Source organism: Anticarsia gemmatalis, chromosome 1 (genome assembly GCF_050436995.1).
Source record: "Anticarsia gemmatalis isolate Benzon Research Colony breed Stoneville strain chromosome 1, ilAntGemm2 primary, whole genome shotgun sequence".
Classification (NCBI taxonomy): Eukaryota; Metazoa; Arthropoda; class Insecta; order Lepidoptera; family Erebidae; genus Anticarsia; species Anticarsia gemmatalis.
This window is the reverse complement of record NC_134745.1, coordinates 13,442,891-13,587,069: the sequence shown is the minus strand read 5'-3', so window position 1 is coordinate 13,587,069 and position 144,179 is coordinate 13,442,891. Positions and strand designations below refer to the sequence as shown.

The 144,179-nt window shown below is 35.1% G+C and overlaps 5 protein-coding genes and 3 long non-coding RNA genes across 11 annotated transcripts; 2 read left to right on the top strand and 6 right to left on the bottom strand.

Annotated features, from left to right (window-relative positions):
* The first annotated feature begins 46,930 nt into the window (after positions 1 to 46,930).
* LOC142977181 (uncharacterized) lies at positions 46,931 to 85,441 on the top strand. 2 transcript variants are annotated; one of them, XM_076120936.1, is made up of 4 exons: positions 46,931 to 47,390; positions 82,994 to 83,131; positions 83,548 to 83,628; positions 84,283 to 85,441. In XM_076120936.1, exons 1-4 carry the CDS (start codon positions 47,373 to 47,375, stop codon positions 84,679 to 84,681), a joined length of 636 nt encoding a protein of 211 aa, XP_075977051.1. In that variant the 5' UTR covers positions 46,931 to 47,372; the 3' UTR covers positions 84,682 to 85,441. The 2 variants fall into 2 exon arrangements, with proteins under 2 accessions (XP_075977051.1, XP_075977042.1); XM_076120927.1 differs by lacking the exon at positions 46,931 to 47,390 and adding an exon at positions 82,417 to 82,566.
* Positions 85,442 to 85,569: 128 nt separating this feature from the next.
* LOC142977208 (uncharacterized) lies at positions 85,570 to 87,280 on the bottom strand. Of its 2 annotated transcripts, XR_012959693.1 has the most exons (5): positions 87,182 to 87,280; positions 86,934 to 87,076; positions 86,532 to 86,585; positions 86,180 to 86,254; positions 85,570 to 85,676 (listed from the first exon to the last, which is right to left on the bottom strand). It is a non-coding gene; the product is annotated as an uncharacterized LOC142977208 (long non-coding RNA). The 2 variants fall into 2 exon arrangements; XR_012959692.1 differs by having other exon boundaries at positions 86,934 to 87,199.
* Positions 86,284 to 93,184, top strand: LOC142977191 (uncharacterized). Of its 2 annotated transcripts, none has more exons than XM_076120956.1 (4): positions 86,284 to 86,507; positions 91,475 to 91,618; positions 91,923 to 92,003; positions 92,532 to 93,184. In XM_076120956.1, exons 2-4 carry the CDS (start codon positions 91,583 to 91,585, stop codon positions 92,892 to 92,894), a joined length of 480 nt encoding a protein of 159 aa, XP_075977071.1. In that variant the 5' UTR covers positions 86,284 to 86,507; positions 91,475 to 91,582; the 3' UTR covers positions 92,895 to 93,184. The 2 variants fall into 2 exon arrangements, with proteins under 2 accessions (XP_075977071.1, XP_075977063.1); XM_076120948.1 differs by lacking the exon at positions 86,284 to 86,507 and adding an exon at positions 90,861 to 91,010 and having other exon boundaries at positions 92,532 to 93,016.
* A 369-nt stretch (positions 93,185 to 93,553) lies between these two features.
* Positions 93,554 to 95,181, bottom strand: LOC142980423 (uncharacterized). The gene is made up of 4 exons (XR_012959886.1): positions 94,942 to 95,181; positions 94,682 to 94,747; positions 94,521 to 94,604; positions 93,554 to 93,899 (listed from the first exon to the last, which is right to left on the bottom strand). It is a non-coding gene; the product is annotated as an uncharacterized LOC142980423 (long non-coding RNA).
* Positions 95,182 to 97,413: 2,232 nt separating this feature from the next.
* Positions 97,414 to 99,743, bottom strand: LOC142983129 (uncharacterized). Its single transcript, XR_012960038.1, has 3 exons — positions 99,627 to 99,743; positions 98,548 to 98,571; positions 97,414 to 97,649 (listed from the first exon to the last, which is right to left on the bottom strand). It is a non-coding gene; the product is annotated as an uncharacterized LOC142983129 (long non-coding RNA).
* Positions 99,744 to 101,695: 1,952 nt separating this feature from the next.
* LOC142980343 (uncharacterized) lies at positions 101,696 to 103,473 on the bottom strand. Its single transcript, XM_076125706.1, has 3 exons — positions 103,346 to 103,473; positions 102,535 to 102,645; positions 101,696 to 102,056 (listed from the first exon to the last, which is right to left on the bottom strand). The coding sequence occupies exons 1-3, from the start codon at positions 103,385 to 103,387 to the stop codon at positions 101,853 to 101,855; spliced, it is 357 nt and encodes a 118-aa protein (XP_075981821.1). The 5' UTR covers positions 103,388 to 103,473; the 3' UTR covers positions 101,696 to 101,852.
* A 1,767-nt stretch (positions 103,474 to 105,240) lies between these two features.
* On the bottom strand, positions 105,241 to 112,208 carry LOC142977171 (uncharacterized). The gene is made up of 4 exons (XM_076120914.1): positions 112,050 to 112,208; positions 111,213 to 111,323; positions 106,302 to 106,385; positions 105,241 to 105,580 (listed from the first exon to the last, which is right to left on the bottom strand). Exons 1-4 carry the CDS (start codon positions 112,104 to 112,106, stop codon positions 105,356 to 105,358), a joined length of 477 nt encoding a protein of 158 aa, XP_075977029.1. The 5' UTR covers positions 112,107 to 112,208; the 3' UTR covers positions 105,241 to 105,355.
* A 2,098-nt stretch (positions 112,209 to 114,306) lies between these two features.
* Positions 114,307 to 116,735, bottom strand: LOC142980252 (uncharacterized). The gene is made up of 5 exons (XM_076125637.1): positions 116,710 to 116,735; positions 116,074 to 116,176; positions 115,846 to 115,956; positions 115,072 to 115,155; positions 114,307 to 114,758 (listed from the first exon to the last, which is right to left on the bottom strand). Exons 2-5 carry the CDS (start codon positions 116,113 to 116,115, stop codon positions 114,531 to 114,533), a joined length of 465 nt encoding a protein of 154 aa, XP_075981752.1. The 5' UTR covers positions 116,116 to 116,176; positions 116,710 to 116,735; the 3' UTR covers positions 114,307 to 114,530.
* Between the last annotated feature and the right edge of the window lie 27,444 nt (positions 116,736 to 144,179).

Sequence of the window (144,179 nt, the reverse complement as noted above, 5' to 3'; positions counted from 1 at the left end):
GGAACAAAGTTACGTACTTGTCGTTACATAATTACTGGCATATCATGTTAACAAAATTCTAGGTAAATAACCAATATGCATTAGGAATAAAAAATAAAACACTTTTACCAGGATTCGACTCCAACGCTCGTGATCATTAGTCACTTACACAACCACTAAGACCAAAGATGCAATTAACATCCAAAACTTATAATCGAAGTTCCATTGAGAACGTTCCTGAGATAAATTCCTTTAATTATTATTGCTAGTGAAATCGCTATGGACATGAACACGTCCACACCCTAAGCAATACATAACGAATAGCGGGTAGAAGGACGCGTCTCAGCGGACAGCGGGCACGTACCAAACTTTGATACTGTTCAAATTTCGAATAATAGATCAACTGGAGTAAGTTGATACAGACGAGCGACTTTTTGTCGCTGACTCACTAAAAACTTAATAGTTTAGTAGCGCACTTAATAACAAAGTGTCTGATTATGCAAATTAAAATTCATAGTTTAATTAATATTTTATTCATGTTAAAAGTACATATGTAAAAAGTTTTTCTGTAAATAGAAGTTTAATTATTTTTTGTATAATCCAGAATATATTTTTAATAAAAAAACAAAAAAAAGGAATTAAAATTACAGCAATGTATGAACACAGCTGTTAAATTTCTATCTGACAAGCTTATCCAGCAGTGCTGAAACTGAGCCTAATTATTTGATGTAATGACCTGATTCTGATTGATGACTGATTTCTGTTTTACCCATGATTTGACTTTTTGCAAATACTGCCGACGTGAATATTTGTCGGCAATAGTTGCAAAATGTCAGAGTTAATTCATTTTAATATCGAAGGAAAATGATACATTCTAAATGAGATATTGTATACCTTTTCATTGAAGAGGATTTCTCTTAAAAGTAGCACCTGTACTTTACATTTTTCTTGCCTAAAAATTATTGTGTAAGAAGAAACATGATTATAGCAATCATTTCAATACATATCTCAACCGATTTATTGTCGGTCGTCTGTATGGGTACAAAGTTTTGAGCACATTGCGACACGGGGCACGGGATTAAAACTGAATTTGATTGATTATAAGGAATCTATCGTGCTATTTCATATTGATTATCGATCTACTAACCATACGGTGTAATCGCAACATTGAAATATGATGCACTAGTTGGTACGTAAGGCTTCGGTCGCGTGTAATCTTTCTAAGAAAAAAATGCCAAAACAGAAAGCCGTTTTTTTTTCAAAGCTTAAAAAGGTATTTATTAAACTCTTCATGTACTTTGACTTTGATTCTTAAACTACCTTGGTTTTTTAAAAATCTAGTATTAGTAACAGACCCATATAAGGGTACTAAGACTCTAGTTGCTTTAAGTTTTTACATTTGTATGTTTTGCAGGCAACTACAAACTCTCGACATATGATGGACTTAACAAACTGTATTATAACTTACATTTCAAAATTACAATGTATTTTCAAATCAGAATAACATTACAGCAAATACAATGTTTATCAAACTAAATCAAAACATTGTTGAAACTAGTACTAGAATGTTGTTTTGTTTGTACATAAACAACACAGTATATTGTATCACAGATGTATATAACAGTACGACAAATAATAAAAATAGTAAAAGTTAGTACTACGTTTGTTACACCGTCAAACGTAGGTTATAAAAGCGATTTTTATGAAAATACTATTTGACCCGCGTGGCATTGCTTTGGATGTTGGAAAATGTAGTAGCTTATGTTTTATTCTCGAGCTTTAGCTGTCTCTTTATTATATTGTGTCATAATCAGTTGAACAGTAACCCAATTATCTACAGTCGATACTATCGAGTATCGAGAGTTTGACATTTAAAATTTACTGCGATAATAGTTCTGATGGCGCCCGCTAGAGGCGCAAATATTTTTTTTATACAACATTTCTCGATAGATGTTTGCTGACCGTCGATAGAGAATGGCCAACTTCCCCATTTATACCAGACGGATTGTAATAAAACCTTTCCTTTCAAATTCTTTCCTTTAAAAAACTTTCTCATTATTACGATAGAATAGTTTAATTACCGAAATAACACTCGTAAAATAAAATTGTATTCTATTGTCACCGAGTGCGTCACGCTTCATGTAGCGGAACTTCAAAATTTTTCACTGTAAAATTGTTTTTGCCTGTTTCACAGAAACAGTCACAAAATACTAGTTTCGCTTTACAACTTTTAGATAAGTTTTTGTTTAAAAATAAAAATATTTCGAAGTGCATACGTCGGTTGTTGGAATAAAAATGAAATAAAAGCTTATAGTTTTGTGTTACATTTTTATGTGTTTCGAGTTTATTGTAACGAATTCTGTTATAGTTGGAACTGATTTTGTTTGACTGTGTTGTTGGTTTGTTAGAAATAAAAGTAACATAATAAAGTAATATAGTTTTGTAACGCAATTTTTTACAATCAGAACCATCGAGTATCGAGTGTTTGACATTTAAAATGTACTGCAAATTTAGTTATTACGACGCCCGCTAGAGGCGCTGATCATTTAGAATTTCTCGACCGCTAGCCGGTTGTTGATACTACTCGAATCGAATCGGGGTACTGACTACTGGGGATTACTTTTTGGGACTCTTGACGTGTTTAAGTGATAATAAACGTGTTGTGTTTGGGAACTAAAAAGCCTGAAGCTTAAAAGTAATCGGCGAAGCTATTCAGTAGTCAAAGCTATTTACTAGTCATTTGCAAGCCGATAAACCGATTTGAATAGGAAAGCTAGTGGCTTTTGTCCTGCACAGGGCTATTAAATAATGGTAATCGAATCCTTTATATTCACATTTTCTTCTTAACTTTCATTTTGATAAAGAATCAGACAGTAATTTGTAGAAAAACTAATTGCAGTTGCGTGATTTCTAATAATCTAATATTACACGGATATAAATGTAAGTAACAAAAATTATCTCTTATCACTAGACATTTTAGTGCAGAAGCGCGGTTTACTCTCACTCTCGGCTATCGGCTATCGGAAAAAAATGTACGAAAATCGAATCAGCGCCTCTAGCGGGCTCCGTAGGAACTATTTTGGCAGTTCATTTTAATTATCAAACCTATGACACTTGGCACTATCGTCTCCATAGAAACGTGCCTCTGGCGGGTGCCGTAAAAACTATTTTTGCGATACATTTTAAACGTCAAACTTTCGATACTATTGACAGAACAGAATCGCGCTTCAGGTGGCAATAGCTGTGCTGTAAAATTCCAAGCCGACCAAGTCCTCAGATAGTTCCTCTATTTCACAATTTCCATTGCAAAATATCCCGCTGTACTATGATTGCAGGTCAGTCCGATACGCCACAGATCTGATACAGTCGCCGCGTACATTCTATCGTATTTGATCTGTTAATTGGAACTTCCTTTGTGTCAACTTCATAGTATTGGATGTATTTACTTTATAATAATATATTGATATTGTAGATGGGATTTTTGCATGCATTTGGCGAGCATGTGGTAGTAAATGCATTTATTATAAAGTGTATTTAAATTTTAAGCTAGTTTACATGATTTTTTGTCAATTAGTGAAACTAACTTTTTCATTAATCAGTACACCAGTGTTTTAACAAGTACATATTTTTTTTTATGTCTGCCTCAATTTACTAATTTTTAAACTACGTCTAAATCAACTTCCAATATTTATCATCACAATCGCTATCATTGTTGCTAAACTATTTAAAGTACTTAATAAATGATGAATACGGTACTTATATTTTTGTTAAAGATGCAACTCGTCACGTCTTAATTCGTATTTAACTTCCTAAAGTACCAAGTTAATAAAAGTCTATCTTCATTGCAACCAAAATAAAATCGCAACAAACCCAAGATGTTAACAAGTCTAGTTAAAAGCTAAAAGATTGGCGCACTACAAAGACTTACTTAGATTAGAGATCCATTGGACTCAATCGAATTATTGGGAGACAAACCTCTTGTGCCTTTGTGAACTCTTTCTTTTATTTTGAGTAGTCGTTTTTTTGTATGTGGGTTTCTTTGAGTGGTTTGGGGTTAGAAACGATGGGTTAAAAGAGTGTTGTACGATTTTTTGGAAGCTTCTAGCTCTTTTTTGAGAATCGAGAAAGTGGTTTATGCGATAACAATATGAGTGATCTATTTTTATACAATGTTTGTTTTTGCTCAATTTTATTTAAATGTGAGCTTTCATTTTTATCGCTATATATTATAACTGTGATGCTATGTAACCCTATCCATGTGTTATCTCAAAACATTAAAATAATACGTTAAGTAAAACGATCTGGCTTAGGAAAAAACTAAACCTTTACTCACACAGTCAAAAAATTTGGACAAAATCTTTTTTGGACAGCACTTTACGTTATCACAGCAGCAATATAAATACAAAAGTTTTTATCAAACATTATTATAAGAAGCGTAAAACCTTATATTTTAAACCGTCAGTAACGGTTGGAAGTTCTCATCAGAAGCCATCGCACGTAGCTTGACTTTATGGCGTATTGCAGCCATATACCGTCGAGCCACAGAATATATCGGTACGGTTTCCGCTTTTTACTCAATTGCATTATGATATTGAAGTGTTTTTCTTTTCGTTCTAGCTTTTTTCTGTGTGAAATTGATTCTAAACCGATAAGGGAATTCAAAAATAAGGTATTGAGCACTGTAATAGTCACACATGACAAGATAAGTAAGCAGTTTTATTTTGATATAGAAAGCATCTTGAATCTAAAACATCGCGGAACTTGTGGAAAGCGTACAATTTTATTATACTTGGTTTTTAAACAAGTTCATTTAATTTCGAAGGATAACATTAAAGTGAGTACATTTGAACCCACAAACAACTTCCATCTTTATGTCTAACTCAATTGTTTATCTTTAAAAAAATTAACAGAATCATTACCACACAAATTCTAATAACTACGAGAGAAATAGGCAAAAGTATTCTCCCGGAGTAAACTGGTCTCAAACCCACCATGAGCCCAGGGAGAGGTTTGGCATCCCATCCCTGCTTAAATAACTATCAGGCATGCGTCATAAACACACATTAAACTACATGGTGGTTAGTATTAGATATAAATAACACTTATTTACCACACAAAAGATCATTGACCTCAATATGACCTATTTATAAAGAAGTTTAAACTGTACTCTTAACTAGTAGTGATCGGTAACCATTCTTACAAACTACTTACCCATGACTCATTCACATCCATACATATGGGCAGCATTAGATGAATATAACTCTAATAACCTTTTTTAAAAGACAACTCCCGCACTAAGGATTGCTCTTCTGTCGCGGGGATTTTTACAAACATACCTACAAACAACGGACACTAGACCCGAAACAATAATTTGTGGATTGCAAAAATAAACCCACGTCTTCCCGACGCAATGGTAGCGGCATGGTGACCTAAACCACTGCGCCACGACAATAGTCACTATCTGAAAAGATCATTGACCCCAATATCAGCTTTTCATAGTACCTCTACCTACTCTTAACCAGTAGTAGGCATTACTCGTGACAATAGCTTCACATATAAAGGTACATGCCAGCTATCGATCGAGCCATGGGTGTAAGGGTGGGCTTGTTCTAAATTTGTGTAAATCAATGAATTGGGACCTCCGTGCAGGGCTGGATTGGGCCCGTTTGTTTTCAATTTTATGTTGTTGAATTTTGTGTTGTTTTTTGAGGATATTGGTGTGATAATGTAGAGTTTAACTATAGTATGATTATGATAGAGATATATAGGTAATTGAACTACAGTATGAATTTGAACTATCTTTGCCACTTAAGTAGTGACAACATATTTAATACGTAATATAGTGTATTAAATATAGTGTATTGTGTGCCTTTCTTTGCTTGTAATATACAAGCTACGGAAATTTAGTACGGAAATTTAGCCCCACTTTTCTAGTCCAATTATTCTTTTGTAAACTGGTTACACTTTTTAGTTGCTATTAAAAGCCTTTACTACCTTTACAAAGAGTGTATTAAATTCTCATTACGTATCATTTATTCTATGCTGTTATCTTTGGTCTCAATTTTATGTTATATCAATTTTCTATCATAACCCATTTCTGAACGTTTGGACAAAGTACTATATTTTCTGCTAATAAAAACAATTTTAATTCGAATTTGGACATCCTTATGTTATAAAGTTAAAGTTTATTAAATTAGTGAACAAACTACTCAATAAACATTCACAGATTTGATTCAGTGGTACGTGACAATAAGAAATAGGAACGTTTTTACATATTATTTTATTTCTATCTAACCCTTTTCATACGCTGTTGAGAAACGCTGACATCTGTCACCAAAACCCTAAAGTTGGAAGAAAAGTTTAACAATTATGACAATATGGTCAAACTCATTATTTAATTGCTGAAAGAATGCTTTATGTGACTAGACTTTAAAATTAGCAGAGAAAAATTGGGTCTTTTCACTTGCTATTCGGTAAAAATGGGCCATTGATACATAAACTGTACATAAACTGCCTTATAAATAAATGAATTGGAGTAGATAATCCATATTTCTGTCTGTCTTACTTACTTCAATATTAATAGAAAGAGACGAAACTGTTCAAAACATTCCCGAAGAAATTGAAAATACCTAGCATTATTATCGACTCGGGCATCGAGCCTAAGATTTCGTGATCTTTACGATTAGACACTACCGCCCAGAGAGAATTGATAATCAATGCAGGTATCAAACAAAAGATTTCGTGATCCTTGCATTTATAAACTGAAACCCAGAAGCTCGATTCTCTACTACTACTATAGACTAATATGAAAATCTGATCAGCGCCTCTGACGGGCGTCGTAGGAATTATTTTGGCAGTACATTCTAAATGTCAAACTTTCGATACTCGACAATACTGACTGTACAGAATCGCGCTACAGCACAACATTATTATTTTTCTTCAAAAAATGGAATCCATGGAAAGTCCCCAAACAATGACGTCACAAACCAATACATATTGTACCTATATTTACAAAAATAAGTCACGGCTCGACTACACTCTTAATCATTACGTCACGCGCATCCCTCCCCTTCTCATGGTGACAGCTGCCCCCGGGTGAGCTACCTCAATACATTGTGAGGTCAGTTTGTATGCTCTTTGTTTACTAGATGTTTGGGAAAATACGGCGATTGAGAAATGATGGTTGTAACATTTCGAAGATATCTTTTAGAATACTGAAAAAGTAATGCTTTCGAAAATATTTTTACAATGTTTATAGACATCTGCGTTCAAAGTTACGATAATCGTAACTTTTTGGTGTAACGAAGTCTTACAACTTGTTATTTTGCTTCATTATTATTATTATCTTTTTATCAACCACACAAATTATGTTACAACAAACCTGAATTCCACCATTTTGATTGGTAAATGTATTTTGCCCTGAAAGAGTCATTAAAGTACTTTCTTTGGGCAGTTCCATTTACCCAATTGTCACAGTAAATTATTCGGATAATACATCTATCCAAATAATATAATATTTTCTGTACATGAACTAACATTAAACTTTGCCTACTTTTCTCAATGTATGCTAGTACGTTTTTTTCAGACTAAAACGCTACCTTGACAAGCATTTTCCAAACTTTACTTTAAAATACGCATATTTCGAAAAGCAAAACAACTTTTACGTTAAAATATTTGCATTATATTTGTAACGATAAAAACAAGAATTCCCTTTTAGTTTTAAAGTACGTATAAAACGTCGATCTTTTGTTACCGTCGGATGAACGGAATAAAAACAATATTTGCATCAGGAAGGAAGTTTGAAACGGTGTATTGTGTCTGACAGATGGTTGAAAAAATACTATCGTATTGGAAAAGATACAGTCTCCTTTGTAATGTCAGTAGAACGTTATAGAAAAGCTCTCATTATTTCATGATAGCCTGGTAGCTTGCTCGAAGATTAGATTCGATTGTTCGAGAAGTTGGAACTGTACGACAATAGTTAGCAATTAGAAGCACGATTCTGCACAGTCTGTTAAGAATTTGACATTTAAAATGTACTGCTAAAATAGTTCTTATAGCGTCCGCTAGAGGCGCTGATCAGATATTCATACAAAATTCTCGAAAGTTAGCCGGTTGTCGTTACTCGATAGTGGTAGAGTACTGCGCAGTAGTTCAATGTATTATATTTGTTGATAGTGAAAAGATATTTGCTTCGATTAAAGATACGTTTCTACTTTAACCAGTTTTATCTTTTTAAAATAACACTTAAGAATACGTCAGTAATGCATTAGGCATTCATTAATCATTGTAAATTATACTAACACATGTGTAATTTGCAATATGTATTTAATAAATGAATTGCAATTTCTATTGGGTTTTAAATTCATTTTTACAATCTTCGGTAATAGTGCTACATCATTTGGCACTTAATGCAAATGCGATATTCATATCGTGTATTATAATAAATCATTTCATTATTTTCGATAAAACAGCGCTCCTAGTGGGTGCGACAGAAACTAATTTTTACTTTTTTTTAACCTATACTATCTCATTGTTGGGCAAAGGTCTCCCCTAAACTCCTCCTCCTCTATCCTCAACCCTTTCCTGCCACACTTCCAGATAAGTGTCCAAATCGTCACGCCAACGTTTCCTCAGCCTGCCTAAAGGTCGTCGATTTTTATCGAATTTTTACTACATTTCAAATTCTCGATACTGTTAAATACTCAAGAGATTCGCGCTACTGGTTTAAAATTTAACAACTATTCTGCATAAACCTGAACATTGTACTTCAAAATATAGAATTATTAGTTTCCAAAACTACAAACTCCATCCCTGTACTACAGCCCGGAGCTTGTATATCGACCACAGCGATTGCATTCCATCGGCGATATTAATTCGGTCTGTTAATGTAATCCTGACAATTTCGCCTTTGTGCCGTCCCCCGGCGGCTGTCGCGAGCCGACCCGATCCGATTGTGTCGCGATACAATTTTAATTCTGTTTATTTGTTCCAAAAGCCTTTTGAATTAATGAATAATTGAATATGTAATTTTGAAAGACATAAAAGAAACAAGGAAATAACACATGCATATCAAAATTGCAGATTCGTTCAATTGAAGTACCGTATTGGTGCATTTTTCAATTTTTTCTTGCAAAGGAAATTTAAAATAATAGAAAGATAAAAAAAAGTTTCATGGGTACCAATTTGTTTTATTAAGTTTATGTATGTTTCTCAGAGTTCGTATTTTTTACACCATTGTATATCTATAAACCAACTACGTGATTACGTCCACACAGTTCAGAGGATAGTTAAATAATGAAACATCTTTCTTAAAATTACTTAGACCATAATATCCCAAATAAAAATACATAAACAGCAATAAAACCAAAACTAGTAAGCTTTTTTATTGAACATGTTACGATACATAATACATATGCATGTATGAGAATATTATACAAATGTAAACATCAGACATCAATAACGCGTCAACAATACAACAGTAAAATAAAAAATACATATTCAAATAAAAAATGGCCGCGCCATAACACATCAGTGACAAATACTTTCCCGCTCAAATAAAACGTACGACCAAAGACAATGCGCATGTATTTTTTATTCACTGCTTGGCAAAGGAACCATTCAATTCAGCCGGGGTTTGGGTTTTGTAAAATATTCAAGGGTTCAACCCCACTGAATCAATCCGAACCTCGAAAGGTCGTGGATTACGTGTGACCGCTATATTTTCTTTAATTGGCAACACTGACGGATAGCCGGACGCACTAAACTTCGCGCCTTTTACAAATTACTTTATTGGTCTTGGTTGTTCATATATTTTTTTACCGACCTTTTTATGTTGCCATATTTTTCTTCCGACCCCAATTTTTGCAAAATTTAAATGAGTATTAGTTGTTTTTTTAAACGTGATGAAACGGAGAAAGATATACTCAAGTACCGACATCCCTATAAGCATAAACAGTATTATTTTTAAAATGAAAAGCGAGAACGTGTTTTCTCCTGAAATTTTAATTTTGCAGAAAATATTACTCCAAAACGTCAGTTGTTTTTAACGTAGCACATGCTATTATCCCATCTTCTTCTTTCTTACCGTATGGTTAGTGGTCAATCTATGTAGTGTCAATGTTGTTGTAATCGCCTTTGACGTGGCTTAACGACTGTTATCTTAATTGACAACAACCGGGACCGACATTTTACGTGCTCTCCGAATCACGGAGACGCCCAGTTCAAATACTAACCGTCTATCGAATGACTGCGCCAAGGCTTGCTTAACCCACAGATCGTTGACGATCGGTGAGCGCTATAAGCGCCATTATCCGATGACTGGTATAAAACAAATCATTTTAGTAAAAAATAATGTATCATCACTGAAAACGGCGCAACGCGGCTCCATTTCATAAACTTCTGCCTACAAGTTCGGGTATAGCAGGTATTATGTATTATTATTGATTAAAACCAACACATGAGTAAATTATCTAAATAAAACTTTACAAAGATTTCGTTGATACTTAAACATTACGTTCATTACTTTAGATACAGCGGCAAGGAGTTTCTCTTGATTTTTAATGGGAAAACTTTTCTCGTTTGTACTCAAGGCACGTCGGGACTTCTTAAATAACGTTGCAAAAAATATGTTTACATTATAACACTCGCTTTAATAGTTTCTTTATGAGTTTGATAGTCCGTTTATGAACTGTCGTGGGGAATATGCATGTTGCATAGTTATTCATCGCGCTTTTGTTGCGGTAAAATGTTTTATTTAAAGAATTGAGTACCTTGAAAACAATTTTCGAATGTTACGTTTGCTCTTATTTGCAAATTTTAATTTAACGATAATGAAAACGTGAAAGAAAAATCAATGTATGTATCTTACGAAACTCTAGTTTTAAAGATAATAAATTGCACTCAATCAAACTAGACTAACAATAAAGGTATGTCAAGTAAAAGTGTATGTGAATAAAATGTCGGTTCCGATTGTTGTCAATTGTGAAACTATGTCAGTGCCATTTGGATGGCTTGCACAACTTTGTCCAGTAAGTTGACCACAAACCATACCATGCTATAAATAATTGAAATGACCATAGATATATCTACGTATTGTATAGAAAGAAGTATATCCAGGTAAACAAAAAAGACGTAAAACAGAAATCAGTACCTAATTATTACCACTTATAATAAGCAGTCATGTTTCATCTCTGAGCAAGTATTTTCTTAATAAACACAGTTACACGTCCCCAAATTAGCTGTACACAATACGAGCCGAAACTTCGTGAAAAATAATAAATCTTTTTTTCTCTTTTTCCCCTTAATTAAGAGATCTTTTCTTGTTTCTACTTTGTTATTTTGCTTTTCCTCATAATGTTTGCTTCGCGTGGTTTAAACGTGAAAGAACAAAATATTATCTATCTTTCTTTGCTATTATAAAATTGAATAGATACTGTTTGTGTTCCAATGTTTTTGAGTAATTTAAAGATGTTTTGAAAGTTGTGGTTTAGTAGACTTTTCCTACTTTGTCTGTTAATGTATTTTGTTTCGTATGTTAACTGTGCATTACAGATTGCTAGAGATAAAAGAGTATTTTTAGGAGATCTCGGAGTTAAGAATACTTTTATTGGGCACCACCAAATGTTAGATTTTGTTTATAGATTGAGTAAATAAATATATTATTATATTCAAAATCTATAAGGAAACAGTGTATGTCAAAGTTAACTTTAGTTACAGTTCACCGCAATCAATTTCACAAGTTATGCGTTTGGGTCTAACTAATCGAAAATCTTTTCGAAAATTTTAGTACTTAACTTTGATGAGTGAAAACCGAATGTACAAACTAGTGGTAGCAATAATCGTTACCTATATATTTTCCATCTCTTTTAATGATATAATTAGCGTTCGTTAATGTTAGTTTTGAAGCAAATATTTTCATTATTTCACTGAAAACTGATCTAGATAACAATTTAATTGTTTTTGTTTTGTTCATTCTGACAGTAAATGTTTATGAATATGATGATTTTGATCTAGAATTATTAAAATATTGTTACTATTTTATCCACGGCTCAATAAATGTAAATTTGATTCTAAAATGCCTTTAGGAGATAGGCATTCCAATAGGAGCGCCTTTCTCCAGCAGTGCCACAGAACAATTACGATTATTTTCATCAAAATCGAAACAACAGTTGATTCAGGGCAGTGTTATGTACAAACATACAGAAGCACAGGCACATTGAAAACTAAATATCAAAAGCCTATTAAATATAGTAATAGCAATTTTCTTCAAATTAATAATATTAATATACTAAAGTAAATTATACGTCAGTGAATATTAAATGCAGTTTATTTCGTGTTGTAGTTATAGCAAATATGTACGTGTAATTGCGTAAATACCAAACTAATGCGGTGATTTAACTACATTTATTATAGTTAACTATTGAAATACATAGTGTAGTCGAGTGATTAAAATATAGAGCGAAGTATTTGGTTTTTGATTATGTATTAAAGGCAATGATTATTTTGTATGCTTTAAAATTCTTGTTGCAGAAAATGAAATTACTTTGAGTAACTTAGTGTACTTTTGACCAAAATGAGTGTTGGAAAAATACTTTGAATATTCTAAGTAAGTCTAGATCTTTAGAATTCTCTCTTAAAAAGTAAAATGTGTGCTATAAAAATCACATACAAAGACATAGAGGTACGTTATGCAATTAACTATGTTAGACCTATATAATAGTAAATCACAGGAATTACTTCGTACTGACTACTTGATCATAATCGTAATCAGCTCTTTTGGAATTCAAACTATCAATAGCTTTGCAAATAGTGATAGTCAGGTGCATACACTCATAGTCGTGTACATACATATTCAGCTAAAATACGAGAGCTGCAAGGAGACTCAGCAGTAAGTAATATACGGCAACGTTTCGCCGAAACACGTTGTGTACTCCACGTCATGTTAACTGAATTGTGCGAGTGAAATTCGTACGGCGAATATGATTTATTAGGCATAATGACCTACCTGGTTGAAGGATTCTACCGTTCTATACACTTTTGTACTTTTATGACTTATTTTGGGAAGAAAAATTGATTTATTAGTTCAGTAATTTAGGCCTTCAAGTTTAAAATGTTTCCTACAAATATTTTTAATGCAAGTGTTTGTGAGGACGAGTGAATGTTTATTTATTCGTCTTTCACACATAAACTACAGGGTAGTTTCTGGTACACAACTAATTCGTAACTGCGCTTAACACAAAGTTATTATTCTTAGTTTATTAAAGAGTATAATAAAGGCTTTATTGGTGGGTTAAGTAAATACATTAGTATAAATATTTTGGGACAACTCATACATGGTCATTTGATTCAAAACTAAGCAGAGCTTGTACTATGGTAACCTAACTGATAAACATTTTTATATATTCTAAATACATACTATGTATAGATACATTTACAACTAGGCTCAGAACAAACACTAGTGCTCATTTCGAGCCTTGGCATGCACGATATATTTAGATTATAATCAGTATCAATCCGTAATTCCAAAACAATTTAGCTGTACCAAACAACTGTATAAAATATAGTCCATATCTTAAACCGCTTAAATACTAAAGTCTCAAAGATCTTTACATCAGAAACATATAAAACTTAACCAAAAAGGTCTCCAATACGCATGTAACATGCAGTTATATTTAGGATGGACAGCGGGCGGGACACGAAGTCACGTCCCTCAAATGAAGCGGAATGGCCTCGGGCGACTGTGCCTACCCCGATATAATTGGGGTACCACGTACTGACCTGCCGACGACAGGGTTCATGCGTGGATGTGATCTTTTTGTTAGCAAGTCGGTTAAGTATTTAATATCTCTTGTACTTTGTGTCCGTTGTTTGTATGTTTGTAAATGTCCGTAAGACTAGAGAAATGATTAGTGCGGGAGGTGTCTTTAAAAAAATTGAACTTAGATGTTGTTGTAAGTATTCAACAAAATTGAGCTTAAACTATGTTATTAAGAAGAATGTGAAATTTTACGCTATAGTGGTAGAAGACCGAATATATGAAAAAATATTTTATAAGTAATAATAATAATAATTAAGAAGAAGATAAATAATAATAATTTCGGTTCATTTCTAGCTTATGTTATATGGCTTTTTCGGTAATTATTAATGATTTTATTACGGAAATTTTAGTTACCATTTCGGTTCAATGATAGTCTTCTCAGATTTTCCCTCAGGAAGTAATTGTCGGATGGAGTAAAAAATATTAATTGTAGGCATATTTCAGTTAAGTACACTTGCCTCTAATTTCTCTTTTAAGGTTGGTGTATAACTGTATAGGGTAAAGAAATTATACACTATTCCAGTGACTCGATTCTCTACTACTATCTAGTACCAACGACCAACTAGCTATAAATTTTACATGAAAATCTGTTTAGCGCCTCTACCGGGCTCCGTAAGAACTATTTTAGTAGTACATTTTAAATATCAAACACTCTATACTCGTCAGTATCGACTGTAGAAAATTGTGCTACTGATTACGCTGTATTACTTTTTATCTAAGCTGCTTTCTACACAGATATGAACTAAGCGGTCAAATCCCATTAACAATTAATAACTCATCCACATAATGAAGCTCTAACAGGTGACAATACTGTGCTCATTAATACTTAACGAAGCATCGTTTATTTACACGTCAAATAATTTGCATAATTCAGCTAATTCCGATAGTAGCTGTGAATAATGGAGAGATCAAAACAGTATGTTTGTATGTTTGTTAATACTTATGATAATATTATGAATAACTGTTTACGTTTATACGTACACTAGCTGACCCGCGCAACTTCGCTTGCGTCACAAAATAGAATAGGTCAAAATTTTCTCCGTTTTTGTAACATTTTTTACTGGTATTCTGCTCCTATTGGTCGTAGCGTGATGATATATAGCCTATAGCCTTCCTCGATAAATGGGCTATCTAACTGTGAAAGATTTTTCAAATCGGACCAGTAGTGCCTGAGATTAGCGCGTTCAAACAAACAAACAAACTCATCAGCTTTATAATATTAAGTATAGAAGTATAGATTATAACACCCGTTTTTCCGTCTTTTATGATGATAGTCGAAGATTCGTACCCAAGGCAATACACCAATGACATTTAGAAGTTATATTATTATGTATAAGGAATAATTATCACTTGTTTCAACAGTGAAGGAAAACATCATGATGCAACCTTGCATAGCTGAGAGTTATTTAAAGTAGTTTTTGAAGGTATGCAAATTCCCAACCCGCACTTGGCTAGCGCGGTGGACTCATGGCCTTTCCCCTCTCTTATTCTGGGAAGAGACCCTTGCCCAGCTGTGGGACATTCATGGGTTAAATATATTTTGTCTTTGAGCACGTAAAGCCGTCGGTCCTGCGCCTGACCTCTCACTGGTCGTGTCGGTTATCCGTCCCACCAAACTATGAGAGTGATGGAATAGAGACTGTACCTGTGTATTGTGGACACACTTAGACACTATAAACAAAGTCCTGCACAGATGGCCAGTTTCAATGAAACTGACCGCCGTAGTCGTATATCGGCTAGGAGGACATCATCATATTTTGTCTATCTTATATAGCTGCGAACCTTGCTAACAAGGCTCTGCTAAGCTTTTAGACTATAGGCAAGCCTATTGCCTTAAAAAAACATACAACTACTATTACAAAACGATATTAAAAAAACAAAAGCATCATTCAGTACCACACCATTCGTACAAGAAAGCCCGAAGCAATCGTATCTAACCGTCACGCAAATTCTAAACAAAATCAAGTCGAGTACAATACACTCTTGTACACAATCACACAGAACGTGATCACATTGTGGCCGAACAATGAAACACCCTAATTCTATTTGGTACAGCCACCTGCCCTTACAAAAGGTACAATTCGTAAAGTTAAAGATTTTTTACTTTCGGTCAAAGAGGTCAGGTGTTGAAGTACCATGGCCGGTTTACTTTGTAACGTACGATGAATAGTTTCCATAGCCATTTTTATGTTCAGCTTTTTATTAGTAGGGCAATTTGCTATTACTATCAACTATTGACAAAGGTCTGTTAAATATTTTTGTATGATAAACTGATCAGCGCCCCTAGTGGACTTTACTAGAAATATTTTCTTTATATAACTTTAAATGTCAAACGTTCGCTAGTCGATACTTTGATAGTACCGACTATAAAGAACCGCGCTTCTGCTAACGACTTCTGTTTTTAGAAAAAAATATAACAATCAAATTGAGATGTCTTTTATAAAGTTAGTTAATGCTTTGTGCGATTCTTGACTAGCGTCTTTCCATCGTACACACTTTTTTGTTCCTTTAGGGCCCCAATCCATTATTCATGCAGTCACTATATCTTGTGTTTATAATTCTTTATGATTATGCATTACTTCTAAATTTGATAGAATTTACAGATCACGTAATAGTATAAAGATATTTTTGTTGATTGACAATAAAAGTGACAACTTTTTAATGAATATCAGGAGGGTCAGAATCAGAAATGTCCAATCCTTATATAATTTTATGGTTTTACTTAAACACTACATAATAATATATCAATCTGTTTAACCTTCCGATTGAATATAATGTCAGTAGGTAATCCACACATTAGCATTTATAACATTAACGGGATTAGTTGCAGAATCCATTCTCTGATCAACTATTGAATTAACATGTTAACATTATGTAAAATTATTTCCAACTCCCTCCTACGGAATATGTAATATAATGGAATTTACGTCATAGTGCCAATTGGTAAGAGCATTTTCCGACTTTTTAAGTGATTTAAAATTGAAACTCAGCCCAGCTATTGACTACCTCCGTGGCGCAGTCGTTTAGGTCACCACACCGCTACCGTCGCGTCGGGAGGTCGTGGGTTCGATTCCAACACGATTTCGGGTCTAGCTGTACTTTGTGTCCGTTGTTTGTATGTTTGTAAAAGACCTTAGTGCGGGAGTTGTCTTTAAAAAAATAACCTTACCAAACTAGTGTAACATATCAAAGAAGTAATTGTCATTTACTGCTGTAGTAAAAAAAAACATGTCTGAAAATAAACAGTTAAAGAACTTATATAAGGCGCGATCGTTGTTCGCTAGCTTGATTTATCGAGCCCAACCCTTCCTTCTATCATTTCGGTATGATAGTCCAGAATTTTAACAAATTGCTTAAATTTTTAACTTCTTTGTGGTTTTTGTATATTGTTGACCCTGTGCACTAACTAAAGGTAGCTGGTAAAGAATGCCTCGGGCATATGTAATTATAACGCCTATATGGTACATCGTACGAATATAAAGCCTATGAGTACTATCGCTGATCGCATTGATATTGCAGTATTGTTAGCCGTCTTTCATATTACCTGACAAATACTATCCCAAGTCCCCTTTGCGCCAAAGACTTTAACAAGTTTTCTCTAGTAATACTTCAGTGTTGTCTATTGTACTGCCATTGTCGGATGATTTGCAATTTATTGCGAACATTGATACCTAGACAGTTTATATTTCAATTTTCTCTTTACAACACTTTGTTATCCAATTTGACAGTAAAATATGCTTGTTTTGTTTCAATTTATGTTTTATTACTTGTTGGAATAAATGTATTGAAGGCACTTAAAGCTTGTATAGGATCAGAAATGTCTGTGGAACAGAATTACAATGCAAACAAGAATTTTCTTTTGGAGTGAGTAATACTTTTTTACATGCATTTTAGTGGTAAATACTTACGCTTTTTTTTCCTTACAAGTGGTTGAGATTCAAATACTAAGGTAATTTCAAAAAGTTTTCAAATTTGTTGTAAAATATGTAAGTTACAATTATATTATGAAACAAATTGCGTTACTCGTAAAATGAATGGTGAAGGCTGTTGAATCGATATGTCATGAGTTTGAAATCAATTAAATTAAACCAACCTAAAAAATATTTTTATCAAATATTCACCAATAGTGGTATTACAGGCCATTTGCTAATCATGTCCAATATAACCCCAATAATTACTACCCAAGACATTTTTATACTAAAATCATCTAAATTTCACTCCAAATTAGGTGCCTATTCACCTACAAAACTGAAACCCTTCTATACAATAGCGGCAAATAATGTGAGCTGTCAAACAAGAAGTACAGCGTGTCCCGTATTCGTGGAGTTACGTGATCGTCGTACAAAGCGCCGTGACGGACGCGCCGTGAATTGAATACCATGACACCTAGGACGGACGTGATGCTTTTATTATATACTTGCTGGCCGATATTACCTTTAAAAACGTTCTGTAACGGATAATCTAGGTTAAATTTGAAACAGAATCATATTTTTTTTAAGGTGTATGGTTTAATAGATTGACTTGAAAAAAATATTTATAGAAGGATTTTTTCTTTATCTATGCAAAGTGTCATGACAATAGATTTGATGGGTTAGTCTTGACAGTGTCTCAGACAGACGTTATGTAATTTATTAATGATACTAGAATTTTAGCTCATACTAGCTGACCCGCGCGACTTCGCTTGCAACATAAGAGAGAATGCGTCAAAATTTTCCCCGTTTTTGTAACATTTTTTACTCGTACTCTGCTCCTATTGGTCGTAGCGTGATGATATATTATTATAGCCTAGAGCCTTCCTCGATAAACGGGCTATCTAACACTGAAAGATTTTTTTAAATCGGACCAGTAATTCCTGAGATTAGCGCGTTCAAACAAACAAACAAACAAACTCTTCAGCTTTATAATATTAGTATAGATTAGTATAGATTAGATCCTATTGCCTAATTAATTTGACTTTTTGATCATATTATTGCGTAATTAATTTGAACTAAGTGCGCAGGACTATTTTTAAAGGCAAAATGTAAAGATTTATCTTTATTTCATCAGTCACTCACTAGCATGATCTAATGAGGATAGTTTCCTACTCAACCTGTAAGAGGTCAAGTAAAGGACTAATCTTTCTTGTACTTATAAAACCCTCTTAAATTATATTGTGCATACTTCTCCAGCATGTCCGAGATGTTCAAAACATAAAACAGTAGTGAAAACGTAAAGAATGTTATTGAATGTTATAAGGTAACAAGTTGTGTTAGTAATTGTCGCGTAAAACTTAGTTGTAGTGAAACAAGATGCGACGCCAACTCCGCCGCAACTCCGGCTAGTCTTGTTGTGTTCTTATTTGTACCGAACATTAGAACCGGAATTTTTATTATTTTGTGATTTTATGACCATTGATTAAGACCAACATTTTTTAAATTTTGATATAAAACATACATTTAACTTACACATACACTTTCCTAAATTTCGTGAAATATAAGCCGAAACTTGTGATAAAAAAATTGGATACAAAACAAAACTCTAGAATTTAACTAAACAGTTGTCAACATGATTTCTTCTACTAGGTAATTTTTGCCATTGTCGTACATTAATCAACAAGGAAAGTAATACAAGTTTTCGTTATCGGCTTTAGGTAAATAAGTGATAAATACCACTTCTTCTTCTTAGCGTGTCGATGGCAAACAAATTATAATATTAATTTAGAATAGTGTATAACACTTTCTGTCTTGCTATACACTGCCAGCCCAGTATTCAGCTACGTGTATAGCGTTTTCTGTACAGCTCATAAGGTCCTGGTATGAGCAAGAGTCAGGGCACTCCGGGCATGACAACATGTGGGCCATGTCCTCTGTGGCTCCACATCTACAAAAAATATTTGACCTGTCGAGGAAACCCCACCTGGCCATGTTCTCCTTGCTGCGGCCTACCCGGGTTCGCAGCCTATTGAGGGATTTCCGGGTTGACCACGGCATATTGTGTCCTGGTGGGAGTTCCTCGGCCGGGGGGACAAAGTCTGGAGGTGGAGGGTAGTTTTCACGCCAAATTGTGAGCCTTTTTTGAGACGCAGCGCTGCCACTTAATGGTTGGACACACCTAACAAAACTGTTACGGCTTTTAAGTCGTTGAGGGACACCTTTGTGCCCATTCAAGGGGTGCCGTTGGTCTGTTTCCATTTTGTGTCGTTATTATAAATATTATTATTATTATAAATACCACTAAAAGATATCATTAAGATCATTTTTACCGTTTGACATAATACAACATGAACCACAAAAATTACAAAATGGACACACCCTTTTTCCTTACCTGTTAAAACCTACCATAAAAAAGTAAAATAATGTAGATTGAAGCCAACTTTGCCCCTAATAGGCATGTCTGCCCGATAAATTCGCGGCTGGATCAGTCACAGGGCAAAGTTTGAATCGACGAGGTCCCGATCGTAAATCCTCTCTCCCTACGTGCTAAGGACTCAATCTTTTGTGAATTGTATTTTATGATACTATTTCATACTAGCTGGTTTCACTTGCGTGCAGTTTCATCCCTTATATCGACTAAAGGGGTGAATTTTGAAAAAAAGGCAGAATATGTAAAAATCTTGGTATTAAAGTATCTCTACGCTAAATTTCCTCAAACTTGATTAGCTATTTAGCTATGAAATCCTACCTGACAGATAGACATACCTTTTAGTCGTCTTGCAGCCATGGCCAGTGCACAATCCTAAATAGTTGTTTATAATTTTATTTCCGCTAACATTATGTAGAAGACAGATTTTTCAGATGTTCATTGTAGAATGGGTAAGAAAAAATGAAAATGTGGCGTTTGAGGAAAGTGCAAACAAGTGATTTTATTTTACCTTGCCAAGGAGTCTTTTTATTTTTGCTGTCCACTATCGAACGCTTTGTGATATAGTTGTCGAGATAGAATGTTTGGTTTCGTTTTGTTTCTGTGGAAAGTAGCTTTTTGCATTAAAAGAAAGTGATTTTCGAATCTATACTAATATTATAAAGCTGAAGAGTTTGTTTGTTTGATTGTTTGTTTGTTTGTTTGGACGCGCTAATCTCAGGAACTACAGGTCCGATTCGAAAAATTCTTTTAGTGTTAGGTAGCCCATTTATCGAGGAAGGCTATAGGCTACATATCATCACGCTACGACCAATAGGAGCAGAGTACGAGTAAAAAATGTTACAAAAACGGGAAAATTTTGACGCATTCTCTCTTATGTGACGCAAGCGAAGTTGCGCGGGTCAGCTAGTACTTTATAAAATTACAAAAACATTATAAATATAAGTACTTTTTAAATGTTAAAAGGAGCCAAAATAGTTAATTATAATCGATTATGCTATTCTGGGTTGGCGAAATAGTCAAGAAATAGTAGTAGTAATCTAACCTAAACTTTCCATTTATAAACATCATCAAAATTAAAATGATTACAGTACTCAATTTGTACGAACCTTTGAGGAATTAACAAATAGCAATAAATTTTCGATAAAACATTGTTAGAGCAAGAAAAATATTTAAAAAAAGTAATCGAGGCACTGATCAAGGCGTTTTCAACGTCCCCTCTATCTCCAAACATCTTTTAATTCCATCCAGTATCAAACCGCGAACCCCAAGCGGATGAAAGCAACACATGTTTACGAGCAATAAAGCGACCCTTTTACTTTTTACTGCACTTGGCACTGCGTGATTACGTTGTACAACTGATCTTACGCTTTTTACTGCCGAACAACTACGAGGGTAAGAAAGGAGAAGATTTTTGGATGGAGACATCTGCAGGGTCCATTATGATGAGGAATGAGCTATATTGAATGAAACTGGTGGATTTGAATGAAATTTTACAGGGAAGTGACCCTGATCAAATAAAGTACTTAGCTTTTTTTTATTAACGCTTAAATATTTTTGTAAATTACTAAAATTAAACACGAGTAGAGTTACATGCTTCAAGTACAAGGATACAATTGCACATTTGCTAACCATCTTATGCCCGGTTTCTGAGGCACATTTAGCAATAGTTTATCTATTCAAACTGTCATGTTTATGTCAGACTAAAGGCTATCAAAAAGATAAATTGTCGCTAAATGTACATATCTTAGAAACCGGAAATTAGTCCTATTACCATCAGTTGCATGTTGGACATAATCAACATCATTGGGTTACCCGATAGATATCTCTCATGTCACTCATTCTTGTTTACTAAGACTGTGAAGTACAAAAATAATCTGAAAAAAGAACCACAAATAAGCATCACAAATCCATTCATCGCAATTGACATCGTTTCCACCCTTCCGCATCAGAGTTGTTTCTTGCACTTGAGCCGGATGATTACCCCTCAGTGCTTCTCGTGGCTTTCCCTACAAGACTTCTGCTCTCAACGATGCTTCGGTATGCTTCGGAGTGCTTCGGAGTCCTTCGACACACTTCAAGTGTTAGATGACATTCAGTTTGTTACTGTATTGTGGATTGAAGCGGTTATCAAAACGAGTTCTTCGTTTACATGTGTTTAAGCTCATGTGGGGAATTGCGGTTTTATGAGGTTTTAATAGCAGCATTATTTAGTTCCGTTTGTAAATCATACCGGGTATAGTGTGTGTATCTTCTTTTATTTTGCGTTCAGTACAAGGAGGATTCTACTCTATCGCATCGTATACGGATACGAGACAAAAAAAATGACAATAAAAGTCTGATATTAAAAATATTTAGCAAACACGACTTTACTCTACATAGTATAACAAATTCTTTCATTATTTCAAATTTCCTTAAACATTAGTAGTAAGTTTGTACGGATCGTACCAAGTGGCATCTGCATACTTCTTTGCGAAAAAGGCGTGATTTTATTTAAAAACGTTAAAAACTGTAAGTTTGAGCTTAGACTCTATCATCTATACTAATATTATAAAGCTGAAGAGTTTGTTTGTTTGTTTGTTTGAACGCGCTAATCTCAGGAACTACTGGACCGATTTGAAAAATTCCTTCAGTGTTAGATAGCCCATTTATCGAGGAAGGCTATAGGCTATATATCATCACGCTACGACCAATAGGAGCAGAGTACCAATAAAAATTTTACCAAAACGGGGAGAATTTTGATCCATTCTCTCTTATGTGACGCAAGCGAAGTTGCGCGGGTCAGCTAGTCATCAATAAATTGCCCGTTTAAACATAAATGCCAAACTAGAACTAATAAAACCACTTTCTACAGTTCATATTGAAACTCATCAAATCGCTTCAACAAAGCTTACTATTACATACTGTTCCTCTCGAACACCTAGAGAACATTTCACTCAAAGTTGAAACAATTGCGCGACTCATAGCGCGGTATTAGCGAGCGTGTCGTGTAATATCCAGTAGTTGCTAGCTCTCGGCTAACATCTAACGTGCGCTAACTAAGTTTGTACCACAGTCGCGGAGCTACAGAAATCGGTTTACGGGAGGTAGGTGGTATAAGTTAGAGGCGGAAGAGAGTTATTTGTAAAGACAACAATGTGTAATGTAATATTTTTATTGTGAGCTAATCGAATGTTGATACAGTTATGTTTCGTGGGACTTACTTCAGGTTAAAGGATATAAACAATTACTAATTGTAAATGTTAAACACTGTAGTAATGACGTGTAGAGTTTTGTTGCTGGGGCTGCACTTTTATATATTATAGGTTAGCAATTCGTAATCTATAATATATACAAACATTTAAAGGGTTTCTCTTTATGATATACATAAGTACCCCAACACGCATATCATGCCACGGGATCCAGAATACATAGAACTTTTTGAAATAGCCATCCATCTTAAGCAACGTAATTGAAAATAACCGTACCATCTTCAGAGTTCATACCGTGACTAGATTTTTTAGGTAGGTAGACTAGTAAATCAGTTACAGTAAAACAGTTGTACTAAAAATTAAAGCAAATTGTCGAATTAATCGCTACCGCTTATGACTTGCGAACATCACCGTATGTGTCAGGCGTACGACTTTGCACTCAACTTTGCTTATTAGATTGTTTTGTTTGAGGCTGTTAATTAAACGAGTCACACACCTTAGTTTCGGTAATGCCGGCTTAATTCTATGAGTTTATTACTCGATTTCACTTCGATATTCATACAATTGAGTTTGGTGTTGAGTATTTTGATTGAAAAGAGTTTCGGTGAAGGTGTGGTGAGAAAATAATTGTCTGCTTGCTATGAGTAGTCAATCGTTTTGATTTTGAAAATTTGATTTTGAGGGTATTAATGTTTACAGGATTGCTTCATAGTTATGTAGACATTTGCATTGAAGTAAGTCGATGACTATATAGTAGAAGATTTAGCTCTTCATACCTGGCATCTGTGAGTGGTTTCTTAAGAGTATTTTGCTTTGAAAACGGACACAAATAAATCCAATAAAAACTATTCTGTGGATCCTATCAAAAACAACTATTTGTTTAAACCAAAAAATAAAAGCGTGGGTAGTAAACCATTGATATTCGCACGACCATCTTAACACGTGGTGATCACTTTAACTACTGTGTTATAAATTCCCTAACTATACAAACAAACACATTACATTGTTTACTAATGATGTTTTAATAAAAGTAGTTTAAGATGCTTGAAAAGAACAATGCTTGGTAACTTCAACAAAATAAAAATTAAAAACTGCGTGTAAAGTAATTTCTCCAACAATTTTTCTACCAGTGAGAAATAAATAAAGTTCCGTGCACAGTTCACTTTTATCTTAAGTCTTGTTAAGCTAGGAAATTGAGTGATAAAGCAATTTTCTCTCTTATCTTTGAGACTTAACCATGGATTGTGAAGTCAAGGATGGGTTATTTATAGAGCTTCTACAGTTTTAGTGAATCTAGGTTAAGATAAGTTAGTTTTACGGTAGAATATTCAATTTGAAATAAAGTTTATTCATGTCTTTTTGCTATAAAATAGTTTCACTTTTTCTGAGGATTGCCAGTATTGTTCTCTAGACATAGAAATAATATATCACTTTTGCATTATTTCTTCAAGTTTAATTTCAACCCAAAATAACAATTTTATAACGCTTTCTTATATTAATGTATAATAGAATAGGCGCAGGTTGCACTCGCCGTGGTCGCAGTGAGTGCAACCTGCGCCGAAACGTTAGGCATTTTAAGGTAAAATGCGTGTTCGCGTTAATTCCCGTATTCTATTATACATTAAACATGCAACGCGAGAGTTTAAAATTTTTCTTATATTAATTGCGAACTTACTCAATCTTCCTAATCTCTGGCAGGTCTCTAACAAAAAAAGATGTAGATATGATATGACATTCACATCATAACTTATGCTAATACAACTCCCAAAGAACGACGCTACGAATTCAACCGCGACGTAGCCATGTGCTACGCCTCGTAGCATGTACTACGAGTGCTACGGTTCGTAGACGTGACGTTAAAAAGGCTTAAATAATGCGTTACGCTTGCCACATTTACGTATGTCGAGAACGTGATACGCATATACGGAGGGAATTAGACTCGTATCATTCTGGGAAGGGAAGTCAAATGTTTTTATTATATCATTGTATTATGGTGCTGCTCTACAGCAAAGGTTAATGTAGTATGTATGTATGTTTTAATACAAACATTACTATGTTTAATAAGTTAAATGAAACAAACAGAGCCATTGTAATGCTGTTATCAGCTATTAACTGCGTTTACTAACCGATGGGGAAACAAGATTGTACTATATTTAAAGTTTTGATATTATAAATACCTTGGATCAGTCAAAAAAATATTTTTACACCTTTAACTTTAAAATTAAATCATATTATAATTATGAATAATAATATTTTATTCATTAACGTAATCTAAATATCACCATACATAATTGTTCACATATTCTCAAACATAAGCGGACTGAAAGTTAAAACTCCACACCAATAAGCAGAATTATCAATACAATACAATAAATTTTAAGCCGATACAGATCTTTTCAATAAACTCATTCGAATACAAAAGCTGTATAAATGTACGAGCGATTTCAGCGCCACCTACACAAACAAAAAGGAAATTTAAAACAACAAAACCGGCACAAAAACCTTCAGTAAACACCAACCGACAAACAATCAGGTTAAGGAACCTTTATCGCGAACATTTTGTAGATGTGTGACCACATGTAATTAGTAGTATTTGAGTTGACTGTCTCATTTCTTTAGAAACACGACCCATTTGACAGCAATCAAAATATTAGTTGATTGGTAGACGTTTCAACACACCTATCACTGGTCGTATCAGTTATCCGTCCCACCGACTATGAGATCAAGGGAATAGAGAGTATAACTATGTATTATGCAGACATTTAGACTGCACAGTGGACACCACGCGATGGACATCGTTGTCAAGGCCGACCACGACGCAGGTGGCATGATGATTTATCGGCATTTGCGGGTCCATCGTGGCAGAGCATGGCACAGGACTGACAGATTTGGAAGGAAAATGGAGAGGCCTTTGCCCAGTAGTGGGACACATAAGGAGCTAATAAAAAAAAAATAGACTACAGTAGGCTAGTTTCAATGAAAGCGGCAAATATTGGCTAAAAGGACATTATTACCTACCTTATTCTATCGTAATACAAAACTGCAATACATTTTCCGTTAAACAGGGCTCTACTGTTAAATTTACCGCGAAGTATCTAACAATTTCGTTCATTTTTCACCCAATAACCATTCGGCTGGATTTATAAGCAATTGAGTCGCGGCCTATCCATGGCTGCCGTCAATTTATGGAGTTTTAAAAAGATTTTATTCTATTATCCGGTTAGATATTTGGAAGAGACATTAAAGGTAAATGCAGGTGAGAGAAGCATATTCTCGTTGTGCAACGTTAAAGGGAATGCTCGATGAATGTGTGTGGTAAATTTTTTTTGCTTTTGATTTGCAAGGAATCGTCGCTAAGATTGACCCCTTGAATAGCATTTACTTTGCTAACATGGCATGGTTATTTTAGAACACATTGCAGTTAGCACATTTCTTCTTAGGTTATTTATTATCTTATAAATAGTATTCAAAGTATATATTCAAATAAAATTATGTACGATTTTATAAGACCCCTCCACACACTGGTTTTTTAACGTTGCCGGCTGTAACAGCTCCTATTGTGTTTGCACATCTCACAAACCCTGAACAATCTTTTCGTTACATGTCAACGTTCCAATAAATATTTACCTTTAGACATCGCGGGTGACGTTAATCCTATTTTTTGTGAGATAATAGCCGAGTTTCGAAGTTATTTGAGAATTAATTGAAAGGTAGGTAATAATAAAGCTTAACTTCATAGGTTTTTAGGATTACGGATGCCATTATGTACTGAATATATGCGTATGAATAGATTAAATAAATATTGTCGATCGGTTTTGAATTAAATAGTCTTATAATTTAGAAAATGGCTCAGATTTAGTTTAGTTTTATGAGAGACCGTGAGTTGATATACAGCTCCGGTCAATGTAATAACATGCGCTAAATCGTTAATCAAACCATGGCAGGATACATTATTGTGTTAAATCTTTTGCTGTGTTAAAATCACATTATAGTCGACATTTACGATTTTGTACTTGTACACATAATATGAATTATAATGCAACGGATCTTAAATAAGTGAAGACAAAATGAGGGTAGGCGAAAAACTTACGTCGCAAGGAGACGACGCACAGCAGAGAGTTCTATCAGTCAGCTCGTGACCACAATCGGTGTAACTCGGTCGAAACGTCTAGAAAACATACAATTTTCAATTGCGCTAAAAGATATACTCCTTGTTAGTCTAAAATATTATACAATTTTTAAAAGAAAACTATCAAAAGGCCTTCAAACCGTCAAACATAGTAGCTCGTTATAACTAAAACTAAAAAAACAGGCGCACATTTTGATGCAAAACGCCGTCAGGTTGAATAACGAAGTGTGACGTCACTATACACGATGTGACGTCATAGTACACGGTGTGTCAGTGTGCGACTCAATTAACAATCCTTCCGCGTTATGTAATTGAAGTCTACATGTACTCAGGGCTGGCGAGTGAGTGTAAAAAATGTGATTAAAAAAAATATGGTAATTTTTACTTTGTGATGTTTAGTGTTACGTTCTAAATGATTAATTTACTTTGTGGTTTTCTCTTTGAAACATGGCTTTACTATAAAAAATGTAGAAATTACGTCTGTGAGCCGAAAATTGATTTAAGTGCCTGTGTTTATCTTATAGTGAATGTAAATACACCTTTCAATGGCCATTGGTTAAGATGTTCATGACTTTGATTTAATACTCAAATTGCTCTTCAATCGGTTTGGTTTTTCAAACTAAACGTTGATATGTCATATTTATATGGTGATGAAAATATGTGATTCAGCGGGATTCAAACTCACATCACGTAGTTCAAGAGTCATGATAATACATAGTTTATTTCGTACATTTGCTAACACAAATAAATATTTTAAGCCAAAACAAATAATGTTCCTGCAGTTCTATATTTCAAACCGCTTCATTTCATTCACAAGTTGAAAGTTATATTTCTGTTTACATTCTCACACTACCCACTTATTGCACAAGAGGATGGTGCCAACTTTTATATAAACACTAGCTGAAAGTTATTTGGATCTGTTTTTCAGTGCTAGGTATCTCTGTTTCAATTTGGCAATGGTTTTATAAACAATAATTTTCACTTATCTATTTTATTCAAGTTGCCACATATTGTTTTTAAATAGCTTGCTTGCAATACTAATAAAAATGACACAACTGCGCAACGTTCGGCGACAAACCGATCAACACGCTCGCTGTGTCATTTAAATCACAATCAATCACATCACATAGCACGTCTACCAAAATTGCGTTGCGGTTATTGTAGCCGACCTCCCGGTACCAAACTGTTGGCGCCGTAGTTTTGGTAGGTGTGTCGGTACACTAATTATATATGCCATTATTTGTAAAAATACTAGTTGACCCCTTTAACTTCGTATCGCCAACCAGCCGATTTTTAACAAATAAATAAGTAATTCATAATTTATCTTTCTTCTTTTAATTTTCTTTCTCCGAATGAACCATCCCCGTACTTAAAAAAATATGATAAAAAAATAATTAGTAAAATTGGCCCAGCCATTCACGCATGATAGCCTGACCAAGGGACATAGTGATTACTTTTTATAGTCATAGGTAATCAAAAATTGATAAAAAACCACGAAATACTTCAAAATAATCTAAATTACAAACAGCCAGCCCTACACTCATACACTCAGCTTGAAATTGTAGTTGAAACTTGTTGACAGTTTATGAAATTTGATCATGTTTTGTGCCGTACTGATGAAAATTTACTTTCTACTCCAACTAGTTTACGCGTTGTACGGATTTTAGATATTTACATTGTACCTGTACAATGCATGTCATTTCACAGCGGAATATTTCGTTTACATTTTGCGGGTGATAGTTACTGATAGGTATTTGTGGTATTGCATTGTGTTTTTGGATGCGTACTTTAATTAAAATTTGATGTTTATCTCGATTTATGCAGTCTTTTGGGTGATTTGGACTCTGAGACATAAGTTTAAAGTATAAATAATTGACAACAAAGTAAGGACTTTAAAAAAAAGTGGGTTTAAAAAAAATCAAGTTACATGGTTTATAAACTGGTTGCCAGACCTTGAAGCTTTTGACTACTGGTAACAACAGTAAATAATCTTTAAAAATGAGAGCCGGTACCCACAATTTAACGTTCTTTTCAAAACATGGAGGAAGTCTGTGTATGGTCACCCACCCACAGATCAATCACTGCAATCGTAGCTTAACCTATTGATCGATCTACCCGGCTGTTGTTACTTAGCCACTCGCAAATACAAAATAATTACCTTCACACGACTCTACAGAGTACAATTCTGTATATTTTCCGTTTCAAATCCCATAAAAACTCGCCAAGGTCCATTAGAATTCAATAAACTTGTCGCAGATGATTAAATTTTGGCGTTTGGATTGTGAATAATGAGTTTTCAATGGTATTATGTCCCCCTGCAGGCTTTTAATGAGATTCTATTGTTCCGAACGAAACAAGCCTACTTATGATGCTCGTAATTTTGTATTAACTGTCGGTTTTTTTTCGGTAAATGGATATAATTCTGTATAGTAATTAGTGTTTGGTGATTATGGAACTGAATGCCTCTGTGAAAGCTAGTACATATGTATATACTGATTACTTGTCTTTGTGAATTCTGCTTAGCCAAATAATCAAATACATATTTTAGCTGAACTCGGAATGTGACCTGTGATACTCAACACCATTCGAACACTCAAATAAGTAGTTATTGCTGATCCACTACAATATTAGCACCTAAAAAATTATTTATTCATTTATGGTCCACTAGCATCTACCCGCGACTTCGTCCACCACCTGAATTTTCTCATGGGAATGCGTCATTTTCCCGGGGTAAAAGGAGCCTATGTTCTTTCTCGGATATCAAAATATCTCCGTACCAAATTTCATGCAAATGGGTTAAGTAGTTTAGGCGTGATTGAGTAACAGACAGACAGAGTTACTTTTACATTATACACATAAATTAATATGTATAAACCTGTATATAAACCTGTTACTTCCTATTCACACAACAAATAGTAAGGAACATCTTTAGTTCTCTCCACGAAATTTCAAAACTTTGAACAGTACAAAAAGAGAAGCATTAACATAAAGCTCTATATTCACAAACAGTTTGTAATTCAGCGAGTTGTGAGAGTTTGTAAGTTCACTCCGAGAGTATTGCGTACGTAAACATCTGCGAGTTATGTCTCTGAAGTAATACTTTTTACTTTGTGTTATGTTTTCAAATGCTTTAGTAAGTTATGTAAGTGGAGGACCAAGTGTAGTACCTTGAGGCACACCTAAACTCTCATTTTGTCGGACTTAGTGATACTGACTATTTACTTGTTAATGAAGATACGTAAAAATATAAACATTTTCCTTCAGATTTATGTGATTGTAAGATTTTTTCGCTTTAAAAATTTCTTATAGACTAGCTAACCCGCGCGGTTTTGCTCGCATGTAATTTGTTTTTGCTTTTTTCTTCAATTATTTTAATAAATAAATATTTATTTATTTATTTAAATATCTACTTCTCTTTTCTTCTAATAAACAGAATCTTGCTATTTTCTTCATTTTGTTAACCAACATTTTGTACCAACATTATAAGCAAAAATTAAAGCCTTTACCAAAAGCACCTAAGTTTATTCGCAGCCTACATTTCGAGTAAGCACTAAGAACGTAAACACTTGGCATTTACGCGTATCGTTCTAAACTTCGATACCAAATTGTAAATTGTTCGCTTTACGGTCCTTTAAATGTTTTCGTAGCACTTTCGTAGACGCTTACGTAGCCTCGTAGGCCGTAGCAGCTTTTGTAGACAGGTCATTGAACTATATACCTAATTATAGCCTACCTGTTTAACTTTATTATAATATTGCTTTCGTTTCAGTAATTTTAGCTTGCGTAACATAATATAAACAATTACTTTGATGTATTTTCAACTACTATTACATAATATTAATAGATAAATTGTTAGGACTTTTTGATATAACCTTTTTGATATATTTGGACATAACAAATAAATACTGAATCTAATGTAAATAAGTGCTTTTACTATTATGAACTTAGGCAAGGTTATAGATAAATCCGCAAAGAAAATTCTATCTCATTCATTGGGCATTATGGATCTAGAACTGTGAATACGAGTTATACATACAAAAATACATGCCTTTATTCCATAGAGGTAGGCAGAGACCAAATAATGTAGAAAAATATTACATAGGAACTAGCTTACTACCGGCCACCATAACACTATCAATAGAACAGTCAAGTGCATTATACAAGGTTTTAAGTTCAGAATAAAAGTTGAGCAGCTTTCCTTCAGTTTGTGATGTTTCTGTAAGAACCTGCCAACTTCATAATAAAGCAGTTGTTACGAGACAAGTAGGTACAGTCAGCAGCAAAAAACAGTCCGTTTTCTTTTGCTTTTAAGAAATTAACGCCTATACTGCCTTAAAACCTTAATAATGGCGAATTAAAGGCAAATACTTTGTGTCGTTTGTTGTTTTGGTCCGCAACCTTAGGAGTTTGTGGCAAGCACTAAGCTAGTGAACTAGAAATATTAAAAAAAAGCCTAAACGATTTCCGTTAACAGAGGATATTTAAACTCCAGACCTTGGGATTCCCTCGTTCACTAAAAAAGCAAATAAATTTTTCTATGTTGGAATTTGCTTCAAAAGCTCCCAATTTCTTTTGATAATTATGAGTTAGTATAGGTAATGCAAATGTTAAATTTTAAAATAAAATTAGGGCTTTGTAACTCGTTGCTAACTGTAGATAGAATCTTGAACAATAAAACTTCTGCTTGTAAGAACTTGTTTGATTTCAAGAGTATTGATTCACTTTGAAAGTTAGGTGAGCACTGAGTACCTTCTTACTGAGTTCACTTGAAGTTTAACTCAATGGCGAAGATCTATTTAAAAGAAGGAACTAACGATATCATATAACACTGCAATAAACTATGCAGGTAGAAGTTATTGTTTATATTATGTTTCATATTATTTTGTGATCTTAAACCAATTTAATGATGGGAAATAAAAATTCCTGAAAACTGTATAATACAAACCAAGTTTTGTTTATTTTTGTAAATCAACATATCTGTAATACCCAACGGGGAGGGATATATGTTATAGGCGATAAATATATTGCCACTACCACACTTTTGAGAACAATCTGACCAAAATTAAAAAAAATACATAAGTGTTTACCTTACTCGGAAATAGAACCGTAGACCTCCAAAGTCAATACCTACAGGCACTATTAATAACACCATAGAAAAAGTCACAACGGGAAAAAAATTGCTTTAAAAAACAAAAGTTCCCTCTCAACTCAGTCATCAAGACATCAAAGAGATCATGAATGTTTCATTTAAACCATCATCAATACGGCGAGGTGAGGGACCTTTGATATCGAGGGCTCTTCGCGCTCTCTTATTTACCACCTCGATTTGTTTCAAGCACTCTTCAGTGTCAAATTATGGGGTATTTTTAACTTCTTTTTGACTTGAATTTAATTTGATTTTAGGAGGAATTTTAATAGAAAATAACTTAAACCCATACCAGTAGCTCGATTCTCTTCTACTATCGACTACCGACAACCGACCTGTCATCGAGAAATTTTGTATGAAAATCTGATCAGCGCCTCTGACGGCAGCACGGCGCAACTTTTTTGGCAGTACATGCTCTAAGTCAAAAATTTCGATAGCTAGCCGGTTGTCGGTAGTCGATAATAGTAGAGAATCGAGCTACTGTAGATGCCATACTTTATAGCCAAAGGTTTGTACCACACGTGCGTTAGTTGTATACCACCAGGCTAGGGAGAAGGGTTTACTATCAATATGTCATGCTTTTGTTACTAAATAAATAAGACTTCCAAAGTTTGTTGTCGTCCGTTGGGTAGTGATCATAAGGTGGTCACTACGCTCTGCTATGACTACGCATGGGTACAGTAAGTTCAAATCCTATATGAAACATATATATTGCAGTGATCCATGAATAGAAGCTTTAAGTCTAGATTATTTTGCGTTTGAGACCTCACGAGACATTATTATTTTCACTTAATTACCATCTTTGGGTATGATGTTTGTAAAAAACGCCAAACAAGACCAGTTCTGTTTGCGGTACATTTAAGTTCCTACGTATCTGTTACAGGCTTAATATACACACATGTGTGTAGTATACCCACACATGTTCAGAAACTCGCTCGAAGCGATCAACATCTGTGCATACAAAGTTTGTAGCAAACTTGGAGATCTGATAGAAAACTGAAAATTCAACGCTTCATCTTAATGGGTTCTCGTCTATAACCGATCTAAAGTTTTACGCTTTGCTTCAGTGTAAGGCTTTTAAGTTTTTTCCTTAGATTAATTCTGTAGAATCAGTTTTAGCGAGTTTTCTGGCTGGAGCAACGTTTTTTTAATAGTTACTTAGTTTAGCGGTGAAGATAACTTTTAGTGAGTAGTTACTTTTCACTTTAAAATTAATTTGTATGTAGTTTGTAGAAGTAGATATTTGTAAGAACATAAATGTTAGTTCCTATTTGAGTAGACAATTTCTAAGACATTAATATTGCTAGGCGGCTTACAGTAGTAAAGATAGGTACAGTGCCTAAACTCTTCCAAAGGTGACACAGGAGTTTAACTATAAAATCAGAGCAGACAAACATACTTTCTCACATAACAAATATCAGTATAGATAGACTTTAAGACGTTCAATAGTCTTGTCGGGTAGTAAACCATGTAAGGATCTGAACCTAGTTAGATGCGGTGAGAGCTCTCTGAACTACTTGTACTACGATAACTAAATCTTATACGTAAAAAACAATGGCCAAATATTTTGCTAAGCGCTAAACTCATGAACGGCTAAACTGATTATACTAATTCTTTTTCTATTATATTACTTAAAAACAAAGAAAAAAAATTGGATAATTAAAAAAAATACTAAATTAAAAAATCAACTGGTAGACGGCATGCAGTTCACTGGGTCAGCTAGTAACTGATAAAAATCTTTATATACTTCTAAACACATACTTATATGTATATGCTTCAAGACGTTCAATATAGTCTTGTCAGGTGGTAAACCATGTAAGGGCCTGAACCTAGTTAGATGCGGTGAGAGCTCTGAGCCACACGAGCACGACTAGCACCTCAATTGTCTTGTCAGTGATGATCGACACTCTATTAACGCAGGGTAATAAGTAAAGGCTTGCGAAGTAGCTGGTGTAGGTTCGTAATTGTAGTTTAACTTTACATATTGTAGTAGATAGATTGCAACGTTATTTACAGTTTTCTCGATAAATTCGTTTGTATTTTCTCCCGCTAGTTTACAATATTGATCATTAATTTTAGTTTACCAATTTATATATTTACACAGATAAAATGAATATAATTTTAATTATAATTAATTCCTGCGATTAGCGCGTTCAAACAAACAAATTCTTCAGCTTTATAATATTAGTATAGATAAACATAGTGGCCATATGCTACAAAAAAAATGATAAAACAATGCAACCAAAACAATGTTTATATCCACATCAAAACAACAAAAATAACGCCACGCCCAACCATTTATAACACGAACCGCTCAAGAAAAACTATACATACATACGTTTGAGATACGAAACGTTATCTCAACCGTATGATAAATCTGTATCATAACTCATCCGCAGGTGCACTGGACTCCACTACGAAGGTTATGTCTTACTACGTATGGATGCTGGTCTTCAGGTAGATTGCGTCTATTTCGATTTTCGGAAAGCTTTTGATGTAGTGGATAATGACGTTTTGTTGAGTAAATTAGCCGGGATAGGATGCACACCGCATACTTTAACGTTCTTTGCAAGTTATTTGAAAAATAGGTGTCAATATGTCGACTGTAATGGTCATTATTCTGAAATTTATTTTACGAGGTCTGGTGTCAGCCAGGGCAGCAATTTAGGGCCACTTCTTTTTAATTTAACCATAAATGACTTGCCAAACGTCGTGTCTAATTCTACACCTTTGCTTTTCGCTGACGACCTGAAATTGTTAATTGAAATACGACAAAATGAGGATCACATTAGACTACAGCAAGATATAGATAATTTAATTAATTGGAGTATAGATAATAAATTGTATTTTAATATAGATAAATGTTCGGTGTTATCATTTGGTCGTGCTCGTACTCCAAGCCATTACCAATATCTTATGGATGGAACGCCTATCAAACGAGTCACAGAGGTTCGAGACTTAGGGGTGCGCTTCTCAGCCGATCTAATTTTTCGTCAACATATTATAAATGTATGCAAAAAAGCGTACCGAAATATAGGGCTGATATTACGACAAGCCAACCAGTTTACAAATATAGGAGCATTGAGATCGCTGTACGAGGCTTTAGTCAAAACTCATTTAGAACAGAATGCGGCAATTTGGTCACCAAGTGAAACTAAATATAAACTAATGATAGAACGCATACAGAACAAATTTATTAGATTTTTGTATTTAAAACAGTATGGGGTATATCCTGGGTTTCCATTACTATATCCTACACTGTTTGTCTTGGGTATGACAGGATATTACAAATTAGAAGTGAGGAGGGAGGCCGCTTTGGCTACTTATCTTTTAAAAGTGTTGCGTGGTAAAATACATAATCCGAGGTTACTTGAATGTATAACGCTATGTGTCCCGGACGGGCGCGCCGAGCGTCGCCGTCGACCGCCGCTGCTGTGCGTGCCGAGCGCGCGCACCAACTTACAACAGCGAGCGCCGCTCACGCGAGCGCTGCGGGCGCTCAACACTGTAGCCGATAGAATTGATATTTTCCATTGTTCGCTGAGTGAATTCACAGAGGCCATTTACTGTACCTTAAGTGAATAACTGTATTCAAAATGCATGTATTATAAATGTGACTACACTATTACATTAGGTTCCTACCTGTTAAAATAGTTGTAAGTTATGAATAAATAAATAAATAAATAAAAACGTTTATTGCTATAGAAAAATACGGTGTAACGTGTCCAGTACGTAAAAGTAAAAACTACCGACGGGCAGTTTACTACTACTAACGACTAAAGATATAGGAAAATTTTAAATGAATATCTTATCATTGCCTCTAGTAGGTGCCGCATGCCGTTCAAACTGTTTTTAAAGTACATTTTTAATGTCAAACGCACGATTCAACATAGTAACACCTGAAAAAAATCACGCTCTTGTCAGCTTAGTAGGTAGTATAACAGTCAGATGCCTAATGGGTAAGATTTTAATAATATATATTTTCACACAGAAAGGTCCATGACACAAAAACTTGGTAATGTAAATAATAAAATTGAAAGACTTGATTGATCAATTGAAAAACTTATTTTATTTATTCATTTATTATCTTAACTAAGGTTAAAGACAAAAATAAACCACAAAATAAAATGCAAAGGGAAGATTTTTTTACTCCCCTTTCTTACCTAACCTAGTAAGTTCGTTCTTAGCCTAGTTCCATATTTAACAGCAAAGTGACTCACATTTTCCTCAATGTCTACCGAAAATTAAGCTCTTAAGTCAATCACGTGCCTCAAATTTTAAGACTGAAAGCGGTAACGTCGGGGCGCTTTTAACGCGTGAGTCGTGCGGTTTATTGTCGTCACACACAACACGGGCGTGAGACAAATGCGTGAGTACTAATGTTAGTTGCAGCGGTTGATACAAATAAAGTAACCGTGTGGCGTCAAAAAGGACAAATCGCGTCTCTTTATGTGTATGTCCTCTATACAATTACTTGGAATTACACCCGCCATATAGGGCGACCCACAAAAAAAAGCGTATTATATAGCAATCCACTACAGCTTGTATACACTAGTTTTGACAACGAAAGGTTTTTGTAATGACAGCATCGTGCAACACTTAGAATTATAGCTGTCGTACTCCTGCGCCCGTCCCGCAAACGCATATTGTGTGTAACAGTTTTATATCCAAGTTTTTGCTAAATTCTACTTTGCAGAATGTTCAAAAGTAATCACCTTACGTGTCGCTACGTTACGGAAGTACTCACTAAGTACTGAAGTCGTGAATTTCACATGTTAAAGCCCGATTGGAAAGTTACTTCGAGACTGAACTTTACAATGCGATGTCTAATAAATAATATTAAAATGTCAAGTTATTTTCGTGCTAAGAGGTCGGTAATATTTGTTGTTCAACAAATTATTAAGATTCCATAAATTTTGATAAACAAACTTATTGTTGCTGTTTTACGTCGCATTATTTTCAACTGTGTAGCATATAAGCTCTCAGAATAAGTGTAGATTACTAGCGGGTAAAAGTATGAATTAAAATGGGTCAATAAAACTTTATAAAACGTTATAATACATAAAAAAAATCACGAAACAATCATAATCAACTCAAAACCTGCAGTTTTGGGAAACCAGGCGCTGATCAGATTCTCATACAAATTTTTTCGACAGTTAGCCGGTTACGATACTCGATACTAGTAGAAAATCGGGCTACAGGTGTAACAGTGATCCAAATCAATCCATCTCCTCTTAATCACCCCAACACATACCACCCATAAAACACCATCAGAAACAAAACAAAAACAATCGCCACCAATATTTCACATCGATTCCATAAATCGAATACAACATCTACAACAAATTGATCGATCCGGTAATCCGGAATATCGTAACAAATGTCATTCGATCCCTGGATTTGGGCAAAAAAACTCGAGGGAGACCACCAATAGACGTTTTGGGAACATTTTCAATTTCCGGCCATACTTCGCTCACTCAGGACAGCAATGGCGTAAGTGCAAAAACGCAAGTTTTAATAATAAATGCAAGTTACGATACTTACGGTCAATTTGTTATCTTAGATTCTACTGGTCCGAAGTGTTAGATAGCCTATTTATCGAGGAAGGCTATAGGCTATATATATATCATCACGCTACAACCAATAGGAGCAGAGTACCAGTAAAAAATGTTACGAAAACGGGGAAAATTATGACCCATTCCCTTATGTGACGCAAGCGAAGTTGCGCGGGTAACCTAGTTAATGTATAAATAAAAGATGTTTACCTGATTGTCTACTATTTTCAAGATCAGGGAATCAAAATCAGAAAAGATACCTGATTATGCAGTTTTATGGATGTCTTGTAAAGTTTAATTTATTACAAAATGAATATTTACAATAAAAAAAACTGCGCTAAAGTATACATCGACAAATAATGTATATAAAAACAGTTGCGCTATGTTTCGTTGCGATTTTCCGCATCGCTGTCAACCGCGAATGTTCCCTGAAATCTGCCAGCATTGCCACATTGTTTGGCACCTTGTAAAGTGAGTGTTTTTCGACTTACACCGTTATGTCCCTCTTTGACTTGTGTAACTGTGACGTCATGTCCTTGTTGACGAATATTTGATATACGTAAATATCGGACGGTTCTCTTTACTAAATGTCTTCCTGATCCTGAATGTGGATTGTTCTTTGTTTTATTATTTACTGTATTGGTGATGCGTAGTACTTGTAGCCGGCAGTCCTCTCTAACAAGATGTATGGATATGAATAAGGCAAGGGATGTATGTAACGATCGTACTAAGTGGCATTCTTTGGCCTCTGGTAAAAGCCGTGGTATTGTGTATGTATGCATGTGTTGGTTAAAGTGTTTAGATAAAAGGGTAGTTATTACTTTGACTGGTTAAATATGAAATGTATACTTAAGTACGGTAGTCAGTTACCTTCAATTGTGCAAGACTTTGTTTATACTGTCTAAGTGTGTGCACAGTACGCTCTGTTTTTCTTCAGTCGGATACAAAACGACCTTAAGTACTCTCTAAGACAGAGGTCTACGACCTCGACTTGCCACCTCCAAGAACTACTACAAAGAATATATTGACAGAAAATTCAGAGCTTTTTTGGCCTAGCCTTAAAAGATTGCATTTTTACTGCTCAGCAAAAGCTCCCTCTTGGATTCTTAATGCCCACGGTTGCTTACTGCGTCCGGCTACACATCCAAGACGGCGTTCAAGTTAAAAAAAAGCATAAAACTACATAAAATAAAAAACTGTTTAGTTAATTTCATCCTAAGTAACACCACATTACTAACAATCACTAAAATAATCCTTTACACTACTCCAAAGCATCTTAAGCCTTCAAGAGCCTCAAATGTATCCAAGATCAGGTAGTAACAACAAAACATATTTGCTTTGAACGCAGTAGTTTCGGCACGCATTAGCATTTCACCCGGCGCTACTTCATTTGCCTCACTAATTGTGTACAATTTTGTTTGCCCTCATTTGAATGCGTTACCCGACGGTAAAGTGCCGGTTTAGTTTTTAATTAAACTGCGTAAATAATGTATTTTATGGTGTTCCATTTTGTATTTGGTTGTGGGTGATTTTTGAAGTTATTGAAATGGTCGCCGAATGATTCTAGCTTGGTTTTTGTGTTTAATAACTAAAAGATAGATGTTTTTATTAATTGATTTTGTGCTTCAAACATAATTATTCGTTTTGATTTAGTTTTTTAATACGAAAACAGTACTTTTAAGTTCAAATACCTGCCTGATATTTTCTAGTTCAGATCCTAGTCGTTAGTACTTACAAAGTTCTTGTACTTTACTTATCTTTGAAACTACATGGTCTCTGTATTTAAACACTATGTGGTTTCATAGATTCTATATATTCCCAAGAACTTATCCAGCATAAACATTTGTAATCTGCATCTGCAGTAGTGGGTTAAATTCACTTCTAGTTTATTAAAGTTCATCTTCCATATATTTTTACTCCAAAGACCTATTTGTAATACTTGTTTCATTATTAATTTTCAGTGTTAACTAATTAAATTTCCTACAAAACTATTGAACTATTCTAACAGCGAACTATGAATTTTTATTTGATCGAGCGTCTACGAATTATGTATAGCTCGTTTCTCATTTATAATGGCCGGCAGATTGAATGCGTCCGGACGGAAAAATGGATGCTTCAGTAAATATATTTCCGATTTATTAGACTACCAATAAAGGTTTGCTTTCCAGCTGTTGTGAAATGGATGTAGGAAGTACGTATTTAATTTGTTTAGGTTATATTGCGTGTGTTTAAGAAAGGATGTTCAAGGAATGGAAGTTACTGATTCATTGAAATACACTTTTTCATTTTATTTAACTAACTAAATAAGTGATTCATTAGTGTGTGTTGTTAGGGCATAACCTATCTTTCATCACAATATAAGAACCGTTATTTATATCGCTTAGTATAATATACTACATTTGATAAAATAAATCAGATTTTTCACAATATTAAATAGGCAGAATGAATTGTACTAGTGCCTAATGTAACCAAATTCTTGAATTCTGAAAGTCATTGGTTTTTCATGGCAACGCTATGCAAACAATAAGAAAATCCATATTATTATATCGAAATAAATATAATAATACAACTTACACAACAATTTTCAGGAACATTTCCCTTCGATTCCCGGTAGAAATATTTCAATATCGTTCGCGTACATATCAAAGATTTTCCTTTTTATCCAACTACTGAAATGTAAAGCTTATGAAATTCTTGAAAAACGTAATATTCATGTAACCTGCAAATATTATAAATTACCTATACGACTTGCAATATAAATTTTCACTTGAAATTTAAAGCTTGTTCCACGAATCCGAACTAGGTTACTTCAGTTCGTCGAAGCCGTTTCCGAAATGAATCGTTTGTTGATTTTATTATAATTTATTTTAATACAGGCTTTTGTACACCTAGACTCATATAGGATCGAATGAACATAATGCACTACATATTTTTGTATGTCTTTAAAAGTCATACAAAAATATATAGTTAGCGTTAAAGTATAGCAATAATTGCCTCTGAGGTGCGGGCGCTAGTGTGTCCGACTACTGACTCTAATGGTTTAAGGTTCGTTTCCCGAGTCGGGCAGAGCCCGGTAACGTGCCGGTAAATAACAATAGGCTCATCGTCTATTAAATGGAACTTACATCGTTAATGATATAACGTTCTGTCTTTCAGTTATAACAGATGATTGATATATGCCTGTATAGCAGTATTTGGAAAAGAAGTGCTCAAACTAAAAACCCTGTCGTTGTAACGAAACAAATGCATTCATGCTAAGAAACACTCAAGATTTCGTTTAATATTCGTTTTCGTTGATACAAAGTAGACCCCCAGATTCTTAGAACACTTTATATATCAAAGTTTAAATGAAATTGTCACAACCATATTTCCGAACGATATTATTTTACACGTATTCGGTTTAGTTTGCTCCCAATATGATTATGAGGATTGCTTGGAATGTTTTTGATTCATATTACGGGAAGAATGATTGAGTGAGTCCGGAATTTTATCGAAGATTGAACTAAAAAGAATGAGATTTATTATTACCGTTGTGAGATAAATGTTATTTCTAATATCATCTTCTCTTTTTACTTGTGCAATTTTCACTAATGATTGTTTTTCACGTAATAAAACAATAACCGAGATACGTTTAGATAAAAAACCTTGCCTGAGAATGAGCCTAATAATACTATATATTTTTGCATGTGATTTTTCATTGTTACAAGATAAAAGTCGTTTACAACTTATGGATAATTGCCGTATAACCTACCCGACAGGTAAAGTGAAAGTAAATGTATAAAAACAACTGTCTAAATGCCATCTATCTGGTAAGCAAACCGATACTTATTCAGCAGTGGTGAAAGCTAGGCTATCTCTTTGACAGCTATTAAATAAGTCTTCGTACCTATCATTGATCAAGAGTTTATTCAATCCAATCATAAAATTCAAATCCAAATAAATAACGAAACAAAAATTTCAAACCGTAACCGACATTGACGGTTATGTCGCGTACGTGCCGTGACGTCACAAGTATGACGTCACGAGCAACAAGTGACGTTATTTATTATTTTTTACGATATTCTCCGATGTGACAAGTTTATGTCGAGGGTCCAGCAAGTCTGTGTTTATGTTCGTGTTATTTATTTATTTAGATGATATTTTATGTAATGTTGCCAAGTGATTTTTATAGGGTTCATTTAATAAAGTGGTATCTGAAATTGAAATGTTATTAACGATTACTTTATCTAGACTTTTTTAATACAAGCATGAACACTTTTGTTACATATTCAAAAATACCAATGGCTATGTAGCGACTTCTGAAATCATTACAAATTTGTTATTTAAATAAAATATACGCTATATTTTTTTTTACCCATGACTGCTCCACTCCTAGGCAAGGACTCCTTACGAACGAGAAAGGGGCTAAGAGGGGGATTAGAGAAAAAAATAAAACCCGACGGTAAATAAATGCAATAGCACGTACATTATGCGTCGCATTTTTAATAACTCGGAGTTCCTGCTTGTTCAACTGTGGAATCCACAACCCCAAAAATCTTACAAACAAAACATCAAACTTAAAAATTCAACACACCAGCAAAATGGCGTGCTCAAAACTTATGAATCTTCTCAAAATTGAGCAGAAGGGCTCAATCTAGTCCCGGACATAATCTGTAATGAGGAAATCCGGACACACAGCGCCGGCCAGTCACGTTGCTAAGTAACGACATGACTTGAATGACGGTAGAACTTGAATTAATTTAAGGGCCCACTCAAGGAGATGCAATTATTCATCGTTGACGGCTTTACTCTTTGTTTTATTTATTTATTTATTTATTTATTTATTTATTTATTAAACAGTACAAGCTTACAGTGTTCACCAAAGCGCTTATATGTTATTCTAAGTTACATACAACATTTTATAATATACAATACTAAGTAGCACAAACAATAACAAATCAAAAATAACAATACCTTATAAACAATACACACACCATAAATCAGACTTAAAATATATTATCACAACTTATATAATATTATTATTTAAATATATAGATATACTTGAGATCATTCTCGTATTGCTGTCAGCAAATATGTCTGCATTTGGATTGGTTTGTAGGAATGCATTTAATAGAGTTATAGCCATCCCTGTAGGACTGTTGGTGGCATGTGCCGAGCGCCATGATGGCGGACAGGCGAATAGACGATGCTGGCGTCTTCCTACACCTCGCATGTACTGATCGGGCACATTAAAGTGAATTGACTCACGTACCGATGGATTGTCTATCTTGTTATTTAACAACAAGAAATAATGCATCATATGAGCAAATTTACGCCTAAGCTCTAGAGTTTCCATGCCAACCATTCCTGAAACGAACATCGAGGGATACAAATATGGGTAATATCCATGCACACGTTTATAAACATAGCGGGCAAATTTACGCTGGATTTTTTCTATCATGACACTATACAATTTTTCATGTGGATTCCATACTATTGCGTTATACTCTAGTTTACTGCGTACGTATGCATTGTAGAGTAGTTTTATTGCGTGAACATTTTGAAATTGAGATGAAGTTCTCATTATAAAACCTAACGACTTATTCGCCTCTTTACAGATTTTCTTTACGTGTTCATGGAAGTTAAGTTTAGAATCGAGAGTCAGTCCTAAGTCTCGTATTGTAGTGACGCGTTCGAGCGGTTCACCGGCCAGTTCGTAGGTGACTTTTATGGGAGTACGGGAACGAGTAAAAGTTATTGTCTTACATTTAGAAATGTTGAATGATAATTTGTTCGCCAAACCCCACTCGGCGATAGCGTCAATATCATCCTGTAAGTTTCGACAATCACTGGTGTCGCAGACGGCTGTGTACAACTTTAGATCGTCAGCGAACATCAGGCATTCTGATCTTGTAACACATTTGGGCAGATCATTTATCATTATCAAGAATTGCGTTGGTCCCAGGGTACTGCCCTGACTAACCCCCGATCGAGTGTAGTACTCCTGCGATACAAAATTGCCCAACTTTACATACTGCTTCCTATCTCTGAGATAGTCAGCCATAAACGTAAGCAATTGGAAACTAAATCCAATCGAGCTAAATTTTGTGAGAAGGACATCATTATCAACTAAATCAAATGCTTTTTTAAAATCAAAATATGCAGCGTCGATCTGACATCCGGCGGTCATTCTGGTATTTATAAAATCAACAAAATTAGTAAGGTTAGTTAAGGTAGAACGTGCGGGTCTAAATCCATGCTGTGAGTTATCTAGGCGAGTACTGACCTGTTTAAATATATTATCATTAACAACAGATTCGAAAAGTTTACCAAACACGGAAAGGACTGCAATGGGTCTAAAATTCGAAATCTCAGCCGATGTTCCGGTCTTGGGTATTGGTATTACTCTTGAAACTTTCCATCGACTAGGATAGCAACTATTGTGGAGAGAGAGATTAAATATGTAAAGAAGTGGTTCCTCTAGTGCAGAAAGGCAGTCTTTAACTATAAAAGCGGGTATATTATCGGGTCCATAGGCAGCAGATGTTCTTAAGCGACGTACAGCTTTTCTTATTTCATCTATACCTATCTGGTCGATATTTATTTGTGTTGAAAAACCAATGTCTCTACTGTTACGCTCAGCTATCTTTGGATCTAATAATGGGGTTTCCTTATGGAAAACGGAAGCAAAATGATGTGCGAATGTATCAACGGCGTCTTGGCCTTCTACTATCTTATCATTGTATACAAATTCCTTAAGCTGATTCCTATCGGACCGTTTATCTTTAACAAATTGCCAAAAAGTAGATGAGTTATTAATTATATTATTCTCAACATTATGCATATAACTTTGATAGGAGGTATGTATAAGATGCTTCACTTTAGTTCTGTAGTATTTAAATAATTCTTTGTTGAATTGTAAACCCAAACATTTATATTTTTTCAAATTAAAATATTTTAACTTTATATAATGAATTATCTCTTTAGTGTACCAATGTGGATATATATATTTATTTAAATGGTTTATTGATTTTAGGGGCACCCGCATGCTGATAGCATCGTTGAGCTTATTATAAAATATATCTACAGCTACATTCAATTCCAAATTCTGCTGATCCGTTAGCTCTGTCCAGTCTATGCCTGCAAGATCAGTGTAAAGTCCAATAAGATCTGCTTTACGAAAGTTCCATTCCGTAGCTAATTGGTGACCTGGAGATATAGAGCTATTGTTCATTACGTTTATAGGTAATTTGAGAAATATCTCTAAAGCAGGATGATAGGCGTCAATAGGTACTAAAGGCTCAGTTTCAGAATTAACATCAATATTGCTTGAATTAAGAGTAGTTAGTACAAAATCCAGGATGCCTCCATACTTATTGCACACATGATTACACTGTCGCAACTTACAAAATTCTAAAAAACTATTAAATTGAGTTGTAACATTCTTACTGCACGACTTCAAGTTGAAATCACCAACTATTAAGCATGAGTATTCACTGTAGTCAGAAATAGCATTTTCCATGCATGATAACACATCTAGATATTGTTGATCACTGTAACTTGGCGGCAAATAAACCACACAAACAAACAATTTAATTTTTTTACACGTAACGGTAGCAAATATTATTTCTTTATCATTAGATAGATTATCAACATTAGTAATTCTTTTCACAGTATAAGAATTTTTTACGGCCAATAGAACACCGCCCCATCCGACATCGCCTTCGCGGTCCTTTCGTAGAACCACATATTCAGGTGGAAATAGTTCCGCGTCGTTGACCGAACTATTCAGAAAAGTTTCTGTGAGAATTATAAAATCACTAGATATTGTTCTCATATTGTTGTAAAACATAGCAGTTTTCGATCGAAGACCACGTACATTCTGATAATACAGCATTATTCGTTTGATTCGTTTTTTTTTGTTACTATTGGCTTTATTTTTAGTAACTCCTGTCGTTTTTTTATTGTTTTTTGAAGGGTTACTATTTAAGAAAAAACGTAGACTGCATATCATTAGCGTTTGTCGGGAAGGGGGTAACTACCGGGTATCCATAAAAATGCATATAATCATTGTTGATGTTGTACAAAATGTTGTTATATATATGTCTTATTCCAAAAGCAGTCAACTTTCCAGTGTTTACTGAGAACATGTCCAAGGAAACATTTAGATTTGTATCATAGAAGAAAGCATATGTATTTTGCTGGAGTTCTAAATACAATAGGTTATTAAACAATTCAATTTTGTAATTGTATATTGGAGCACCACATACATAGGTGGGAGTAAGTATAATTATATTTGTTTTTACAACATGGAGTAGGGATTCCCTTATAATTGTAATCAAATCTGAGTAGTTACATGTACTAGTTTTAAAATCTTTTTCACCTAACATAATAAAACAATAGTCGCTCATATCATAATTATGCAACTTGTTATTTATGTTTTGAAGCAAATGTTTTGTGTTACAATTTGGCAAGATATAACGAATACAATCACATTGACTGAACATGTTATCCACAAATTTTAATGAACTATGTGAGGGGCTATTACTTAATATACATACTTTTGGTCTCTTGCGTTGATCTTTAGTAAAATTTTGAGATTGTATATTTTCGTCAGATTTAGTCTCCATCTCATTACAGGTTACGCCATCTGGTTTTGGGGAACCGAGAGTTTGTCCTATGAAGCTGTTTGGCTTTGAGTATCGAACGAAGTCCTGTGGTTTTTCACATTTATTACTAGATGGCGTTATTGTTGTATCATGTTGGTTATGTCGGTAAATCAGTTCATAGTCGGTATCGGAGAAGTCCAGTCTAGTTTTATGTAGTAGCCTGCGCTGTTGTGTGTTTGGTTTTTTAGTTGAAGTTTGCTTGCATATGTGTGTTAATTGATCAATTTTTAACTTGTATTCACTTATTTGCTTTGCTTGTTTCGTATTTTCTAGAAGTAAGTTCTCTATCTCGTTTTCCGCGCTTAATAATTTTTCTTGGAGCACAGATAATTTATTTCTCATTTCGCTTATGTCTTCTATAATGTTGGCTGAAATTGCGGGAGTGCTTCTATTTAGTTCGCGAGTTGGTGATGAATTTAAGGAAGAGTATAGTAAATCTTCACTTTCATCGCATTCTTCCGGGAGACCATCAAACGAATTGTTAGTTGGGATATTCATTTTATGTCTACGGATAGTTATATTCTTCTGAGCAGTATCTGGCGAATTTGGACTTGTTGTGATGGGAGATGAGTTGGAGGTGTCGCGTAAGTGATCCATATTGTTTGTTTACTTTATACTTTTTTCCTTGACAGAGACCTCTATGGATGAATAGCAGTATTAACATAAATATTCCAGTTGATCTGTTATTAGCGGCGTGTCTATTTTCCACTAGGTGGCTATTGTAGTATCTTCTATATTTGAATAAAAAACGGACATTTATGGTTCACAATTTTATAGATAATGTTTTTTTAGTTATTTAGTTTGTATTTGGTTTTTGTTCACTGTCACTTCAAGATTATTGTATTTGTCTGGTTATTACCGTACTTCACTTTGCGAATACTATGTAAATTAGTTCACACAACACTACGTAGGTGAATGTCTTTAGGTCACTTTATTAATGGTTTAACAGCAGTTATAACGTGTTCCACACTGTCACTTGTATAACTCGAGCTAGTAACCAGATTCCAGCACAAATTACAACACTTAACGTCTATTTACTAATTTATTAATCAAAAAAAATAACAGAACGAATAAAGGGCAATGTTTACAGTTTGAGCGCCATCTAGCGTTTTTTTGTCATTTTAGTCATTTATTGATGTAAGTTATAAAAGCTCTATATTTTGTCTATTGTTATTATTTGAATACCACAGATGTAAATAGTAATAATTAAATGTTGATAATTAATTTCCATTTGTTTTACAAATACGTTTAATGTAGTTTTTATAATATTCTACATTTTTAAAGCCAGGACTATATTTATTAGTTTTCACTCTTGTCATAAAATAGCTAAAAAAAAACTATGTAGAAAGATAACTTATATATAATATTTAACCTGCTCAACATATTAGGTTACTGTGCTGTGTGTAACTTTAAAATATTGTTACTGGATTCCAAACCACTGTAGAAGATGTCATCTAACTACGACATATAATTATTTTTATTACACTGACAATAAACTCAATAAACTTATAACGAGATTACAACATAATTCTTACTAAATACCTACTTCGCTCAAAATCATTTAAAAATACTTATCCGAAATAAAATTTCAATTCGTTGAATCGGTCGGCCATATTTAATGGTGACCACAGAATATACAGATAAAGTACGAAACATGTATTCCGAATTTCAATGAACAGAAATGTGGGACAAAATTCTGTAATGCTAAAATTCGGAATGCCATCATCGCTGAATTTCGAAACTATGTGTGCAATGAAAAATGTTTCCTAGTTAGTTTTTTCGTTGCAATTTTGGCTGAGATTTTCGACTGGATATGAATTGTTAATGAGAATCATATTGCCTTTTTTGGTAGACCAGCTTTTGCCCTGTGTCAGTTTTGAAAAATACCTGGATATAAAAATCCTTTGCAATAATCCTGGCTATCAACTTCACACGTCAGGTTAAATAATATTTAACGGACTTCCCTTCAGAACTATTTGAAGAATTTTCAGGCTTGCAAGCCTTCATCACGATGTTTTATTGTCGTCAAAGCAAGTAAAAATAGATTATCATAGGTGTGTTGCCTGGGTTTGAAGGCCAATAATTTAGCTATCAATATTAATATACCTAATAAATATTTTAACATGGAATGTATTTTTGCAGTACATTTTAATGTATGACAAGAAATGGATATGAATAAAGCAAGTGAAGTTTTTAAGGATCTTACCAAGTAACGTTCTTTGGCCTAGCGCTATGGGAGCAAGGCGTGATTATATGTATGAATTTCAAATGTTAAACTTTCGAGACTCGACAGTACCAACTGGAGAGAATCGCGCTACAGAATCTAGCTCCATTCATGATAGAAACACGATGTTTCTCTTCACAAAATAACTAAATGCACCTGTTTGACAACTCTATGTCCATTGGTAATTGTGATATACGGGTGAAACACATTAGTTCTGCATTAGATACTAATACTCTTCCGTGATACCGTAGTACAGAGACCTGTACTCTGTAATACAAGAACAATAGTTCGCTCGGTGAATAAGGACTTAGGAATATGGAAATTATTACAGCACCAAAATGAATTCCTGTATAAACTAAATTTTAGGTGCATTTCAATAGCAGTATTATAATATATGCTTTTATGATAGTAGTTTTCTGTAGAATTGAATACCTTTTAATAGAGCACAAGAAATAGGATTCAAGGCCTAACTCCCTCCCTCGTTTGGGGGAAGCAATTGGGACAAAAACGGTTTTCAAAAAAAGTAAAAGCATTTTCATTGCTATAGCGATACAATATGAATTGTTAGTCCGGTGTATAGCCGTTCTTCTAGTGCAAAAAAGAATCCAAAAATAATGCCGTTAGAAGTAAATAAAAGGTTTTAGAAAACTCTTGATAACACGATACTAGTGAAAAGCACGGACCTTTGTGTTCCGCAATCAGATTGAAATGTTGCTTATCTGTTTCAAATACGAAACTGAATTAGATGGGGCCCTCTTTTACTTTAACGAGATTCTAAGTTTTATAGATTGTGGGACAAAAAAATGTACTAATGGCTGTTGTAATATGCTATCTGCAGTAATAGATAGATAGCAATAATAATAAGTAACAAATATTTCTATCACATGTGTGTGGGACTTAGCACTACACTTCTTATATTTCCAAGGTTATAGATGTTAGGTTGGTGCAAGCCATTGTATATGAAATCTATACTAATATTATAAAGCTGAAGAGTTTGTTTGTTTGTTTGTTTGAACGCGCTAATCTCAGGAACTACTGGTCCGATTTGAAAAATTATTTCAGTGTTTGATAGTCCATTTATCGAGAAAGGCTATAGGCTATATTTCATCACGCTACGACTAATAGGAGCGGAGTAGCAACGAAAAATGTTACAAAAACGGGGAAAATGTTGACCCATTCTCTCTTATGTGACGCAAGCGAAGTTGCGCGGGTCAGCTAGTTACTCATATTTTTCTTCATTAATGTTGTTGCTTGCATGTGAAGGGGTAGACGTACTGCCATAATCTACTCGAGCTTATACTGATGTTACGACTGACCTTAAAAAAAACCAAGAACGTCCAAAAATGTGCTTGTAAGTATCATATCTATACTAATATAATAAAGCTGAAGAGTTTGTTTGTTTGTTTGTTTGTTTGAACGCGATAATCTCAGGAACTACTGGTCCGATTTGAAAAATTCTTTCAGTGTTAGATAGCCCATTTATCGAGGAAGGCTATAGGCTATATAACATCACGCTACGGTCATTAGGAGCGGAGTAGCAACGAAAAATGTTACAAAAACGGGGAATATTTTGACCAATTCTCTTAGGTGACGCAAGCGAAGTTGCGCGGGTCAGCTATCATACATAAAAACGATACTCCAAACACAACCTCATCGAAAGTTCCAAGAAAAATCTTGAAAATAAAAAACAGAATTTAGTAAAGTGTCCATACGTTCTCCATATTTACGGGCGGGAAATGTGTACGTAAAACTTTTACGGCGTAACGTAATCTCTTTTTAACCCATACTTTGTTTACAGAGTCTGAAAAATCCTCGAGTTTGTTGAAAGAACATTAACCCACCACTTTAGAGCGGCTTGGGCACCCTTAACACGTTCAATGTTCCATGAATTTTGTATTACTCGAAGGCAAAAAGATTCGTATGGACTTAATAGGCCTGGTACGAAATGTCCATACGTCCATACTTTAACTGCACGTTTGGCGAAGTAGTTAAAGTGGTCACCTCGCCGCAATAACCGCGTGTGGTAGGTTCGAATCCCACCCGCGACAAATCTTTGTGTGATGAGCACGAGTATTTGTTCTGCTATATAAATATGTATTTAGACGTATATAAGTATGTTTATCAGTTATTTTTTTCTCATAGTTCAAGCTCTGCTTAGTTTAGAATCAAATGATCGTGTGTGAATTGTCCAATGATATGATACATATGATTCTTACCTACTAATATTTCGAGAGTAAATTCCCAAGTTAATATTTATGTCTGTTTGTTTTAAACACTCTTAACGCCAAACCAATTTTTATGAACTTAATTAGAAATGTTTATTTTACAAAAAATATACGCAAGCAAAGGTGAGCTAGCGATGACATAAAAAAACAAAAAGTTTTAAAATTATCTGTATTTATTTTTCTTTAATTTCCGGTATAAATTTTTTATGCGTTGAAATGCTTGTGTAGCGCTTTATTATTTCGGGCGTGTGGTTTATTGATCTAAACGAAAGTTTAAATGTATAATGTAGAATTACTATGGTATTCTTTACCGCCTGTTAAAAGAGAAAATTGAATAAAAAAAAAGCTTTTACAAATAGCCAGTTTCTAAAAACATTTCACCAAAAAAATGTCTTGCAGCACTTGAAATGCCAGTTAAGACGTGTTTGTCTTACAAGTGCTAACAAACCAGGTCCTAGCATTTAGAATACTGATTAAAACCTATTTACCTTACGAGTAATCAGTCACAATCAAAAATCAATACGCCCGTAGCCCAATTCTCTACTCGAGTGCAAACATGACTTGCCATTAGACTTTGTCATTTAAAATGTATAGCCAAAATAGTTCCTATGGAGCCCGCTAGAGGCGCTGATTAGGTTTCCGTGCAAAATTTCTCGATAGTTAGCCGGTTGACGGTAGTCGATAATGGAAGAGAATGGAACAACCGATTGCGTCACTTCTAAATATCTGTAACATGGAAGTTTGACAGTTGTTTTCACACATTTACTGACTTTTTAAAACTATTTTATTTATACTTACCATACAAATTTTGTACAGGTTAAGCTTGAACCACGAAAACAAGCAAGGCCTTTCTGACCCACAGTAGTGTTGTCATGTTAATGCATTCACACGACATCGGACCTACCCGGGGCTCCGTCATAACTAATTCACCACAGCTTGATGAACCCTGCCCGCGTTTTGAGTATTTATAAATTATGACGTCACTGTACTCTTGTAATTTCTGCTGCTTTAAAACTCGGTGCGTCTAAAGCGCGGTCGATAGTGTATGCGACTGATGATCGCTGCCTTTAATTTGATTCCAGGGTTGGAAATTGTACTACTGGTCTCTTCTTATCTATACTAGAATATGAATCGACAGTAGTCCGGAGTTTGGTAACGTGCCCGGTTCATGGCAGAAAGCTTAGGCGCAGATTAGGAATTGGTTTTGTAAAAAAAGTTCTCGAAAAGATCCTAGTTCTTGATTATGTAGTTGCATTTTAATAATATTGGTTAAATATGATAGCCGTCAAAACGTAACAGATAACCTTCGCATTTATAATATTAGCAGGGATATTACGTGTATGTCGTGTATCCACGGTAAACTATATAAAGCTAGATTGACTGCTTTAGTTATGAAACCGTAGTATTAAGACAGATTTCCGCATTTATATTAGTGTTCATGTTAGACGTAAAATAGATTTATTATCAAATCGACTCAATGTCTTTGATCACCCTTTTGCATTCTTTAACACATTTTCCACACCTTTAAAGGCAACGTTGTATAATTTTTTATTGATAAGGTGACGTCGTATAGATTTTTTTTGGCTCTTATCTCTGAGTGCAAGGATATACCGTGACACCGCCTACTGTTAGATTTACGGTTTGTTTGCTCCCATATACCACCTTTTGTAACGGGAAACTCTATGTGGAGGGTTAATTTTAAGCCATGGGTAATGGTAATGCGTAATAGGGTACCATGAAAACATTTAAGAAATGTTTAATATAGAGCACACAGTTTAAGTCCTCTGGGAAAAAATCTTGGCCAGCCACAGCCACAGAAATGTGTTTTATCCATTTAGCATAAAACAGCGAACTTATTATTTTCATTTGTAGCCTCAAACAGAAGATTAAAAAGAAAACTATATATAAATTTTAAACTATATAGGACTTTTTAATCTGAAATCTGATAAACCTGGCCTGATTTCAATAATAACATTAAGTTTAAAGTGACACCATCGAGTTGTGGGAGGACACTTTAAGATGCAAGAGTAAAGGTCACTGGTTCGATCCGAAGCAGCAAATATTTGTACGTATATGCTCCACAAATATTGGTCCCGAAGACGATGTACTGAGATTTATAAACTAAACTATATCGCGGGCAAACTAATATATAGGTTTTTGTAGTACTCTCTGTATTTATTGTAAAATACTTCATAAAATCAGAAATAGAACAGAAACAGAATAGATAACTACCTATAATATTTCTGATTTTATGAAGTAATTGCTTTTTGTCCGCGACTTTGACCGCGTAAAAAGATTCCATGGGTGAAGATATCAGTGCTATCAGTGTACCAAATTTCTGTAGAATTTGGCCAGTACCATTTTCGTGAAAGAGTTACAAACAAACAAACAAACAAATATACATACATACATCCAGATACAAACAAACAATCTATACTAATATTATAAAGCAGAAGAGTTTGTTTGCTTGTTTGATTGTTTGTTTGATTGTTTGTTTGTTTGTTTGAATGCGCTAATCTCAGAAACTACTGGTCCGATTAGAAAAATTCTTCTTCAGTGTTAGATAGTCCATTTATCGAGGAAGGCTATAGGCTATATTTCATCACGCTACGACCAATAGGAGCGGAGTAGCAATGAAAAGTGTTACAAATACGGGGAAAATTTTGCCCCATTCTCTCTTATGTGACGCAAGCGAAGTTGCGCGGGTCAGCTAGTCATCCATACATACATTCATTTATACTTACAAACGTTCGTATTTATAATATAATATTTTTAGTAGGATTTCTGACATCTTATCCTCACTAAGCTTTAACAGATTGCTAAGATATAAGATAAGTAACAGCAATCAACGCCAATCGCTACTCAATAGTACCAACTATTGAAAATCATGCTTCTCACGATCAAATTAGACCTGTGAAATAACAATTAGCCTACAATTAACCACGGAAGGTGATTCTCAATCCAGAAATGCACTAAATAACCTTCCAAACCAAACTTACTTATATTCACCTCAATTATTCACCCGTAACATCCTCCATTTAGCGCCACCTTCCCTTGACTAAGAGAATGGTCTTAGTAATTGCATTTCATAATACTTCGCTTCCCCCGACTGTCGTTAGTTAGAACCTCACTCCCATGGGGCCATCCGTTATGAAGGTTGCCGTAAAGTCTTTTAGAATAATTGCTATGTAGATCTTGAAGGTAGATTGTCTTCAATGGTTTATGGAGAAAGGTTGAAGAAATAATCGGAAATCTTTTTTTAAAGGGAGAAGGATTATTTCAATTTTATACGAACACAATTAATACGAACTAAATGAATGATATTGGTCGTGCGTTGGTCGTGCGTCATTATAATTATGTTGTAAGAGAAACCGGGCATAACTCTGTCTAATTAGACAGAGTTGTGTCTTGTTGATAGCGGTGATAAGCTCAATAGCTACTCAACATAATATTTTTTTTTAGATTTTTGCGAATATAATCATTTGATAGGAAAGGTTTAACTGAATAATTAATTACACAAAAACAAAAACTACTCAACGGATTTTAGTTGAATTATCAACAATAAACTGTGTAATTAATGAGGAATGACAGGAATGTAGAAATTACAGCTCATTTTGAGCTCGGGAAAAAGGCAAACATATGCAAATTTCGTTCATTTAATCAAATGGAGTATTTGAGACATTCTTGTTAAAAATCTTGAAAATGTAGTCTATTGCATAGTTAGAAGTACATGACAATGGAATCACCGAACAGCTAAAGACACAAATTATCGACCTTGAAGTATAGAGGTTATGCCTCAACAAATGTTCTTTTTGACATTATTAAAACCTCTAGAACAGTATTTCATAGTCCCTAGGTGGCGATCTGTCCTAAACGCAGTACTAAACGAGTAAAACAATAATTCTACGTCACACCAAAACTCCAATTTTACGCGGTTTTGTCATCGCAATATCTATTCATGAGTTTTCGTGTCATGTGTGCCGGCAAAATTACATTTACAATCACTAACAACTTTAATACAGGGGCTTAAGGTAGATTTTCCCCTGGCCGTGTTTGTTTGGTGATTGGTAGTGCATTTGAGTAGGGTCTCCATATTCAATTGTAGTGTTATTGGTTGCAAATGTTTTGGCTTTGATAAGAGTATGTTCGTATTTTCGACTTCACAAAGGTCATATCAGATTGTAATGTTTTTTGTTCAAGTTCTAACTGCTTCGTTATTTATTGATGATTTGGAAGTATTTTTAAGTCATAATACCGAAAAGAAAGCGTAGACTAAGACTATGCAGTAAATACATAGTTGTACTGAAATATATAATTATAATTTTACACTATCAAAAATGTTGTGGTAGTTTTTCAACTAAGGTGTTGCGAATTTAAAAAGAAAAACCATTAAACCTATTTCTAAAACGTTTCTTTAGAATCATTCCTATAGATCTAACAATCTGCAATGCATTTCATGTCATCGACATAATCCATACTAATATTATAAATGCGAAAGTAACTCTGCCTGTCTGTCTGTCTGCTACTCAATCACGCCTAAACTACTGAACCAATTTGCATGAAATTTGGTATGGAGATATTTTGATACCCGAGAAAGGACATAGGCTATATATCATCACGCTACGACCAAAAGGAGCAGAGTACCAGTAATTAATATTACAAAAACGGGGAAAAAATTCACCCATTCTCTCGAAGTTGCGCGAGTCAGCTAGTAATCTTATAAAGCCAATATAAGGATTTTATTACTTTAACTTATCAGCGATAAAAGGCTCATCCATTAGATTTAATAAATTACCATAATAGAATATTTTGTACCAAATGTAAAATATTCAAATAAGTCGTACATTTACATTAATTAATGTTTTTACTTATTCCTTCAGATTACAGGCTATTTGATGTCATTATTCATCAGATTTCTGAAATTTTTCATTCCAGAAATCTGATGAAATTCAGAAATTTTGGCTGCCATTTTCTTTTTGTTTTATATTTCGATGTATTTTAAAAACATATTTATGGCCGTATCTCGCTTTGATTGAAAGAAACAGTAACAGAAGAACACTTTCAGGAAATTGATGAATTGTACACACATTGTACACAGTTCTTTCTACTTTTAAGTTTTTGTTTTTTTAAAGTCTTGTAAAGTCACTGTTTTTTTTCAGGAGACAAAGAAACTGCTTTTTTCAGAAAAAGCAAAGTTGTCAAATAATTTATTTCTACCAAATGAAATAACAACGCTTCTAGTAATAAATAAACTGTTTTAGAGTATGATGCGTATTAAAATAACAATAAAAACAGCATCAAATCAAAGAAGCGAAAAATATCAACCGTTTTTATTCTATCCCTACACCGCTGCCATTTTTTGTTTTGACAAATCCCGTTAGAGTACGTATATAACTCATTCACATGCAGCATCGGGTTAACATTCATTCGTTTCTCTATGACTAACAAATATTTAGTTGTGATGCTGACAGCTCATTGGCTGTGGTTTGATTTCGTTTGCGTAGTTTATGCTATGTTAGATTGAAATATGATAAAGATCGGGTGTTTTTTGTCTAAACAAAATGTTTTTTAGTTTTAAGAATAGTAAATGTAGGTTTTATACTTATTAACTGGCCATAGAAAATTATGATAGCCAAACACATTTGCTAAGCGGCATCATGTGTCCAAATTGTAGCTAGATCGATTTGTAATTGGGTATACATTTTTCTTGCAAAATATAGGCTGCTACAGTTATGTAGCTAGTATATATGCATATAGTATTAAAAAAGTTTTCAGGTAACAAAACAAACAAACAAAAAAAAAGTCCAGTCAAATTGAGAACCTCCTCCTTTTTTAGAAGTCGGTTAAAAAGCAATTTTCAAATCAGTCACTTGAATCAGCAAATTATTTATTAAGGTTTTTTAAAGTGCACATTTTTCCATAAATACAACACCAAATGAAAATATCTTCAACCACAAACCAACACAAACACAATTCAATACTAATTTCTTCTCCAACTAAAATTATAAGCGAAAAGTCTTCCGGATTAAATTCTCAAAATAAAAATAAGCGTTTTCTCAACTAAACTCAGAAGTTGTACCAATAAGCAAAGCGCAAAGAACGTGGAAACCTTATAGCTGCCTCGACGGAACCTCGGCACAACGTCTGTAAACTTTCAACCAGAATATTATACCAATATTTAGTATTTACTTTACGTTTTATTGGATTTTCAAGAAATGGTTTAAGCGTTTCTAGTTTTGTTTTTGTGGGAAGTATATTTTAAACTGTAGTACGGTAGCTGATGACTTCAATTCTAGTATCAGTGCCTATCAACTGATATTCTGGGTGTATTTTCTGATTTCGAAACTAGTTACAGATATTAGTATTTTGTAAGTCTCTGTTTTTGGCACTTGGCCAGCGTGGTGGACTCAAGGCCTAAACCCTCCATCATTACGGGAGGAGACCCTTGCCCAGCAGTGGGACAGTAATGGGTTAAAAAAAAATACTGTTCTGTACTGTGTTACAAGGGTCGTCTCCCAAACAAGGGGGAGGGATTAGGCCTTAAGTCCACCACGCTGGCCAAGAGTGGGTTGGAGACTTTGCATGCCCTCAATAAATGTATTAAACAAATTTTAGGCATGCAAGGTTTCCTCACGATGTTTTCCTTAACCGTTAGAGCAAGTGATAATTATTTCTAATACACACAACGAACCTGCGACCACTTGCGTGGGAGGTGCCAACTTAAGCCACTCGGCTATCACTGCTTCAAAAAGTCGTTATTCGTGTTTTTTTTAAATACGCTATTGTGAATTGCATTACAATTACTTAAAAAATCGTCCTTAGCACACTTCACAGACAACTAAAACTACTTTCAAGTTATTGGAGATATTGTTATCATTTTAACTAACCATCGTGATTGAATTATCCTCTCATTTTCATATCAAGACTTTTGCTTCGTAGTGGGTCAACAATAAATGAAATAATATTATTTTTTAATTCCTCTTTCACGTCCACAACCAAATGATTCAGAAGCCACTGATACCCCAAGCTTATAGGATTACTTTTTAATTACACAAGCCCGATGTGAATAAACTTCGTTCATGAATGCACTGTTCGTTCGTTCGTTCATTCGTTCACTCGTTCTCACAGATAATGTAAACGAGTTATTGTCTGTGGTTGAATCGTACTGATAAATTGGACCTGCTCCAATATTTTTTGATAAGTGATATTAATGTCCACTCATTATAATAAGGTGATTCCTTTTGCAAAGTTTTTTTCTAATAAAAACATCGTGATGAAATCTTGTATGCCTAAAAGTTCTTTCACACATTTCTTGAAGGCTTCTAAGTCCTCACTCGCACTTAACCAGCGTGGTGGACTTAAGGCCTTATCCTTCCTTCGTTCGGGAGGAGATCCTTGCCCAGCAGAGGGACAGTCATGGATTAAAAAAAATACGTTATATCACGCCTTAAACTTCAAGGCAAATTTTTACCAGATTGTAAGATACATACATATAATCACACTCACTTTCCATAGAGGTAGGCTGAGCCAAGAGAACGCCACTTGGTACGATCCTTACAAACCCACTTTGCTTTGTTCACATACATACATTTTAACATACAGGTGTAAGATATACACATTAAACACACTATATATGTATATCGCAGTATATACTATCTTTTTGTAAATCAACTATTACTGACAGGTCTACTCTCAAATTGAGATAGACTTTAAGACTCTACGACTCTTTATTCACTACTAGCTGACCGGCGCAACTTCGCTTGCGTCACATAAGAGAATCATAATTTTCCCCGTTTTTGTAACATTTTTCACTGGTACTCTGCTCCTATTGGTCGTAGCGTGATGATATATAGCCTATAGCCTTCCTCGATAAATGGGCTATCTAACACTGAAAGAATTTTTCAAATCGTACCAGTAGTTCCCGAGATTAGCGCGTTCAAACAAACAAACTCTTAAACTTTATAATATTAGTATAGATTAGTATAGATTATGCAAAAAATTATGCAGGAAAATATTCGCATGTCGGATTTTTTTCTAAAATGTAAGAAGATCTGCACAAACTGTCAACATTTTACTGTTAAAGAGACAGCTACAGGGAGTATAACTAAAAACATGTACATCAACATAATCTGACTAAGGAATTTAATTTGCAAGGTCTATTATGGGTCGATAGGGGTTGTCTACCCTTGTGCTCGCGTCAATTTTAACATTCCTACGTTTAAAATGAATGGCACATGTTCTATGCCCTGGGTTTACTCGTGTTTTATTAAAGTTATTAAGAAATTTTAGGCATTAAAAATCTTTTTCCCGATATAAAAAATTAAGAAACAATGATATTTTGACGATATAATTATAATTTACAAACAGTAAATTAAAAATACATTATTGGTATTATACATTGAATAGAAATAATGCAAGATCTTGGGTAAAATCCAAAATGATTAAGTAATTAAATTATAAGACAATGTTTATTTATCACTTGATTCTCATTTTTATGAAGCTATTCTTGCCAAGGTAATGGTTAATTTTTTTTTTTTAATAACCTTGTTAGGCCTTGAGTCCACCACGCTGGCCAAGTGCGGGTTGGGGACTTGAGTTGGGGGGTTAATTTACATAAAATAAAATTATTTAGGATTATTAGCTTAGTACTTAAGCTTGGTTTTACTGCTTGAAATAATTTTTCACTTAGAAGTTCGACAAGCTCAAACCATATAAAGAACAACCGAATATTTATCCATATTATATGAACAAACTCAACGTTCCCTTTCTCAATATCCTATATGAAATGCAGCACTCAAAAAGTCAAGTGAAAAATCTCATTTTTATTACATTTTGTCAAAACACTTAACACGTTTTTTGAGAAAAATCTCTACAATATTTTCGTCATAAATCTTAATTACTGCTTCGTGGAATCACTGCACTGGTTACAAACTGTCACTTTCCTATATTAAACATTTAAGTAAAATTGCATTTTAAATATATTCATTTTGTTGCGGTTTCATTAACTTTTCGGGATTAAAATATAAAGTGGTGAGAGCACAGTGAACATGAGATGAGTTTTAATTATAGCTTAACTAGCTGATTTGTGCTGCTTTACTCTTATCCGTATTTTAGGGTCAATCATTTTTTTAAGAAATAAACGACTCATGTTAGATTTTATATCTAATATCATCGTCGTATTTTTTTCTCATCTTCATCTATATACTAATATACTAATATTATAAAGCTGAAGAGTTTGTTTGTTTGTTTGAACGCGCTAATTTCAGGAACTACTGGTCCGATTTGAAAAATTATTTCAGTGTTAGATAGCCCATCTATCGAGGAAGGTTATAGGCTATATATCATCACGCTACGGATATTAGGAGCGGAGTAGCAACGAAAAATGTTATAAAAACAGGGAAAATTATGACCTATTCTCTCTTATGTGACGCAAGCGAAGTTGCGCGGGTCAGCTAGTGCTAAATAAAATCACAATATGTTTAGTACTTTAAGAATAAAAACGTAACAGAAAGAAATTCACGTTAATTTTTAAATATGGATTTTTATATTTAAATTATTTTAGTAAAAATATCGGCCCTAGAAGCAGTAGGATTATATTATGTCTATTTGAAACAAATAAAATTACATTCGTGAAAATTAATAGATCATAGGTAATCATACAAAAGCAATTCTCCGAACTGAAAACATTGATAAAATTAAGGATAAACAATAATGGATAAAAATATGTCTACCCTTCATTTAATTTTAGTTATTATTTAAATAAATTAACTAGTAGTTACATAGTAATTTATGTCTAGACCTGAATTTCTATTTAGAATTATAGGTTTAAACATAGGCTAACTTTATTAAGTAACAAGCGAGGAAAACCGCACATTCACCTAGTATACAATAATAAACAATAACTATAATTTATATTACACAAATAAATTCATATCTTAAGCAATAAAACATGAGAATAACAATAAAATCCCTGCCTTTATATCCGAGCATCGAGCTAAAATAAAAGGCAAAAAGTCATTAGCATAAACTAAGAATATTTCACGATTTATTCTTTGAACACAAAACTGATTACATTTAGCGAAATGGAAACGGTAACTGGCTGAAGTTTGAGGAAACTATTGCGATCTTTTTTGGCACAAACAGCGGGTAACACGGGGTTGTGTTGGACAAAAGATGTGTTAGCACGCGAGGACGGGAGAGTACGAACAGTAGCGCGATTCTGTACAATTGGTACTGTCGAGTATCGAAAGTTTGACATTTAGAATGTACTGCCAAAATAATTCCTACGGCTATGTCACAGGCGCGGATCAGATTTTCATACAAAATTTCTCTATGACAAGCTGGTTGTCGGTAGTCGATAGTAATAGAGAATCGAGCTACTGTATAGCGTATGTTAAGTATACAAGAAAACGTTTAAGTTGCTAGCTATTGTATTTTGTTTTATAATAACATATTAATGGGGAATAATGGGAAGAATAGGACATATTTTTAGCAAATCATATAAATAAAATCATACCAACTTAGTCGACCAAGAAAAGTTAATTCTAGCAGTGAATTAAAAATCCTCTTCTTTATCAAAAAGTACCCTGCGAGATTTCACCCCATCGTCCTCTACAAGGCTTATTACTAAGACACTAACAAACTTACAAAAACATTCTAACATTGAAACGTTTACATTAGCAGACGGCTGTATATTTATTTCTTAATTGATTAAAGCTCAGAGTCCTTTTATTTTTCCCTGTTCCTGCCAATCGAATTGTCTGAGATTTTCTCAATTTCTATCAGGGCCACGACAATAGCGGTTATAACGCACCTTTTGCTAAAGAAATATGTACAAGTGGGTTATTAAAAATACTCGAGAATTGAACACAACTAAAACTTTTGTCAACTAAGAACAGAATTTTGTAGAATCTTGGTTTTATGCTTCAAATAAACTGCTGCTTCATGAACAGTAACACGTCCACGAAACGTCGAAAGCATCAATTTACTACATTAAATGCATGGTTGATCGCAGATCATCGTAATTCTTAGAAACTGTGTAAAATTGATGTCATATGAGGAAAAGAAGAAGAAAAACAATTAATGTGTTAATTTATTTTTCGCTTTAACATGTACGTTGCGACATCTTTTCAGCTTATTTCATGGCTCCAAGATTTTCTCACCATGACCTCACTCCAATTAGGATGGGTCCGATTTGTGAAATTGAGTGAATAATGTTTTTAAACTCTCGCGACTAGTACACATAATATTATAATGCAACGGGTCTTATGACAACTAGAGCATACGACCTTTGTGACCCTGAACACCTAGACGGTGAACTCTCACACGTTCAGGAGGTACTTAAGCGAAACGGATACAGGAGAACCGAACGACGTCTGAAGAGGCAAGAATGTCAGACTGGTGTTAGCAGAGTACCAGCTTTTATGCCCTACATAAAAGGAGTAACGGATAAAGTTGGAACAGTACTGAAGAAATACTCCATAAAGACTGTATATAGTCCGTTCTCCAAAGTAGCTAACCATTTGCGCACGCCAAAGGATGTAATTCCTCTTCAGACACCTGGCGTTTACAAGGTGGATTGTAGCTGCGGTAGTTCATACATCGGACAGACCAAAAGAACAATAGCTGAAAGGGTCAAGGAACATATCGCAGCTGTCAAGAACCGGCAAGTCAACAAATCCGCGATAGCTGAGCACTTGTTGGAAGCAGGAACCAATCACTGGATCGAGCTACATCAACCCCGGGTCCTCTCCACAGATCGTCACTATTACTCCAGGATAGTACGAGAAGCGGTTGAAATCAAAAAACATACTAATTTCAACCGTGAAGAGGGATACCGTTTATCATCTACGTGGAATCCTGTCATCAGCAAGTGCAGCCGTCGCCGGCATGACGTAACGCGCCAGTGTAAAGACGTCGTTAGTGTTGTGTGTCGAACTACCGACAATTCCGAACAATGTACACTAAGTGAAAACCAAGTGAGGGTAGGCGTCGAAACTCGCGCCGCAAGAAGACGACGCTTAGCAGCCACATCAGTCAGCTCGTGACCACGGTCGTTGTAATGCGATCGAAACGTCGGGCAGCAAATAAGGTATCCTAACCTTTAAATTTTCAATCGCGTATAAGACCCGTTGCATTATAATATTATTGAGTGAATACTTGAGCGCGCAGTCATTACGCTTAAATCAGTTTCACGCTGATTCCGCTCGATTCTGAAAAAAGCGTTCCCTAGAATAAGCGAAAATGACGAAATGAGAAAACGTGGAGTTCTCTTCGAGTGTCTTACCTGAAAAAATATAAGAGCAATATATAGAACGAGTGTTCATTGAAAAAGGTGTGAGAAAAATGACCGGGATTAGGAAGTATACCTATGGTATGTGTCGTGATCATTGCATAGATCGGCAGTCTTTACTTTGTGACTAGTCGAGTTAAAAAACATAAGTGTGTTCGTACGAAGAATATACGACAAATAATGCACACACTGCTCATTATGAATAAAACTGTATTGTCTATCACACAGTTATTTAACATCGTTCTAGTAAAACCTACACAGCAAGGAAAAAAAACGAATTCATCATTTTAAAATAATCAAAATTGATTTATTTTCATTTATTATTATGTAGTAACAAAATAAGACTTTCGACAGGGCTTAAAAAATTGCCAAGTGCCTTCGGAAGCACAAAGATGTTCAGCTTAAATACCACTAAGTGGCCGGTCTATGAAATAACCGTGCCAAGGGACGCTTTACCCACAAATCAACTACGACAGATGGCTACGAGCGCCTCATTGATTATGGTATTTAATTTGAAAATCAAGTCAAAACGCGGAGTTAAGGATGCAGTTTATGGATTTCTTCCGACCGAATTAGAGCCAGAGTCCACCACGCGGGCCAAATGCGGTTTGGGACTTATTTATTTACGGAATTAGTTCAAGTATTTATCTTTTCCTTTTTAGTTGTATTAACCAACTATAAGATACAATCAGTCCACCTTACCGCAATTACGCGCGCAATCTGAGCCCGTTGAGGCAGACGTGTCGCCACCTCACGGCGCATTAACCGTATTAACATCGTGAACTAAACAACCGCGGCGCTACTTATGACCACACTGACTATGAAGATTGGGCGCGGTACATGAAACTTTCTTAGGTGGTATTGGTGGTCTATATGGTTAAAGCGACCATATAATATGCAATTTTCTTTAGACCTCTTTTAAATTTCTGATTGCTGGTGGCCCATATGGTTATAATTACTCTATTATATGCAAAAAGAGGCCACTCGTGACTTCGATCGCGTGGAAGCCATTCACGGTTAAATCCCGAGCTCAGGAACTCCGGGGTAAGTTTATGAGTGAGTTATTCTGAATTTACAACTACCTACATACCAAATTTCATCGTAATCGGTTCAGTAGTATTTGAGTGGAAGAGTTACAAACATCCATACATTCTCACAAACTTTCGCATTTATAATATTAGTAGGTTTATCTTAAAGCTTCTTTTTAAATTTGACTGCCTCTGTGTGGGAATCGAGCCCACGACCTCCCGACGTAATGGCAGCGGTCTGGTAACTTTAACGACTGAGCCACGGAGGCATTCAGGCCGGGACTCCACCAAAGCAGAGATGTGTGCGGTGTGCTGTGTGCTGTGCGAGAAGAGATGTTTTTCAGCTCGCGGGACTCCACCAAAGCGGAGATGTGTGATCTCTCGTCTCCACTGCGCGTCGTCCGCGCACAGCTCACATCTCCGCTTCCATCGCGACATACAAATATTACACATCTCCGCACAGCGATCTCCACTGAAGCTGAGCGGAGAGGAGACGTGTCAATAACTCAATTCTATTGGTTGTTTAAAAAACATCTCCTCTCCGCTCGTCTCGTCTCCGCTTTGGTGGAGTCCCGGCCTAAATTATCAGTATTCGGTTCACCTCACCACAAATGATGTGCACAATCTGTAACAGTTGTCTTAGCACTAAACAGAATCATTAGCAGGCAATCTTCGTGGTTAATACACATGCACCGCTTGTGAAACAGTTTTAAGGTTATGTATGGGAAGATAATGCGGGTTTGTGGTGTTTAAGCCGTTTAGTTAATGTTCAACTGGAAACCAGTTGCTAATAATTAGTAGTTGGGTTAGGGTAATTTGGTTTCAATTGAGTTGTGTGTACGTTTTTAGTTAATTACAGCATGACTAAAAGGAAATGATAGAAAAAGTCGTTAGCCATTTATTGAAATTATTTTAAGTATACAATATTAGTGCACAAGCTTGATGAAAAGACTCAATATAACGGGCCGTATTAGAATAAGTCATAGATCCAACGATGAAGGAAAAATTTTGGTATGAATACATGCTGTGTTAAATAATGCAAAACTGTGTAGAATTCTCAGTTCTATAACACAGTTTTTAGGGTTCGTCACTCGCACTAATTCAACGTGGTAGACTCAAGGTCTAAGCCCCTTCTTATATGAGGCGACGACATATGCCTAGCATCGAAATAGTATAGATATATTGAACGTAGAGCATTTCTGAAAAAAATAACTATCCCCACTAATATTATAAATGCTAAAGTAACTCTGTCTGTCTGTCTGTCTGTCTGCTACTCAATCACGCCTAGACCACTGAACCAATTTGCATGAAATTTGGTATGGAGATATTTTGATACCCGAGAAAGGACATAGGCTACTTTTTACCCCGGGAAAATGACGCATTTCCCGGGAAAATTCAGGTGGCGAACGAAGTCGCGAATATTCAATATTATAATGACACTGAATTAACAAAATTCCGTTGTCATGGCAACTGTTTTAATGGCGGATATGCCTTAGCGCGATTTCGTTATACTAAGAGATATAAATAATTTTGAGAATATTTTTCGTGAAAAAAAAAGGATATTTTATATCATCACGCTACGACCAATAGGAGCAGAGTAACAGTAAAAAGGAAAACGTGGAAAATTCTGACCCATTCTCTCTTATGTGACGCAAGCGAAGTTGCGCGGGTCAGCTAGTTAAACATATTTTTGAAAATGTATTGTAGACAAATCAAGGTCCGAACAACATATAATTTACCTAAAAACTGTTTATGTAATCACTCCTTATAGTGAATTAACTACAGGATCTTGTAAAGTGCGCAGCCCTCAATATAATAACCACGTAATTACGGAGTCGTGGCATATTTTTTTCTTATCCTCACGGCAAAGGGAAACAATTTTGCATACTTAAGAGGTTCTTTAAACATATCATCAACGGATATCAATCTAAATGGTGAAATCTCTAAGCCTTTAGCCTAACCTCTCTTTCATTCCAGAAGACCCTTGCCCGAGACATTAGAAGATAAATTCGTAACATTAAATATAAAAACTAACAAAACATATATTTTTTGCATCCCAATTCAGATTGATTGTAAAAAACTAACCTAAAAAAACACTCAAGTTAACACAATCACCCTTAAAGTCAAGTAAACTACAGGGTGTTGTAAAGTGCGCAGCCCTCAATATCTTGACCCGCGTAATTACGGAGTCGTAACATATTTCTCACGGCACTCGACCTGATTCCCTCCGACTCGTCCGACGCTTGCGTGATACGGACACTACCTGCTGATTATGACTGGCTGCTTAACTACTATGTGTATTTAATTTTGTACTCATATTATACGTGATGTTGTTATAATTGCTTTTCTTTCACTGTTTCGTGGCGCCAATAGCCAGTTGCGCTCACCGGTCTGACAACGATCTGTAGGTAAAGCAACCGTTGGCGCGGTCATTTTATAGATGGGTGACCGCATAGTGGTGTTTGAGCTGGGCGTGTCCGTGCTTCGAAGGGCACGTAAAAAGTCGGTTGTTGTCTACTAAGATAACAGTCGTTAAGCCATGTCAAAGGCCTTTCGGGTGGCTTGAACAACTTTGACACTAGGTTGACCACTAACCATAGGATAAGAAGAAGACTGTTTTGTGGTGTAGTATTAACTTTTGTATTATGCTGTATTATCTATGTATTAAGTCCCGAACCCGCACTTTGCCAGCGTGGTGGACACAAGGCCCAACCCCTCTCTCATTACGGGAGGAGACCCTTGCCCAGCAGTGGGACATTAATGGGTTAAATTTATTTTGATTATTCTATTGCTCAAACAACAGGCAAATTTATACACAGATAGTTTTAAACTAACAATTTTTTTAAAGACTACTCTATCGACTATCACGTTCGAAATTTCACATTGTCACAATATTACTATGATTTACACATTTAATTTTATATAGCTCCTTCCTAGTCATAGTCATAGATGGTTTAGCATAATGTAAGATTATGTACGCACACATTTACTGGATCGTTCATCGTTCTTCCACGCCAATTTCAGCCTACACAAGTCCTTAACCCGTTAAAATTGCCTTTAAACTTCTAAATCAATACTAAGCTTGAGATTTCGACCCTTTACAGAAAATATTCAAACTAAGCTAAACTTTTAACACTAATTAACCTATTTCCGTAACCTGTTGCCGTCGACCTTTGGGCGCTGTTATTTAAAAAGTTAGTTTCTCTGTTATTTCAAACTGAAATTAATTTTATCACTTTTTGTTATTTCTTTATTGAAATATAAATGCTTTGGTCGTTATAAGTTTAAGGATAATGGCTGCTAATTTTAGGTCATCAAAGATTAAAAGTTTTTCGAGAATACGTAGAACCCGGGAATATCCTGTACGCTCCTAAGAACGTGCGATAGAGTGTGTGCGTAAAGGCGGCTATTAACATTTTTCATTTTATTTTGGCAACAAAAACGCACTATATATTTTTATAAAGCAGTCTTATACTAACCTAAGCATACAGGATTGTTTTCCACTTCAAACCTTAAAAAACCTTAATGGCACCAGACTAGGAAACACAATGACCGCTTTTATCCACTTCATTGCTTATTGAATACGACTGCAATTGAACAATACAGTTCTAAATGCCTAAATATTTTCGACTACCATATCAGTTGACTGTTCAAACAGCTCGTTGATCAGTTTCCAAATCCCCGTGTATTGCTATTAAGCCGGAATATCGCCTCGGGCGACTCGTACCCGCAAACAGAGTCGGTTCCACTGAAATTATACTCGCATGATCGCCAAAGTAGGTGTTGCGGCAGTTTTGAAATCAATTTCGAAGAGAATTTAGCTTAAACTTAGCTAGCTAAATTCTTGTTGCAAAATACGGGAATGTAAGTGACATATTTTATCTGTGTGCTAATGCACTGGTATATTGCTAAAAAGGGGGCGTTTTAGGAGATTCGATTAATTTTGCAATAAAATGTACAAGTTTGTTTTTGGTACGTACTTGTCAGAGCTAATTAGTTAAAGGATTCAAACGAACAAAAAACTATTTAATATAAGTATGATAAAAAAGATGAACGTTTCTTTACTTAGTTGCACTAAAGTTTCGGTATTATATAAATACGTGATTTAACTGTTGCAGTATTTATATTAATAGCGTTTTCCCTTTCTAAAATATGATTCTTATAAGTTTTATAATAAAATTTATAAATATAAAACAAAGAAACTCCGAAACGCTGACATATTTTTCATTACATTATTATCTTGAGACTTGATAGCAATAATTTAATAAGTTTATAAAATATAAACAAAGACATATATAGAAACAACTTCAAAATATTTTTTTTTTTTTATCATCTCACCAACTAAGTTAACGCACACAAAATTATTTTGAACAAAGATTCAAACCTGAGACCTGGCGTAGTGCCAAAGCAAACAAATAATTTAAAACAGACCTGGTATTTCAGTTTGATACAAATATACGCTATTTGTTCTTTGAACACGCTTATTGTGAACTTGGCACGAACTATAGCTTTTAATACTTAACAACATTTGAAGAATATGAGCTTGGTTTTAGATGCAGTATTTCTAAAATATAACTCCTGGAAAAGAAATTTCTGGTATAGAAATTAAAATATGTTTGTTGTAGCAAGTGTTTTGTAAATATCTAAATTATTACACTTAATATAATTCTGAATCACGAGGTATATAAAAAAATATAAACACTAAATTATTCCTTGTTCTAGAATCACGTTGTTTAATAATTTTATAATATTAAATGTAACATGAAAAACGAGATGAATATGAGTACTGCTTTGGGTGGGAACGGAACCTACGACTACTTGACACAGTGGTGAGAGCATAGGAAAAACTTTCACATAATGCAATCGTCCAATAACGTTTACTGAACATAATAAGAAAAATGAATAAATCTGTATAATCCATGCTAGACATTGCTCGTAATTTTGTGATAAGAGACACTTTAGAGTTTTAGTTTAATCACTTGACAAAGACATGCCTGCCTTAGCCATTAGGCTGCATTTGACCAAGTAAAGAGTAAACATCTTTCTCTGCCATACTCTTGGGCATATAAAGTCTCTATATTACGTTGTGTAATCGTAAACATTCCCGAACACAATCCCATATATTTCGTTGTACAAGGAAACAATTAATTAATGGCGCCAACCTACTTTTTGTGGGTACTTGGTAGAACATCGTAATTAATCTAAAACACTGTCGAAGCACAAACATTTACTTGTATACATTATCATAGTACATTATGTACATTTACTTTAGAAAATTGGTAATAAGCTTTTAAGAAAATAAGTTGATAGTATAATTGCCTTAAATTGATCTAAAATGTGACCCCTCCCTAAATATCTTAATGGATGAAAAACATCGTTAAGGGCATTTTATTAAAAGATTACTAGCAATCTATACCTATGTATATTATAATGTTTATTATGTTAGTATTAGTAAAACAATGTAAAAAAGTCGAATAATAGTGTAAAATGTCCAGGATAGAGTGAAATGGAGGAGAAAGATTAGAAAAGCTTACTCCATTACTATATGGGAATCATGAAAGAGAGAATGAGAGAGAGTTAGTAAACAAACTTTTACTTGATTAGTTGAAGGGTTTTTATAAACTTTGTAACTAAGCGGTTTTGAAAATTTAAAGCAGTTAAGTACTATGATTGCCATTTATAGTCGTCAAGACTATTTTACTATGTTAAACATTTTTTTTGCAACCCATATTTGTTTCACTGCAGGGCAAGGGTCTCCTCCCAAACGAGGGGTAGGGGTTAAGCCTTGAGTCCACCACGCTGGCCAAGTGCAGGTTGGGGACTTTGCATTGTCCTCAATAAATGTATTAAACAAATTTAAGATTGATAAAATATACTTAAGACGTGCAATCAAATCTTTCACCTAAACTATAATGATCTTGGTCTATTTTCAAACATTCTGGTATACTAAGCGTTTAAAAAAAACGTCTAGGCCAAACCACTCATCTTCTAAGGTCATTCACCCTTACCATTTTGTATATAAACGATATGAAGATCGCTGAAACCTTCAGGGAAATAACTTCTAAGATATTGCTTCTTTTTTTTTTGTCCTTTTTATATTTCTCGACTAATGGCCTTTAGTCATACGAATCTGTCATTTTTAGTGGTTCATAACGAAGTGAAAGGAATTGTGAGAATTAGTGATAATGGAAACTGGAATACATATAATGGAATATGCCTTTTATACCTGAAGATGCAGGCAGAGATGTTTGAAGTACACCCAGTGTTGTGGTAGTAAAGCTGGCGTGCTTGTCACCTATCGGACACGTTAGCAAACTCGAAACAATACATACATACAAATAGTAAAAAAGCACGATATTTTGTAATTAGAAAAGACTAATAGCACTTTGTCCGAAAATTTAAGAATTTTAACGTCTTGCCTAATATAACAACATCTAGTAATATCCCAACCATTGACAAAATTACAATTGAGGTTCGAAAAAATACATGTTTTTTTATAAAAAGCCTTTTTTCGAACTTTTTTTTGGGAATCAAAATCTACACTTCTAATAACCCTTCTTCAAGAGAACAACCCTGTTCTTTTTGTAATTTTATATAGCCTATAGCCTTCCTTAATAAATAGACTATCCAACATTAAAAGCCTTTTCAATTTGCACCAGTAGTTCCTGAGAACGCGTTCAAACAAACAAACAATTTTATAATATTAGTTTAGAAAGAAACACAATTCTTGAGTAAGCTGAGTTTTTCAAATTCACTTTAGTTTTATTCCGCACAACTTGCAAGTTCATGTTACACACAACTTGAGCTGCCACGTCGAGTTTGTAAGTTTGTACAACAGGGGTCATAGGTTCAGTCCCAGTGGGTGCAATATTTATGAGCCACGACCGCTCATCTAATTCAAAACATTTAAGTTATTAGAAGTTTTAATTATTTGAAATTAAATGTATTATTAATAGCTTATAACTTGCATGCAAAGTCCCCAACCCGCATTTGGCCAGCGTTGTGAGCTCAAGGCCTTACCCCTCCCCCTCGTTTGTGAGGAGACCCTTGCCCTGCAGTGGGACAGTAATGGCTTAAAAAAACTTATTATTTTGTGCTAGAAAGATCTGGTACATTCTGGAATAAAAACTTCACTCAAAGCTAATAAACTGGCATCCTGAACTAATCTCTGAGAGAAACTTGCAAACAAATCTCATTTACTGTTCAAAAGAAATGTATTAAAGTCCGTTTTGAGCGAGCTATAGTTGCAATAGTTTATTTCGTTTTAAAATTACATTTGTTAAAAGTTTTTTCCTGATGTCGTACAAGACGAATATTATTACGTAATGTGTAATTTTACAGGTTTAATTTTAGTTTACTAATTAAATGATTAATTACGTCACTTAACAATTGCACGGTTTTAGAAACATTGTCAAACGAAGGAATCCTTAGGATCTCAGATTTAGCTATTGAGTACCAAGTCCCAGATTTTGTATCGAGTTGTAAATCCTTTTTTAAAATTTGTACATAATTGTTCATAGCGTTAAGCTTTAGTGCTAACGGCCAGTTTCTTCATCAAAAGTAACAGCCAAATAAAAAATCACATTCAAATTTGTCGAACTATTTTTATTGTCATTTTTGCTTTACAGCCAGCTTTGCCTATACTTTTCAGGTGTTACTTTTGATGAAAAAACTGGCCGTATTATGAAATGACATACATAGTCCCACAGAATCTGCAAATAATGGAGTAAGTATTTTTTACTGCGTAAGTGGGTTAAGCAAATCTTGGCGCAGTCATTCTATAGATGAATGACTGCATAGTGGTATATGAACTGGGCGTCTCCGTACTTCGGAGGCCACGTTAAAAGTCGGTCCCGGCTGTTGCCAATTATAACAGTCGTAAAGCCACGTCAAAGGCCTTTGGGCGGCTAGAACAACTTTGACACTAGGTTGACCACGGTAAATACTATTTAAAGATTCAAGTAAATATAATTCAAAGTCTATTTAGAGATACAGTAAAAAATGACCGTATACAAAAATATTGTGTTCTATTTGTGCAAAAATCAAAATGCTATCACGATCCAAGGCTGGGAGTCTCCCGGGCATTGTCATGACAACGGTCGGGAGTGTTCGGCCGTTGTCGGCTAACTTCGACCTTGGGAGATTGAATGCTTTCTGATTGTTTACTGTGTTATGTATTATGTTTGGTGTACCGTTTCATAATGTTTTGAAGATCTTTCTAGAGACCAGGAGCGCGATTCTGTACTCGCGACCAGATTTGTATACAAAATTTCTCGATAGCTAGCCGATTGTCGTTAGTCGAAAGTGGTAGAAAATTGCAGTACTAAAAAAACTATTTTTAGTGATCATAGTTTGTTTGTTATGCCCTGTTTTGCAATATAAAATCATTATTATTGATATAAACTTAACATAAGAGCATTAAAAGCTTGATTTCTTATTCAACATACTTTGCACAAATAGGGACTTTAAGTTTTTCGCATATTACTCTATTTATCATTATTTACTTATTTGTTGAATGCCATTAAACCATAGATCAATAAATCAATATAGATATTCTCTTATTATGTTGTGTGATAATATTTTGCTAAACTTTTGTGAGAGATAAACGTAACGACAGTTAAAAACTGCAATAAACATAAATAACTTAACAGCTTAAAAAATATAAAGAAAAATATACAGACTTCTTGTTTTTTTGTATTTTCTACTCATAAAAATGTTGTTTTGTTAGTGAAAAATTAAAGGTTTTGACACATCGATAAATGAACAATATCATAATATGCCTTAATATACATATATATGTTACTAACTGACCCGCGAAACTCCGCTCACGTATTCTTGTTTTCATTTCGCGTATTTTCAAATTTATTCGCCTTTTACACCTTCTCTGGACTTCCACAAATAATTCAAGAGCAAAATTAGCCAAATCGGTCCAGCTGTTCTCGTGTGTTAGCGGGACTAACGAACAGCAGCTTATTTATATAAATATAGATGGACGTTTATAGTAAAATTTTGACTGATACACAATTCAATACAAAATTCACGGCAAGTAGTGTAATAAAAGCATTTGTCTATAAAGTAACTAGCTGACCCGGCAAACGTTGTTTTGCCATAAAAGAATTAAAAAAAAGCGTCACTTAGGGCCATAAAAAATAGTTGTTGGCCGATTCTCAGACCTACTCAATATGCTCACAAAGTTTCATGAAAATCGGTAAAGCCGTTTCGGAGGAGTACGGTAACGAAAACTGTGACGCGAGAATTTTATACATTAGATATAGTTAGATATAGCATATAACCAAATCTCAAACGACACTCACTTTCAACTTGTGAACAAAACCGCTGTAGACTGAACATAATATACACATAAGTACATTCGAACACACAAACAATAACTACTTATCTAAATGACAAGGATGCGACACAAAACGCTTCGCGACTGTAAAGGGCAACACACATTGCACGGTTGCGGGACGGTTGCGTGTTGGCGAGAGTAAGACAAATATAATTGATATGTTTCCGAGGTAATAGAACAAAAATTATAATTAGTCCGCCAGTCAGATAATTTAAAAATATTAGACACCTTTTCTTTCATTAAAAGCCAATTAAGTGACTTACTCAAAAAGCATTGAAGTTATGGAGTGGGGGCTAATGACGTCACGGTATCGTACATTTTGTACTCTAACGTGACGTCATGCGACTTTTCAACTCAATGTATTGCGGTAATAATTTGATTATGCACAAAAATTACAAATACGTGTGTAATTATCTTTCATCTACTAGATGGACTAAAAAACAAAATCAGTCTACATACAAAATCGAACCTGTACATTATAATAAAGGTCATTTTACAATTATTTTTTTTTAAGTTTTCTGCATGCAACACTATGCAACATTTAAAATTAAATGTGGGTCTCAATATAGTAACAAGCTGTTGTGAAAAAAATAGAAATGATGAGAAAATAGCCGCCTTTACACACACATCGCACTTTCTTAGGAGCGTACAGGATTACGCTCGGAAAAGCAGCGCGGTCTTCGCTCGCGATTTTCTTCGCGGGCTTGACAGATGATGACGCGTGGTCTTTCTTTTCCCCTTACACGCGCGCTCTTTCACGCGATTTTTGTTTCATGCGCGATAGAGTGTGTGTGTAGAGGGGGCTAATGACTTATGTGTAAGAAATATATGACGAGACGTAGCAACTACGGCGACTATTCTGAGCTACGAATTATAATCTCGAAACTTGGTTTAACGTGTGTGATGACAATGAACAGCTCACGCGTGGAAAACGCCCACGAACCGCAATCGGGCTGTATGTATGTTACGCTTTACAGTGTAAAATATTCATATACGCACTTCCACGACTGAACTCGAATCGGTTCGTTTATGACCACAGCGTCGAGAAATGAGAATTTAACTGCTATATAAATATGGTGCTGAGTGTACTTTTGAGATATGGAACGAAAGTTTTTCTTCCAGATAAATTATCTGGCTTTAATTTATGAGTTTTCGTGATTCCAAAATGGAATTTGTTGGTTATTATCTTTGCGTTTTTAAAAGGATATGCTTTGGAGATAAATGATAACGACTTATACTTGATATTTTAACGTTTTTATCAAGTTTCATTGAGCATGTTTTATTACATAAGTCACCTACTTACATATGTGTGTACAATTGTACATTTTAATAAAATTATGACTGAGCATTGTTCAAATTATTAATTTGTTTACATTTCATTAAATTAAATAATTTATTTATCAGTTTTACTTCAACAGAACATACAAAAAAAACTTATGAATTGACTGAAAACTTATCTACAAAAATCTCATACTCTTGCCCACACAATGACATATTAAATCTCTCAAATCGCACTAAAATCTGCCCAAAAGTTTTTGAGTTTGTAGCAAAGAAGCATACACGGTGGGGGGAGTTTATAGTTAAGAAGTAACAGACTAACAAGACTGAATTCTCAGTGTGTTGTTAATATAGAAACTGATGGACCACTTAAATTAAGCTTTTTAATTCACAAAATGTCTAGGGAAATTTATGTACAGTGCAAAGTCAAATAAAGTCAACGGAGTTCGGGGCCTATAAGATGCTGCTTTTACAACAGCAAAGTGAAAAATAATCATTTTCATCCAGATACGTTTGACTGCCTCCGTGGCGCAGTGGTTTAGGTCGCCACGCCGATACCACTGCGTCGGGATGTCGTGGGTTCGATTCCCACACGGAGCAATTATTTGTGCGACCCACAAATAATTGTTTCGGGTCTGGTTGTGCTTTGTGTCCGTTGTTTGTATGTTTGTAAAAGTCCCCGCGACACAAGAGGAATTCTTAGTGCGGGAGTTGTCTTTAAAAAAATAAAAAAATAAATAAAAATAAACGTAATATCACGCCTGTTATACCCGAAGGCGTAGGCAAAAGTGTTGAAAAAAAGCCCCACATTTGTCAATTTCAACTTCAGTCTCGGGATTTTTTTTAAATTTTGAAGCAACTCCCGTACTAATAATTACTCTTGTGTCGCGGGGACTTTTACAAACATACAAACAACGGACACAAAGCACAACCAGACCCGAAACAATTATATTTATTTGTGGACGGCATTAATCATTGCTCCGTGTGGAAAACCCACGACCTCCCGACGCAATGGTAGCGGCGTGGTGACCTTAACCACTGCGCCACGGATGCAGTCAAATTAAGTAAGTCCCACGCTCATGTACATTACAGAAATCCTGGTTAAGCCAAATCCAGGTATATTTAGCCCATCGTTACAAGCATTATCGAAATACCTGCGCCTTGGGCACAAACCTCGTATACAGGCTTCAGAACGTTATTTAATGAGTAATAATCTAAGCCTGGACTAAGGTAGAGACTAGGCTTACCACAATTTGTAGCTCACTTCAATTAGTAGCAGTGGCTTATTTATTCTAAGCAAGATAAATATTGTTTAACATGCTAATAGGGATGATGACTAATTTTGTTTTTTTAGTCCATCTAGCAGCAGGAGCAGTGATAGCCGAGTGGTATAAGTTGACACCTCCCACGCCAGTGGTCACAGGTTCGAACCAATGACTTTTCGAAGTTATGTGTGTATTAGAAATAATTATCACATGCTCCAACGGTGAAAGAAAACATCGTGGTACGTGTCTAATATTTATTATTATCTGACTGGCGGTTAAATATAATTACTAATCATTATTAACCATATATAATATAAAAATGAATCACTAAAGTTGCTAAGCGCAAATCTCGGGAGCAGTTAAACCGATCTAATTAATTATTTTTTATAAAAAAAAGCAAGAAAAATATTAAATTATAAAGAATCGCATGAACAGTGGTACTTAATTCGCTGGATCAGCTAGTCACCAATTTTATTGACAACAGTGAGACTTCGACTTAAAGAAAGATTTAACTTAGACTAGACTTTTGTAGCGCAGTTGTTAGTGAATCCGTCTGCTTATGATGAGGTCTCGAGTTCTAATCTCGGGTTGCTCAAAAATTTACTAATTTATATCTTAAAAAATCTCAATAGTTACCCTGAGTTTGACAACGTGCAAGAAAATGGCAATAGGATCGCCTCATTACATGGGACTTTTTCTTATCGTATGGTTAGTTGTCAACCTAGTTTCAAAGTGGTTGACAACAACCGCAATCGACGTTTTACTTGCCCTCTGAAACACGGAACCCAGTTCAAATACCACTATGCGGTCATAACCTATGGAATGACCGCGCCAAAGGTTGCTTGATCCACAGATCATCTCAATATAATAATCGCGCGGATAAGAAGAAGAATTACATGGGACTAACATTGTAAATGGCATGTATTTAGTAATCTGCTGAAACTGTACATTTTAGCGGCGCCAACTTGCAGAGTCGTTATGTAGGATGGCCTCGTGATTTATGAGAAACGGGACACATCTCAGTGTTTCGCTACACGCGATGCGAAGTAGGGTGGCCATGCGTGCGGAAAATTCATGCCGACGTCATGCTCGTACCTGTACTTGTACGTCATGTTAGTCGCACCCTCGTCATGCTAGTTAGTAGCCAAATATTTTTTAGAAGGCCGTTTTTTGTTTTTTGGAGAGTAACTTAGTGTTAGGTTAATTTTAGTCTATGTGTTCTGTTGTAGTGACCCTATATTGTAACTGTTTAAAGTGTATCGTTTGTACCTCTTTGTATATTTCGCTACTTAATGATTGTAAAATCTCGTGACTTGTACACATATAAATGTTTTGGGGCTAGTTGTGCTTTGTTTCCGTTGTTTTGTATGTTTGTAAAAGTCCCCACGACATAAGAGCAATTCTTAGAGCGGGAGATGTCTTTTAAAAGAAAGAAAAAAGAAGGAATGCTATGTTAAACGCGATTAAACAATTACGGCAACTTATTTGTTTGCCCTACGTTTCGATTGAATTGCATTGACCATGGTCACGAGCCGTCTATTCGTTATAAGGAAATAAATACAAAGACTTTTATTCAGTATATTCTGAAGGGTTATCGCCACCGAAAAGTATTACAAAATTATATAATTCTCAGAATTTTTGTGTCTGGATTTTTATTGCAATAAGCATTCCATATTTCACACATTTGTTGATATACAGTATTTAATTGAGTAAAACATTCCTAAAGGTATATCCAGGTATAAATATTCCCGTTTTTACAAATCAGAAATATTTTCATTAATCTTATCATGATTAAAAATCTAGCGGACCGGTAACAGTACATATCCTAAACTATTGTAACTCATAGTCTCCCTACAAATAGTCTCTCGTTTGGTAAATCGAATCCTTAGATATTTAGTTACATTCGCGTCCAAAACATTACACGTCGTTGTATTTTATATTGCAAATGGAAACGAATATTTTAGTTCGCGTTCTGCAATCTTGCATTTGATTTGCGGAAAATTCGATGAAGAATATTTGAATTGAAACATGATTCCTTAAATCTTTGCATTGTTACATGTTAAGCTATGTCCTATTGGGTACAATGTCCTGTTGAGGCGTATGAAGCTCAAACCTGCAGAGTTCAGTGCCTCGAATCTCTACCACTATCGACTACCAACAACCGGCTAGCTATCGAAATTTTGACATTTAGAATGTACTGCCATTTCGTACGACACCCATCAGAGGCGCTTATCAGATTTTCATACAAAATTTCTCGATGACGGATCGGTTGTCGGCAGTCGATAGTAATAGGAAATCGAGCTTCTGATCACCTATTTAATTGTTATTATTAAATAATGATCACACGAAATTAGTAGCCCAGAATTATCAGTAGCAGTCAGTAGCGTAATAAGCTGCAAAACTTCCTACAATAAGAAATCAAAAATCAACTTGCTCGAATGCATTTTTATCCATTTTCAAATTGTTGAACATAGGCACATAAATATCTAAAAATAGGCTCGTAAATACGCGAAATAACGTTTCGGCGCAGGTTGCACTCGCCGTGGTCGCAGGCTGACTGGAGCAGCGATGATAGGTCTTCTTGTATATGAGGCGGACGAATGTTCATCCATCCTCATAAGTAATACTTTGCCCGACCAGGGAATCGAGCCCGAGGTCTCCTGTTAAGCATTCGAATACAAAACGGCGCTACAGTAGCAATCAAGTTTAAAACACAATCTATCTATATATATAAAACTCAAAGGTGAATGACTGAGTGACTGACATAGTGATCTATCAACGCATAGTCCAAACTACTGGACGGATCTGGCTGAAAATTGGCATGCAGGTAGATGTTATGACGTAGGCATCCGTTTAGAAAGGATTTTGATAAATTCAATGCATATGGGGATAAAATAGGGGATGAAAGTTTGTATGAAACTTTGTAAATTTGAAACCGATTGAGCTGGGACTTTGTATGCATAAAGCTGCTATATAGGCATTCCCTAAAAAAGGATTTTAATAAATTCTACCCCTATGGGGATTAAATAAAAGGATAAAAGGTTGTATGAATCTTCTTAGATTTTCGAGTGATTGAACTGAAATTGACCTAAATGTACACTTTTTACTACGGGAAACCTTTTCACGCGGACGAATTTGCGGGCGGAAGCTAGTCACGATACAAAATACAAATCAATACGTCATTCATACCCTTTTCCACGTTGAAGCTTCATTCGCAGGCAACTGCACGATATTGTTTATTCCGCCGCCTCTGATGCAAATCTGTTAGGTCTACACGATTGTTTTGAGAGGCAACCGCTGAGGGTTCCTCCGAAAGGGCTCCGGGATGGTGGCTTGAAATTGTATAAATATTATATTATTGGATTCATATGTCATCTTTTTTGGTAGTTTGAGGGAATTAAGGTGTATGAGTATGGAAATGGGTATATTTTCTTGAAAAACAACTCACTCGCTAAGAATTGGTCTTAAAAATAATAGCATTTTGCTCGACTTTGACTGCCTCCGCGGCGCAGTGGTTGAGGTCGCCACGCCAATACCATTGCGTCGGGAGGTCCTGGGTTCGATTTCCAGACGGAGCAATTATTTGTGCGCTCCACAAATAATTGTTTCGGGTCTGGTATTACTTTGTGTCCGTTGTTTGTATGCTTGTAAAATCCCCGCGACACATGAGCAATTCTTAATGCGGGAGTTGTCTTTTTATAAAAAAAAAAAACAAATAAAAAAGCAAACATGTGCACAACGACCTCAATCCCATACAAAAATATCCAACACGAGGAAAGTTAAGCATTTTATTGCCCCGGGCATACCGGGATCACTCCGTTTATCCGAAACATGGACCTTCGCAAAACTTTGTATTAACTGACTTTGTTCCTACACTTACGAGTGGATTCTTTTCATATTGCGAGGATCAAATCGATACTGTAGAATGCTTATACAATCCTCAAGGGTTATTCGGATTTGTGTTATGTTTGTATGTACTTATGTCGTTTGGGAATTTGGTATTTGTTAAGCTGATTTTGTATTACACTTGTCATGTGATGGGCAACGACGTGACGTAAAGCAATTGAACGTCAGCTAATAATGAAAACTATACTCTGTCGATTATATTATCAGTCTTTTGTTATTTAGTAGTCTTTGTTTGTTACTCTTTCAAGCAAATACTACTGATCTGATCATCATGAAATTTGGTATGTAGGTAGCTGAAGACCCAAAATAACACATAGGAGTGGTACTTTTTATTTATTATATTTACGGAGTTCTCGAGGGATTGGAATTTACACGTGAAGGCGGCCTATCTTTATATATGTATAAAAATGAATTGTAGTTCGTTAGCTCGCTAAAACTCGTGAATGTCTGGACCGATTTGGTTAATATTGGTCTTGAATTAATATATTTATGGAAGTCCAGAGAATGAGAACAAGAAAGCGTGAGCGCGGGTCAGCTAGTAGTTTAATATAAATTAGAGAAAGATCTTAATTAATATTGCTCAATATTACGCAAAGTAAAACGTAAGTCTAGTAATACTGTTTATTTGTAACACACAGCCGGACGTCAGGTGTACCGTGATACCTAGTGCTTTTCAGTATGGAAAACACGTACAAAGGACTTATTCTGACTGCAAACACCACGCCAAAGTAAAAAATATTGTATGTAGCTTTTCGAAATTTCGAGAACATTTCAAATGTCAAATTGTATTTGACATTTAACAGGTTGTGCAACTGCTGATCTCAAGGTTACGGGTTTGATTCCCAGGTTGAGCAAAATGCATTTGTCTAACGATTTGTATAAGATTATTATTAACAGGGACAGACCCGAAAATCAAGCAATCAAAAAATTTCGAATGGTTCAGCGCCTCTAGCGGGCGTCATAGAAACTATTTTGGCAGTATATTTAAACGTCAAAACTCTGTTACTCGATGATTCCAACTGTAGAGAATCGTGCTACTGATTGATATCTAAACGTGATGAAATTGGGCCTTAATATATTCAACGCGAACTTTTAGAATAAGGCTGTACAGTATAGTAATATCGGTAGCAGTGGGATGTGATCCAAGATCACAGGTATACGTGATATCTCACAATTGTCAGTTCCGTTACATTGCCCTCCTCTGAGCTTGCCTTCCAATATGACTGCGAATATTTTATATTGATATTACTTTATATCAGAATTCCTTTGCTACCTATTCTAATAAAGTTTAAACATTGAAATGGTTTAAGGGCAGACATTCGAGCCATACCTAGTTGAGCTCACCGGTCAGTCATATGTTAGTTAAGCAGAACCTCGGCGCGCTCATTACATAGATGGGTGACTGCATAGTGATAATTGAACCAGCCGGCTACATGCTTCGGAGGGCAAGTAAAAAAGCCGATCCCGATTGTTGGAAATTAAGATAACAGTCGTTAAGCCACGTCAATGGCCTTCGGGCGGCTTGAACCACTTTGACACTTGATTGACCACTTACCATACCATTAGAAGATAAGAAAAGGGCAAAAATATTGTGTGATGAATACCTCTGACCCACTGCTGGGAAATAGGGTTTACTTACGAACGAGGGAAGGATTACGCCGTGAGTCCACTACGCTGGCCGAGTGCGTTGTTTGAGCGTATTAGAAATATTTATTAGTTGGAGATGAACGAAATTATCGTGATAATGATAGTTTTAATTTCCTTTTAATAAAAATTTATTAAGAAAGTCTAATTTTGAATAAGAGTACTAAAAACTACTACGCTAAAGAGAAAGAACACTAATAAGAATTAAACACAAAAAATAATCGAGGCAATAATAAGTCAGCTATCGTGTTAAAAAAATCGCCTTTTGCATGCTTCTCCAAAGTGTGGAAATGCTGTAAATAGGTACTTTTTAAAAAATCGAATAAAAAATATTAGTATTATCTATAATTAGTCAATTAGTTACATTGATAAACTCAACAATCAATTTGAAATTGGATACACTATGCAGAAATTAGTATCCATTTTTATTTATTTAAAAACCACTTATTATAGTCATTAATTGTAAATACCGTGGCCTAGGAATTAATTACTTTATATTTTACAAAAAAAATGAAACTTTATATCGTCATCCTGTTAATATTTTGCATTGTAAGTACTTTCTAAGTCTCAAAAATAGGCTTTATTCTCAAGTCGTCTGTATCTTTTGTTCGTTACACATCACGCCAAACCTGCTGAACGTATATAGATAAAACTTGGCAGTATTGTAGCTTATGTACCAAATAATGTATAGGTTATTTCAAAGTCCACGCAGAGAGATCAAGAGCTATCAGACAACTAAATAAAGAGCATTGGCATGCCTGATTTATCTAGATTATTATTAATAATTCTGTGTATTTCCAAATAGCAGTAATTTTATAATAGTATTTTATGAGACTGTCACTGTCAGCTGCATAAGCTTTCGATCCGCTCATGACCAAAATTTTTTATTGTCTTATATTATACTGTCTTAAACTTTCAAACTAGTCTCTCTACAAAGCTGTTGAACTATCGCCGATAACATTTTTTACTGTTTCAGATCAGTGTTGAATGCAAAAAGCATAAGAAAAAAAAATTATCGTCGAAACCTTCAAAATATTCAAAATCTAGTATTGCTTCTGTAATAGCCCAGCTTTCACCCTGTACCGGTGAAGTCCCAGGAGGTCATAAATCCAGGGTAAGACATCCTTACAGAGTTAAATTCTTTTAGCTCGTTGCACAGTTAGGCGAGCCCTCATAGCCAGTTGCGCTCACCGATAGGTAAACGATATGTGGGTTAAGATAACCTTGACGCGGCCATTCCATAGGTGGGTGACCGCGTAGTGGTTTTTCTGGTGGGATTCAAACCCACCTCACTCGGCTCGACGAGTGAATAGAGTGTATTGAGCATAGACTAGGTATAAACAAGGTCCTGCACAGTTAACAGATTTCAATGGAAGTTGCTGCCATAGTCAAATATCGACTAACGGCCGGTTTCTTCATTTTCACTTTGCTTCTTTACTTTTGCTGTTACTTTTAAGGAAGAAATTGGCTGTTAGAGGATATTGCTATTTAATGATTATCTATTTAACTCTATTACTGTTTATTTTTCAGCGCGGATTTCATGGTCTTATACAGGCGGGACAACAATTTGTATGTAACATGATATTGAAGAATTTAGCTAGACTTGTAAAAGTAAGATATTGTTTCTTAATAATTTTACGAGTTATTTATATTTATATATACAATTTCACGCCTGCTATACCCGAAGGTGAAGGCAGAGATGTAATCCAACCGCGTTTCACTACTAATAATCCTAGTACCATGTAATAGGGGTAAGCCTTTTGCCATTAACCGGGTATTTCACTAAACTCTGGGCTTCTACTATTGAGAAATATTCTAATATAAATTAGAGAAGGCAAATAGTACTTTATCCAACTCGTAATTTAGCAGCCGAACACGCTACCGACTGTGAAACAGAAGCATTAATTATTTTTTAAATGTTGATACTTATTCTAAGGTATTCATTATTACCGAGAAGTAAGTTAAAGGCACTGATCAGATTTTCGTCCAAAATTTTTCGATGTCAAGCCGATTGTTGGTAGACGATAGTAGTAGAGAATGGAGAAGAAGCTCCATTCTACACTACTATAGAAAGAACAAATAAAATCACGCTTTTTCCAAAGAAAGAGGCAAAAAAGCCACTTGCTACGATACTTACAAACTTCCATTTCTTCATTCACAAGATTAAGTTATCGAGTATCTTTTTTGAAAAAAATAATCACTTGAGGTCCTGTCGTTTATGAATTGAATATAACCATCTGCATTGCTATGTTTGAAATATTGCAGATGCAAGAAGAATTCTGGATGGAATTATGTGGATCACCAGATGCCGAACCGGCTTCAGAAAAACCGACCCCCGAAGAACCCAATCCTGAAGAACCGATTCCTGAGGAACCGACTCCAGAAGAACCGACTCCAGAGGAACCGATTCCTGAAGAACCAGTTACAGAAAACCCGAGCACAGAAAGTCAGCCGGAGCCGTCTCCTGGAGAACCGATTGAAGAATCAACGACCGAAGCACACCCTCCAGAGCCAGGTCCCGGCGACACTTGCCCTCCGTGTGAATGCAGTACAGAGAAATGTTTTACAAAATATAGAAAGTGTCGCTCAGCGTGCCAATTCGACGGCCCCTGCATGATAGAATGTAAAAAGAGATACCACAAATGCGTTGATGTAGAACTATGAAAATTTTAAAAAGTGCTATTATATTCAAACTCATGCTTTTTCTGACATAACATTGAATTATAAATAAATAAATTTAACCCATTGAATGTCCTATTGCTGGGCAAGAGTTTACACCCAGAATGAGGGAGTTGGGGTTGGGGACTTTGCATACCTGCAAGAACTGTTCTTAAGTTGTTATTCTCAGACATACAAGGTTGCATCACGATGTTCGCCTTCACCGTTGGGACTAGTGATAATGATCTACTCTTAATAATGATTATTACAGCATAATGCGGGTATATTACCTCTGCATAAAGAAATATAGTGTATTTACTTACTAGAGAGCGTTGACAAAAAACAAAACTTATAATTTAGAGCATCAGTAATCTATAGGTCTATGCAGGTAACAGCGGCCTGATACACCTACTTCATTGGTGTACTGACAGCAATCAACGAGGAAAAGTTCTCAGTCTGTGGGAAGGTATACCGAAAGACAGTCGCAGAGTTGTATCAAATACACATTTCGCCTTTATTGTCAGCCCCATGTAGTCGAGGGGAAAGCCTTTTGCTATAATTTAGTATACCGGACACCAGAGTACTAACAGAGATTTTTATGTAATTTCAAATATATTCTAGAACTAGCTGACCCGCGCAACTTCGCTTGCGTCACATAAGAGAATGTGTCAAATTTTTCCCCGTTTTTGTAACATTTTTTATTGCTGCTCTGCTCCTCTTGGTCGTACCGTGATGATATATAGCCTATAACCTTCCTCGATAAATGGTCTATCTAACACTGAAAGATTTTTTCAAATCGGACCAGTAATTCCTGAGATTAGCGCGTTCAAACAAACAAACAAACTCTTCAGCTTTATAATATTAGTATAGATAGATAGGAAAATAAAACAAAGATTTACCAATAATTATAATGTATTACTTCAAGCTTGGTTTTCAGTTTATCTGCCTGTTTACGAGTAGCATAATTTTTGTTTTGTTTCATTAAAGGGGGAATAGATTGTCTGAAAATGATCAATAAAATATGAATCTTTGCTTTGTCTTTATTCTACGTTAAGTAGTGTCAACATGTTTTCCTTCCCAAAAACATGCTGTAAGGAAAATTGGCTAATAGTTTAGAACCTGCCTGCTTGACCTCTACCCTTTTTGGGAATCCTCAATTTCAATTTTAAAACCAGCTAACTTCATACTTCTTTATTACCAACCCTGTTATACCCAAAGCTGTGGATGGAAATGTATGAAATACACCCACGTTTTGACATTAACAATATTTATCTATTTAATAGGGGCTATTGCGATTTACCAGGCATGTTAGTTTACCAAACACCAGTTACTATTGAGAGATATTTTCAAATATAAATAAGAAAAAACAAATAACGCTTTGACCAAACTGGGAATCGAACCCAATACCTTTATGATCAGTAGTCAGATTTACTACCGGCCGCACTGCAGAAGCAGTCAAAATCAAGATTTAACTTCAAAATTGTAAATTATAGGAACAGCTTACGTTAACAGCCGCTAATATTTTTTCCATCATTTTATAACAAGGTCTATTTCCGCAATGAGATCTCGTCGTGCATTCCTACAAAAGAAAGCTAAACACAATCAATTACATCGGTTAGTTTTACAGTCCAACAACTTAGTAGATAAGATTATTATGTAATCTTTGCACCTTGTGTAGGTATACAAAATTAAGAATTTAGCACGTAAGTGATGGTGCCCTGACGGTCGCCTGTTTGATAAAGCTACTTTTATTTTTGATAAATGCAAAATAATGACATATACTTAATCTAGATGAATCGTGCGTGCAAAGCCCTTTACTTTGATGTCGGACTGTAAGTATTAAAAAATACACATACCTCAAAGCATTTCTTACTGACATACGCGCCATACCATGTCGATTCGGTATAGCTCTGAAAAGATAAATAAATTGAACCCATTGCTATCTCATTGCCGGACAGCCCGGAGTCAGTCTCCGCCCGGAGTCAGGGAGATGTTAGGCCTTGAGAACTTGGCTTTCCTTCAATAACTGTTCGACATGAATAGTTTCTTCACAATGTTTTTCCTCACCTTTAGACCAAGTGATTTAATACACATAACGAATTTTAATACACACATAACCTTTAAAAGTTATTAGGGTTCGAACCATCGAGCATTTGAGTGAGCTTGCCTGCGTAGATCACTTGTCGTGAAATAATTATGATTAAAGACAATATAAAAAAGATGATGAAATAAATAACAAAGAATTTACAGATACTCACAAGATAACCTAAAAAGGCAATGATTATTATAATTCGCATAATTTAAGATAAAAGTCTATTGAATTTCCAATCAACTTAGGGTGTTAGGTTTAAAACGCTGTGAGAAATTCTTCAATTGCGAGTATTATTGAACATTTTAAGCACTGAAAATTACATTAATTTTTAATTAAACAACTTTAATATTGCCTTGTTTTTATAGATTGCGTTTTCGTGTATTTGAATAATTGATTAAAAGCGTTAATGCCCACGTTTTAAACGTTCTGAGGCTTGAAACGGCTTCTAAGGCTTCAAGTAATGAATACGCAATTAATTGTGTTATTTAAAATTGATTAGTTACACCATCTTAGTGAGTTCATGCGTTTAAATTATACTTACCATATGAATAAAAAAAAAGAATTGAATTCTATATACATTATTTTCTAATTTGACTAATTAACTAATTATTTTCGGATTTAAATGCGATAAGTGATAGATAGTTTATTCATTTAGGTAAAATATTGACATTTATGATAGTGGTTACAATAACTGAATCTACTGCTAGCTTGGAAAAGGTTTAGAGCTTTGTTAGAGCTAGCAAGAAACTCTTGGCCACTCTTCGATTTGATTAAACAATCAAATAATATCATAAGTTTTAGAATCATAAACTGTATTAGTGAGAGAATTAATAATCCCTACATTCTTTTTGTATCTTACAGTCTGTCTCTTCGCGCCTAAACCACTAAACCGATTTGGACGTTAATTTGAAGAAACATAATTTAAGACTGTAAACTACATACACTAGTTATTTTCTAAATAGAAGTTTGTAGTTGAACTAACTTCTGTTTACTAAATAAAAGTTTGTAGGGGTCCTAGCAACTGGCGTTTCGCCTCTGTCTACCCTTACGATGGACGTGATTTTATGTACTTATGTAAATAGCTCGTACACCTAAATCTGTCAGTCTCACAAACTCTGTACCTGTATCCACAATTGTTTAGTAAACCAGTGCAGGGACAAATGGAAGGCTACGCCACTTAGTGCAGTCGGATTTGTGTGTGTCTACGCTGATTCTTCCGACCGTAGCACGATTCTCTACAATTGGAACAATTGAGTATAGAGAGTTTGACATTTAAAATGTACTACAAAAAAGTTTCTCGGACGTCCGCTAGAAGCGCTGATGAGATTTTCCTACAATACATTACAGTTTTTTGGCTTGATATCACTCACATAAAGTTTCAAAATTCATTGAAAGTGACAAGGTACCATATAAGTAATCAGAGCTTACACAGCGTTTATTAATTAGTAAGACAGTTGACGTGTAATGGTTTGTCAGACGTGAGTCTTCTTGATTTCTATAGACGTTTGTTATATTCATCGGTGTTGGAAGAGGTGTAAATCCATTTTCGCTATTAACAGTCTGAGTCCCATGTTGTAGGTATAAAAGCAAGTTTGCCGCCATGTTTCGGTCATTTTACAAAACTAGAAGAACAAGACTTAAGTTGAGAGTACTATGAGAATTATTTAATGTAGTATCATATATAAAAGGAGCATTTTATGCGTCCCTGGAATCGGACTCGAGCCCTGACGCGGGAATTACGTTAGCTGCAGACAGAGGATGCAAAGGAAACGCTAGAATCACTTAAAGCTACATTTATTATATTAAAATTAACATTATAAGACCTAAAATCTAACTAACCTAGGTGCGAATGAGTTCGATGTTAGAACTACACTGCCTTAATAATCGAGATTATTCTAAAATTAAGATTAATCGAGGTCACGACACGAAGTGATCGGCTACTCAGCAACTCCTAGTTAGGCACGAGGTGGCGGCACGAGGAGACGACATCAGCAGTTTGGATGTTGCAATGTCGATCTAGGTTACACGAGGCCACCGCATGAGTGATGATTCAGCAAAATAGTATTGAAAGTTAATATTGAAATAGCCCATGTAGGTACCTAATTGGCTATCATGTCGCTATTCATCCGGTTTGGTGTAAGCAGAATACATAACACGGGCGAAGTAGCCGACAGAAGCTAGTTATTACATAAAACGGTTTAAGCGGTCACCTCGCCGCAATAACCGTAGCGCCGCGTGTGGTGGGTTCGAATCCCACCCGGGAAAAATCTTTGTGTGATGAGCACGAGTATTTGTTCTGGGCCTGGCTGTTAATGTTTCTATGTAAGTATGTGTTTAGAAGTATATAAGTATGTTTATCAGCGATTTGGTTACCATAGTACAAGCTCTGCTTAGTTTGGAATCAAATGACCGTGTGGGAGTTGTCCAATAATATTTATTAAAAAACAAAGACAATCACACAATTTCAACAGTCCAATAGAGAAATGACAAACAATTGCGACGTCCAAAACAAAATACAGACACCCATTGTCACAGCACGTTTACCCAACTCAATAAATAGGTCTGATTCATTTGAATAGTTTCCGTAGTAGCGAATAATTTTGCCTATTTTCACAATAACATTGCCCCACGAATATAAGGGGCAGCTCACAGCCGGTAAACCGCGGAGATGCGCGGCACTGCGGGTTGCTTTTCATCAAACAATTATCATACTATATTAACTTGACTTCAAATCGTTTAAGGCTTCGGCGCAGGTTTCACTAGCTGTGATCGTCAGTTCATATTTTTTTAATATATTTACATTTGATTGGAGAGCGTTTCTTTGTGTGTGATAGCTAATTTAATTTAAATTTTAGAGCATACTACTGCTTTACATACATAACATGATGCCGATTGATGCCTGTTACCCAAGGTAAAAAATTGTTATACCCCAAGTATGAAATATCCGCGTTCTGCCGTTTACGTACGTTTTAATCGGCTGTAAACGTGTGTTTCTGCACGAGTGGGCCTTTAGTTAGTCCTCGGGATCCTTAGAATTATTACTCAATAAATTGTGTGCTTTGTAATTTCGTTGTTGGCAATTATGAATGCTTGGATCTTTGTATTGGCTATAAAATGAACAAATGACTGGCAATTAAAGTTGAGAATGTAGGAGACAAATAGACTGTCCTTTCTGTTCATATTTATTGCATCATAGTAACTAACTTGTGGAATAATTTTCGTAAGATTTTTTTACTAGCTGACCCGCGCAACTTCGCTTGCGTTACATAAGCGTTAAAAATTTTCCCCGTTTTTGTTACATTTTTTACTGGTACTCTGCTCCTATCGGTAGTAGCGTGATGATATATAGCCTTTAACCTTTCTCGATAAATGGACTATCTAACACTGAAAGAATTTTTCAAATCGGACCAGTAGTTCCTGAGATTAGCGCGTTCAAACAAACAAACAAACTCTTCAGCTTTATAATATTAGTATAGATTTGTTTCGATACTAGTCTCGAAGTAAAGATTCAGTATTGTAATATTTTATCAGTACGACAGATGTACAAAAGATTTTCAAATAAAAACAGGTCTAATATTTTCTCTCTGAAAGTTGTCGCATTGAAGGGGCTCAAAGCAAAAATAGAAAATTATAAAGGTATATGTAATAATAAAGGAATGACAATAAAATAATGTATTCACTTATATGTTTGAGATATTTTACTAATATTTTAAAATAATTAAAGTTATAAAAAAACAGCAGCAGAGTCGCGCAGTGGAAGCGTGCTGGGCCCATAACCTACCTGGGCCCTTAACGACTAATTCATTTGAAACCAAACTTATACATTGTTGTACATAGATGGCAGCACTCATATTTTAGATACAACAAAATGATATCATATTTTATATACATTACAACAAAAGTCATAACAAGCTGGTCGATTGTTTGCAGTTGATAAAAATATTAAGCTTGAATACCGATACTTAAGATAAATTGGGCATACCAAGAATCTGTAGCAATTAGAGAAAATACCGGCTGACTATTTAAAAAAATAGCTTACACAAAATCTATTAACTTTATCTATAATAGAAAAAAGCAATTAGTTACGTCGATAAACGAAGTATGAAATTATATTTTTTTTAATTTCTACAAAGAAATTACCATCATTAAAAAAAATAGTTTAAAACATTAATACGGCGTATAAGAATTAAGATTTTATACAAAAATGAAATTTTATAGTATAATCTTTTTTTTGTATTGCATAGTAAGTATTTAAATTCAATTATTTTCAATGCCCCTGAGCGAAGCTACTTAGTTAGTATTTTAATTTATGCTATCTAATTTCATCTGTGGTCGGTAGTGTATGCGAGTACCACGCAAGAAGGTCTCGGGTTCAAATCCTGGGTCAGCCCAAAAAGTATTTTTTGTGATTTTCTGCTAAAAAATTCTCAGTGATTGGCCGGAATTAGGAAGTTGAGGTTGTAGACCCTCGAGCCCCGGAGAGCACGTAAAGCCATCTGTGCTGCGCCTAACCTATCTCTGGTCGTGTTGATTATCCGTCCCACCGGGCTATGAGAGTGAAGGTATAGAGAGTGTACCTGTGTATTGTGCACACACTATAAACAAAGTCCGGAACCCTCGGCCAGTTTTAATGAAACTGACCGCCATAGGCGGTATCGGCTACGAGGACATTCCTTACTTATTGTTTTAACGTTGTCATTGTTTCAGATCAGTATTGAATGCAAAAAACGTCGGGAAAAAAATAGCTTTACACCTTTCACGAGTGCAATAACTCAAAGGAGCGCTATTATTAGTCTTCTGCGACCTTGCCTGAACATGAGATCTTCATATGCACATTCCAAGCCGTGGCTGGTGAGATAGTAATTAAAAAGAAATAGCTATTAACTATTTTTAAATAAATAAATATTTTTTTCCACTGTGCAACCGTACCCATGTGTACCGTTTGGAAAAAATATTGCGTTTCGATTGCCAGATGGGTAGAACAGTCAACAGAATATTAGTACACACATAATTATATATTCTAAAAGTCATTAAGTCGCCTCGGGTTCGAACCTGCATCCACTTGCGTGGGAAGTACCATTTTATCTCATTTGGGTATGAAATTAATAATAAAAAAGTTAAAGCAAAATATTATCATTGAACTGATTTTTTTCAGCGCAATTTTCACGGTGCAGTACAGGAAGATGAAAGATATTTTTGTGAAGTTATTGTGAGGAAGATTGTGGCACTTCTTAAGGTGAAACATTGTTTCTTTATATCAAACTAGAGAGATTTGCTCGCTTATAACTTAGGAAAAATAATAGTTGACTTTCAACCAAATATTCTAACCCGATGGAGGATGATTAATTTGGATCTATCTAACGAGATAGATACCTAGCGAGGTATTCATTTAGCGCTCGCACACCCGCGCCAAGGGGTCTATCCCACTAGTCCCGTTGAGTTGTCCCGTGACGGGACAAGTGGCACTATTTTGTCCCAGTTGTCCCGTGGCGGGACAAGTGCCACTGTTCTGGTCGCAGTTGTCCCGTGGCGGAGCAAGTGCCACTGTTTTGGTCGCAGTAGTCCCGTTGTAGAGAATCATGGGACTAATGGGACAGACGAAAGGTTCAATATCACTAGTTCCATTGAGTTGTTGTGTTACAACATGTACTTGGCACTTTAGTATGATAGCAGACGAGCAGATTTTTAGTGCGGGAATTGTCTATTATAGAAAAAAATAGTCATTACGTCACAATTAATACGTCATTTATTTGAAATGTTTTAGAAAGATAAAACATTTATGGATATATTATGTGGCTCTGATGAGCCGACCAGTAAGCCACCAAATACTAAACCCACGAATCAACCAACTAGACCAACTACTACTGAAGAACCTTCTACAGAAGAAACGACTAGTGTAAAACCGATTACGACTAGTACTAGTAGACCCACTACTGAACCTCCAGTGACAGGAGCTCCCGATATCGACTGCCCTCCCACGCCACAATCGAAGAAATGTTTCAAGAAATTTAAGCAGTGCCGAAGAACAGGCTCCTGTGATGATGACATACCCTGCATAAACGCGTGTAGGCTGGCATACTTCCATTGCGCAGATCCTGAATGGAATGCTAAAGATTGGGACATTTAATAATTATATGTGACGAAAAAGTGTGTTTTATTTACCTGATATTATACCTGAAGAAGAAAGTACGAACGTTCTGGGAACGTTCCCGATTGACAGCGATGTGGAAGAGTACTACGACGCGTAGTGCGCTTCCCATGTTTTTTTTTTCTTTTTTCTATTTTAATACTTGTTTCTTTTATTTATTTTTTATCTTTTTGTATATATAGTAAGTTTATTGTTGTTAATTTAAAATGTAAGAAGAAAGAGGTTATGAAATAAATCCACGTTTCGCCATTGTCAATGGTAGTGTCATATTATAGGGGACTTGCCTGTTACCGTTACAAAATGGGAGCTACTGATGATAAATATTCAAAATAAATTAGTAGAGCTCAATAGTACTTTGCCCGACTAAGAAATTTAACCCACCTCATGACGCCACTGACCGGACCACATGAGGCAGCCTCATTTTTTTTTACTTAACTTTTTTTATGTAAAAACGGCAATAAAAAACAAATAAGAAACAAATCACCCAATAACTTGTTCCGTTGCCACAGTAGTTCTCAGAAGATCGCAGTAGATACTTTATTTTGGATATATATAGAATTCTAATTATAATCCAAATTAATCATGCATATTGAAGCTTTTAACTAAGTTGTCGGACTCTAGGTTGAGAAAAAACAATGTCTGGTTAAATCAATATTTAATATCATCCAAAAAATCCAAACTTCTATCAAGACACGAGTAATATCTATGATGACATTCGTCTGTGCATGGACTGTTACCAATACATCTAGATTTGCATTGTTTAAAATCCGGAAAACAATAGACTGATGATTTTTTATCATGACATTTGTAATATCTGTCTGCGCATTTGTTCATACAAAGATTGTCTTGACAATAAACTCTACAACTTTGGTACCGTCCAAAGCATTCTGAACTCCGATTCTCCTCATCTTGCGATTTTTCGTTAGTAATTGATGGTCGTTTTGTACCTTTATGATGACATATAACATTTTTGTAGAACGATTTCTGAAATTTATTTATTTTTCAATAAATTCTTAAAATACAATTTCCCATAGAACAGCGCAAGCGATTTGGCTCTGGTATCATCAGTTTTTTCTTAATTATTTATATATTATAAAAGTACCTAATTTCAAAACAAAGTAAAAATTATCATTTAAAGCTACATAAAATTACGCCTGCTATACGCAAAGGTTTAGGCAGAGAACTGCTGCCTCCGTGGCGCATTGTTTTAGTTCGCCACGCCGCTACCATTACGTCGGGAGGTCGTGGTTTCGATTCCCACATGGAACAATTATTTGTGCGATCAACAAATAATTGTTTCGGGTTTGGTTGTACTTTGTGTCCTTTTTTTGTTTTGTTTAATGTCTTTAAAAAAAAAAGTAATAGAGATGTACAAAATACACCTATGTTTTGCCGTTAATAATGTTAGTCTCATGTAATAAGGGGCGAGCCTATTAGCTATTACATAAATTATAAAAGACCAATTCGCCCAAACCGGGAATCCAACACGAGACCTCATAATCAGGGGTTAGATAAACTACCGGCCGCGCTGCGGAGACAGTCAAACTTTTGAATGATAAAAAATACACGGATTATTATTTATGTTTGTATGTAAAAATAGCTTACTGCTAATGCTGCAAACAATTGACTATCTACTTTCCGGCAACCATAACTGCAAAAAAGATCATCCATGATAATCGATTCACAAAGCTACAAAAGAAAAATATTTATGAAAAAAAAAGAAAAATACTACATTAATATGTCGTATACATAGTAAATATACGAACCAAATCATCACCTTGACAATATGGATCTCTCCAAGGTCCAGACCTTTTCTGCATTTCGACAATGGCCTGACAATAATAAAATATCATTTTTTTTTAGCTCTTTATGGATCCCACTGCTGGGCTAAGACCTCCTCTTTTTTCTTCCAAATCTGTCTGTCATGTGCCATACCCCGCAATGATAGACCCGCAATGTCGTTATATTACCATGCGTGTTATTAAAACGTAATAAAGCAGAAAACTAAAAGTATTAAGATACTCACAGTAAAACACAAAAATATAATAATTGCAACAATTCTCATATTTTTTTATTACGAATTAATCATCCAAATACAACAAGAGGTGTGTTTGTCGCTGTAAAATGCTGTAAAATATCTTTAATCAGTTATATTCATAAGACTCCTATTTCTCAAACATATATTACCTAGTCCTATTAAAAAACAAATGATTAATATTATAATGTGACAGGTCTTAAACTGAGACTGACTTTGAAAATAAAAGGTTACGATACCTTATTTTTACCCGACGTTTTGAAGCTTAAACGGTGACAAATCAATTAATTACACCGGCTTTATAACTATAATTGGCTATTGCAAGGCGCTAGTTAAAAAAATAATTAATTATTTTCCTATTCAACGAATTACACACACTATAATTTATTTAGTCATGGAACTTATTAAGTGTTTCAAACACACGAATGAATGCGCACCTAAAAATTAGATAACTTTACATAAAACAGGAGATCATGCATTTTGGGCCGTTTTTTTAAAGTGCCAACAAAAAAAAAGTAGCATATATCGATAGAACTAGCCATTTTCGATCCTACAGGTTTTGTGCCGAACTAACTATTGCTCCGAATGGCTAGCTCTATCGATAAAGGTATGCCATATTTTTTTGTTGGCCGGCACTAAGAAAGGCCCAAAAATGTATGGAGCCTGAATGATCTCCTTTAATTCATTAATGACCCATTGCTGGGAGTCTCCTCCCGTAAAGAGGAAGGGGCCTTGAGTCCATCACGCTGGCCAATTGCCGGTTGAAGACTTTGCATACCTTCAAGAACTATTTTAAAGAACTCTCAGGCATGCAAGGTTGCATCACGGTGTTTTCCTTCACCGTTGGAATATACACATAACTTCGAAAAGTCATTAGTGTGTTGCGTCGGGTTCCAACCTGTAACCACTTGGCTATCACTCGATAATTTTAGATTAAACTAGCTGACCCGCGCAACTTCGCTTGCGTCACATAAGAGAGAATGGATCAGAATTTTCCCCGTTTTTGTAACATTTTTCACTGGTACTCTGCTCCTATTGGTCGTGGCGTGATGATATATAGCTTATAGCCTTCCTCGATAAATGGGCTATCTAACACTGAACGATCGGACTAGTAGTTCCCGAGATTAGCGTGTTCAAACAAACAAACACACAAACAAACAAACTCTTCAGGTTTATAATATTAGTATAGATTAATATAGAGGTACATACACGTACATACAGAGGTACATTACAAACTTCACTAACCTCATTCACATCCATACATCTTGTCATACAGGATAATCATTAATATGTTAATAAATACATGTTATCCATTAGGTACTGTCTCACTGCTAGGTAAGGGTCTCCTCCCGTAATGAGGGATGGATTATGGCTTAGCTTGTTTTGATTTCTACGAGAACTGCAATAAAGAACTGTCAGACATGCAAGGTTGCGTCACGATGCGAAGTTTTACTTCGCAGTTAGGACAGGTGATATTATCTATACTAATATTATAAAGCAGAAGAGTTTGTTTGTTTGTTTGTTTGTTTCAACGCGCTAATCTCAGGAACTACTGTTCTGATTTGAAAAACTCTTTCATTGTTAGATAAACCATTTATCGAGGAAGGCTTTAGTATATAACATCTCGCTACGGCCAGTAGGAGCGGAGTAGCAATGAAAAATGTTACAAAAATGGGGAAAGTTATGACCCATTCTCTCTTATGTGACGCAAGCGAAGTTGCGCTGGTCAGCTAGTTTCTCATATACTTTAAACTTTGAAAAGACGTTGCTGTGTTGCGTCGGCTTCGAACCTTCGATCACTTGCATTGGACGCGCGTGTTTAGACCACTCGGCTATCTGCTCTGATTAAATATGTTTTAAAGAAATAATATCGTTAATTAAAGCTATACTCATTGCTAACATTTTGAAAAAATACGACTCTTACATATTTACTTATTTATTTGATTAAATACTGTGTTGTTGTGCAGAATTCGGCATGAAGCCAGGTTTTTTCCGAGCAACTCGGTAATTGTCTTTAGGTGCATTCTATAGTGTGTACAGGAATATCCACTGCACTGTGACACGACACATTTTTTAAATTTCGAAGCAGTCGTAAAGGGCCAATTCTCGGGACTCTATAGTCCCGAAATTTAAAAGAAACATTGGCGCGGTTACCTTAGATGAACGTCTCCATGCCTCGGAGGGCACGTAAAAAGTCAATCATTTTTTTTCCATTAACGAATACAACTTTTATTTATAGTCAATAACTTATACTCGTACCTTTTTTCATTTATTGATCGATCAAGTCTGAGAATAGACATTATAAATCAAATCTTTTGAACATTGTGGCCAGTTGTGGACTAACGAAACAAAAGATGGTGAAATAAAACAAAAATTGCTTGAATAGTTCCAGATATATTAAATCATCGAAAGGTTGGTCCCATACGATCATCTGTGCATTTATAAAATCGATGTTTACATTCTTCTAAACATGGATCAACCCACCTGCAGCTTTCGCGACAGTCTTTATAGGATGTAAAACAACTATTTGATACGTCTGAAGTCCTTGGAGACGCAACAGTTTTTATTTTTTTAGGTTTTCGAGTAGCTTCTCGATCTATGGGCTTTTTTGACAATTTAGTAGTAGTAGTGGTAGTAGTATATGGTGTAGTAGAAGTCTTATAGTCATAGTAATCGTCATAAACATAAGGCACATCACCCTGTAATAGTAAAATAACATTAATCAACGAAAGGTACGAACTTGAGGCAGCACACTAAATGACTCTTGAAAGTTATTTGTGTATTAGGCAACGGTGGATGAAGTACACGGACGTCTTGGCATTAAATATTTTAGTTATTTAATAGGGAGCCTATTGTCAATCACCGGGCACGTTACAAAACTGCGACGTAACCCTACTTTCACACGGGGGTAAGTTTTGGCGACTCTTATTTCTGTTTGAACTGAAGCTGTACGTGTGTTCATATCGCGCTGTAGTGTCCGACTGCCCCGGATCCGAGCGTCTTCGGATCTTAAAACCGAATGCCCGTGTGAACTCTTCTATAGAAATACATTTACCACTGACCCGTATTCTGCAAAAATACAGCGGGCTTACTCCCGACAGTATCGAGTCGAAAATCAAATTCGATTGGTTCAAACAAATGTCAAATCAAATGTAGTTTCAAACTAGAGCGCATGATTGGACGCTGTTTTTTTATTAAAGGTGACTTATGTGCGAATGTTCTTAAAAATGTTTGATGAAAATCGGTTGAGCCGTTTGAAAATTGTGGCGGGTGAAAGTGGGGATTAACCGAATGTCTGCAAATATACTCGGATGGGTTCTCAAATAGTTTCGTATGATGAGAAAGTTCGTGGTGGGACAATTTGAATGGCTTAACCTATATATGAAATAAAAAATTAATGTATAAAACCTGTGTTTGATCACGCGCTGGTTTGAAATTTAAAACTAGGATTTGACATTTGTTCGAACCGATCGAATTTGATTCCCGACTCGATACTGTCGGGAGCAAGCCAACAGATCCGGCAAAGTAACACACGACTCTGTGTGAACGTAGGGATATGCGCCACAGATAGAAGTTAGTATATTTCTCTCTACTTACGTTTCCCTGAGAATTGCAGAGATCCTGTAAAAATGAAAGCGTTTGATTTTTTAAAGCTACAGTGTAATGTACTATGTACAATCATTATATTATAATAATATATGCAACTGCTTCTGTGGCAAGGTCGCTAGTATATGCGGCTGCCGTGCGAGAGGTCTCGGGTTCAAATTCTGGGTCGGGCCAAAAAGCCTTTTCTGAGATTTTCTGATTAGAATTTCTTAAAGATTGCCCGGAGTTGGGAAGTTGAAGTCGAAGACCTCCGTGCCTCGGAGAGCACGTAAAGCCGTCGGTCCTGCGCCTGACCTCTCACTGGTCGTGTCGGTTATCCGTCCCACCAGACTATGAGAGTGATGGAATAGAGTGCGTACCTGTGTATTGTGCACACACTTGGACACTATAAACAAAGTCCTGCACAGATGGCCAGTTTCAATGAAACTGACCGCCCGCCGTAGCCGTATATCGGCTAGGAGGACATTATTATTTATTGCAATTTAAAACATATAAAATGTTACTTCTAAGACATAACACAAAACAAAGACTAATCCCCGGTTTCTGAGTACATTTAGCGATAGTTTATGTATTCAATAGCGTTTAAACTCATATAAAAACGCGATTGAATAGAAACAATCGCTGAATGTACGCAGAAACAGGGCATTAGTTATTAACTAACTACGATTTGGAATAAGTTTTTTCGTGACTATATCGCTACCAGCAATTAATGTGATCATTAATTTTCTAAAGATGCTCAAACTGCATGCCACCTTCAGTAAACTGTTCGATCCCGTAGTCTGTATCTTATTAGATAGTAGCTTTTGGCCGTGACTTCATCCGTGTGATTTGTGACTTAAGACAACATTTTCATATAAACTTTAATCCCCTATTTTATCCCTACGGTGTAGAATTGATCAAAATACTTTGTTAGCGATTGCCTACGTCATAACATCTACCTGCATGCGAAATTTCAACCCTATCTGTCCCGTGGTTTGGGCTGTGTTTCGATAGATCACTATGTCAGTCAGTCAGGCACCTTTGAGTTATGTTTAGATTAGATATCAAGGTTACCCAATAATAAAACTCACGAAAGAAAGTAGAAAAAGCGAGCCAGTTAAAAGTAAAATATTTTTCATATTTTCAATGTTATATCAATGGATTTTTCAAAAATGCTTGCGTGCATATCTGCTTAGTTAATTGCAAAATAATAATGATAAAAAATAATATTTTTTGTTCATATACTGCCTAATCAATTATGTTCTGACGATGTATGTAATTAATTAGCTTTTCAATAAAGAGAAAATGATCAAAACGTATAGAATACCTAAATCCTAACGCAAACAAAATATTACTCAAACTATGTGTTGCAAAAGGTAAAAATGTGTAAAGAAATACCGTTAAAAGGCTATGGTCGGAATCAGTCCCTAAATATTGTTATTTTAATTTTAAAGATAATCACAATACCAATCTTTGAGCTATTATTGTGAGTATTCTAACAAATACTAGAAAATGACAATCCTTGCCCTTTGTAGTATCAACCCTCTCGCATTCAACGATGTCACGCAAGGAACGATATTCGGACCCTAGTCGCATATGGTCTACAGTTTCAAGGTAAAATATATTATTAACTAGCTTCCGCCGCGTGAAAAGGTTTCCCGTAGTAAAAAGGATCTTGTGTATGAATCTAGGTTAATTTCAGTTCAATCAATCGAAAATCTTAGAAGATTTATCCAAACTTTCATCCCCTATTTTATCCCGTTAGGGGTGGAATTTATTAAAACCCTTGCTCAAGGGATGTTTACGCAATAGCAGCTTTATGTATGCAAAGCCTCAGCACGATCGGTTCAAAATTGACAAACATTCCTACAAAATTTCATCCCCTATTTTATCCCCTTAGGGAATGAATTTATCAAAACCCTTTCTTAGCGGATGCCTACGTTATAACATCTTCCTGCATGCCAAGTTTCAGCCCGATCCGCCTAGTGGTTTGAGCCGTGCGTTGATAGATCACTATGTCAATCAATCAGTCACTCAGTCATCTTTGAGTTTTATATACATATATAGATAGACTATGAAAACAGCTGTCAATTTCGAAGATCTTTGACAGTCGTTAACAGTAGTCAGAAGCTTGAAAGTCTGACAACCAGTCTTACCGAAGGGTATCATGTTAGAACCCAGGTAACTGGGTTGTGGAGGTCAGATAGGCAGTCGCTCCATGTAAAACACGGGTATTCAGCTGCATCCGGTAAGACTGGGAGCCGACTCCAACATAGTTTGGAAGAAAGGCTAAGCCATGAGATAGACTATGAAAACTTGTAGACCAAGCTCTAACATCTTAATTCAGGAATAGGCCTCCTTTTGGGGTTATGCAAGAAAGCCTACTCGACGACTTATACGGTCAAGTAATATCTAATGTAAGTAAGTGAAGTAATCTAATCTGAACAATGAAGTGCGATAAAATGTACGTGCCACTACTTTGACCACCACACTTCTGCCTCTGGTTCAAGACAGTAGGACAAAACTACTTCACCACTACTACAGAGGCAGTCAATCAAATGATAATTAATTTGTTGTTAGCATAATGTGGTGCTGGAGATGTTACTGTGGAATATACACTGCCTAGTGTGGGGACCACGGAATGTCACCGATTGTGTTACTTTTGCAATACGCAAAATGATCTCAATTTCACGTTTTTCATTTTAATTTTCATCACAATTGGTTTTCGAAGGTGTAGGCAAAGATAAATTAAATAATATATGTCTATACCGCCGACAACAATTCGTCGACGTGACGTCAAAAGTTTCGTGACTTTTGCTGTGAATACTCCGTCAACTGTACCACTTTTTCAATCTTATTTTGCATAAAAAATAATTTAGTTTAAGAAACACAACTCCCGCACTAAGAATTGCTCTTCTGTCGCGGGACTTTTACAAACATACAAATAATGGACACAAAATAAAACCAGACCCGAAAGGATCGGATTATTTGAGGATCGCACAAATAATTGTTCCATGTGGGAATCGAATCCACGACATTCCCAAGCAATAGCAGCGGCGTGGCGATCTAAACCACTGCGTCAGAGAGGCACTAAAGTAAAAAAATACTTTTAGACTGTTGCTAGAAGCCAAAAATAAATACACAGTATTGTAGAATTATTTTGAAGTTAATAATTGGTAGTACTTTAATTATTATTTAAAATTTGATTAAAATTCTGTTATGAATGTGTCAATTTATTTCACATTGTTTTTCTTTTTTACTTAATTTGTATACTTTTTAAATTGTCTCTATACATAGTAATTCCAAGCAAAAGTATGTTATTTGTCAAGAAAATCGGTATCCCAGTTACTATCAATACATTGGTAATATCGATGTCTGCATTCTTCCATACACGCATCAACCCATCGGCATTTCTCACGACAACCTCTATATGTGATAAAACAACTTGGTTTTTCCTTTTCTTTACTGGGCTGCTTCTTTTTAGTTCTCTTAGACACACTATTTCTGTGTTCTTTTTTCGACTGAAATGATAATAAATTCATATTATTATAATTAATAACCGAATTTCTATGCCAATCAAAAATTGGTTGAGTAAATTTAGTGGCAATGATTATGGTGTCATGCTGGGAGCGATGTTGGGACCACAGCTGATTAAGCTTTTGATAGTCTCATGCTTTGAAATAGGGACACCGAGTATTGGACAGAAATATTTAAAATGCAGAATATTTCGAGATACATTTCGGCTTGGGTAAATTAATACTGTGTTTCGTACACTATTTTGATATTATCAATGGTAGCTTGTCTTTTACTTTCTGATGATCGGCAACAGATTTTTCACTGGGTGCCACTACACAGTATCAACAACACAAATATAGATAACGAAATCACTTATCAAAAATGAGTCGTTTAATTTGGATCAGAGCAGCCATTTAAGAAGAGTTTGGTGAATCGTGAAGAAGAGTGCAAAATTTGAAGATTTGTACATGGATGTGATCATACAGTGAGGCCGCCATTCAGATTTGTCTGAGCACATGGAGTTTCCAAAGCAATGACTGTCTTAGTAATGGTGATGATCGAAACAGCCTGAACTTTGTTCGATTCATCTTCAATCTGGAAAAGAAACCATGAATCACCATTATATGTATATTATCAAGTATTTGAACAGTCTAACGAAATGTACAAAGAAAACGGTATTGAAATCGGGTAACTCTTTTAACGCCATGTTGCAACAGATACGCTCTTTTTGTTTTGGGAGTTTAAATAAATATAAAAAAGAACTGTACCATGATTCTGTACAGTCGGTAGTATCGAGAGTTTGATTTAAATTTTACTGCAAAAACAGTTCCTTCGGCGTCTGTTAGCGGCGCTGATCAGATTAACAAGTACAATATTTCCATAGTAATCGATAATCAAATCAATTCATCGATAAATCGATAATGGTAGAGTAATAGCGCTGCTGAATGTCAACAAATTCCTGAAACTAGTACCGTAAGTCCGAGATTCAGTGAGCATTTTGTATAATTTCTGTCAATATATTTTGGTACGGCTAAGTGAAATGTAGGTTGAGATCGAGTGCCCAAATGTTTCTATTCTATAAATATTATTGGACAACTCACACACGGTCATTTGATTCCAAACTAAGGAGAGCTTGTACTATGGTAACCAAATAACTGATAAACATACTTAGATACTTCTAAATACATACTTATATAGATAAATCTATGAGCGGCCGATAGGAAGTTTCGACCGTGATAGGAGAGATAGATATTCTAACTAATTATAGATTATAATTAAAAAATTGAATACTTACAAGAATATATAAAATCAGAAAAATAGCAGTAATTATCTTCATATTACCAAATATTATTACTTAAATCTCGAGCACTTTTAGCCGAGACCTAACAGCGCTAAATTTGCCGTAAAACTCATGTGTATATTTACAAGTAATTTATTAATTATATACTAATTATGTATTTAATTATACTATCAATGTAACCAATCGATTTACTTTCCAATTATTTAAATAATTGATTATTTCTGGGCCACATAATATGCCAATAGTTTCATTTAAAACTTCATCGTATGGTTAGTGGTTAACCTGGTGTCAAAGATTTTCAACCCGTCTGAGGGCTTTTAAAATGGCCTAAAGACTGTTATTAAAAACAATACTGAGGCCGAATCTTTAGGTGCCCTCCGAAGTACGAAGACGGCCAGCTCAAATACTACTATACGGCCAACCATCAATAGAAAGTCTGCGCTGAGGTTGCTTAACCGATCGTTTACCGACCGGTCGCCGCAACTAGCCGCAGCGCCTTTATAGATAGAGGCTGGTGACCATTACTAAAAACAATTTGCTATAATTTTGTAGACGCAGTTACATATATAATAGGATACGGGCATCAACACGAACACGCACTTTACCTTGAAATGACTAAAATTTCGGCGTGGGTTGCTAAAACTGCAGGTTTAATCGCTGTGGTCGCAGACTGCAGTCAGCCCGCTACTATGGCGATTAAACATGAAACGCGAAAGTTTCAAGTTATAAACACAGTTATATATATTTTTATTTTTTCATATAACTTAGCTTTAGCTCTATCATCTTAGTTCAAGGAAAAGGCCTCCTTGTACATTACTAAAAAGTTCACTTTGTGAACTATAGCAGCAAAGAATGCACCGATAGGTAAGGACTATTTGCACTGAACTGCTAAACCTACAATGGCATGTGATTATGTGAGGCACACTGCTGACTCTGCTTCATAATTGCTGAATGTACATTTTGATTTTTTTTTCTAAGTTGAAGTATAAGTTGATATGTTATAAATATTTAAATAAATATTTTTTTATGACATTGGTCCAGGGAATCGAACACGTGACCTTATGACCAGCAGGATAATGGAAGAGAACACTAGCGAAAGCGCGATAGAGGCAGTTAACCAAATGATAATGATAATTATATTATTGGTCTCTACAATCACACATGATTTTCCTGGTGTAGGCAACACATGTATAAATTCACCAACATGTGTTCGAAGCGCGGTGACTTTTAATGTGTACACTCAATCAATTTTTTTTTTAAAGACATCTCCCGCACTAAGAATTGCTCTTGTGTCGCGGGGACTTTTGATGTTTGTACACACCAACAACGGACACAAAGCATAACCAGACCCGAAACAATTATTTGTGGATCGCACAAATAATTGCTCCGTGTGAGAATCGAACCCAAGACCTCCCGACTCAGTGGTATTGGCGTGGTGACCTAAACCATTGCGCCACGGAGGCAGTCATTTAATACAATTGTAGCGACAAATGCAAGATTGTGTTTACACTGCCACTTGCAATTCTTAATATTTTGCATACAAATTAAACTGAGTCAAAAACAAATATACAGTACCTCGATTCTCTACCACTATAGACTACCGACAACCGGCTAGCTATCGACATTTGACATTTAGAATGTACTGCCAAAATGTTTCCTACGACACCCGTCAGAGGCGCTGATCAGATTTTCATACAACATTTCTCGATGACAGTTCGGTTGTCGGTAGTCGATAGTAGAAGAGAATCAAGCTACGGTAGTTGTGGAATTACTTTGAAGTTAATAATTGGTAGTAATTTGAAAAATGTTGTTGAGAATATGTATTTTTTTTGTCTTAATTTATTAATTTTCAAATTATGTATATTTATGGTTAATATGAAACAAGAGTATGTTATTCTAGCTGTTTTTATTATATTTCTAAATCTTGTCTTCATCAAGGAAATCAGTATCCCATAGTATCGTTGTAGTTGTAGGTTCGTCAAACAAAAGCATGTTATTCTGTTTTTACCATTCCATTTCTTGCTTTATGTCTTCTTCAAGAAAACCAGTATCCCAGTTACTATCGATACATTTATAATATTTCTGTCTGCATTCTTCCATACACGCGTCAACCCATCGACATTTCTCACGACAAGTTCTATATGTACCAAAACAATCTGATTTTAGTTTTTGTTTACCGGGCTTCTTTTTACTTTTCTTACACACACGTTTTTTGTATCCCTTTTTAGACTGAAATGATAATAACATATTATTACGAGTATTTAAACAATAATTGAATTACTGTACAAATAAAAAATGGTCCATATTAACGAAATTAGTGTAAATGTTTATGGTGTCACGCTGGGAGTAATGTTGGGACCACAGTCGATGAAGCCTTTGATAACTTGTCTAATGCTTTGAAACAGTGACTCCCAGTCATGGCCTATCTTAAATGGTGTACGGAATCGTTTTAACTGTAAAATATTTCGATATACAGTTCGACTTGGGTAAATTACTACTAGGTGTCGCTCACTCTTGTGATATTTTCAATGGTAGCTTTTAGTGTTTGATGACTGCCAACAGACTTGCTACCGGATGCCATTGCACAAAATGGATTGATTAATTTGGATCAGGCCAACGAGGAATAGTACTTTTTTACCCAATGTCTTGTATATTTGTATGTAATTTTACTAAATCCATTGCAAATGTCATCAAAGTCGGTTCTGTGGTTTAACCGTAAAACTATACTGTAGTGCGATTCTGTACAGTCGGTACTGTCGAGTATCGAAAGTTTGACATTTAGTATGTACAGCCAAAATAGTCTCTACGACTCCCGTTAGAGGCGCTGATCAGATTTTCATACAAAATTTCTCGATAACAAGCCGGTTGTCGGTAGTCGATAGTAACCGAGAATCGAGCTACAGATTATTGTACTTATAATATAAATATGAAAGTATAAATAATATATTACATGCACAAGAAAAGAAACGCTCTTGACGATTGTACTGCAGGATTCCATCAAAGCTTTGCTAATACTCATTTCGTTCATATTGTACTGAAAAATAAAAATGAAATAAATCGACGATAGCGAGTTTGTAGTAAACAAAGACAAACAAACACCACTTTTTCAACAGCCATTGCATTCAGTCAGCCTTGCCTTTCTTCCAACTATGTTGGAGGCAGGTTCCATTCGCACAGGATGCAGCTGAATACTACTAATTTTACATGGAGTGCTACTGCCTATCGGACCTCCACAACCTATTTACCTAGGATATAACACGACACCTCTCGGTAAGACTGATGTCAGACTTTCAAGCTTCTTACTACCGGTAAAGACTTAAAATAAATCACAATGTTTAGAATACTTAAACAAACTGTAGAATGAGAAACTTATCACTTGATTGTCAAAGTTCTTTGTAAATGACAGCCAGGACCCACAATTTAACATGCCTTCCGAAACATGCAGGATCTCGTAAAGTACAATATGTTCACCCATCCACACAACAACCTCAGCAAGCGTAGCTCAACCTGATAGATCGATCCGCGTGGCTATTGCTGCTAAGCAAGACCGATTGCAATCGGTCAAAAACAGAAAAATATTTAATTATCTATTTATTACTTACAAGCACTGCTTAGTTTAGAATTACAGAATTGCCTTGAGGTTTTCCAAAGATATTTATTTATTTAGAATGGACCAACTCACACTCGATCATCTGATTTGAAAACCAGCGTCAAGCATTTATGGCGCTTGACATCAAGCTGATCTGGGTACCTATTTCTATGTACAGCTATGACACGCATCCTTAACCATTTTATACCGTGTTGTACTATATATTTTTCTTGTGTGTCTGTTCTGGTTTTACTAAATTAAACTTTCTTCTTTCTTTGATTTAATAGTAATCAAAGTTTGACAGACAACCAGACCAGACAACTAATAAATTTCCTCTAGTTATAAATACATTTACAGCTAGGTTTAGAACGAATACTTGTGCTCATCACACAAATACCTGTCCTGGGTGGTATTCGAACCCTCTCCACGGAACCCTAATGTTTTTTTTTTAACCCAAGGCAGGGGTTTCCTCCTATACTAGGGGAAGGGTTAGGTCTTGAGTCCACCACGCTGACAAATTGCGGGTTGGGGACTTTGCAATAAATTTATAAACAAATTTTTTGGCACACAAGGTTTCATCACGAAGTTTTCCTTCACCGTTAGAGCAAGTGATAATTATCTATACTTATAATAAATCTGTAGAGAGGTCAATTCTGTACATTGAATATATTTAAAAAAAAACCAATGGGGGATGTTTAGTAACGGATACTGATACCGAATCTGCAATTTATAATTTTCTTTTCTGTCTGTCTGTCTGTCTGTCCTCCGTCTGTATGTGTCGCTATCACGTAAAAACTACCGGATAGAACGCACTGAAATTTGCTATATGCATAGAATAAGTAGTGGAGCAGTTCCTAGGATACTTTTTATCGCATAATTTTTCATAGATTTTTAGAAAATTGAAAAAAATACGTAGAAATCTTTCGAACCTGCGTTTCCCTAAAGATACCATAGATGGCGTTGCGAATCCATTTCACAACATTCGCAATATAGTTCGCGGCGCCTGCCGTATCGATACCTGTTGTTCGCACCAACCAATAGATGGCGTATAGTCCGCAACAAAGCATGTTTTTCCTAATTAATTTATTTTGATTGCTTTATTGTAAAAAAAATACCTTTGAAACAGGCTATACATTTATAAGATTTTCAAACATAAATGTTGTATGATTTATTACACAAAAATGTTGGTTTACGAGGGTCCGGTGCGGTCGGGATATCCTAGGTGGCAAACCGAATAATTTCGTTTGTGGTCGTTGTTCGCCGCTACTAACAGATGGCGTTGTAGTTCGTAACACATAACCAAATTAATTGGTTGCATTAAGGAAATAAATTGGATAGCTATGCAACAGACTATAGGTAAGTTTTAAAAAATAAACAACGGATGATATATAAAAAATAATTACGGGTTACGCGGTTCCGGACGTATCATCGCAAGTACCTATACATTATTAAGCATAAAATGTGTTTAGGCATCATTAGTTCAGAAAAATACCTCACATAAAATTCAAGGGCGTACAAAACTCATACCGGAAGGTCGACCAACAATGTTTCAATTTAAATACGAATCATTTAAAACTGAGTACGAACTCAGTGACCAATTATACATGGTTTGAACACAAAAGATATACCTACTCTTTGAGTATGGTAATACAGTGATGTTTGGAAATATGCGTCAAATTTACACTTTCACGGATAATTTTCCTGTATCAGCGCCTTCTACACTCCAGCAGAGTCCGGCAGTCTTGCCCCCACCCCAATTCCAAATTTCCATATTGCATAGTACTCATCATCGCTCTAATTTCCCCTCTAAATTTCCTATTGAATTTTTAAGAAGAGCCAAGGTCAGGCAAGCGGTCCTAAAAATGCCTAGCCAAATCTATGGCAACCCTAATCAATGTAGGATAATATGTATTTTGGAATTAAAATCTAAGTAGTTCTATGTTTTGCTTTTTATTTTCAGGAGAACGACCCAGTAACCCAAGTGAATTCTAAACCTAGGTCAATGGCCTTACATTAAAAAAAATTGTAACGTTATTCACAATATCCTTTTTGTACTAAGTATGTTTTTTTTATCTGATTAACATTTAGGATATTTATAATATTAAAAAAAAAAATCGAATCGCCTTTTTGGAATAAACGTATAATTTTGTCATGCATAATAATTGCGTTCGTGGCCGAAGTAGTAACATAACAAGTTAGAACTTTTGTTTTGTCATGAGAGAGTAAGTTCAAATCCTAACGAGTGACATTTCATTTTTGTACAATTTATTTATTTTTTAAAATTTTGTGTTAATTTTTTTAGGTGATTTAATTCAATGTTATCATTTTTTGACATATTTTTTTATTTAAATAACATTTTTATCACAATATTGAGTGAGCGAATATTTTTGTTGTCATAAATTCCGCAGTCTTTTGAAAGTATAAGTAGGTACCTACTTGGTTATTCAATATTTTAAATCTTAATCTAAATTATTAATCTATTTTTAATAGGATAGTTAGCTGCCTGCTGCAAAAAAAAATCTCTAAGATTCATTTAGTACGATCATAATATGAAATTTTATTACTCATTAATAGTCATTTATTTCAAACCCACAGCGATTCTAATGTACCGCCTGGGTATAAATATAGGTATTCTTATCTATATCTATATCTATATCTATACTCTATACTTATATAATAAATCTGTAGAGAGGTCAATTCTGTACATTGAATATATTTAAAAAAAAACCAATGGGGGATGTTTAGTAACGGATACTGATACCGAATCTGCAATTTATAATTTTCTTTTCTGTCTGTCTGTCTGTCTGTCCTCCGTCTGTATGTGTCGCTATCACGTAAAAACTACCGGATAGAACGCACTGAAATTTGCTATATGCATAGAATAAGTAGTGGAGCAGTTCCTAGGATACTTTTTATCGCATAATTTTTCATAGATTTTTAGAAAATTGAAAAAAATACGTAGAAATCTTTCGAACCTGCGTTTCCCTAAAGATACCATAGATGGCGTTGCGAATCCATTTCACAACATTCGCAATATAGTTCGCGGCGCCTGCCGTATCGATACCTGTTGTTCGCACCAACCAATAGATGGCGTATAGTCCGCAACAAAGCATGTTTTTCCTAATTAATTTATTTTGATTGCTTTATTGTAAAAAAAATACCTTTGAAACAGGCTATACATTTATAAGATTTTCAAACATAAATGTTGTATGATTTATTACACAAAAATGTTGGTTTACGAGGGTCCGGTGCGGTCGGGATATCCTAGGTGGCAAACCGAATAATTTCGTTTGTGGTCGTTGTTCGCCGCTACTAACAGATGGCGTTGTAGTTCGTAACACATAACCAAATTAATTGGTTGCATTAAGGAAATAAATTGGATAGCTATGAAACAGACTATGTGGTAAGTTTTAAAAAATAAACAACGGATGATATAAGTATAAAAAATAATTACGGGTTACGCGGTTTCGGACGTATCATCGTAAGTATACATTATTACGCGTCTGAAGAGCTCCGGCGCAGATAGGACCTATAATAATATTCTGAATCTAGACGGGTAAGCAATGGTCAGTCTATAATAAGGTATTATATTTTACACTGTAAACTGGTACGGATACAGACGAGAGCGGAAAAGAAGGTAACCACAGGAAATCAGCCCTGCCTGAGCCTGTGTCACATTGTGTGCCCTTCGGGTCCCTTTCGTAAATAACCATTAGATCTATGACAAAAGAGTTGTTAACATTTTTATGTGTAGGTGTATCGAGTGCTTCGCAATTCGCGTGCTCAAACGAATAAGCAACAGTACGAAATTCACGCGAGCGGAGCCGCACGGGTCAGCTAGTTTCTAATAAATACATAACTTAGAAAAGTCGCGTTCGAACCTGCAACCACTTGCGTTATATTTTATTTGGTGATATCGTCAATAGTGTTCAATTGTATTTAAAATTATCCAAAAAATTAATTGAAATATTTACACAAAAAATCCGAATTGGTGCAGCCTTTTTATTATGATTTTTATAGATGGACTAGAGGCCGCCCGCGACTTCGTCGCGTGGAAACATCTCCCGTGTGAATCCCGATCCCTCGAAAATTCCGAGATAAAAAGTAGCCTATGTGTTATTCTGTGTCTTCAACTACCTATATACCAAATTTCATTGTAATCAGTTCAGTAGTATTTGCGTGTAAGATTAACAAACATCCACACATACATACATACACGCTTACGTACATTCTCACAAACTTTCGCATTTATAATATAGGATGTTGTCATACCGTGTAGCCGCCATTCAGTTTTGTCTGAGCACATGGAGTTAACAATGCACTAGCTGTATTCGAAACAGTGATGGGCGTTTCAGCCTGAACTTTGTTTGATTCATTGTCAATCTGAAAAAAAACATGTCGATTCAAATTAAGACGATTATTATCAAATACTTTTATTGTACTTAAAATATAGAGTAAGAATTGAATTGATCCCTTTAGCTTTTATATAAAGAACAGTATTGAAGTTTAGTAACGTTGTTTCTTTTTTGTATCAAAAATATCTGCACCGCTGTAACTGGCACTGATCAGATTCTATTTACAAATTCTTAATAGTCGAGCCTGGTACAGATTTGCGCTACTGAATGTCATCAAAATCCTGAACCTAGTACAGTAAGTCTGAGATTCCATTCAGATCAGATTTTTTTTTATTATTGTCGTTATATTTCATTGCTAGCTTTTACCCGCGACTTCGTCAACCACCTTAATTTTCCCATTATGCGTAATTTTCCCGGGGTAAAAAGTATCCTATGTCCTTTCTCGGGTAAAAAAATATCTCCATACCAAATTTCATGCAAATTGGTTCAGTAGTTTAGGTGTGATTGAGTAACAGACCCACAGACAGACAGACAGAGTTACTTTCGCATTTATAATATTAGTATGGATTTTTATTGCAGTTAGTAATAAGGTAGGAGTTAGTAAATTAAGTGGGCTGCAATGGCTCAGATAGGACGGGAATCACATGCCCAAATGTCTCTATTCTATAATCGGACAGAAAGAAGTTTAGGTCGTCACAGGGTAGTAAAATATTTTAACTAATTATTATTTACCATAAAGATAATAAATACTTACAAGAATATATAAAACCAGAAAAATTGCAGTAATTATCTTCATATTACCAAATATCATCACTTAGGTCGCGAACACTTTAGTCGAAACCTAACAGTGCTTATATCTGAATTGACCGCAAGACTTATATTTTAACATTTTTTTTAAATTACGTACATACTAATTGTGTACTTAAATTATATTATCGATGTAACTAATCGATTTTCTTTCTAATTATTTAAATAATCGATTATTTCTGGGCCATTCATCAAAATAATTTTCTTCTACTTTTTATAATTGCGCTGAAAGTAATTAATTAATTTGTAATTTATTTTAGTAATTAATTTGCAACATTACGCTTGTTAATAGAAAAAAATCAATATTGATGTATAGATTTTGTGGAAAAGAACTAAACAATTAGACGTGATAAATGCACTTAAAGCCAATTTTATGCGATTGTATCCTATCCTACTAATATTATAAATGCGAAAGTTTGTGAAAATGTATGTATGTATGTATGTACGTATGGATGTTTGTTACTCTTTCACGCTAATAATATTGAACCGATTACGATGAAATTTGGTATATAAGTGGTTGAAAACCCAGAATAACACATAGGCTCCTTTTTATCCCGGAGTTTCCGAGGGATCAGAAGTTACGCGGGAAGGATATTTCACGCGGACGAAGTCGCGGGTGGCCCCTAGTTCTTAAATATCATTGCGATTGCAACCATCTGGTTCCAGTCAAAAAAAAAACGACTTTAAGGCTAATTTTGTTTTGGCCGAAACCTGCTAGTAGATTTCCTTTAAAGTGGCCGTTCGGGGGACAGAGACCGCGACCCGCTACCTACATATGCTCTACTAAACAAACAAGACGTGTCAATGTTGACAAAGTAAAGCATTTTGAAGGAAAATGAACTGTAGCTCGATTTTCTACTACTATCGACTACCGACCACCGACCTTTCATCGAGAAATGTTGTATGAAAATCTGATCAGCGCCTCTGCCGGGCGTCGTAGGAAATATTGTGGCAGTACATTCTAAATGTCAAAATTTCGATAGCTAGCTGGTTGTCGGTAGTCGATAGTGGTAGAGAATCGAGGTACTGTATACTAAATTCCTCAGACATTAAATGTAAGCCGAAAATATTTTATACATGTAAACGAAGTCACGATACATTATAAACTAGCTACACAAAAATCATTTAACCAAACTCAATTGAACCGGTAGAAAATTGTATCACCGTGGTATGTTCCCGACATGTGTTAATTAATTTCTTTATTCAATTAAGACAACTGAAGCGAAGTGCGGGATATTACGTGGCTTCACAATATACTACCTTTTTGCGGAAAATGTTATTTAATATTTGGAAACAAGTTTTTTTTTATACTACCTCTACGAGTATCGAGTGTCTGACATTTAGAATACTCTATAATAGTTCCTTGAAGCCGGCGATGATAAATTTTTGTATTAATACCCTAGGGGCACTGATAAATTTTGTAAAAAAAATATTCTGTTACCCATAGAGACTAAAATTAAATAGTATATCTCATATTTATGTAATTGTACGTTTTGTCAATGAGCAGAGTGTTTCCTTGTTGGGTGCGAGAAAAGCCTGAGATTCTGTCTATTTATTTTTTCCTTTTTAACAATTGTATATTATACATATTGCAATATCCTACCAGTGGATAGTCGCAAATATTCAACAACCAAATTCAAATTAACACTCTTTTTATTTTGCCTAGAAAATATCAACATTTTTAGATATTACTTTCCTTCCAACACTCCCTCTCACACAATAACAACAATATCTCTATTACCAAAATCCTGTCAAAACTCTTAAACTTTACTCAAAACAATGTCGCAATTTAACGCGAGAATTTTAACAAAGTAAGTCGAGTACCGACTTTAAAGTCGCCCGGCTTAAAGCCGTCCGGCTCTCAAGTCGTTTCGCTACTTTATGAACATTTAAACATTTATTAATTGTTGTAACCTGGTCGTAACGTATTTTGTACAGTTTGTTTAATAAGTGATATGCCTTTTAACTCCGCTAGTAAAACTGTGTATTTTGAATGTTTAGTTAAAAAGACGCTTATAGCCATATACGTCATATCTTCCTAAAAGTAGAAGGTAAGAACCAATTTGAAACTGAGTACATAAGTGAACATACAAACTTAAAATGGCGAAAATCATTACAAGCACCTTTTTTTAAGCGTTAAGTATTTTAGAAGATTATTTTTGCTAAAGTGAATAGGTTTTTCAATAAAACTTATATAATTGAATGTAAAACATTATATTAAACTCTGACGAATCAAAGCTGGCACCTGGCTTAACATTCAATGTGTTTTACCTAAATAATAAAAAAGTAAATAAAACAGCATCGATTTCTCTAGGTATTTCATCTTTATCAGCGGGTCATGCTCTCTCCTCATGCTCTATGTAGACATATATTATATTCTCGTTGTAGTTGTAGGTTCGTCAAACAAAAGCATGTTATTCTGTTTTTACTATATTCTCAATTTTTGCCTTCTGTCTTCTTCAAGAAAACCAGTATCCCAGTTACTATCAATACATTTGTAATATCGCTGTCTGCATTCTTCCATACACGTTTCAACCCATCGACATTTCTCACGACAACCTCTATATGTTGCAAAACAACCTGATTGGAGTTTTAGTTTACTGGGCGAGGTCGGTTTAGTTTTCTTACACACACGTTTTGTGAATCCTTTTTTCATCTGTAATGATTATAACATAATATAACCTTCAAGGAAATAAATAAATAAATATTATAATTAATCGAATTTCCGTACAAATAAAAAATTGGTTCTTAGTTTATACTAACTACATTACATAGATATTCACATTAAAATATTAATTCTCTTGTGCTGCTGTTTGTGAGTTGATTATTAAAAAAGCAGCCTGTTAATCCCTATTCTTTTACGATATCCATGGTAAATTATATAAGCCGGTTCAGTGGTTTTGCCGTGAAAGTTCTAGACTGATTATGGTACTGATAGGATAAAAATATAAGTACAAATAATATATTACATGCACAAGATAAGAAACGCTTCTGAGGACTGTATTGCAGGCTTCTGCCATAGCATTGTCAATTTTCGTTTGGATAATACTGTACTGAAAAAAAAACAAACGAAAACGAATTAAATATACGACAACTGTTTTGTAGTAAAACAGAGCTGTCTTTGTTTTACTACCAACATTTTTGTCCAACAACACCTTCACAACAGCCACGTAAAGGTCTCGGATTGCAATCAATCAAGCTATCGTTTTTTCCAACAATGTAATTGGATTCAGCTTCTATTCTCACTTGATGCAGCTGAGTACCAGTTTTTTTACACAAACGACTGCCTATTAGACCTCCACAATATCTCTCGGTAGATTGTTGTCAGACTTTCAAGTTTCTGACTACCGGTAACGACTGTCAAAGTCCTTTGTAGATGACACTCACAACTTAACATGCCTTGCGTATATATGTGATAACCATCCTTATATACTTAATGTATAATAGAATACTGGTTACTCCAACTGCCATCACACACTACGGCGATTGGAGAAACCAAAGTATGAGGGTGGATGAACATTCGTCCGCCTCATATACACGAAGTCCTGTCATCGCTGCTCGTGCTGCCTGCCAGCACGACGTGCAACGAGCGTGCGGCGAGTGCAACCTGCGCCGAAACGTTAAACGTTTAACGCGAACAAGCATTTTAAGGTAAAATGCTTGTTCGCGTTAAATCCCGTATTCTATTATACATTAAACATTCAACGCGAGAGTTTAAAAGATATAATTCAATATGATCATACCAAGTAGCCGCCATTCAGTTTTCTCTGAGCACATGGAGTAAATATTGAACTAGCTGTATTAGCAACGGTGATAGTCGAAACAGCGTTAACTTTGTTTGATTCATGGACAATCTGAAAAAAACCATGACGATAAAAATTAAAATGATTATTATCAGATATTTGAGCCGTCAGATGACAGTTAAATAACCTAGCTTATTATTATTTATAATTCAAAAAATAAATACTCACAAGAATGTGTAAAACTAGAAAAATAGCAGTAATTATCTTCATATTACCAAATATTATTACTAAGGTCAGGATCTCTTTAGCCGAAATCTAACAGTGCTGATACCTGAATTGACCAAAAAACTTATATTTATTAACAAGAAATATGTTAATTACTTAATTACTTATGTGCTTAAATTATAGGTGTTATCGATGTAACCGATCAATTTTAATTCCAATTATTTGAATAATCGATTATTAGTAAGCCATTTATCAGAATGATTTTCTTTTTTATTTTTTTAATTATGCAGTTATTATAATTAGTACTTTATCTTAGTAATTAATTTGCAACATATTTTTTGTTTTATGGTTAATGGTAAATTCTGGTAAATGTAATAATCGCACGATGTGGAAAAAATAATGCCTCGAAAATGTACCAACACAAGGAACACATTTCGACAACATTTATATTACGTTCCTTCCAACACTCCCTCTCACACAATAACAACAATATTCTATTAGCAAAATCCTGCCAAAACTCTTAAACTTTACTTAAAACAATGTCGCAATTTTAACGCGAAAATTTTGACAACGTAAGTCGAGTACCGACTTTAAAGTCGCCCGGCTTAAAGCCGTTCGGCTCTCAAGTCGTTTCGTTACTTTATGAACAAGTTGTTACAAGTAGACGTTAAAATCTGCGGCACAGGTGGTGCAATGGCCAATGACAAGAATTGCTTGAGACTTCGCTTTAAAATACGTGTTTTATAGCCACAGTTGCTACTACGAGTTTACGAAAGTGATATTTTATGAGTGAAAACTATTGTCGTAATGTTGCAGTCTAGAAAGTTTGAAGAAAGTTTGATGCAGAAGAATGAATGTTTTATGTATGCTACTTTGTCGGTTGTACTCGCTTGTTGGTAAATGAAGGGGTGAATAACCTCTAGTGCAACAAGTCTGAGTGCTACAACGCTTAGGAGAATAGGTAAGAAGGCAGTTTCGGTTGCTCTCTATAAATAAAACATAGTATGTTGAGCTACATCATCGTAACTTGTCGGTGGTATCGCAGAAATTATTTTATTAAGTTGAAAGACTCCCAGGAATAACTTTTTGACTAACTATTCACAACCTTCATAAATCATTATTTTTGCATATATTTTTGTTTTCTATCCCCTTAAATACCTTCTCCGTGCCTTCAAACAAATGTGCCAAGAAGAAAATTAGTCAAGTGGTTAACCTGGTCACCTCGCTCGCTAATCGCTCACTATCACAACGTAACCTAGTAACGGTCCGTTTGTTTACGCTTTTTATCTCGATTGGTTGGCCTCACTTTACAAGTTAGGTTAGGTTAGGTTTCCTGGGCTTTTTCCGCACTTAGCCTCTTAAATGGGCCTTTGTGCGTGTATCTACCCTCTCTTATTGTTGCGTTGATTCGCCCTCACTCCAGCCATCCTAGTTCTTCCCAGAACTTCAGTAGCTTTTTCAAGTTGCTGCAGGCTTCCTGGAGTGTTGTTGTCAATATTTTTGTTCGCGCTCGTTGGTCCGCCACGCTGTTGCATTCCACTAGTACATGTTGTGGTGTTTCCTCTGCCTCCATGCATCCTCTGCACAGAGGGCTGTCCGTCACGCCTATTGTACATAGATGTTTGTTTAGGGGACAATGGCCGGTTAGGATTCCTATTACCTTGCGTATTTTGTCCCTTTTTAGACTGATAAGGTTGCGGGCAAGATTCTTAGGTGCCACCGGAACTGCAGCCTTAGTTTGCCTGCAACCTTTGCTGTTGTTCCATTCTTTTAGGTGTTTCGCTTCGGTGTTTCTGTTCAGCCAAGATTTAATTTGTGCTTGGGGGATAGGCAGTAGTGGTTCCGGTCCAAGTACTGTTCCATTTGATCCCCTTTTAGCTAGTTCATCAGCTGCATCGTTTCCCATTGAATTGCTGTGCCCTTTGATCCATTGCAGGGTAACTGTGTTCGTACGTGCAATAGCCTGGAGCGCATTATGGCATTCCAGAACAAGGGCAGATGTTATAACGTTATTTTGTAAGGCTTGTAGCATGGATGCACTGTCCGAGACAATTTTTATTTTAAAGTCTCTGACATCTCTGGCTGCGACTGCTTGTGCTGCCTTAGTGATTCCTATACATTCTGCTTGGAAGATTGTATTTAGTTTGTCTAGGGTGGCTGATATTTTGATATTTAGATCGTTCGAGAAGACGCCGGCTCCTGTACCAAATGCGGTTTTGGATCCGTCAGTGTATATCCTAACTTCGTTGATGCCAGAGTCATCTTTAGATTCCTCTTTGAGTTGGATATTGTATCTTCTGTCAAAAACGTGGTGACATGGCGTTTTATCTGTAGGTGCATCGAGAAGTGGTATTTCCTTCAAGATACATTGCAGAATTTTGGTGTGTGTTGTTTCTGGGTTCTGCTGCCATAGCCCGTTTGCTTTTAGTCTTAAGGCAGCCGCTTGTGCCTCCTCCTGTATAACCAAATCTAAGGGCCTGAGGTTTAGGAGGTACTCAAGTGCATTTGATGGAGTGGTTTTCATGCATCCAGTGGTGGCTACACATGCTAGGCGTTGTGTGCTCTGGAGTTTTGTTTTTACCGTTGTCAGTTGTGTTCTGGGCCACCATACAACTGCTCCGTAGGTGATAGAAGGTCTGATAACTGATGTGTATAGCCAGAGTGTTATGTTTGGGTTGAGACCCCATTTGTTACCAACCATTCTTCTACACTGGCCGAACGCTATGCAGGCCTTCCTAGTTTTTGCTTCAATATGACTCGCCCAATTCAACTTGTTGTCAAGAACCATGCCCAGATATTTCACTTGAGTTGACAGGGTGAGTTTGGTGTTAAATAGTTTTGGTAGTTCGAGGTCCGGTAACTTCCTTTTGTTGGTGAAAAGGATAAGTTCTGTTTTTTTGGGGTTTACTGATAGTTGGTGTTCTTCACACCAGTTTTCTATAATCTGAAAAGCTGAGCGCATTATTTTGCATAGTACGTTTTCAGCTGTCCCATTTATCAGTATTGCTAGGTCATCTGCATATCCAATAGTAGTGTACCCTTTTTTGTTTAGACTAGTTAGGAGGCTATCAACTACTATGTTCCATAGAAGCGGTGAAAGGACGCCTCCCTGGGGGCATCCTCTGACCACTTTTGCTCTTATTGTGGTGTTTGCCACTATCTGTACCGCCCTTTTGCTGACTAGTTCAGTGATCCATCCAGTTAGGACTGGTTCTACTTTAAGTCTTTGTAGGGCATGTTTAATGCTGTTGTGCATGGTTTTGTCAAAGGCTCCTTCTATGTCTATGAAGGAGGCTAGTGTTGAGGCTTTGTTTGTAAAGGCCGATTCTATTTTGTGCACAACCTTGTGCAGTGCCGACTCTGTTGATTTGCCTTTTCTATACGCATGTTGTTGGGGATGTAGTGGGTTGTTCTTTAGTACTCCATCCCTTAGGTATATGTCTACAAGTCTTTCCAGTGTTTTTAAAAGGAATGATGTAAGACTGATTGGCCTGAAAGCTTTGGCATGAGTGTAGTCCTCCTTACCTGGTTTGGGGAGGAAAACTACCTTTGCTTCTCTCCACAATTTGGGTATGTATTTGAAAGCTATACAGGCTCTGTAGATTGGTAATAGGTGTTTTATCGTCTCGTCTTTTTGCCATTGTAGTAGCGCCGGGAAAATCATGTCTAGCCCCGCTGATTTGAATGGCTGGAAAACTTTACAAGTTGTCATCGACAGTTCATTCAATTACGTTCATAGAAAATATCTTCAAAAACTCGACGGACTAATAACAATCGAGAACAAATAGTAACGTAATCGGAACCTTCTTGAAGCTTAAACTTAATACCGGAGAGAGGATTATTTAGCTAAGTGAATAACATTTTAATTGCTGGAAAAATGTTCCCGGGTGCTGCGTTATTTAGATAATAATATTTTACAGTAATCTCAAGATCGATTGAGCAAGCTAAGAGGATTATAGAAAGGGTTGTTTTTACAAGTACCAGATTACTTAGGTACTGTAATCTTACCCCTCGTAGAAGGGTAAAGACGAAGGTATAATACCCAAATCTCGCTGGGGATGTTTAGTTTATATTCCATTTACTGTATTTTTAAAGACCGTTTGCTTATATCTATGTACGATTATCTTAGCATTGCTTAAATGTATTGTAGTAAGACATTATTTTTGCTTTACTTGCCACCTGCGTTGTCCGTTTGCGATGCTTTTCTTTTAGATGTTTTTAAAAAAATTGTTATATTGCGTTTTATTTTCCTCTTGCGTCAGCCGTTTAGACGTCCCAGAAAAAGAAACAGACAGATTCAAATTTCGAATTATGAAGTAGTTTTAAGTACACTAAGGCACTTTCTCTTGAATTACTATATCTATTTAGTGAAATCCGCAAGAGAATCCGTTCCGTACATTTTGATTTTATCACAAACAGACAGGCAGCCGGACGCGGCGAGGGGACTTTATTTTATAATAATTTACAAGTAAAATATATTCGCAGTTCAACAGACATTCCTTTGTTTCAAGCGTCTCAACTTACTACCCATCTATAGTAAAAATATGTAATGCATATAATGGCTTTGTATGGTCGTGAAAAGCTTATTTGCATATAGCCTGCGCCATCGCTGCGATATATCACCGGCAGTTAAATTTTACGAATATTGCCATCAAATAAAAAATCAATTTTTAGTGCCACATATCTTTTGCTGAGTAAATTGCTTGCTGTAATATTTTTGATTTTATTCTGTGATTTAAAATGTTAAATGTAGATGAATTTTGGCCTTTGGAATTTGGAGTACCTGATAATGTAACAATAAGCAGTTAGAGCCGATTGGTATAAACTCCTACGCCACGCGTCGATGTTTCCAACCAGAGGCAACATGCAATTGACTTTTCGAAGTTACGTGTGTATTAGATATAATTAGCACTTGCTCTAACGGTGAAAGAAAACTTCGCCATGAAACCTTTTTTGAAAATTTATTTACACATTTCTTGAAGGCTTGAAGTTCCCGAACCACACTTGGCCAGCAACACAGGACTCAAGGTCTAAACCTTCTATCGTTCGGGAGGAGACCCTTGCCCAGCAGTGCGACTATAGCAAATAATATGTACGCGTCGTAACACAAAAAATCAGATTATCATAGAAGAAGGACTAAAACCACTTTAACTAGTTCAAATTTCAACACACGTAGTAACAAGTTAAAGTTATGAATTACGGTATTTCACGCGACATTTCCTCAAGTACTTTAAGTTACAACTTGATACCTAGCAAGTGACAAATGATGGCTCACCGAAACTAATGTGTGGACGGCAGTGTAGCGTTCTCTTACCACAACATTTACTTGAGGTCTTTCTTAAACATGTGTGTTTGTACAGACATATTGCGTGGAAACCTTTAGGTTTAGTGTTAATCTTCACGCATGTCATGTTAAAACATGCAGAGATACGTGGGCCACTACTTATATTTTGAGCCTAACTATGAAAAACGGTAAATATGTGAGTGAAACCTACTTTATCGTGTTCTCGGGTATTCTTATGCATGATCTAGATAGATTTTTATCCGATCGAAATACTTTTTTTTCTTTCCCGAAGACCCCTCAAAAACAGGGTGTTTAAAAGCATAACCTGTTACTTGAGCCGATGAAAAATTAATGTTTACGGTATTTATTGTTGACGTTTTTGATTAAAATAAAGTCATTTGATGTCAAACTCTAACGGTATGGCGATAAAACTCATTCATTCGATTTTTTCGTCCACATATTAGCCGGTTGTTTAAGAAGATGCGTTAAGGCTGACATTGTTTTTATAGAACTCGACCTGTAGGATTTTGTGACAGACTTTAGGCAAATTTATGGTTGTAAATCAATAAAAATTAACCGTTCAAAATTTTTCTGAAGGTACTTTGTGCAGTGATAAAGTTTTTATAAACTATCAAGGGACCGTTTGTTTCGAAACGCTTCGAGCGCGAATAACTTTTTCTGGATTTGGTTCATCTTAAAGCACCCATAAAGTCGACTGGTGTTTATTTTTCGGCTCATGCGCATAGATCCTAGATCCGTGTTCTATCACAACTTGATACATGTATTTTGAAGCAAAAGTTCTATCACAATTTGATACATGTATTTTGAAGGAGGCGCTCATAGCCAGTTGTGCTCACCGGTCGGTGAACGATCTATGGGTTAAGCACAAATTGGCGCGGTCATTCCATAGATGGGTGACCGCATAGTGGTATTTGAACTGAGCGTCTCCGTGCTTCGGAGGGCACGTAAAAAGTCGGTCCCGGTTGTTGTCAATTAAGATAACAATCGCTAAGCCACGTCAAAGGCCTTTCGGGCGGCTTGAACAACTTTGACATTAGGTTGACCACTAACCATACGATAGATAGATAGAAGCAAAACGATAGATTTATCAAGCATTTATTTGCGCTAATCGGCGCGAGGACCTTATCTAATTGTTGTAAAAAAGAAAATTGGTTCATTTAAAAAAAATCTTCTAATGGGAAATGTTGTTACCTAATATATACTAATATTATAAAGCTGAAGAGTTTGTTTGTTTGTTTGTTTGAACGCGCTAATCTCAGGAACTACGGGTCCGATTTGAAAAAATATTTCAGTGTTAGATAGTCGATTTATCGAGGAAGGTTATAGGCTATATATCATCACGCTACTACCAATAGGAGCAGAGTACCCGTGAAAAATGTTACAAAAACGGGGAAAATTTTGACCCATTCTCTCTTATGTGACGCAAGCGAAGTTGCGCGGGTCAGCTAGTATTTTATATCTAAGAGTGGAAACAATGTTTAGAATTTTTTTATTCTTTTGATGCATCAGGAAACGTAAATGCATAATTAATTTTCGCACAGCATCAATTTTTCCGGACACAACTGGTGACCTTGGACAACCTTCAGGAGTTTCATTGGTGAGGGAAAAATAATCATGATAGAACTCTATTTATTTGCGTTTTAAATTTTCAAGGGATGGGACTTTATCGCCAAAATAATAAATAAGTCGATATAGACACGACTGTTTCTTTAAGTCACGTTGAAAGTCGTAAAAAATATTTGCACGAAAATGTTAACATCCGTATGCCATTTTTCCGCACACTTACAATTTTCGATCGACGATATTGAAAAAAAATTCAGCGCTGATTTCAAAACGTTCTTCGAAAGATAGTAGTCAAAAAGGTCAAACTTTACGGTGAAAACACCAATTGACGTCTAAAACAATCAGATTCGTCAAGGCTCAAAATATAAGTAATGACCTAAGTATATGAATAAAATAAAGTATTTTGCTTGATAAACGAAGAGTTAAAAAAGGTGCATAGTTGCAATATTCACATCATTAGACTGCCTCCGCGGCGCAGTGGTTTAGGTCGCCACGCCAATACCACTGCGTCGGGAAGGTCGTGGGTTCGATTCCCACACGGAAAAATTATTTGTGCGATCTACAAATAATTGTTTCGGGTCTGGTTGTACTTCGTGTTTGTTGTTTGTATGTTTGTAAAAGGCCCCCGTAAAAAAAAGATATGTTGATGTTATTTTTTTCTTACATAATGATAAAATTTTAAATTACTATACACAGGAACAACATATCACTCTCTGATTTGAAAACAAAGAATATTCTGTCATGTCATCGTTTTGTGTAGAAGATGTTTACTGTATTAAACATATCACTGTGAGTTATTTTGAGATCAGTCTAGATTTTTCCTTTAGGGTATTCAAAAAAAGTTATTTAATTTTATAAAAGTCGTGCTATAGATACAAAAAAAGGACTTCATTGTTTTGTGTTCGATTGAGACAAAAGCTATACCTTATCTCAAAAATAACTGAGCAGCTACCAAGCTGTATAAGACACGTGTTTTTAGAGTATTGAAAAATGAAACTTAAGTCCCAAACAATATAGTTCATATTCTATTCATAATTTTGCTATGGTGCTGCGTCGCCAAAGTACGCGATAAATCAATTCGTTACAAATATCAAACAAGCAAGTAATTAATAATAATAAGTAATTATTCATTTAATTTGAAACCTATATATTGTTTCAGCTTATGTTTTTTCATTATTCGTTCACCATTTAGAGTGTAAAGGCAATATTTTTGTTCGAAGATGAAAATATTATTTATTTTTGTTTCTTTATGTTGTATAGTGAGTTTATTTCGTAGTTAAAGTATTTTTTTTCCGTTAATAACGTATAAATATCAGATGAGCAATATTAACTAATAATAATTTACTCATTAATAACTTTTTGGAAACCTTACTTTCCATTTTTAGTCCTATTTTCAGTTTTTGCTATACCTGATATACTATACTAGACTTTAAATGATTTGTATATTTTTTACCGTATTTATTACGTAGGTATAAATTTATATCGTTTAATGATAAATTTGAAATCTAATATTGATTGTTTCAGGCCAGTATCGAAATGAAGAAAAAAGAGAAACTAAGTCAAATATACAGCGCGGGATGCGTGGTTCTTGAGGATAAAATCGTAAGAACTATATTTAATTTACTTCTTTTTAATTATACGACAGCCTTAATGGCGCAGGTTTAGGTCGCCACGCCGCTACCATTGCATCGTTGTGGGTTCGATTCCCACACTGAGTAAAGTACACATCTGTAAAGTAGATTTAATTTTATGATTTTTATACATTGTTATATTTGCAGATTAATAAATCGGGCAATGGATGTTCAAGCTTTGTGAAAACCTTAGCAGAGTATCTTAAGGTATGTATTTTAAGCAAAATGAATGTAGTTTCTAGCCACAAGTATCCTGAATGAGTGATATTATATATGTGTTGTATACGAGTTTTCCTTCTTCTTCTTCTTGTCGTATGGTTAGTAGTCAACCTAGTGTTCAAGCCGCTCGAAAGTCATTTGACGTGGCCTAACGACTGTTATCATAATCGACAACAACTGGGACTGACTTTCTACGTGCTCTCCAAAACACAGAGAAACCCAATTCCAATACCACAATGCGGTCACCATATGGGTGTCTATATATTGAATTAATTTATTTATGATATGACCAATGTGTGTTCGGCGGTGTTGGTAGCAGCTCCTAGAATTGACTATCCGCGCCAAGGTTTGCTTAACCCACATATAGTTTACCGACCGGTGAGCGCAACTGGCTATAAGCACCTTACACTTTTTCCACTTAGTAACACATTACATATTTGACATACCAACATAGATACATAGATACACACATATACTTCAAGTCTTTTTCCAGTAATAGAAAGTAAAAGGCTTTATGTTTTTTTCAGTCATATCCTCAATTCAAAGAAAAGATATGTTCCAAAACATACCTAAGAAGCGATGACGATGACAGTTATGAAATAGAAGACGACTATAATTGGAATTCTAACCAAGCATTCAAATGGTGAAATAATATAATTAAATATTTAATATATTTTTTGTTTTATTTGTACAACATTTCTTAAGCTGTACCTACTACCGGTTTAGGACTTCATACATACAAAATATTCCCCGCTTCTTATACCCTAAGACGCGGGAGAAGATATACAAATGATGCGTCTCGCCGTTTATTAATAACGGAACAATTATTTGTGCGATCCAAAAATAATTTTCAGGTCTGGTTGTACTTACTTTGTGTCTGTTGTTTGTATGTTCGTAAAATTCTCCGCGACACAAGAGCAATGCTAAGTGCGGGAGTGGTCATATATATGGTGGATACTGAAACAGTTTTTTTTTGCTTAAAACGATATCCGCCATCTAAAAATAACTGGGTCAAAAAAGCGGTTAAAATATAAGGAAAAAGATCACTGCAAACATCAAAAAGATATTTGAATGTCCGAAACATGATTGATGCAAGGAAATATGAAATTCTCAAGGGGTGCAAATTAAAAAAGATATTTCAATGTCTACAGAAATATCTATTTAATACTATATACCTAAATAAAAAACCATAAACATTGTTCTACAAAAAAAGATTCTACTTTTCCGTACAGATAGTGTGAGATTTGACATCTTACTAATGTACCTTTCACTAATGTTTTAGACACATAAAAAATTTGGAAGTTTGTAACTCAATCATGCTAAAAGTAATGAACAGATTTTGAATATTTGGTTCATAGGTGATGAGATTCTCACCGTTTTCTCCGTGATTTGAAGCCTACCCCTCTCCTCTCCTCTTGATCGGGAGGGGACGCTTGCCCAAGTATAAGACAGTAATGGGTTAAAAAAATGTATATTTCCTCTATTACCTTCTGACATAAGCCTATCCAATTACAACCTTAATAAATATCGCTTAACCTTATTAATAAACAAAAAGGATATAATCGTAACATAAATCACACTAATCCTATAGGGTCACAATAGGCTTTTGTAATTCCTGAATAGGCCCTCAAAAATAATGGATATGGAGCCATTACAACTACCATTGCGTTATTTAAAGCAATCGTTACGACCTTTGTGAAGTTTGAAACGGCATCGGATGTGGAATTAATGTTTTATTACATGACAAAATTTTCAAATATTGAGCCTGGTTGGTAATTAATCTAGATAAGTATGTATTTAGATGTAAAGTATGTTTAACAGTTATTTGGTTATCATAGACTGTCAAAGATCTTCGAAAATGCCAGCCAGGACCCAAAATTTAAGGATCCACCCGAAACACGGAGGAACTCGGAATGTATAAGATGGCCACCCATCCACAGAACAACCTCGGCAAGCGTTGCTTGACCTCAAATATCTGTCCGTGTGACTGTTGCTACTTAGCCACGATCATAAAATAAATCATATTCATATTCATCAAGATATTCAGCTTGATCGTTCACATTGAATGAAGAAAGGCTAGCCATTGAGAACCAACCGATCTTCCAATGTTCCATTCAAGTTTGATGGTTTTTTAAACTACGATTAATTTCAGGAGCGGAAGTACATTAATCTTCTGTCACTTCAATAGCGGAAGGTTTTTAAAAAGAATTTTAAGATTGTTATCCTGGGAAAAGAGGATTGTCAATCTATGTTGAAAATACTGATTTAATTTTGAGTTTGAGATACCTTAATATTTTGAAATTACTATCAGAGCTCTATTCACGTTATAAATTTAAATGCGCAACAGTTTTTATTAAAGTCAAAAGGTTTTACTATTTTTTAATTAATTTATTTTTCTTCAAAAGGTAGCTGATTCGTTTTTTGTTATCTGTTTTTTATTAGCTGTTTAGGAAGATAAGCGTACAGCGACAGAGTTTTGCTTATCCTTACGTAAATAACGATAAATCACGTCATTTGAATGTATTAGTAAGAATTGATTCAAAGGCTCACCTTTAGAATACTGACTTCAAAACAATTTGCACCAGTGCCTGCATTTGGCATAGTTAGGGAGAAGGAATTCTACACCAATAGTTCTCGAGAACTTCAACGGCAAACTCTGAATTTGGCATCTACAAATCTTACTACTTCTTTGATCTGATTGTGCACTATTTATTTTCTTTATAGAAGACTTATTTAGCAGCTGCTTAGTGGTTAAAGTAATGGATTTGCGATTGAAAGGTCTTCAATACTACCTACTGGACTATATTGTTATAATCAAAAGCCGAACATTTTTTTTTATATCAGCTGTATTTTGAAGAATATGACTTAAATATATACAACTAACACTATACTACCGTTTCTGAGAAAAAAAAACATAAATATCAATGACATTAAAAAATACCGACCGAAATGAAAATCTCCCTTTTTTAAATTACATAAAAGAAACAATAGCAGCAAAACCAAAACGCCATTTTTCATTCGCACTTTTAACAATCGTTTAAACCTTAAAAAGATATACAAATGTCAAGCTGTCCTTTTTTCTAATCTCTGCTGACCGCCATTTGCAAATCAATAGATAAACTCATCAATCTTAAAAGGATTCACAAACAAATCCTCAGACCACAAAAAGTCGCCCACTCTGCACGTTTTTGTTCTTGAACGATTTCTGTCAAGTAATTGCCACCATTACAAAGAATATTTTTACTTATCGGAACAGAAACGCGATTCTCTTCTACTAACGACTGTCAAGAACCGGCAAACTGTCAAAATATTTGTGTGAAAATTTGTTCAGCGCCCCAAGCGGACGACGTGGGAACTATTTTTGCAGTACATCCTAAATGTCAAACTCTCGATAGCAGCGATTGTAGAGATTCGCGCTACAGTAGCGCGTGTCTCAACAGTCAGTACTATTGAGTTCCGAGAATTTGACATTTATTATATACTACATAAATAGTACCAACAACACCCGCTAGAGGCGCTGATCAGATTTTCATACATTTTTGAGTATAAATTGAGTTTCGCGAAGTGAAGAATTACCAACGTAAAGATTTTTTAATCACCTAATAATTAATTATACACACATGTATTTCGATTATCACCTTCCGTGAATAGTCATAATTGAAAGATTAAAACGCCACTTATGCATTGTGTACACCACAACAAAAGTTTTTTTAACCAAAAGGTTTGATTAGCCCTTTTAAGGGCGGCAAAACATCAAAACTGGCCTTTACTCCGTTTAAAATACTTTAGACCTTTAATACGGAACAGATCAATCATTCTCCCTTTGACTGCTACTGACGTAACCGCGTTTTATCTTGTTTAGGATTCAACAAAAACGTACAAATTCCCGCCTTTTTTGAACAAATATTTTGTTCTTACAAAGGTCTGTTGTGTTGAAGAACGATTGTTATTTATGTAGTTCTTATAGATCACCTAAAAGAAAGACAAAAATAATTTTCTGTATTAAAAAAATAATTTTGTACAGTTAAGCTTAGGATAAAGTATTTTTATCCATAGTAAATATTGTGAAAAATAGTGGCAGGTTCATTCCAGACAATTTCATTCAGTGCAAAGTGAAAATTTTTTATCGATATCTACAGCAGCATTGACTGCGCAATTAGCCGTATCAATCATCAAAGCATAGCTAATACGATAATTTAACACCTATGTAACGAGAAAAATTCTCGCTAAAATAATTAAAAATTAATTGTAATTTTGTTTCATAAAAACATTGATTTGAAAATTATTTTGTCGTAAGTTGATGCCAGTGGATTTAGGACGCCTTTGAGCATTTATATTGAATAATGAAGATTGTTTTTGCTGTTTTATTACTCTGTTATGGCGTGCATGTAAGTTCTACAATATTACCAACTGACTTCTAAGAAGAAAGAAGGGCGTATGGTCCAATTTTTGATTACCTCCGTGGCGCAGTGGTTAAGGTCACCACGCCGCTACCATTGCGACGGGGTTGTGGCTTTGATTCCCACATGGAACAATTACTTGTGCGATCTAAAAATAATTGTTTCGGGTCTGGTTGTGCTTTGTGTTCGTTGTTTGTATGTTTGTAAAAATCCCCGCAACACAAGAGCAATTGTTAGTGCGGGAGTTATCTTTCATAAAAAAACGAGATTGGATAAGTCAGTCTTTAATTCAAATAATAAAATAAATAAGACACTTATTAAAAAATAAATAAACATATGTAATAAATAACTATAAAATACTTATTTTGTCTTATAGGCTTACATGGAAAATTCTGAAGACGATTTGAGAGCGATATCAATGAGGAAACTGAAAAGTAAAATGGAAAAATCATGCACTGAAGATTTGCTGAAACTCAAAGCCATGCCTTACGTAAGATGACTTTTTAACCGACTTCAAAAAAGGAGGAAATTGCCGATAATAGTTTAACCCACAATGGATCATATTGGTAGACTCAAAGCCCAAGGCATTTCCACTATTTAACCTACCCAAAGAAATCTATTTCGAAGCTAACTGACCCGCGCTATTCTGACTACAATAACCAAAGGAGATCATCCATTTTGGACATTTTTTTAAAGTGCCGACCAACAAAAAAATTGCATATATCGATAGAGCTAGCCATTTCAAGCATAGTTAGTATGGCACAAAAACTGTAGGATCGCTTTGAACCGAGTTTTACAAGTATGAAGATTCATCGAGCTGTTCTATCGATATATGCCATTTTTTGTTGTTGGCTGGCACTTTAAAAAGGGCCCAAAAATGTATGGAGCCTGAATGATCTCCTTTCTATTCCCTATTTCAACTTCAATCGCTTTTAAAAACGGAGTCTACATTTGATTCGACATTCCTAGGCCTTCATCTACTTCTATTAACTTTAACAAAGTCCCTCGTCTCGTGACCCATAAAAGTCTGATATTAATTTTCTAGCGACACAACAAAACTGATCCATTTAGACAAAGCATTATTTATTAATTTTATTTTTTTCTTATATTCTAGAAATAAAATCTATCAGGTCGGGGAAAAGTCTTTTCACATTATAGTATGTATTAACTTGTAATAAAATCTTTTCCCTAGACAAAAAAGCTTGATATTTGGGTACCCCACGAGCTCACTGAAAGAAACCTAATGAACCGTGTACACGTTTTGTTACAAGTTCATACATACTATAATGCGAAAAGACTTTTTCCCCGACCTAATATAATTTTTTTGCCTATTTTCAGATAAAACCTAGGATGAAGAAAATAAGAAATCGTTTCGACTTAGACTGCTGCAAAAGTGCTAAGAAACTGTGTATGGCAATAGCATGTAAAAATGGCAAACAAGGGTGTAACAAAAAATGCTCGAGTAACTGTTAGTGACTGGCATTTTAACAAATAAAATAACGCAATGAATATTATTTTTTTTTATTACTTGAAATAATAATTGAACATAATATGTACAAACAAAAAAAGAAAAATTAATTATAAATATAATTAAACGGTGAAGGAAAACATCGTGAGGAAACCTTGCATGCCTAAAAATTTGTTTAAGACATTTATTGAGGGCATGCAAAGTCCCCAACCCGCACTTGGCCAGCGTGGTAGACTCAAGGCCTAACCCCTCCCTCATTACGGGAGGAGACCCTTGCCCAGCAGTGGGACAGTAATGGGTTAATTTTTTTTTTTTTTAATATAATTAAAATAAGGCATCATAAGATATCTCCGCATCGCCGTCCTCGGGTAATGTGCCCAGACGGTTGGCAGCATTGCCACGTTGAATGGCAAATAATTCTTTTGTCTTTTTTTTCTGTCTTCATACATATAAAATTATTATTTAATGTAAAGTTATACATTTTTACTCCTGTTACAAAAAGTTATTTAACTAATGTTATGGGTATTGAAGCCGACTAGTAGCCCACTGAATCTCCGACTATTTACCGAAATAGTAAAAATTAGACCCTATTATTAAGTCTATGCTGTACGCGTCTGTTGGTCTGTCTATCAACCGTCAGGCTAAATCTCATGCTGTTCAAAAGATAGATGGTTGTAATTTTCAGAGATGACGAATTTATACTATCGCTATAACAACAAAATACCATTTAAACCATTTATTATTGTTACACATAAAATAAACTGAACTTAACTTGGCATCAAGTCAGTACATATATATTTAACAAAGGGCTACAGTAGCTCAATTCTGTACCACTATCGACTACCGACAACTGGCTAGCTATTGAGAAATTTTGTTTGAAAATCTGATCAGCGCCTGTAACGGGCGACGTAGGAACTATTGCTGCAATACATTTTCTAATGTCAAACTTTCGATTCTCGACGGTACCGACTGTAGAGAATCGCGCTATAGCTCGGTATACGCTGTGCTGGGCTATGCGCATACACCAAACCAAAGAAGCGAACGAAGTTTATGCTTATAACAAATCTTAATTTTATTTTGCATTTTCATGGATATAGAAAAGTAAAAACTATACATATTATAATAATATGTATAAATCTATACTAATATAATAAAGCTGAAGAGTTTGTTTGTTTGTTTGTTTGAACGCGCTAATCTCAGGAACTACTGGTCCGATTTGAAAAATTCTTTCAGTGTAAGATAGCCCATTTATCGAGGAAGGCTATAGGCTATATAACATCACGCTACGGTCATTAGGAGCGGAGTAGCAACGAAAAATGTTACAAAAACGGGGAAAATTTTGACCCATTCTCTTAGGTGACACAAGCGAGGCTGCGCGGGTCAGCTAGTAAAAAATATATTTGTACTTACTGAAATTTTCTAATCGAACTTACAATAGTTTTTCACAGCAATACGTACTGAAATGTTTACCACTTTAACCATCGCGTAACAGTACATAGAAAAACACTACTAGACCCGTAAAGCCTATCTTCTAAATAATTATGAATATGGTAGCGTCATAGAGCTGTTTCATGGTAAGTGAACTCATAATATAGGGCAAATTATGGTTACTGCACACCATAAGATTTTGGGAGAATTTATGAAGATGTGCTGAAATGATGGGAGTTAAAATATGCCTAAGGTAATGCAGTTTGAAAGTAAAATATATTATGTAAGTACGTGGGATGTATATCCCACGTACTTCAGGAAGGCGATAGCGTAGTTGCTATACGAATATGCGTTGTGTTGTATTGTAAAAGACAAATTCTTAATTCTCCATAGTACCGACTAGACTGTAGAGAATTGCGCTAAAGTAAATAGTATATCTGTCTATCGTATAGTTAGTGGTCAATCTAGTGTCAAAGTTGTTCAAGCCACCCAAAAGGCCTTAACATTGTTTAACGACTGTTATCTTAATTGACTACAACCGGGACCAACTTTTAACGTGCCCTCTGAGGCACGGAGACGCTCAGTTCAAATACCACTATGCGGTCACTCATCTACAGAATGACCGCGCCTTCGGTAGCTTAACCCACAGTTCGTTTACCGACCACAACTGGTACACTGGTACACTGGCACAACTGGCTATGAGTGCCCCATAGGCAGTTGTGCTCAAGTAAATAGTGAAAAACAACAAATGAATTAACAGAGCAACTGTATTAACCAGCATTGGCTACGGCTTTTCTCAGAAAAAAAAAGCAAAATCCAGTTGGTTCTTAAAGTTGTTTATGAAGCGATTTCCGAATTAGTTTGCCCCAGTTTTGACGCAAACTATACAAGTGCAGTTTGTCATACTGCGGTCAGCGTTTTAGTTAAAGTATTTTGTTGGTCGTTTTGAAAACAACTTTGGGAAACATTAGCTTAGTAAAATATTAATGTGTTTGTTTTGTACCATGTCTTTACATACAGTAATTTCTATTTGTGTAAAAAATACAGCCATTTCTTCAATTGGGCAATCTCAAAAAGGCGAAATATAAAACAATATTAGAACAAAAATCCACAACCTACATGAAACATTTCGTGGACAGAGATTCTAAATTAATCAGTTGAAGATTTAATTCCATATGAAATTCTAAAATTCGTATGCCTTCTTTTAATTAAACAAAAATTGTATATGTACTGTAATCATGCTATAGATATATACAAAATTAAAACCAAATTTCACAAAGGACCACCAAAAAACAAACAACCTCAAAATTCCCATGAAAATTCTCTCAAAATCCGCAAACATGATCAGAAACACGAATCCATTACATTACTTCATACATAATCCCTATGTCCCAACCCCATGGGATCTGACAGAAAATGAAAATGTCTGATAAATTCCATTTCATATCGTTTTAATGTCAGTTGCCGATAACGAGTCGCTTTAATAACAAAAACGTGTAATGAGAGCTTTCGGCTTTATTTATTTGATTTATTTGACACTTACATTATAAACTTGCTTCATTTAAATTGGAAAGTCCTGTTTAATGCAATTATTGTGTTCAATTGTAGTAATATGGGATTTTGTCGCAGTCAAATGGGTTTTTTGTTGTCTGGAATTTTAATATAATTATATTATGACCTTCCCTTTGACCTTGACCTTAGTACTTGACATTGTATTCTATTGAGGTGCCCAAAGCCAGTTGCGCGCACTGGTTGATAAACGATCTGCGAGTTAAGCAAACTTTGGCGTGGTCATTCGATAGATGGGTGACCGCCGCGTGGTATTTGAACTGGGCGTCTCCGTGCTTCGGAGGGCACGTAAATAGTCGAACCCGGTTATTGCCAATTAAGATAACAGTCGTTAAGCCACGTCAAATGATTTTATGTATGTATGTTAATATAGTGCTTTTTAAAAAGGCTACCATAGACCAATGAACGCCGCAAACGGCAGTTAAAGCATGCGACGGTAAACGTCATTACTTTACAGTATTAGTATGCATGAGACCGGTTCCGACTGCAATAACTATGCGTGATAGATTTGTTATTCTGTAACTTATAGTGATGTACGATGTCTACTGCTACCGCCTAATATAGTCCATGGGACTTTAGGGTTCAAACGATAAATGAAGCAAAAATCATAACTCAGCAGTTTGGGTATGAAATCTATGAGCTCACATTTGATCAATCTAGTATTATTAGCAGTCAGTATATTAGGAGAAGCCTCTTGTGACCCAAAATGACTATCATTGGTACTGCTAACTTCTTTAGTTTTAAATTATTTCAGTAGTCCGGAAAATGCAAGAGCAGATTGCAAGAAATTGTATATCTGGGGGCCTTGCCATGTTTCAGTCGAATGTAGAAGCGCTAAACGAAACCTAGGGAGGAGCATTAGCATTCGATAAAAAAAACTAAAAGATCTGATTATTGTTTGTGATGTAGGTCCTACCAAAGAGGTAGGCTACCTACCGTTACGTACTAAATAACACATTAATTAATTATAGAAAGGAGCTATGTGTACTGCATCTACCTAAAATAGGCTAGAAATAGTCTGTCTGGTTTAAAAATGTTGTTGCATGCTTTGAAATTTTTCAGTCGATAATCCCTTAGGAGCGACGATATTGCATTCGAAATAGTATCGGTACACGTCAAGTTTACTTATCAAAAGTGGACCCTGGACTTTGCCGAGGGATCTCCTACATAATTGTACAAGTTGGTTTGGAAACATACCGTCAGTTTGAATCTGAGGCGCGAACGCAAGGCATGGCAATGGCATTGATTTTTTCTTCATAACTTTAAACTCACCTAAGCATATTATATCAAAGAAATTATTTCAAAATATCGATATTTTTTTCTGAACTTAGTTCAGTGTTCATTATATTGCTATCTGGCTGTATTTATCTTATATCTCGGTGACAATATAGTAATATCACTGCTCTTGGGCCATTACAAACATTCTAACTGTGTGATATCTTTGTATTGGACTCTCTCCCTTGCACATACGCATTTACACATTTGATTATTTTGATTATGGAGTAATTCGCACGTTTGTAATCGTCCGACCACAGCATGAATAACTAGCTAATTTATAATTTTTTACATAGCTAGCATAATAAATTCTTAAGTATTTGCGTGGGCGGCCCAGCACCCTTTATTCTATCGTATATTTTCATTCTAGGCGTAGTACCACAAAGTAAAGTAGACGCAGATCGACAACGACGTCTAATGTCTAGAATTCCAAATGCTATAGGACGAATAATTCAATGTTTATACTTAAGACGCTCATTGCTAGGTGGCCTAACCGGTCGATACTCAGTGGGTTAAGCAACTACAGCGCGGGCGGTCTATAGATTGGCTGCATTATGGTATTTGAGCAGATCGTTTCCGTGCTTCGGAAAGCCCGTAAATAGTTGACTTATGTCAATTAAAATGACAGTGGTCACCCTTGCCAGAGGTCTTTAGGCGCCTTGAACAACTTTGACGCTAGTTCAACTAATAACCAGACGATTAAATAAAACTTCGAAGTTCTTACTTAAATCACAGCTGTAAATTTATAACATGTTAAGAAATAATATAAAAGTGCTCTTTATGTATTCACTTTTTTGTGGTTGTTTCACAAGAAGTGGCGAAAAAAAAAGAAAATGCTCGTCAATGTTTTCAAGCTCTAAGAAATTTATCAACAAACGCTCACCCATCCTAATCCAAACCTCACTATGATTACATAACCTGAGTCAAGGCTTTCAAGCCCATTTGTGTAACGATATGTAATGCAATGTAAATGTTGTTCAGTTATTATGCAGTCAGAGTTGCCCCGTCAATATGGTAATCAGTTCGTTACTGGGTAGTGGGGTTGATTTCTGAGACTGGCTAGCATTAGGTCGAAATCAATTTGATATGCTGCTTAAGATTAAAATCCTTCTAAAGATTAAGAACAGTCTTAAAATTAAGATGAGTCGAAAATCTAAAATAATTAATTAAAAAAGGATTTTTTTTCGCATATAGTAATGAGAAAGAAAATTTTACTAACAATTAATGGGGAAAAGGCGAGATATTTTGTATGTTTGTTTATATTAGACTAGCTGACCCGCGCAACTTCGCTTGCGTCACATAAATTTTGTCCCCGTTTTTGTATCATTTTTCACTGGTACTCTGCTCCTATTGGTCGTAGCGTGATGATATATAGCCTATAACCTTCCTCGATAAATGGACTATCTAACACTGAAAGAATTTTTCAAATCGGACCAGTAGTTCCTGAGATTAGCGCGTTCAAACAAACAAACAAACTCTTTAGCTTTATAATATTAGTATAGATATGTAATACAACCTCTAGGGCTTTACTTTACACCTCAGACGCCGATATTTAGGCCGTTATTAATAGTCTGCTTACTTGTAAGCACGAATTAAAGAACCCATTGACATATTAAAATGGGTATTTAAAACCGTGTCCCTGACTTTATACCATTTTGAGTAGATCATAGTATATAGGTAGAATTCAAATGTTGTTGTTGTTGTAGTAGATAGGCATCGACACTTATTCCTTACGTTACTCTCTCTCTCTTCCTGGCTATTCGTCCCATATGGTTGTGGGGTCAGACTTCCTTACACTTTTCCTCCACTTCGCCCTATCCTTGACGTCGTCTTCCTCAACTTCACATGCCTTCATGTCTCGCCGCAACACTTCTGTCCACGTGGTCTTGGGTCTCCCTCTTGGTCTTTTTCCGGCGACGGACAGCTCCAGTACCTGGTTGCCAACGTAATCAGGTGGTCTCCTTTTAACATGTCCATACCATCTCATCCTGCTTTCTTGCAGTTTATCCGCGATATCCCGTACACCAAGGCTTCCTCGCACGTTCTCGTTGCGGATCTTATCAAGCCTGATTATTCCTTACGTTACTATTGAAAGTTTAAAAATGTTATTTGTTTATGTTTTTACATCGACATGCCACAGACAGTGATTAAGCTGTTTGCTATTATCCAAACTGCCCGCTTTCGAGTTCGATATTAAATTGTGGTTTGATTGATAGTTTTCTTGGTAACCCGGATAAAGTGACGTAAGAGTGTTATGGGGTGCGTCCTCTTACTATTTCATAAGGACGAAAAAAGTTAACCTATAATAATTATAAAAACAGTATTTTTTTTTAAATAAACTTATCCTGCTCTGTCCAATTAGAAAAAAACTCGAAGAAATTGTCCAAATTGTCGTTATTCAGACTTATTAGAAAACAGACCCAGAGCGATTTACAAGATTTCCTTAACATTAAGTTCAAAGAATTTTCAGTCGGAAATACTAGTAAAATATACGACTCAAACAATTTTTAAGAACTCTTTGCTCCGAAGGCGCAGAAACTTACACCTTCTCTATTGAATTTAAAGAGTCACTTTAAAAGCGTAATTTAACTAAATAGTATTTTATTTTAATACCACTTTTTATACCAGTCTTAAAACTGCACCTATTCATCATTTAACAACAAACTATCACCTGCAAAATAAGTACAGAAAAGCCCACAAAACTGCAGTCAAACTTCAACTAAAATTTCATGAAATATATGAATTTTCAGCGGCAACCAGTTTCACTAGTTAACGTAGTTTGTCGTTCTGATATAGTACTGAATAGTTGAAGGGAATTTTTAGCGACGCACTCAAAAGTTTGAGTTTCAAATCTGAGTTTAGAATATTGTAGTTTGTAAACCTCGAGGTTTGAATATTGGATATCGCTGACTGTTGGCAGCTCCTCGCATGATCAATTATTGTATCATCCACATTGTAAAACTTTTGGCGATTGAAAAGAGCAGCCGTGAGTTTCTCGCTAGCTCTTCTCATAAGGCTCTACCCCCTTTCCGAGCTAGTGGTAGATTCAGTAATTGTAACGACTATCATGAGTGTCGATATTTGACCTAAATGAATGAATGATTTGATTTTAATTTTTGATTCTGGATATTGATATTAAAAATATTAAGTGTATAGGGGTGGAGGAAACTCGGAATTGGATGCCGAAATTTTCATTGGTCTGCAGGTATATGATAGATGGAATTGGCGTTTGTGAGGGAGTTATAGAAGGGATTTGTATTGGTACTATCATAAAATGTTGAATGAATTTACTAATTAGAACTCGATTTTGAAATACTCAAATAATATAGAATCAAATAATTTAGCTTTTATTTGCGTCGAATAGATTAAAAGTGGGATTTTTGTCCTGGAATCAAAGGAGTTGATCCTTTGATTCCAGGACAAAAATCCTACTTTTAATCTAATTGAAATATAGTTTTGATATGATTAAGTGACAAAATTTATCCATTAAACCAAATTTTTGCATTTATATTATTACAAGCAGAATATTTATTTTTCCAAATATTTTATTCTCAAACACCACATATCCAGCATCATTGTATGTTTTACATATTCACATTACAGCGCGCTATCAATCATATCGTCGGCAACTTTAGAGCGCTTTCAAACGAATATAAAATAAATAACGATATATTGACAGTCTTTGTGTGAAGAAAATTTAAATAAATTATAGTCAAACTACTATTGTAATAATAATATATATTTTATGTGATTTATGATTATAAATAGTTAGATAGTACTTAATGTGACTACAAGATATTTACTGAAAAATTAATTCTTGACATAATCCGAGATTTGAAATAAATAGAGAACTAAGATTGATTTTAACTGCTTCATTGACTTTTCAAGTAATTTAGCTAGGAGATAGCTGAAAAGTTAGAATCAAAATAGACTTTATTTTTTTCAAAAATCATCTCCAAAACGAGTGAAATAGGTTGTGGAAACGTAGAACGCGAGTGGAACTGCGTAAATCAGCTAGTATTGTATATATAGAAGGTAGATAATAACGTGACGTTGTCAGAATTCAAAGAATCCTAAATAATACTAGCTTACCCAGTTTGAAATTTAAAATGTACTGCAAAAATAGTTCCTTTGACGCCCGCTAGAGGCGCTGATCAGATTTTCATATCTCGATATCTAGCCGGTTGTCGGTAGTCGATAGTCGTAGAGAATCGCGCTAATGTATTGTTTTCGACTCATGTAACATTTTACCTTACACCAAAATCGTTCAATGCCTCTAGTCTAACGTTCTTTGTGCCATGTATCCAAAGCCTTACAGCCTATATTACCTCTATACGTATATATAGTAGATAGTAAACAATCGACGGATGCTCTGTTTTGCTTTAATTTGCAAGTTGCCAGACAGTTTGAAAAGCATGCGTTAGTAGACATTATAGGCGATATTGTTAGTTTGACAGACATATTGTGAGTGTTTTCTTATTTTCCTTAACGATATGTTAAAAGTATAAACACCAGTAATTAAAAATAATACAGTAAGTTTTATTACCTTTTAAATTGCAATGCAAAATACGGAGTTTTAGTTCAAATATGGCGATTTCATCGATATTAGATATTGGCCCGTATTCCTGAAACGGATTTCCGGAAACCTTATTATTCACCGCCTCTTAAATTTGTTATCAAGGACTAAAGTTAAAAATAAACGCCAAACACAATTTAAATAATAGGTTTATTTTGGATTGACAAAGGGTTTAGGGGGTATTTTATAATATTTTATTTTATTATATGTATAAGACCCGTTGCATTATAATATTATGTGTAAAAGTTGCGAGAGTTTAATTTTCTTTTTAACAAACGAAAAAAAGAATAAAACAAAACGTAATTTTCCTTTATATTACACTATCAGTAACAATTCCGTCCAACTCCGCTAGTTTATTTCGTAAATCGCAACATAGTTGCAATCACGTGAACGAAGAGTTGCAGTGATTTACTGCCACAATGCACGTGTTCCGCGGTCGTATTGTGAAATTCATAATGTTGCAATGCGAATTGCATGAAATATAACCCGGTCACGACAGTTCATTGCATTTTGTTTTGTTACTTCATTTCTAGGAAATTTTGTTTGAAATATGTTAAGTTGGTTAAGCTTTCTCTATTACGATCCCAACTGGTAAAATATTTGAGTACTTATACTTCAAAAGTCTACAAAAAAATGTGATTACAGAGATCTGGCAAATCTTGTAAAAGTATTTGTTTTTTATATATCATCGTGCTAGTTATAATGTAACCCAAAATGTCAGAAATACAGACTTGTTTTGTTATGGTTAGAAAGTACACAAAAGGATACTCCAGGCTGAATATAGACACTAAGTGCGACTAGGGAATCGAACCCGAGGTCTCATGATTAACAGACTACTACTCTTCAACTCAGGACTTTATCATCAAACTCACCTTTCTATAAAACTTAAATAATTTTCGTCACAAATGATCTTTGTGATGGAGAGTATTACCGTCCGTGTCTTCGTCACAATTTTGAGCGCAGTTAAAAACCTTTGACATCGCTTAATTGTTCACCATCTTGATTGAGCGCTTTATTGAGCCGTGTTTTAATTATACCGAGTTTTGTTAATCCTTTTTGTAAAAGAATTTGGAAAATCAGACGGTATTGTTTTAATTTCTCTATATAGAGACTTTTTAGGTATCCCATATATAACTGAACTAATATTTTGTGATCTTAACTGTTTATGGGATGATGGGGATTGTATTTAAATCTAAATAGCATCTTGAATACTTGCAAAATAAGATATCATTTTCCTTTTATTGGTGTAAATTTAAGTTACTAAAATTTATTATAATTCAAAGATATAAGAATAAAAAAGTTACACTTCATCTGCTTGCCACATCTGAGAGCAACATTAAAATCAACTAAAAATAGTCAATGTTAGCATCTTCAAGAGTAAAAATTAGTCATATAAAAAATCCATTGGCGCACTGATAAAACCAAAAGTAAAAAATAAACTGATCATATGTTCGACATAGTCTACTTAAACTCCCTTTTATTCCTATAACTATGTACTTCACTACACAAAACAACATATTTCTTTACTCTACAATATTTCTTAGCACCTAAGTCTTAAAGTGTATGAGCAAAAAAGTTAATTATTTTTTTAAGCAGACACTTGAGGGGCTGCCGCAGAATTTCATTAAAGCGAGCTAGACGTTTTACTGACGTTTTAAAATCGCTTGCTATATTTACTCGGGCTAGTTTTAGTTTGCTTCTATTTTATGGTTGACTGGCTATCGTCTGCTGTTGAGAAGTATACACTATTTTTTTATTTATTTAGAAGAAATTTTGTACATTACTCCATAACCTATTCGTTTTTGCAATTTATTTTTGGAACTGAGATGTTATTTTTCATTATAGTGATCACTTATTGTCCTATATAATAGCTGAGATGTCAATCACTCAAACACTCAAAAAGCCATATTGCCCATATTGTTAATATTTAAAACTAGCTGACCCGCGCAACTTCGCTTGCGTTACATAAGCGTTAAAAATTTTCCCCGTTTTTGTAACATTTTTCACTGGTACTCTGCTCCTATTGGTAGTAGCGTAATGATATAAAGCCTATAACCTTCCTCGATAAATGGACTATCTAACACTGAAAGAATTTTTCAAATCGGACCAGTAGTTCCTGAGATTAGCGCGTTCAAACAAACAAACAAACAAACAAACTCTTCAGCTTTATAATATTAAGTATAGATAACTTCTAACAAAACTGTATTATTATTCGGATTACGCAAACTAAAATCATTAAGTAAGCCATTTTTCATAAAATAAAAGAACTTAACCCTAAATAGACCATCCTAGCCAGTGCCGTATTGGAGACTTAGCGTTCCTCTAAGAACTGTTACAAAAAACTCAAAACACAGATTCATTACATGAAACATATAGAAATGAAACAAAGCCAAACTCTATTTCAAAAGTTATTTAAACCCTCTATCAAGTAATAGTCAACGAATCTTACCAAATTATTCTCCTCAATTAAAACTGAATACAGACTTTTATTCTTTTCAGACTAGATTTTAATTCAGTATTCGAAACGTGAATTACAAATTGAAATCCGACAATTAAAACCAAGACTCCATTTCGCGTTCACTGTAGGTAGAATTAAAATAATAGGTCGCCTCTAGAGATTTATCATTTTTATTATAGGGATATTAAGTTTTGAAACTAAGAACCATTTATTGATATTATGATATTAAATAGGTCTATAATTTTGATCATAATATATTGTGCATTTCTATTTTTTTACAAACACTAATCATACAGGAAACATTAAATCTCCCCTGAAATGTTCTAAATAAAATGATTATGTTTTGACTTATCACTCGGTCAACGGGTGGTGAGGTGAGGTACAGTGACAACTGTTACGAAAAAAATGATAGGATCATTGCTCTATAGATTTTATGACTAAAACTAATATAAAAAAGTCTTCAAAATTACTATATAGTTTTTTTGCAATTCAAAAAACAGAAATGACCAATGTACCACAAATTATACAATCATTAAACTTGCAAATAACAGAGCCATAATACAATGAAACTCTATTCTTTATAATACAGCCAGAAAACCACAATTTCAGCCATCCATTAACAACGAATATTTTTGATTGAAAGCCCCAAATTACACCTTAAAACCTGTAATACCTTTACCACAAATAACCTTTAAAAAATAAACATCAACGAACAATTCTTTCTATGAAAAGTGTAATTTAATTTTTTCGCCATAATCGAGTTTGTTCGCCGAAGTTACAGCTAAGGGTCTTTTCAGACGTACTACAGTAAACAAAAGGGCACTGTTTTTTGCAAAAAATAATAGTTTATTTACACTAACGTGGGCAATATCGACTTCATTGAAACTACTGCCACTACAACGCAACTGCAATGGAACCTCAACGCAACCCACAAGTGACATTGTGGAAAAGCATTCAGTCACATATTGACTTGGACATTATATTTACGACAACGCAACTAAAATAAAGTACAGCGTCTTTTTTCGTGCTTATCCATTTTGAGCTGCTAGAAATGTAGTGAGTCAGTGCTTATATCATGCCTGTTACACGATAAGACGTATGAAATGCCCATGTAATAGGAGGCAAACCTATTACTAGATTACAGCAAGTTACTATAGTCTGCGCTAGTATTGGGAATACTCTTACACAAATGAGACATGCATAATTAGCACTTTACCTAATCTGTAAGTTGAAAAAGTTTCGGTCCAATTAGCAATTGCATACACTATCGCCCAAGTTTATAAACGCAGGTGAGATTATAGTTCATCTGAACAAAGCCTTATAAAGAAAAAAGAGAAAATAAGGAAAGCGTTTGCCTTCGTATTATGTTGTAGTGTTTCATGCCAGTTTTATGCAGTGCTAAATCATATTTTATGTTACTTTTTATATAGTCATTTCCTTTTTGCTATTTCCATTATTTCTTATTTTCTACGTGATTCTGTTGAAAGTATGAGATGGTCGATTGGAGTGTGATTTGGTTGGATATGATTTGTAATGAATCTAAGATAGCTTTACGCTTTTAAGGTAAAAAATTCTGCCACAGGTTTTGTCTTACAGTTCAGATTCCTCGTATGTATTTTAGGTCATGTTTGACGTTTCGGCACGGGTTATACTGGCCGTGATCGAAAGCTTGCGTATACGTATATATAACTAGATTTATGGGATACTGTTTACTCATATGTTATTAATTAGCCAACAATATTTACGCCTCGCCGATGTTTAATGAACTAGCAGGCGGGGTACAAACTAAAGAATACATTTTCAGGCAGAGAGATTTGTATACAATCATCTTAAATGAAATAAGAAACTACTTTCATAATTAATATTGATTTGGTACAAAGAGCTTCCAGAAGCTGCAGATTCATTTTTCAAACTGTTCGATACAGTTTGAATAATTTTAAAATATTGTTAAAATTAACATTTGTAACGCTAACATTAATTTATACGTACATTAATCTTGTTGCTTCAAAAACTAAAGAAGATCCAGCGCACGCTATCTTTCATGCACAAAATTACCTCACCTTACAAAGAAAAAGCTAAGACACTATACATCTTTAATACTTTAAAATGAGCTTTTAATAAAGCCTTCAGCTTTGTACAGAGACCGTAAAACTACTTAATTATTTAGCCTAATTAATTCCCTGAACAAATTGACGCGAGCTTAAAATTAATATTCAA

What these genes read in the sequence shown, in the direction of transcription:
- LOC142977181 (XM_076120927.1), top strand. Translation starts at nt 82,528, where the DNA reads ATGAAACTTTATATCGTCATCCTGTTAATATTTTGCATT. An exon ending in TCCTGTTAATATTTTGCATT is followed by an intron (nt 82,567 to 82,993) that starts GTAAGTACTTTC and finishes TTACTGTTTCAG; the next exon opens with ATCAGTGTTGAATGCAAAAA. An exon ending in CAGGAGGTCATAAATCCAGG is followed by an intron (nt 83,132 to 83,547) that starts GTAAGACATCCT and finishes TTTATTTTTCAG; the next exon opens with CGCGGATTTCATGGTCTTAT.
- LOC142977191 (XM_076120948.1), top strand. Translation starts at nt 90,972, where the DNA reads ATGAAATTTTATAGTATAATCTTTTTTTTGTATTGCATA. An exon ending in TCTTTTTTTTGTATTGCATA is followed by an intron (nt 91,011 to 91,474) that starts GTAAGTATTTAA and finishes TCATTGTTTCAG; the next exon opens with ATCAGTATTGAATGCAAAAA. An exon ending in CACATTCCAAGCCGTGGCTG is followed by an intron (nt 91,619 to 91,922) that starts GTGAGATAGTAA and finishes GATTTTTTTCAG; the next exon opens with CGCAATTTTCACGGTGCAGT.
- LOC142980343 (XM_076125706.1), bottom strand. Translation starts at nt 103,387, where the DNA reads ATGAAGATAATTACTGCTATTTTTCTGATTTTATATATTCTT. An exon ending in TTCTGATTTTATATATTCTT is followed by an intron (nt 102,646 to 103,345) that starts GTAAGTATTCAA and finishes TTTCTTTTCCAG; the next exon opens with ATTGAAGATGAATCGAACAA. An exon ending in ATCTGAATGGCGGCCTCACT is followed by an intron (nt 102,057 to 102,534) that starts GTATGATCACAT and finishes TTATCATTTCAG; the next exon opens with TCGAAAAAAGAACACAGAAA.
- LOC142977171 (XM_076120914.1), bottom strand. Translation starts at nt 112,106, where the DNA reads ATGATATTTGGTAATATGAAGATAATTACTGCAATTTTTCTGGTTTTA. An exon ending in TTCTGGTTTTATATATTCTT is followed by an intron (nt 111,324 to 112,049) that starts GTAAGTATTTAT and finishes GTTTTTTTTCAG; the next exon opens with ATTGACAATGAATCAAACAA. An exon ending in GCGTTTCTTTTCTTGTGCAT is followed by an intron (nt 105,581 to 106,301) that starts GTAATATATTAT and finishes TTATCATTTCAG; the next exon opens with TCTAAAAAGGGATACAAAAA.
- LOC142980252 (XM_076125637.1), bottom strand. Translation starts at nt 116,115, where the DNA reads ATGAAGATAATTACTGCTATTTTTCTAGTTTTACACATTCTT. An exon ending in AACTGAATGGCGGCTACTTG is followed by an intron (nt 115,156 to 115,845) that starts GTATGATCATAT and finishes TTTTTTTTTCAG; the next exon opens with TACAGTATTATCCAAACGAA. An exon ending in GCGTTTCTTATCTTGTGCAT is followed by an intron (nt 114,759 to 115,071) that starts GTAATATATTAT and finishes TAATCATTACAG; the next exon opens with ATGAAAAAAGGATTCACAAA.